Raw genomic sequence first — 144,179 nt, 5'->3', positions numbered from 1 at the left:
TGCTTTCTTTATCGGTCACAGACGTCAGATATATAACCAGAAAAACACTTTCAGCATGGTGACTTCTTTGTTCAGTGTACAAGTCAATTGGATTTTATGTAAAACAACTTTTATTCTTGCTTTTATTCACTGTACCAGTCTCTAGATTTCATCTAAAATGATTTATTTATTTCATTTGACTAGTGTTTTTTGCCGTACTCGGGAATTTTTTACTTATACGATGGCTGACAGCATTATGGCAGGAGAAAAAAGGGCAGGGGGGAAACCCACGATCATTCACAGGTTGCTGACAGATCTTCCCACATATGACCGGAGAGGAAGTTAACATGAGCTGGACTTGAATTCACAGTGAACACATTGGTGAGACGCTCCTGGGTCATTGCGCCATGCTTCCCTCATGCTTACCACTTTGGAGGCCCCTCATCTAAAATAAACTTCTGTGGATACACTTCCCATAGTTAAAGTGCTTTCATGATTTTCTATTTATTTATTTATTTATTTTGATTGGTGTTTTACTCAAGAATATTTAACTTATATGAAGATCGCCAGCACTATAGTTGGAGAAAACCAGGCACAGCCCGCGGAAAACCCAAGACCATCCACAGGTTGCTGGCAGACATCATGCTTTTCTAGTATGTCTAGCATACAATTCGGGGTTTGTTGTACAAAATAGCATAACGAAAGCTCTGCAAAAATACTCAGACTATCTGGAAAGCTGACAATTATACAAATTCAATGGATACAAGATTGCTGACGAACTCAAAAATAGGCATTTTCCCATGCAACAACTTTGAGAGGATCATTTTCTTTACCCACACCGAACAATGGAGATCATGTGGTCTCTAGCTTCAGATCCACCTTACAGAATTGCAGAACTTACATTTCAAATTAAGTCAAATTGTATTCGTTAATCCCCATTCGCCAGTTCTGCTTTATGTAAATTAAGTTGTGAAAATCGCATTATCTGTAAGTAAAGAAAAAGCTAACAAACTGGAGCACACTGGGTTTGATCTCTGCCTATGACCAGTGACACTTGTGAAGTTGTACACGTCAGCCGGCCGGGCGCTTGATTCAAAACCGAGAGCAAATGAGACCACATTTTTTGTGGTTAGCAAGAATCTTTACAAGAGTGGAGCTGGTTTGCACACCGCAGGACCAGTTTGCTCTGATCACTAAAAGCAAAAAGTGTGTAATACATCGATCGTATGAACTGTAAAAATGTCAAGTAACGTCCCAGGACTGGACATGTCAAACTGCTCGCAGCTACAGCTTTTAGGAGCCGCACGCAGTCTGCATTCATGAAGTTTTAAACATCTTATTTTTTATGATGCATAATCAATCTCACTGCTAGCATACCTTCGGCATCTTTGTCATCAACATCTTCATCTTCTGCCCGTGAAAATGAAGAAGAGAGGAAAAGAACGGCAAAGCCAAGAACGAGAAGTTTTACGTGAAGCATCTTCGCCATGTAGTTGGGTGAGCCAAACAACATCCATAAGCTCAGATCGGATATAATCCCGCGCGACAAATAGTTTCAAGTTTTCATTATGCCAGTACCTCACATTGCCTTTAATGACACTAAATTTTGACATTGCATGCATTAGTAGTGCTAACAGAATAAATCGATCAGAATTAAAAGTTATTGCATGAATATGTCCACGTTCCAAGAATTATAATATCACTACGCCGAACAACCAATCATTTTGTGCCAAGTTCGTCTGCTTGGCTAAGTTGGCAAAGCCTCAGTGGAGGGACAAAACAACGTATACAGCGATCAATGGGGGGGGGGGGCTAGTGATAACAGATCACACTTTCGTATTCGCCTTACTTAATTCTTAATAGTCACATGGCCACAATACAGTAAGAAGGTTCATTAAAGTGGGAACAGAAGGGGAGTAAATTTAAGTTTAAAGCTGTTTTTAATCTGCCTGAAATTCTCTATCGATCAACTGATGGTCAATCCGCCACCAGAAGAATCACACCCCTGTTCTTGCTGCTCAAATTTATAAAAGTTTTCTTTCCCCCTCTGGGTATAAAAAAAATATAGGCCCAGGCCTATATTTATTTCTTTTTCTTTTTATTTTATGTATTTATTAATTTATTTGTTTATTGGTGCTTTATACGGCTAACTTAAGACTGTTTCACTTATACTGCGGCGACTAGCATTGTGGCCTACGTGGCTCAGCGTAATGACCCAGGAGCCCCTTACCAAGCGGTCGCTGTGAGTTCAAGTCCAGCTCATGTTAGCTTCCTCTCCGGCCATGCGTGGGAAGGTCTTTCAGCAACCTGCGGATGGTCGTGGGTTTCCCCCGGGCTCTGCCAGGTTTCCTCCCACCATAAGGCTGGCTGCCATCGTGTAAGTGAAATATTCTTGAGAGTACGGCGTAAAACACCAATCAAATAAAAAAAAATAGACCAGCATTGTGGTGGGAGGAAAGACGACAGCGTCCGCGGGATACCACATTATGGTGGGAGGAGATCGAGGAATTTGGAGAAGGGTTAACAGAATTCGAAGATGCTATAGCATGTGTAAACGAAGGATTTATTTAATTTAATTGATTGTTTAACGCCACACCCAAAAAATTTTCACCTTTGTGATGGCAGTCAGTTTTATGTATTTATTTATTTGATTGGTGTTTTACACCGTGCTCAAGAATATTTCACTTTTACGGCGGCGGCCAGTTTTATATATGTATGGGGGTAAACCACTGACCGTTAATGCCTTACTGAAGAACTGGCGCACTGATATGAACAACATATTGGTAGAAGACGAACGATGAATGCGGAAAAGGGTCATTCGAGTGTTCTCAACCGCATATCAACACATCGAATAGTGATTGAAAGGTAATCACTTCACACTCGTCCAAGCTGCCCGTTTCTTTGTTCATAGTGGAGCCCAAGGTTGCTGATAGAGACCTGGAAATCTCTATGTGGTCTTTTGATTCTATGTCGTTCTACAACGACCAGACATAAAATGGTGTCAGAAGTGGGATTTCAAAGCTCGTCCCATAATTCTATTTGTTTCTGACAGGGATATGCTAGAATCCGTTTCTCAGGTAATTAACACCTTGGGCAGTTTCCTCTTGTATTGCATTTCCGGGCTCCTCCATTGTTTTGATGGTATTGTTCTGTAAATGAACATTGCACATCAGTAATACAAGACCATGCAGCGGCGTATTAAACTGACGAGACGCCAGATTTCACCGGTACGTGTGACCATTTGCCAACTGTCTCATCGTCGTTGCTCTGGTTTTACTCTGTATTGTGTTGTATTTTATATTCCATAAGAAGAATGGACACGTAGATGCTTCCTTTGAAGGCTTTGTTAAGTGGTTTGGTGTGAATGTACATTACTTTTCCCCTTGGCTCGATAACCAGGGGGGCCTCCGTGGCTCAGTCGGTTAGCGCGCTAGCGCAGCGTAATGACCCAGGAGCCTCGCGGTCGCTGTGAGTTCAAGTCCAGCTCATGCTGGATTCCTCTCCGGCCGTAAGTGGGAAGGTCTGGCAGCAACCTGTGGATGGTCGTGGGTTTCCCCCGGGCTCTGCCCGGTTTCCACCCACCATAATGATGGCCGCCGTCGTATAAGTGAAATATTCTTGAGTACGGCGTAAAACACCAATCAAAAAAAAAAAAAAAATCGATAACCAGGCTTGACACCAAACCCAGTTCAGTTCCTCCAAGTGGTCTAGTTCAATTTTCATTTTTTTAACTCAACGGACGTTTGCTTAACAAACGTAACTATCTTTCGATTTACACTTTCTGTTCGTATTTTAGGCGACCCGCGTGTTTCCGAAATGACATGATTGATGTATTTGGTTTCCTTACATGAAGCGTTAGAATGAAACACTAACGGAAGTAAACTAGCACGAGGCCGGATTTCACCAGTTACGTGTTACCAATTTCTTGGCGGTTCTGCTTTTACTACCTATATATTGGATTTTTGAAATGTTTTATGTCCTTAGCCTGTCCTTAATTTGGTGAGTTCGATTGAACTATCGAATTAAGGGTATTAATTCTCACTGCATTTAAAATGTTGTCACAAATTTTGAAACCCAGTGCGAACGATATACTTAGATGGTTGGTTTCTCTTGCTACTGAAAGTTTCCAACATTGTCAGGAGGTAATTTTTACTTTCTATTCTGTACGTCTTTAATAATAGTTTATACTTTTTCTTGCCTCGTGGCTGGACATTTTGTATATATATACCTGTAATACTAATATGGATCTTTCGATATGTTTTTTCGATAAACTTTTTTTTTCTCAAAATACCGTTCGTTTGAAATTCAGGAAAACCACATATCAACAGTGTAAGGGTATTCCGATGGGCACATTGGCTGACCTGTACCTGCTCTCATATGAATATACGACGATATGAAAAAACTATATTAAGGAGTAATCTTCACCAAGCCCAGTCTTTCTCGTTCACTGAAAGGTATTAAAGATGATCTGCTGAAGGGTCTGGTACGGTAAGGCGGAGAATCGGTCCCAGATAGGTAAGATAAGAAAGTGCAAATTTCAATATCCCATGCAGCACAATTCTGTAAATTTCAAATTTACAAGTATAAATCTTGGTCGAAGCACCCATAACAGTTATATGGCCATAAACGAGATGGTTGCTTGTAGTAATAACCCTCCAATAATACACTCTTGATCAAAAACGCCAATTTTTCTTTCAAGCGAGGCACTGTATTTTTAATTCACAGTGTGAAGAATAACGTTAATCATAAACATATCTGAAACTTTTGAGTGTGTATTTTTACGTGCTGTGAAAGTTTCATTTTAGTTAACTTTTGTCTTCATATGTAAACATAAACATTATAATGTGATCAGTTTTGTCATATTTTGGCAAAATTAAAATCCGTATTTCTGCCATAGTATATTATGCATCCTCTATGGTACAGCGGACTAACGGAGTCGCTGTTGAGAATATGTTGTACCTCGGGGAACACTTCGAATCTTTGTGCCTCTTTCCTTTTTTATTTATTTGGAAACATACTTTTGTGTGAGTAAATATATAGACCGTCTGGTATTAAATGAGTGCTGTCGTGAATTAGAATGGATAAGCTTTGGGTTTCTTTTTTTGCAACTATAGCGAGATCATACGTGAGTCATGGTTAAGAGCACATGGACCTATAGCTATTATTAACATGAACACGTTATGCGTAGACCGAAAGTTACATTTGTTCTATATTTATTTAATTGACTGCTGCATAGCGGCATGTTCAAAAATTTTTCAAAAGTCACATTTGCGGTGCAGTGATTTTCACAACTCTACAGTGTCTAACGCCAAAAAAAAAAAAAAAAAAAAAAACATATTTCAGTGTGACTGGAGCGGGCTACAGTTTTTCGATTTTATGACCTATACATCGTACAGTGTTTGTTTGGGGCTTTGTAAGGGCACGTGGTTGCTCATATGATAGAATAGCCCTCTGGATACTGTAGCGATACCCAAGCGGAAGGCACGAAAGCGGGGGCCCGACAAGTTTTTTTACTTAATAGTCCAAAGAGGCCCGCAGCAGCTGAAATATTCTGGAGAACGGCGTAAAACACCAATCAAATAAATCAACTGGCATTTGACTTTAGACTGCTGGGTAGACGAGTTGTCAGCTATGTTTGGCGCAGACTTTTGGGGTCAGTGCAGTCTTAATTGATCGGCAGATCAATTCATATGTGAATTTCAGTATTTTCTTAATTTTATTTATTAATGAAAAAACTGAAGGTTGTCCATCTGTAATTAAATTTTATAACCATAACACTATACACACGGTAAGCCTAGCGTTGTAAGAACGCGATTAATTTTTAATTTCCTTTCGACGGCGCTGAGCAGACTTTCAGCAAGAGAAGCTAACCGATAGGCAAATGCAAAAAGTTTATCTTCGTCAAAACAGGATCAATCAGATGTGGTGGAAGATGTTTCACTTTTCTCTGCCTCACACAATTCCTCGTCTAAGAACCGGCCTGTGTAATGTCAGAATTGCACGCAGATGCACGGACAAAAGCTACGTTTTCTCCTCTCGTAAACACGTAGAGAGGTCTGCCGGCAACGTACACATAGTCGTGAGATTCCTCTTACCATATTGCTGGCCAGCGAAACATTCTTGAGTAAGGTACGTGTAAAACGGCAATCTGTATCATAAAACAAATATCAGGATTATATAGATCTCAAGGACCAAACAGCTTACATGCCCATGCGCGTGAAGCAAAGGAAACATTCTTCAACTGGTATGGTATTAAACAACGATCGAATAAATAAAAATATACATAACAACAAATTAATTAATTAATAGGCCTCCAGATGCTACTCCCACAAAGCGTTTTAGTACGGTACGACACCGGCCCGACACATCGCTCTATAGGCTTACAGGCCTACCATACAGCTGAAGATTTACGGGGAATCACCACAAAAATCAGTTGAGTGAGTGAGTGAGTGCTTGGGGTTTAACGTCGTTCTCAACAATTTTTCAGTCATATGACGACGAAGGAATCATTAGGGTGCATGCACGTGTAATGTGCCTCCTTGTTGCAGGACGGATTTCCACCGCTCTTTTATTTAGTGCTGCATCACTGAGACGACTTACCGAAGGCAAGTAAGCCGCCCCGCCCGAGCCATTATACTGATACGGGTCAACCAGTCGTTGCACTATCCCCTTCATGCTGAACGCCAAGCGAGGAAGTTACAACTTCCTCTTTTTAAGTCTTAGGTGTGACTCGACCAAGGATTGATCCTGGATCTACCGGTCCCGAAGAAAATCAGTTGAAGTATTTGCAAGACAACCCATGTAACTGATACAGTATGCTGAAATTTAATGCGCTAATTGCATGTTTCCTCGAGCTCAGGTGAGTTCATTGCGGTTCAACTTCAACGCGGCACTTTCCGACATGCAACTAAACGTTCTATTAATGTAAGGGGATATAGACGTCACCCCACTTAACAGACAGACACTCACTCTTGGGGAATCCGACCATCGGAACTCCCCGTGGTCACGTGACATTGTTGTACATCCGCCATGTTGTTTGACCGAGGGAACTTCCCGTGTTAGTAAATGCAAAACCGTAGTGACGATTCGAGCCGAAACTCTTCCAAACTGTACGGATTGCTTGGCGCGAGCATGCCGCGGAGAGCGTGAATGCAGCCACATGTAACTAGATGAAGAACTGACTCCAGTTTGTCGGCTCCAAGTAAGTAAACCCGTTTGTAGATTTTGAACTCCGTACAACAACAACAGCGTGCATGCGAGGGAATACCTGCTGTTGCATTAAACTACATGCTTCTTTTACTGGTTTACATGACACAGATGACATTGTCGTCACCGATGTCAAACGTATATTCATTTGTTTACATTTCAGGCAACTAGGAATGATGTGGTCACGGTATATATATCAGGAAAGTGTTACGGAATGATTATTAGCATGAAGTTAAACTAACTTAAAGCAACACTGTGACTTACTTTTCAGCATTGCAAGGCTATAAAAGTTGAGTAAAATATTCTTTTCAGGCAGGGATTTTGCTTCACCATATAGATGAACTCAGTGTGTTCTTTTAAAATGTTCCTTACTTTGTTATTACTTGAAGGAGACAGGATAGGGGCTCTCGCAAACTAACGCAGATAAAAGGTGAGATTTTTTCACTACGTGCTAGACTGAATATACATCTTGTATAGCCGGGCCTGTTGCCCCAATGGCTCCATTAGTAGTTACTGTAAAATCATGTCTTTTAGCTGCGTTACCTAGCGCGAGTCCCACCATGACTCGTCCATATCTGCGTGAACTCGTGGGACACCTGAAATGCTGGCCCGGTTATGGTGAAGAGCATAACAGGATACAACAGTTCTTGCCAGAAGTGGCTCCATTTGTTTCAGTCAAGCTCACCACATTTGCCCATTTCTATCTACTTTTTTTTGATGAATCTTGAATGATATTTTCATAATTTACAACCTTCATCAGCTTACCAACTCATTGATGAAACTAATTTACCCACTGCCATGGTTACATTAACTGTGAGGAATTTGAGGGTACTGCACGGCGCTGGCAGCTATTTTGAAGTGAAGTTAGAATATCCCGCAAGCTATGATATTTTCATTGCCATTGTAGTCAAATGTTCAGTTTTAATTATCCATATGAGAAGGATATAAAAAAGACCTTGTTTTTTAAGTACCGGAAATATAGATTGCCACAAGCGCTCGGAACTGTGCAGCAATTTTCTTGAATGTAATTGAATTGCCTAGGTGTTACCTTGAATGGTAGAAATTGTCAATTGAACACTGTGTCCATTTAGATGGAAATACATGCCAGACTATACTTTGAGTTGTGCACTTGACTGCATAGCTTGAGTACATTGACGGATAGATTAAGAAATATTTGGTCATAATCATGACAGCTCAACCTCTGATCGGGGACCCCCAACATTCTTGAAAGTGTTTATGAACTGATTGCAGTGTAAATGAGCACTCTACAAACATCTAGGTGATCAAATGCACATTTTAACATTCCCCCTTCCAATCACACACATAGCATACTACTGTTGAGTTCTAAACCTTAAGCTCTATTCTCTGACAAATATGTATCTTTGATTCCGGGTATAATGTGGCTTGTCATACTGTTTTAAATATCATAGTTGGTGAACGTTTTGTACAGGATATCAAACATGTATACACAATAAAGTCATGTGGTACATGTACCATGTTACACAGCTGAGGTGAAGGAAACAATTCTATAATGACATATTTGTCTGAATGTTTTGTGTCAGTCAAGCTTCACTGTATCTTGCATAATATTCTTTGTTTTTTGGTAATGAATGTTTAGGTTGAGCAGGGCAATTTATATGCTGGATGGGAGTCTGGGAATTTGATTCTTGTGATGACTCCCATGCTTTGACTTGATTTTCCTTTAAAAAGAGTCACATTCATACATGTACATTTGTTTGTATTACAATAAATATACATTATTTCTGGTTGTTACAGTTAGGAAGAAGGCATCTTGACGCAGATTTTTACTTCTATGTGTATTAAAACCTTCACTTTGAAGAACTACTTTGCGTTACCAGATTTGAACTAGATTCAGGTGAATTTCTGCACAGCGAACTTAAAAGATGTACATGCCAAGTGCATTATGGATGAATGACGTCATGCTCAGTGGGGTATGTTCTGTGAGTCTTCAACCTTTTCACATGTTTGCAAGGTGTTTACTCAAGCCTATTCAGAGGGCATTATTCTGTGTACACTGATAAAATTATACTTTGTGTGATGCCATGAAATTGGTCAACCGAACCAATATAGTTTTGACTTCAAAATCAAATTTAAAATGTGCATAAATTGCACTGAAAGTTGCTCTTTCATGTGCTATAAGGCTGAGGAATTAGGTAGGGTAAGGTGTGCTAGGCTTCTGCAGAAACTATCCTGGATTACCTCCCCTTCATAGCTAAGCCCACTGGGCAGAATTTGCATCTTGTTAATTTATGCACATTTAACTATTCACAATGGAAATTATATTCAGGATTGCTTGTAATAGCAAAGGTTATGCATATCATTAACACAACAAAGCCGAATAATGCAATACAGTAATAAGAGAAGAAAAAGTGGGTTAAAGTCAGATGACTGTAATCAACACGGCTTTTAACTGTACAGCTTTACTTGATTTGCTTGACTGGTCACGTGTGACTTCTGTGACGGATAGTGTAATCCAAGTGATTGTGTGAGTAACTGGTAACAAGAAGTCATAGTTCTTGACCACCAATCTAGAAATCATGCACGTCCACTCTTCCTACGTTTTACAGGTAGTAAGATTTTTTTGATAACTCAGTATGCAAATGCATTATTATTTGCAGTGCTTTCAAGACCTTCAGGACCTGTCACTTGAATAATCTGTAAGTTCCTCTGGTATCCAGGTAGACTCAACCTTTTTACTTGTCTTCCATAGTGGTTGGATACATCATGGTATAAACATTTTCAACCGTAAATTTTTTCAGCCATTGAACCACTGTTTTCCATGGAATTTATGCATTTAATTATTTTTTTTTTATATGTCATTACAGATGTAAGCTTTATAAATCTGTGCAAATTATTTCTTTGCATCCCATAGTTTTCTTGAATGTTGGTTGTAGAGGCAGTTGAAGAAATGTTTGGTGAGGTAGAAAAGAATTTGGACTTCTATGAATCCACGCATTACTGAAAGTGGTCTTCTAGGACCTGGCCAGAAGCCTCTCACCAATACGGTCGCAGTGAGTTCAAGTCCAGCTCATGCTGGCTTCCTCTCCGGCCGTAAGTTGGAAGGTTTGCCAGCAACCTGCGGATGGTTGTGGGTTTCCCCTGGACTCTGCCTGGTTTCCTCCCACCATAATGCTGGCTGCCGTTGTATAAGTGAAATATTCTTGTGTACGGCGTAAAAGACCAATCAAATAAATAAATCTAGGACCTGGACAGCAGTTATACTTTTTTGTTCCTTGTTACTGTATTAACATGAAATTGGTCACGAAAACACTCTTGGCATTTGGCACCACTGGGCTGTTTTGGATTACTAGAGATGTCCTTCAAACTGTGCAAATTGTATTGTCTCTTTAATGGGCGTAAAATACATACATATCATGGAGGCACCCTTAAGAGCATTTACAGTTATACAGTTCACTATTAGTTATCACTATAAGTTGTAATAATTTTTGCCAAAAAATTAGGTGGTGCAAATCCATTTGAATTTTTGTGATTATTTTAGACTAGCCCAAATAGTTATATAATATCAGCTTTGTCTGTGCATGTGCTCCCTTTCAAAAGCAGTAATAAATCAAAGTTCTCCTCGAATGTGGGAAGGCCTGTCGGCAACCTGTGGAAGTTCATGAGTTTCCGTCAGGCACTGCCTGGTTTACTCCCAGCACAATGCTGGCCATCATTGTGTAAGTGAAATATTCTTAAGTACGGCGTAAAAGAACAATGGAATAAATTAATTATGAAAATGATGCCCAGAATGATTTGTTTGTTCACTAAAGATGCAGGCTTTTGTAAAACTACATGTTTGCCGATTATTTCTCTACACACCATAGCTCTGTCAGAATGGTTGAGTATATTGGTCAGAGTGGTGGTTGAATTTGATTGAAGAATTAGGGTATATTGTAATAAAGATATTGAAGAACCTATTACAATCTAATTGAGTATATTGGTCAGAGTATTGGTTGAAAAGGTTGAAGAATTAGGGTATGTTGTAATAAAGATATTGAAGAACCTATTACAATCTAATTGAGTATATTGGTCAGAGTATTGGTTGAAAAGGTTGAAGAATTAGGGTATATTGTAATAAAGATATTGAAGAACCTATTACAATCTAATTGAGTATATTGGTCAGTATATTGGTCAGAGTATTGGTCAGAGTATTGGTTGAAAAGGTTGAAGAATTAGGGTATGTTGTAATAAAGATATTGAAGAACCTATTACAATCTAATTGAGTATATTGGTCAGAGTATTGGTTGAAAAGGTTGAAGAATTAGGGTATATTGTAATAAAGATATTTAAGAACCTATTACAATCTAATGGAGTATATTGGTCAGAGTATTGGTTGAAAAGGTTGAAGAATTAGGGTATATTGTAATAAAGATATTTAAGAACCTATTACAATCTAATTGAGTATATTGGTTAGAGTGGTGGTTGAAAAGGTTGAAGAATTAGGGTATATTGTAATAAAGATATTTAAGAACCTATTACAATCTAATGGAGTATATTGGTCAGAGTATTGGTTGAAAAGGTTGAAGAATTAGGGTATATTGTAATAAAGATATTTAAGAACCTATTACAATCTAATTGAGTATATTGGTTAGAGTGGTGGTTGAAAAGGTTGAAGAATTAGGGTATATTGTAATAAGGATATTGAAGAACCTATTAAAATGTAATTGAGTATATTGGTCAGAGTGGTGGTTGAATTTGATTGAAGAATTAGGGTATATTGTAATAAAGATATTGAAGAACCTATTACAATCTAATTGAGTATATTGGTCAGAGTGGTGGTTGAAAAGGTTGAAGAATTAGGGTATAATGTAATAAAGATAGTGAAGAACCTAATACAATCTAATGTAATTTCCCTGATATTTCCCTGAGTAGGAGTCATCATGGTTGATATATATACATGTAATAGTAAAATGACAAATGGTATTCACCTACAAATTACAATGTGAAATACACACGCACGCAGCATGGACATGTGACCTTAGTCTGTACAGAAATAAACAGCTGACATGTAGTATGTTAGTCCAGATAATCATGAATTTTTGGCAGTATGTTTTTTCTTCTTCTAATATGTCTTGTTTAGTTGATGACAACATTCCCCTGTGTTTTACCACATACACGAATAATATATATGTGCTGGAATGTATTGACACAGAGAATTAGCCTGTTAGCCTATCATATTGTGACCTTGTATGTATGTACATGGATATGTGTTTCAAGTTAGAGAGAGGGAGAGATGTACAATACAGGCGTTGTTTACAAATGCTTGTTTTGTGTGTCGGAAGCTTGGTTTACTATGATAGTTGCACATGTACTATGCATGCAGTGGATTATACATGTAGATCTATGTTGCTGTTATGCTGTACTTGTCCGTGTGAGCCTTTAACTCTGGAGCCATCACATGGTGGTTTACTTGCATATTTGAGAGGAAGTTAGAGAGCAATGTGGTTTGCCTTAACTCTGGAACCATTACAAGGATTTTTATACATGTGAGAAGAAGTCAAAGCAATGTGGTTTGCCTTAACTCTGGAACCATTACAAGGATTTTTATACATGTGAGAAGAAGTCGAAGTAATGTGGTTTGCCTTAACTCTGGAACCATTACATGGAATTTTATAGATGTGAGAGTAGTTGGAGAGCAATGCGGTTTGCCTTAACTCTGGAACCATTACATGGATTTTTTATAGACACAAGAGGAAGTCGGAAAGCAATGTGGTTTGCCTTAACTCTGGAACCATTACATTGATTTTTTTAATGTATGTGTGGGAAGAAGTCAGAGAGCAATGCAGTTTGCTTTAACTCTGGAACCGTTACATGGAATTTTATATATGTGGGAAGAAGTCAAAGCAATGCGGTTTGCTTTAACTCTGGTATCATTACATGGAATTTTATATATGTGAGAAGAAGTCAGAGAGCAATGCAGTTTGCTTTAACTCTGGTATCATTACATGGAATTTTATATATGTGAGAAGAAGTCAAAGCAATGTGGTTGGCCTTAACTCTGGAACCATTACATGGACTTTTGTATATGTGGGAAGAAGTCAAAGCAATGTGGTTGGCCTTAACTCTGGTATCATTACATGGAATTTTATATATGTGGGAAGAAGTCAAAGCAATGTGGTTGGCCTTAACTCTGTAACCATTACATGGAATTTTATATATGTGGGAAGAAGTCAAAGCAATGCGATTTGCCTTAACTCTGGAACCAGTACATGGACTTTTATATATGTGGGAAGAAGTCGGAAAGCAATGCGATTTGCCTTAACTCTGGAACCATTACATGGAATTTTATATATGTGGGAAGAAGTCGGAGAGCAGTGGAGTTTGCCTTAACTCTGTAACCATTACATGGTATTTGTATGAGAAGCAGTCTTCTGACACAATTGTATGGTTTATCTGGGTTTTCAAAGTTTAGCCAGGATGTACATGTGTGATTGCTGTTTTGGTAAGTTTTCGTCTAATTTCAAACTGCTTCTGGAATTCTTTAATGATAATGTTAGATGGCTAAACTGATTTGTGAAGCTAATGCCTGCTACAGCTGTGTTAACGGCGAGTTATTGGAGCTAGTGGCCTTCTACTAGTGTGCTAGCGGTAAGGTAATGGAACTAGTAGCCTTCCACTAGTGTGCTAGTGGCAAGTTATTTGTATGCAAATGAAGACTTGATTGCTGCATCTGTGTCCATCCTTTGAGAAACTGTTTATTTTGCATTGCCTAACACTATGTGGAAAATCAACCTAATACTATGTGGAAAATCAACCTAACACAATGTGGAAAATCAGGGAGGGAATTTTTTTGTACTGTTTCAATAAAATTGTACATTTATAGGCAAACTGAACTGGAGGCTGTTCTATAAGATAACAGTAATGAGATAATCTTTTGGCTAAGAGAAATTTTTTTTTTTTTGACTAATCCTCTTACACAGTTATGATGGCAATTTCAGTCCAGTACTGTGGAGGAAGAACAATTCCAATGTATTAAATATTTAAAGAATCCATTTCTTGTAATGCTGAACTTAAGGAAAGGATGTTTTCTGAAGCCAATAATTTATTCATTTATCTCAATTTTATTTTATGAGTCTATTAGATGAGAAAAATGAATTCTTGACAAAACAGTTAGGAAACGTGGAGAATTTTTTTGGGGGGCTCTTCTGTATTTATGTATGTGGATATTCGGGCAAAGAAATCAATTCAAGTAGTAAGCCTAAGGTCAATGGTTTCCCCTTACACTCTAGATTCTGCCACACTTAAATCTGACAGCCATCTTGTGTATAACAAATTGTTGAGAATGACGTTATAAACAAGAGGCAGTCAATCAAAGCTGTTCTTTTTAATGTCATTACAGCAAAATTGAGTTATTTGAGGTCTTTATTCTGTCTGATAAAAAAGTCACACAAGATTATTTTTTCATCACATCAGACAAATTATACATACACGAAGATCTCTTTTTTGTGAGATATTTCCTTCAAGTGTACATTGTAAAACTTTTTGAGTCATGGTATTATTTTCTGTATGAGTGTAAGGCTTTCTGTCATGTAAGGCTCCTGTACATGGGAAGGCCTCCCAGCAACTCCCAACGGATAGTCATGGGTTTTCGCCGAGCTCTGCCAGGTTTCCTCCCACCATAATGTTGGCTGCTGTTGTACAAGTGAAATATTCTTAAGCACGGCGTAAAACACCGATAAACTAAATCAGATGAATCTGTCACTTTTCTTTTTAGCATGTACATTTATAGCAGGTTTTTAATGTTTTCATTTTTGATCTTTCCATTTTTGTGGTGAAAGCCATAACTTTTTCCATGTTGTAACGTGGTCTTGCCAGGCTATGGCGGGGGTATTGCCAGAGAGGTGTTAAAACATCAGCCATTCATTGATCCACATTTCTATGTTCCTGTAATTATCTATGCCCTGGGTGGTCAGCCAGCAGGTGTGTATCACACATAGGTTATAAATAAGGAACTTTTTTTTACTATATACATGTATATATATATATATATATATATATATATATATATGTCTCTCAATAGCATGTTTATTCATGAGCAAATGTGATATATGTCGTACTGGTAAATGCAGTAGATATATATAATTAGTTTTATCTCCTGAGATAGTCCTAAAATGTTACCACCACTGGCACATGTGATGCATGCATAAGGCACTGAAATGTTGTTCTGAAACTTCCAAATACTTTGAGTATTGTTCTGTCGATTTTCTTCTTGCATCAGTGTTGTCGTCATATGACTGAAAAATTGTTGAGTACGACGTTAAACCCCAAGCACTCACTCTTGCATCAGTGAATGGCATTTAAAATTTTTTTCAATAAAATAACAGTATTATCGGTTTTCGGGGTCGTACATCGATTTATTTTTTGTTCGATGTTCTTTGATGCCATACTCTGTTTCAATTTACTTGATAGCAGTCAGTTTTATGAGTGAAAAGAAACTTGAGAGCCTGTTCTGAACCAATGACCTTTGGCAACTTACTGACGTACATGTACCTTACCATGTGTGATGTACAGATAGGTGTACGCCCTGGAAGATAGGTACATGTATGTCTATTAGTATTCACCAATCATTGGAGTGTCGTTGACCGCTTATTGTCACTAAGGACAGAAATAATCATACTAAATGGGTATAACACAAATTGGGTTTGAACCAGGGAACCAAGAACTTCAGACTTAGACTAGAGGAGCTTGTCATGATCAGTGTATTCTCTGTCCAACTGATGGCCTTTGACTTTTGTTTTTTGGGATGACTTTGTTGCAACTGAAGTCATCCCTGACAAGCCTGTGCATTGACTGTATTACTGATAAGGTACAACACAAATTGACCACTTTGGGTTTTGAACCAGGTAACTAAGAACTAAGGCTATATAGGTTTGGGGTTGCGGGGTTTAGGTTTGACATGATCAGTGTATTTTCTGTATCAAAGTGCATGTTTGATACTCATATTTTGTGGCCTAGGTACAAAAGTAAAAGAAAGCTAAAACGCAAAGTAAGGTTCATCATTAAGACAACTGATTTATTTTTTCAGATTTTTTTGAGAGTGTTGAAGGGCATTAAAATATTTGAAAACTATGGCGGATTTTATGAGCCAAACTGACTGTAGTGAGGAACTCTGGTGTCACATCACCTTTTTTGTTCACCAGAAGGAAGGAAACGTTCTCTGAACATTATTTCAGTAATCTTTCACTCATAGGTAAAAAGGATTATTACAAAATCTGGAGTTGGGATTAAAATCTGGAAGTTAGATAAACTCCCCATGATGTCAGAGTTCCTAACCTCTGATAGTATGGTCCATAAAGCCCACCCTAGAAGTCAAATGTTTGAGCGCCTTTAACTGTCTTCACAAAAATCTAAAAAAAAATAAATGAAAGTGTATTTATGCATAGTTTTAAGTGGTGTACTTAGTGGTGCATACTGTGATTTTTAGAGGTCTTTTCCTTTATATCATCCTGTGTGACTTAAAGGGATTTATGCGATACAGGAGCGCCACCCTTTAAACACGATAATCATGTGCAACTTTGCACAGACACATTTTGTGTGATACAGGAGCACTACCCTTTAAACATGATACTCGTGTGCAACTTTGCTCAAACACATTTTATGTGATACAGGAGAGCCACCATTTAAACATGATACTTGTGTGCAACTTTGCTCAAAGGCATTTTATGTGATACAGGCGCGCCACCCTTTAAACATAATACTCATGTGCAACTTTGCACAAACGCATTTTATGTGATAAAGGAGCACCACCCTTTAAACGTGCTACTCGTGCAACTTTGCACAACACACTTTATGTGATACAGGTGCTCTTCCCTTTAACCATAATACTCGTGTGCCACTTTGCACACACACATTTTATGTGATACATGCACGTCAGCCTTTAAACATAATACTCATGTGCAACTTTGCACAAACACATATTATGTGATACAGGCATGCTATATAATGGCTAATATTCTCCGTAGCCCTAAACTATTGCAGCATGAGTCATTTTGTGTTCAAAAAATAAAATGATTCGTGCTAGGTTAATGGCTCACGATGATGGAAAAACAAATATTTCATCTGTAGTCTGATAGCATTCAGACTTTCAGCCCAGTCAAAATATTAGCAGGCTTTTTTGTGCTTTTTTGTTGTTCTCCAAAATGCATTTTATGGCAGCATGTTTGATCTGTATAAAATATGCGTGGGTGTAGACTTGTCTGTGATCAGTGGAGTTTTAACTACTCATTAATATTTGCTTACACAGTCCTTTAAAATTCTGATAACCTTGTTTGCTCAGTTTTGAATTACTGTTTTGTCGGCTAGTGTAATTTTATAATCAAATTGCGATGAATATGTTCATGTTCTGTTAATGGTTGATGGGGGAGTTTTAATGCTAATCCCTTGAAAGTCACCTGTAATCAGATTTCTGTATCCTTAAAAATATGTTTGTTGGTGGTAACTTGACAAACCCCCAAAAAGATAAGTTGACAAATCTTTAAAAAAAGGTGCCTGATCTAATATTTTCATTGAGCTTTCATGGTATTGCTTTTTTTCTTTTTTTTCTCTCACTGTCGTTTTCTTCAAAATCCCTATCGTTTTCATTGGCCAGAATGAAAAAGAAAAGTTTTTACTATATAACTACCATCTTTTTTCTCACAGTGTTGGTTACCCTCAACAAAGAATTGTTTAAGGATGGTCCTGTCTCTCAATACACAGGGTGATCAGACCTGTGCAAACTTTATCTGAAATCAATGGTACTTAGTTTTCTCAGCTTTCACCTGGACGAACTACTAATGGTATGACTGATATAACAATGTTATGTTACTGTTGTGTGGAATTGATCGCCGCAGGAATATCTTCATGACTGTATTTCGTTTTTTTAGGGCACGTATTTAGGGGTGCGTTTATAGAGCATTTGTCATCCAGTGACAAAAGTAAATTATTCTTTTATCGAGACCACGTGATAAAGTGCATCATCAAGGTCTGTAATGATACTGATTTTTCTAGTATAATTATTAAAGTAACAGAAAATGCTATGTGCTAATGTAGTTACAAATATTACGGTCATTATACACGTATGACTAAAAAAAATTGTTAAGTGCGTTGTAAAACCCCAAGCCTTGCATACATACGGATAAATATTAATGTCCTAAAAAGTTTTTCATACATGAAATAAGGATGATGCTGGCAATCCCTAACAAATGTGTACATGTATATATACATCGCATATGATATAAACATGATCAAATTCCTGGTGTTGGAGACTTAGGGGAGTAACTATTGCGTATTAAAGTGGGTTATCACAAGGTAAAGCAACTGGGCTGGGCCATGTACATGTGTTCAAAACAGGAAATACCAGCCACATGTATTGTGGGGAAGATTGAAAATCGGGGCAATATGATTAGCCAGAAAAAAAGCATCATGACAGTCTGCACACAGTGCATGACTGTTGTATGTATTGTAATGAGTATGGCTGCTTTTGGTCGGAAAAATTATGGTGACTTTTCGGAAAAATTATGATGACTTTATAAGTGAATGCCGAATTTGCGACAAGCAGAAAACAAAAATTAAAAGTGTAACTTCATATAATATGTACATGTGTAGGCAAATTGTTTTGGTTGTCTTTTTCTTTAACTTTTTAAGCTGTAAAAATTGCAGCCAAACTTTTTCTTCATGAAGTGATCATTTAATATCATAACATTTTTGGGGAACTGTATTGGGACAGCCAATTAATAATTATATAATTAGTTAATATACCCTAATTCTTCTAATTATTAATTATTACTATTAATTAATATTGTTGAAAGCAGAATATTATATTTCTCTCCCAGCTTTTTGGAAAGTGAAGATATAAGTATGTTGTTCATTAGAGGGTCTAACCATGTGAGAAAAAAAGAAACTAAATACCTAAATACTCCTGCTACAATTACATGTATACTGGCTGAATGGAGCAGATCAGGTGTCCCAATAATTAGAAGAAATAGGGTGTTGAAGTGTAACATTGATATGGGTTTATAATTTGACATGTACATGTAGCACTCTGCACTCATCTATTCCCAAAAAGAAAAGAAGAAAAAAAAGTTAAGTGTAAACAACCCAGTTTTGAATGAATGAATGATTACATGGCTTAATGCCAAATGAGCAATTTGTCAGCCATATCGTGGCGAACACGGTTTTGAAAATAAACATACTGTTGATCAAATTACCAGTTTTTCTAGCATCAGTGAAGGTACATACATGTATGTGCATGCAACCAAATAATGCAAGACTTCAGATGTACATAAGGTAATTTTACCGCCTTATCCAAGGGAAGAAGATCATCTTACAAGTGTAAACATGTCATTCCAGTGAGGCAGCACTCCTCCCCCCCATCTCTTCCCTCCCCCCCCCCCCCCGCCAGCCAAAGTCAGCTTTGGTACTGGCTTGCTACAAGGAGTGATTGTTGTTGACCAGAATAATGTTTAAAGCAGAACTGAACCACAATCCATCAGTCAAGTTATATCTGACAATATGAATAAGTACTAAACTTGATTAGCTTGAAGCATGTGTTCTCTGTGTGGAATGGCAACTATCGAGCGAACACTGTTCTAGGACAAGAAGGAGTGTGATGATGGTTGAATACAGGCCCATTGAAGTCATTGCGATCACGCAAATCCTTTTGTGATCATATCAGTGTGATTCACCAATGACCTCATCCAGGCCAGATCAGTTTACGGTTCCCTGATAGCAGCACCATAAGGTTTTTGCTTTTTCTCTACAGGGTATTTAAACTTATTTCTACAGCGTCCCCCCCCTCCCCTCCCCGCACTGGCTACAGTGAAAAAGACTCATACCAGTTTGTTTTATTATTAAGGTGAGAAGTATGTATCTGCCATTGATTGAAGGGTGATTTCAAGGGAGATAACTCTGATGGCCTTCTTCTTGAAAGTGACTCACGGGCATGTATTTTTGGGGGGTTTCGTCATTAATGTGTGTGTGCAAGGTGGGTGGGAGGGATTTGATGAAAGACCATCTTATATAAGGTACTGTTTGCATGAATTCATGTATGGTCCATGATAAAGATTTAATGGATGTATATTTCACCACTCAATTTTGATATGATACACTTTCAATTTCAAAAGCACATGAACGCTTTAAAACGATACTTTTGAATCAATACTTTTACAGTAATTTAATAACAGAGGAATTTGATAAAAAAAAAATTTCTCAAAAAATGTGGTCTTAGTTGTCTTGTACCGGACCTGTCTGTTAATTTAAATACGTGTACATTGTGTGGCTTGTAATCTCTGGATACTTCCTCTGTCCTTTGTGCTCTTTCAAGGTTGAGGAATTAGGGTATTATCGTAGTATAACTTTTATATTGCCTCCATTTGACCCTGTAACATATATTCCAGTTGTCCTTGTTGCTGATAAATCCTAATAGTGCTTAAAGCCACCAGAGCCAGTAGGTTCTGTCCTTGGTTGGATATAGTGCACACTGATCAGTTACTACCGGTACACAGATGTAGCTGGATATTAACTGTCACTTGAAACAAGGAGGAAGGGCAGTTTTACCAATTTAGATGTATCGTGTAAGTGAAGATATGAGGTTTATAAGGAAACTCTGTACAAGGCCATTTGTAGCCTAGAGATTCGTGCACAGGTAGAGGAGTTAGGGCAATTTACTTGTTGAGTGTCAACACAGAATTACGTGTGGACTGTAGCTGTGACAGGCATAAAATTAATAAGAACATTTTTTTTTTATACTAGGAGCAGAGTTTTAACTATTTTTATTTGTGTTTTTATTTTACGTTTTTGTCATTCAAAGTTTTGCTGAAACTTGGGATATTGTTCAAAGTATGTGGCATGTAAATATGTCTGAATTAATTTGAAAATTAATTTAATTAAGTAATGAATGAATTTATTTGAAAATGGTTTAAGGAATAAGTTAGGGCTTTAGAAGAGATGCTCCAAAAATCTCTGGGGTATGTTTTACATGCATTGCCCATGAAATTCATTCTTCAGAAAAAAAACAAAAAAAACAAATACACAAAAAATAAGCCAACCTACTCAAAATATATAGATTATTTTTTTTTTTATACCAAACAAAAACTTCCATCAAAATTCTACATAAAAATTACCGTCAGTCAGGTTATGCTTAACGAACATATTTTTGACAATGGTCTGAATACAGAAGAACATCAGTACACATGAGTAAAGATTGGACTATCGGATTGCAAGGTGTGCGTGCCCAAATCACCTGTCCATAAAACCCACTTCCCATTAACAGCTCCTGCCTCGTCATTTATTCATGCCTGTTGGAGATCTCCTCTGAGAAGCCCACATAAGACCATTTCTGTAGTTCTTCCTCTTGTGCGGAGTGTCGTCTCTACAAATTGCAGATCTGAGCAAGGGACATGATTAGCTTATTAATGTTGCCACAGAAATTCGTACAGGTGCATTCGTACTACACGGCCATCTTCATTCTCATATATCAGCATGTGTACCTCTGCAACCGCCGGCTGGAGTTATTGGTTCACCACATGGCCAAAATGGTTAGCATGCTAATGCGGCACAATGACCAAGAGCCTCTCACCAATGCGGTTGTTGTGAGTTCAAGTCCAGCTCATGCTGGCTTCCTCTCTGGCCAGCAACCTGTTTATGATCGTGATTTCCTTGTGCCTTGCCCATTTTTTCTGACACCATAATGCTGGCCTCCATCGTTAAAGTGTTATATTCTTGAATGCCTAATCAAATAAACACTGACGAAATAAAATAAATTAAGAGTTACTGGCACACATGGATCCACCTCATGTGGCCTAGTTGTAGGTTTTTTTTGTTCTACCTTTTCAAGATAATTTTAGCTTTTGTGGTTATCTGTCATGCCTGAAGTGATTTTATGTATTTCTACATCTGAATTATTCAAACAGCACAACATGGATCAAGTTTTGGCATCTGGACATGGTTCAAAGTATACCCTAAATGACCATGAATTTCATCTGGACTAACTTGCCCATTTTTGTTGATTCTGAGAGTTCTAACAATTTTGAAAAGGTGATTTGAGGTTAGCTTGGAACATGGAATGATATTCTAGTGGAAAATTGTAAGTTTCTGCACCAAAAATAATATTTTGTGACATGTATTTTCCTCCAAAAATGTACTTTTGCAGGTGAAATTTTAGGTCATTTAGGGTCAGTAATGCCAGGTAAATGCAAGCAGTAGTTAGAAATAGAAAAAAAAAATGCTGTCACATCGTTTTTGCAGATTAGGAAGCCAAAAGGGTATTACCTGTCTGAACCATGTCCAGTCTCCTCACCTTTAACATATATTTCCGTCTCACCTGTCTGAACCATGTCCTACAAGTATCTCTCCTCACCTCTGTCATGTCATGTATTTTTGTCTCTCACGTCTGAACCATGCCCTATCTCTTCTCACCTCAGACATTCATTTGTCTTACGTGTCTGAACCATGTGCTGTCCTGACCTCAGACATGTACTTTTAATCTCACCTGCCTGAACCATGTCCTATCTCTCCTCACCTCAGACATGTATTTTTGTCTCACCTGTCTGAACCATGTCCTGTCTCCCCTTTCCTCCCCTCTGAAAGAGGTTTTATTTCTCCTTACCTCAGACATGTATTTTTATCTCTCTGAACCTCATCTCTGAACCATGCCGTACATGTATTTTTTATTTGTGTCTTTCACCTGTCTGATTGATGTACATGTATTTTTAACTTTGTCACCGGACTGATTTTGCCCTGAGACACTATACTAAATGCAGTTTACAAAGAGTCATGTTGAGAGCCCCTGCAAGGAAGGCTGTAGAGCTGCACAGCTTGCCATCAGTAGACATGAAAGGACTATGTGGGAGCTTAGATAAACATGTCTGGTTTGTGTTCCCAGCATCATATGTGTCAATCCCCTCCCCCGCACGTAGCCGCCACCTACTTTTATTACAGCAGCCCTTGAAGTGCGCCTTTGTGCTTTGTCCTCTCTCACACTTCTAACATGTCCGTCACATGACAGTTGGCATCCTATTTCTTCTTGCCAATTTCACATTCATTTCTAATTTTTGACTTCAGTTGGTTTGTACGGAAGTCTGGAATAAAAGCTGTGTCCATGGAGCACAATGACCGCTCTTCATCAGTATCATTTTGTAAATGCAGTAATTCCCTACAGAGAATATCTGCTCTTTTCAAACCGTACTCTGTAGCCATCTGGCAGTATTAAGGTTTGTATTAATTCCAGTAAATTCACTGCCTTGCTGATGTTGAGAAATTGATACATGCATATTCTTTGTACATAGTCAGGGCCATATCTAAAGTTAATTCAGTTCTGAAAAACGTTTGGGCTCCCAAACTATTTGCCTTCTAAATTAAACAACCTGTATTAAAACTAACGAGTAAATTAAACAAAAATATAATGGGTAAAGTTAAGTTTGTACACAAATTTCTTTCATTCACAGATTTAAACGCCCCTAGAAAGCATCATTTTGAGTTCCATTTTTTAAATTTCATTTTGCACAGTCAGAAAAGTCACCATTAAATTTTGGGATCAGAACCTTTGATATTTCTCTATGTATGGCCCAGAAAAAAAGACAGTAAAAATTGAATTGACCAACCACCCCCCACCCACTTCCCCAGACCCCCACCATCCAAAAAAAAAAGATATATTCTTAAGAGGCACATATATGCCCTATAATATTACTTTCGGTGCTGAAACTTGTCATTTTATCTTTGAAACAAACCTGAAAATATCTAAGATCAGTAGAACTCTCAGAATCATTAGGTGATTTGCCATAGTAACTAGTTCTTTATGAGCCATGCCCTGCATTTCTCAACAACACTTTATTAAATCATTATATTTTCATTTAAATTTCAAATTTACTTTTAAAGTTACTTTTAATACCTAATTAGCTTTGGTGTTCAACAGCTTTGGGGGCGCAAATATTTTGCGGAACTCTAGATGTTGCCATGATAATAGCCAATAAAATATGGTCTCCAGCAAAGATGATATGGTAAGATGGAGTGGAGGCTGGGACTTGATGCTGCCTTTCCTCTCCTTCTTCAATGTTCTCCCCCCCCCCCCCCCCCTCCCGGCCCACAACCCACACACACATCTGCCACCAGACCTCCAGACCTCCATCCCCCCAGCAGCTGCTCACACAGGACATATTGACCTCCCCCCTAATCCATTTATTGGCCCAAAGAACAGAGCTAAAACGCAAATGTTTGTCCAGACTAGCATCTTATGGTTTGCCCTGAGGTAAACCCCTCTGTCTCGACCTGCAGGCCAACCCTAAAAATGTGTGTGTTACTGATAGATGAAACCAAAGCTCGTGTGCAAGTGTTACGTATTATGGTGGGATCTGTATGCATGAAAGATCATTTTCCAATTTTCAGAACATAAATACCATCACTAAGTAAGTGCAAGGACTTAAAGTAAGAAATTAAGGTAGGTTCTTGCAAAGAGAAGCATCATTGAAAACAATTTTGAAAAATGCAAGGAATGTTCTAGGCGAACAAATAAAATCATTTTCAAAATGGTGTGCCATGCTGGTTGATAGTTCATTAATCAAAAGGTATATCTTAGTGACGATTCCTTAAACATGTCTGACAGAAATTGACGTGAAGCAGTATTGTGAGTATTGACAAAAAAAAGGGGTATTTGAGACATTTTGGAGCAGGACAAGCATACATTTTGTACACGTACATGTGCATGTAATCTTGGCATACCTGTTGTCATGTATTCTGTACATGCAGTAACAGGGATATCTTTATTTCCTGAAGGCTATACAAGACATTATTGATCTTCCCTTTGGCATTCCACTTATTAACGCACACTTGTGTTGACATGAGATACACTGGTTAATAAAACGTCCCTAATTCTTCAACCTTTCCAAACCCCTAATGCATACAGTTGTTAATAAAAACGATGCTAAAAATGATTTGTTTGTGTCTGTAAAGATGCAAGCTTCATTAAACTGTGGAAATTATTTCTTATCACCCAATAGTTTTCTCAGAGTGTTTCAAAAGATAGGTTGCAGAAGCAGTTGAAAAGGTGTAAGAATAAAAATTGATGAAATCTACTCAAGTACAGTGTACTGTAAATCTCTAACCTTTCCAACCGCTAAAGCACTTTTTTTTTAGTAGAATTTAGAAATGCAAATTATTATGGAAATAGCATTGTTTTAAAAAATGATTTGTTTGTGTCACTAAAGATGCAAACTTCAAGAAACTGAGCAGATTATTTCTCTACACCCCATGGTTCTCTCAGAATGTTTCAAAATATTGGCTATAGAACTGGTTGAATAGGTTGATGAAGTAGGGTAGGCATGAAGGGATGGGTATGACATGTATAAAAATGCAGTGTTTGTAAGCTACATTGTAATTCTGGAGAAAGTACAAACCTGTTCCTGTACCCACAAGGCATTAATGCCAGTAGATCTGGGGTCAAACCCAGGTGGGGTACCAAAGATTTTTAATACGGTACTTGCTGCTGCCTTGCTTGGCTATCTGCACTGAGAGGTTTATAGAGCCATGGACTGGTTGGCTGATATCATTATAATGTGACTGGGTTTGTTGCCATGCCGCTACCATGGTGGCAGCACTTTGGTGGCATGGACGCCCTTCTACAAGAAGACACAATATTTGTACACGCACCTAATGACTGGTCATCATCATTTGACTGAAAGAGGGTTAAAGAACGATATAAATACTCAAGCATATCTTCAAGGCATTATAAAGCATGCAGTTGTCCTTTTGAATAATGATTGTCTTGATGCCACATGCAATGTTTCTGTCCTATGGTGGCAACGTCCATCATATGGAGGCAATGTATGTCATATAGTGGCAATGTCTGTAGTATGGTGGCAACATCTGTCGTATGGTGGCAGCGTCTGTCATATGGTGGCAGTGTCTGTCATGGTGGCAACATTTGCCGTATGGTGGCAACGTCTGTCATATGGCAGCAGCGTCTGTCATATGGGGGCAACATCTGTCATATGGTGGCAACATCTGTCATGGTGGCAACGTAATGAGGGTTAAGAGTGAGTCGGTAATGCATTTACTTTTTAATTGTTACGACGTACGACGTTGAGTTCAACCCCAGCACTGGACAGGAAATTAGCGGATTCCTCACTCTCACTGTTTGTGGGATCTGAGTGACAATATTAAGAGGTTGATGGCCCTATTGGACAGATACCTTTACTCTCTCCTCACGATGTTGGGCGAGCAGAAGGCGAGAAAATGAAACATCTAAAGATATATTGATATACAAATAGCCTATTTTATGGCGAGTGGTATATCAATTTGACTCACAACCTGAACCATCTACTGTGGGAAAGCTTGATTGACACTTGTTAAAGGATGACTCTTTACCAAAGGAATTTCCAAGCCCATAATCTTATAATTTTATCACACCGTATGAATATTACACTCATACAACAACAGCCATCATTATGAAGGAATTAAATATAATCATGTAAGTGTGAAAAATTTTTGTAAAGCATGTTTGCATAACAATGAAATAAAGAAACATATGTTATTTTCACTTTGGCCTGAGGCTTCCAGAAATCCCCAGATTTCTTTTTACAAGGCAAGTTTTGAGGCAGCTAACTGATGGATGTATTGTTTGATGTTACAGATAAACTCTTATTGGATGACTTGGGGACCTTTAGGGCTTTGCATATTGGAGTGTCATCTTATCTGAATACTGGGTTATATCACATTGTTTTATCTCTGACTTCAGACATCAGCAACATGTAAACATGCTGGTGTCATTAAAACATCGTGTAAGGAGGTAACAAATTTGCCTTTTGCCAATTGGACAATAAAATATCATTATTTCAAACGGCGTGATCTGAAAATTGGCTCTACATGTATTTTGCCTAAAATTTTGGAGACAAACATTACCCTAATTCCTCAACCGTTTCGCTTATGAAACAGCATCTTTCAGTGCGATTTTATGCAACTTTTTGATTTGATTTGGAAGACAAAACTATACTAGCTGGTTTGGCTAGTACAATTTCAGGACTTCACAAATTTTCTAGATCTGCATAGAATAATACTTTCAGAATGTGTTTGAATAAACACCTTGCAGACCTGCCAAAAGGTTGAGGAATTACAGTACACATCTTTTGGCTGATTCTCAGACTTTTACAGATGTCAATCTAAGAAAGGCATTGTAAGATGTTTGGAAAGTACATGTAAGATGATATCCCACTGATAGTTAGTGAGCTTCAGCAAGTAATGCTAATATTTTATGACATTCACTTGTATTTTTCTCTAAAAATGCATTTTGCCGTGTCATTCATGCGTTTCTGACAGGTGATCTACCAAATATAAGTTCCATGTTAAAATATTTACACGTAAAGAGTATGTTTTAGATTGGCTATTACATGTATATATTGTGTGGCCTTGCATTGAACATTGTATTGTGTATTGTGCATGTTTTGTTTTCCTTTAACATTATCTGTGGCCAACAAAACAGAAGGTACTGCCCTGGCCAAGGTTAAGTGGCTGTAAAGGTTTTCAGGGGGGCTTGTTTGTGAGTGTTTTTACCATGGGATACATTGTCATGTCTGAGACTCTTCCGGACAATACCCGTCCATTTAATCAGTGCCTATGAGACAACTGTAAACCTCAGGGTCTACATGTGTTGTATAGATCAGGTATTATGGGTTTAAGTTGCTAATTGACTACGCCCTGTTTTGTCCAGTGGTGTAGGCCCCCCGAGAGGTGTGTGGCGTGAGAGTGCATGAATGCCGTGGCTGCATTGTGCAAAATTGACAGCTTTGATTCAGTGTGGGCAAGAGGTCTATCAGAATCTCCGCAAGAAATGAGGCTGATCAGCTTCACTTTGCACACTGTAAGGTGGCGAGTCACTCGTGCATCGATATGAATCCCCAGCTCCTAGAGCTTATTGATGCAGGGAGGGGGTGGAAAGTGCCTTTTAAGCATTCAGTGGTCTGGTCGCAGGGTATATTATAGACAATAGCCTGTCTCTTCCATGTGAGGAAAACTGACAGTGTAGTGTGTGAGCTTGACAACCCGGCCTTTATAGGCATGGAGGGGGGGGGGGGGGGAGGAGGGGGGAGTAAATGTTTAAGGGATTTGCCCAGAATTCCTATACACAAGAACTGAGACATAATGTTATAAAGCATACAGTAGCATCTTTGCCCTTGACCTGACCTTTTGATGTGGGTAGCCCTGGCTGTCCCTGGCACAATGAGATGCTGCCATCCCTCGCCTCCTAAAAAGCCTCTAGTTTCAACATGGCATTCACAATAGAGGAACTATGATGTCATGATACCATATCCTAGTTTTCATCAGTCTGCATCAGATACACGTCATGGGTCAAGATTAACCAGCAAAATGTCTCTGGCCAATGGAGACCAGCAGCCACCTTTGACAAAACATATTCCTCTCCAGGATATATACTCTTAAATATAGCTATAAGTATCTGATCAATAAAATTTTTCATCTCTGACTCTTTACTGTTTTAGTTGGAGCGATATTCTTTTATGTAAAAACTATGAAAGCTTTGGACTCTATGCATGTACCGGCCCGGATAGCACAGTTGGTAGAGCGTCCGCTTCGGGACCGGTAGATCCAGGATCAATCCTTGATCGAGTCACACCTAAGACTTTAAAAAAAGAGAAAGTTGTAACTTCCTCGCTTGGCGTTCAGCATGAAGGGGATAGTGCAACGACTGGTTGACCCGTATCAGTATAATGGCTCGGGCGGGGCGGCTTACTTGCCTTCGGTAAGTCGTCTCAGTGAAGCAGCACTAAATAAAAGAGCGGTGGAAATCCGTCCTGCAACAAGGAGGCACATTACATGTACATGCACCCTAATGATTCCTTCGTCGTCATATGACTGAAAAATTGTTGAGTACGACGTTAAACCCCAAGCACTCACTCACTCACTCTATGCATGTACATGTACATATACTGTATTTCAGCGTGTGTTTAGCATTTTTCAAGGGACTTGTTTTGCTCGATTCTGATGTATTCATACACCTTATAAGGCCACTTTGGAGGGGGTTTTTTTGTGAAATTTGATTAACTTTTTATCAGAAAAGAATTTAGTGTTGGCATAAAATGTACCACTTTATGTGCTTCGGTTTTATGTACCAAACTTTAGGTGAATTATGGTAAGTTCTTCTTCCATAGATGTGCTGTTCACTATAACCACATGGTGTTTACCCTTGAGAGTGTAGGAGGAAGACGCCAGTCATCTCTCTGCTAATGGAGACAAGCTGGGAGAACAATAACTGCCTGGTGTTTAGGTTTGTCAGTGCTGGTTTTTTCTTTCTAGAGTTTCCGTTTCTTTTGCTCCAACCCTCCAATCTAGACAAGCGCTGGCATTTTTAGCATTGCCCTGTTTGTCCCATATTTGGTGTATTCTACATATACATGTAATTCAAAGACCTCTGCAACCAATATTTTGAAACATTCTGAGAGGACTATGGCAGGTAGAGAAATAATTTACACACTTTAATAAAGCCTGTACCTTAAGTAATGCAAACAACTCATTTTTAGTGTCATTTTCACAATCATTGTATGCACTGAATTCCATCGAAAAAAGGCTTTAGAGGTCGAAAATGTTGAAGATTTATAGTAAATTGTACATACATGAGCTAAACCTTTCACCCCAGGTCTACATGTACGTCATGGTCAGGTGTTGGCAAATATAAGCCTACTTGGTTCGGACACAGATTTACCTTTACCCTGTGGCTTACCAAAGACAAGTGTTTTTAAAGCCTGGGGCGTGCTAAGCATATTTCGCACATTTCTGTGAAGTCCATGTAAACGGTAGCATTGTTCACAGGTGATCTTGTCCACTCAGAAATTCGTTTCGATTCCAGTCTGCCTGAGAGATACATTATAAAATTATCTTGGTACATTTGAAAAAAATATTTAAAAAATAGGGGTTATATATATATATATATATATATATATATATATATATATATGTAGATATATAATATATATATATATATATTGTGTAAAGGACCTGTATGCATATCTGAAGTCTGTTCATCAATAACACTGAGATGTTCATGTTTTAGTGAGGTTTTCATCAGTCAGACATATATGAAAACGGACCAGCAAGTTTGATGCAAATTTTCGAAATGCATCTCAACCGTGCAGATTCATGTGCAAAGTTCCCTGACAAGTGCTGGTGTGTTTTGACACTAATCATGACATGTACAAGTGATCAACAGCCTGAAAAGCTTACATGTAACTGTGTTCCTTATTCATTCACATTTAAAGGAAGACCTCTAAAAATGGAAGTAGGCATCAATAAATAGGCCACTTAAAACTATACAAGAATGTACTTTTATTTCTTTTTTTAGATTTTTGTAAATAGAGTTAAAGGTGCTCAAAAATTTGAATTATAAGGTGGGCTTTATGGAACTTACTCTCAAGAGGTTTAGGAACTCTTGACGTCACAGGAAATTTTTTCAACTCTAATCACGACACTGAATGTTGGAATAACTCTTTTTATCCAAGAGTGAAGAGGTTACTGAGTAAAAAATTCCTTCCCTGTGATGTACATCAGGGTGAAAAGGTGATGTGATGTCAGAGTTCCTAGATACCGTTAGTATGGCTCATAGAGCCCACCATAATTTTCAAATATTTGAATGCCTCAGCACTCTCAAAAAAATCTGAAAAGAATAAATGAAAGTATACGCGTGAAATGAAAGTAGTTTTCAGTTGTCTGTATGATGAATCTTTCCTTATGTTTTAGCTTTCTTTTACTTTAAACAGTCATATTTTTGAGGAATATCAACAGAAACGGAAATCTTTGTTTATTCGTTTATCTTCCCTTTCTTCGTTCATACCAGTACGTTGTTTTGTGTAGTACATGATCGATGAGGTATGATAACATGCTCCTAACTTCCTATAGAAGAAGTAGCAGCTTGCAGCTAGGACTCGGCCCACGCATTAACTCACTTGTCGTAACACATCTCTTAACTTATTGATTGATGCGTACAATAAAGTTGAAGACGAGTCAAGGGAAAAAAAACCGGCTGAGCTTCCCCAGTGAAGCCACCAGCAAGTTTGTTAGGCCGTAGGTTGTATTCTTATACCATTCCCTTCGTATACACAGGCTGGAATCTGAAATTCAGGCTGGCTTCAAAGAGGACTTTTTTTTTTCCTGTTTAGAAGTCTGAAGACATGATTAAGTTTGCAGATTTAGGGATACACTGTAGGTCAAGGTGCCAAGGTCAACTATTGAAGGTTCTTCTGACCATAATGGCATGAAGATGTGCAAGTGCATGTATCTTATAAATGCTTTCACCTCTCCCAATGTACGAGGGAAGGTCTTGCAGCAACCTGCGGATGGTTGTGGGTTTGCCACAGGCTCTGCTCGGTTTCCTCCCACCAAAATGCTCACACCAAAATGTTCTTCAGTATGGCATAAAACACCAATCAAATAAATAAATATAAATGCCTCTTCCATAAAATTGACCAAGATCGTATGCTTGAGTTGTGGATTTATTATGAACAATGAAAACAGTGAAATGAAGAAAAATGATACCAGTAAAATAAATGATAAAAAATAACTGTAAAATGCATCACAGTCATATTCTCATGAAATGTATTTCTTCATTCCCATGCACACGTAAGTTTCGCTTGTATGTATTTGATTATTTGCATGATTCTGGTTGGTCATAGGTTTGTGTGCGATGACTGCTGCAGACAATGCGTGATTATGATAACAATAGTGTATGCATATTCATTTTATGACTCCTTAAGTTTGAAAAGCTGATTGCTGCACGTATTAGTTTTGCATATTTAGTTTGGGGTGTGTAAATTCTCCGACTGAGTTAGCTTGTTTTACTTTCATTGTTGGTAATTGTTTCATTGTTGTTTTCATTGTTTCAAGTTGGTAATCCTCCCACCATAATGCCAGCAACGTGCGATTTTCTTGAATTCGGCGTGAAACACCAATCAAATAAATAAATAAATGTTTATGATTGTGAACAGGCTTATACAGTACGTGCACATGGAAGAAATTGTGAATGATTATGACCTATAATGACCAGATTCTGTTGATAATATAAAAAGGTTTTTATTCATGTTTGTCAAGAAGGTAGGATTGTATCCCAGTGGTAAATTGTAAGCTTTATCGTCATATTTTATTGCAATTTTTTTGAGTAAAAAAGTGTAGCATTTGGAGCAAAATTTTTACATTATTGACCACATGCCAGTGTTGTGTATGGTTATAAGCACCCTAATTGTTCCAAGCTTTAGGACAGATATTAGTAATGCCGAAAGCAGAATATCACCTTTCTTTCCCACATTTTTTGGAAAAGTGAAGACATGAGTATGTTGTTCATGAGTGTGAGATGGTCTAACCGTGTGAGAAAAAAGAAACTAAATATTCCTGCCACAGTTACATGTATATTGGCTAAAAAGAGCAGTGCGGTCGCTGTGAGTTCAAGTCCAGCTCATGCTGGCTTCCTCTTCGGCCGTATGTGGGAAGGTCTGTCAGCAACCTGCGGATGGTCGTGGGTTTCCCCTGGGCTCTGCCCGGTTTCCGCCCACCATAATGCTGGCCGCCGTTGTATAAGTGAAATATTCTTGAGTACGGCGTAAAACACCAATCAAAAAAAAAAAAAAAAAAAAAAGAGCAGACCAGGCGTCCCAAAAAATGGAAAAAATGGAGTAGATAGTTTTTTATGTATGTATATGTGTACGGCATCTTTGGTGGCCAAGACTTTTCCCTTACAAGGTTGACGAGAATAGTTACAGTACTCACTACGGGTACGTAAGAAGACCAGTCAAGCTTACTCAGGTACTGAAAGGCTCATCACAGGTGGGGATTGTGGGATTGTAATAAACACACTTCATGAAAGCTTTTATGTCAGGCAACCTGTGGCCTGTTTAGAGGAAAGGCTACCTGATTTTATCTCTGTACAAAGGTTATTTCCCCTTTTGGTAATGTTGAAGTACTGCTTTGGTGTTCGACGATGTTCCATAATGTACCAGTATCTTCGTCACACGGATATTACAGTCATTCAGATTTACGAGGTGTTAGCTGACAATTTAGAACAGTGGAATGGTCTCAGAGGCAGAGTGATTAGTGTGCTAGCACAGCACAATGACTCGGGAGCCTCTCACGAAAGCGATGGCTGTGAGTTTGAGTACAGCCAAATAGGCTGGCTTCTTCTCCAGTCTTGCGCATATGTGGTAAGGTCTACCAGCCACGTGCAGATGATAGTGGGTTTCCCCCAGGCTCTGCCTGGTTTCCTCCCACCATACTGCTGACCACCGTAGTACCAGTGAAATCTTCGTGAGTACAGCGTCAAATAAATAAATAATCAATTAAGTCAAGGAACGAGGTCGCAATGTCGAATCCAAATATATGTGTGCCTGGCAATACATGTGCAGTATTTCACACACTATACTAAGATTTCACGTACTATACTACGATTTCATGCACTATACTACGATTTCACGCACTACACTACCCTTGGTACAAGTCAAGGAACGAGGTCGCAATGTCGAATCCAAATATATGTGTGCCTGGCAATACATGTGCAGTATTTCACACGCTGTACTACAATTTCACGCGCTATACTACAATTTCACGCACTACAATACCCTTGGTACATTTAGAGTGTGTTATTCTGCATAGGACGTCCTTCAAAAGGACTGTTTCAGATTTTAAAAAATGTCAGTTGGCAAAAATCAATATGATACAAATGATATTTTTTCCTTTTGGCATTAAATTTTGATCGTTTCGCATCTGGAAATGGTCTTTCTTTTGAACATGTCATTTATATTAAAATTTCATATTTTTTTTTGTTTTGGATTTCATGTACCTGGAATTAACACAATTTACATGTGCATTGATTTGAGATAGTTTAATACCTACATGTACATACATGTACCTGATTTTGAGATGGATTAATACCTACATGTACCTGGATTTAACATGATTTAATACCTACATGTAATTGGATTTAACATGATTTAATACCTACGTGTACGTGTACCGGGATTTAACATGATTTACATAAACATTGATTTGAGATAATTTAATACCGACATGGACATGTACCTGGATTTGAGAGGATGTAATGCCTACATGTACTACGATGGATGTTAGAGGATTTCATACCTTCACGTACCTGGATGTTAGATGATTCAATTCCTACATTATAATACCTTTGTTTAAAAAGATTTAATATCTACATTATAATACCTTTATTTAATTTGATTTAATACCTACATGTACCTGCAAGGTCAAAGGATTTGGACAGGTTCTCCGATGGCAAAAAATGCCTGTGTTTGTTGCACAATACAGGTACACCTGAAGCCTTGGGTCTTCAGGGTTATGCTGAGATGTGTTTTAAGATATCTGTAAACCTGTAAATGATCTTTTGACGATGCGATGCACGTGAGTGTATTCCTGTAGTCCCCATCATGTGCCAACATTTTCACCTGTGTGCCTGCATTTTACAGGTTAAATCAGCCATAGCTTGATCTCTAATACTTGCTGCTGAGGACATCTGTTTGTGCTATAACACATTAGCATGTAATGTACATCTGCAGTTGATGAAAATCACATGTACAAATGCTAAGGCGACATATATTTTGTGTTTTAGAGGCAAGCTGACATTTAAAAATCCAAAAGTGGAACAAAATAAAATTGAAAATCCATCTTCTTAGTGTGTCCAATCTTAATATTTTGTATGATTTGCCTGCTTTTCAAGGCTATTCTGTCACATAACTACGAATTCAACTGGAATGATTGCTGACACAGTCAACCTTTCCAACAATTTAGATGATTTTTCAGTTTTATTTTTATACCCTCCGACGATATTAAAAAAAAAGTCTTTCTGCCAGTAAAATGAAAAGTTAAATTGGGGTGGCCTAATGCATGGTGGCGATGTTCATGCGCTTGGTGACGATGTTCATGCACTTGGTGGCGATGTTCATGCACTTGGTGGCAATGTTCATGCACTTGGTGACGATGTTCATGTACTTTACATACATATCAACGCACACGTGTAGACAATATATAGATCTGTGAATTTTTTTGAGGTTATTACTGAAGATTGACAAGGTGGCTAAGTGGCGCTGCTTCAAGGGCTATGTTCTTTACACTATATCTCAGGTGGATGTTATCAAACTGGGATATGTGGTGTAGATGGATCAAGATGGATCGCACATGGCCTTCAAGCAAACCACTGATATATAAAGTAGCAGTTACTTTTACAGGCTAATTAAGCCTGCACATGGCGTTTTCAGTACTGGCATGATCCAGGCCATAAGGCAGGGAGCCTTAGTTTGGTGGGGGTGAAGGGTTAACAGCTGGTAGACACCTGAGGTCTGTCAGGGAGAATGGAACCCTGGCAGGCAGGCAGGCAGGCAGGAAATCACTAACAGCCCCTGCTAGTACACTGGGCCCTGACGCTGGACAGCCGCAGTTCAAGACAGTAGGCACCAGTGTACTGTACATGTTGTACATGTTAGTGTGTACAGCCAGAGCAGTGAGTGACAAGCCTACACTTTTAATCTGTGGGAAGCTTGCTGGAGGCTCAAGAATTGGGTGTTAGCCTGCTACAAGCTGTCTGCATAGGGGAAAAGCAAGAGGCAGGCTGGGCTGGCAGCAGCGACAGCCCAAACAGCCAGGCCTGTATACTTACTGTCAGCCCATGTGAAGTAGAGGGCTAAGAGAGACACACACTGGCTGTAGCATGGGACAGACAAACCCCTGAGAGGGGGAATAGCAATCTGGCACTGTCTGAACAAGCAGGCGCAAGGACAAGCAGCCTGGGGAACCAGGGGGACGGAGGGAGGCACCGTGTCTGCGTATCAAGGTCTATTACACTCGACATGCACATTTAACATTACTCTCTGCCCAGGGAATTCGGATGTGCCTGAGGAAGGAGTCGGTGTTATCAAATGAGGTATATACGAAGCCTGTGCTGCAGTACATAATACCATTCCAACCCTCTACTACAGCGATGACGATGATGGTGATGATGACAGTAGTATTTAACATGCATCAGTGAGGATTGAGAGGATTTTGTTCACAGGATTACAAATGGGCTTACGAAGATGCGTGTACATGTACATATAGCCTACATCATTGTGCTATCCAGCTGTCGACAACAACAACAACAGCAGTGATCCTGGTATCCTAGGGAGAATTCACAGCTGTATGTATATACAGGCATATACAGTAACCTGACACTGATGTGCAGCTTAAATTTGTGTTTTTTTTTTCTTTCAGCCAGATAATTTATTTTTTTCGTCATGCTGTAAAGCTGATGGGTGTAGGATGTCTACACGTGTGCCGATCTTGAGTGATGCATTTATTCCGGGGACTTACAGGAAGTAAAGCATTCATAGGCTGATGCAACCATCGCAGGTGAAGAAGACCCCAGTCTTACTTTTCTCCTCATGTGTCTAAGCTACACTGTCATTTGTTCGAGGCCTGTCTTGACCCATGTTACCTGTGACCCTTTTTGTGACTGTACATGTGAAATGAATGGAAGTGTACAATTTTACATGTACAAGATGCAACATGTAAACCTCAGTGTTTAAGGAGTACTATGCTCTAAACACTAACAAATCAACCAATCAGCCAGTCAAGTGTGTGAGGTAGTGAGACTGGAATACCTGACCACTGAGGACTTCCTGACTGAGTCAAATTTTAATATTGTGAATACAGAGTGGTGTGATTCCCCCCAAAAGTTTACCTGGTGCCGTGTAGGGTTTTAATCGTGTCACACCTGAATCTACCTTATTATACGAGGTAACTTTGATGTCCCATGTCAAGACATATCAAGAGTTGGCACCTTGTAAAGTGTCGCAACACTGTGATAGTCCATCAGATGGTGTGGTGTTTGTGTCATTTTACACAAAGTCCATTCTGAGACATTTAGGCAGAATGCAGACTTGTACACTGTGATTTGGTTTTCAAAAGAACATTGACTTCCTGATTATGTTTGATATTGGATTGGTCCTTTGATCTTACCACTACCTGTTTCTTGCCATCATAGATTACTTAGATCAGGGAATCAGCATAGATATGCATGCAGTTGGAGCGTAGAGCGTTTTCAGCTCTGTGATTGGTCACTCTATTACCATGACGATGGAGACTCCGTCAGAACACGCAGAGGAACCCATGGAGACCCTCGGAAGTCTGGCTGGAGACGCCCCTCTTGAACAAGGGGAACAACTCTCTGACATGTCCGACGAGGACAGTGGTAATTATTTGCAGTGTGTGTTGGAGGGGAAGGGGTTGGGTGTAGAGTTTTATCAAAGCAGTTGTAATGTTCTGCTTAACCTACACTTAGCCTGTAATAAATTACCATGGTAACGTGTAGTATACATGTACCTCAATTCATGATATTTACACAAAAGAGTACATGTTCCTTTAAGCTAAGCCAAAGATCCCTTTGAAGAAAAGCCACAAAGCATGTGACAACAATGTAAGATATCTTCAGTTAAACATGAAATTCTTTTTAAACAGCCTTTCATTATTCTGACGTAGTGTTAAGCTATATAATCATTTATTTAATGCAAGAATTAAGGTACCTTATTTAAAATCTTTTTTTTTTCTTGAAATTTTTCTCTACTTTTAGTCGGTCAAATTTAATCTTAAATGTGCGTGTTTGTAAAAGAAAATATGCCAGAAAATATAAATCAGTACAGCTGTGGTCACTAAGGTGTCAGTTGGTCTGTGTGTATGACTGTACGGGTTTGTCTCTCAGGTGGTCTCCTGAAGAACACTTGCATTATTATGCACCTTGTTTCGTATACTTGTATATTTGGGACGACGATGTATGCACTGCAATCATCTTCAGGGTTTATTAATAACTTCCACATGATTATTCATTACAGGTGTGGCAGCTTAATTAGTTTTGTTCGTTTGTGTGTTCGTCTGTTTTCTATCTCCCATATCTGTGATCACCTTGTGTCTTCATCAAAGTGTTGATTGCATCAGACTTCAGCCTGCAAGGCTAATTAACCACTTAATGTCATAATGATTTGCCAGTTACCTGAACCCTTCCAAGTTTGTCAAAGGCATACGTATACATGTAGTAAAAGGTGTATTTGGATATTGGTATTTTTATTTATTGTGCTGTAATTACTGTGTTAGTATTAATCCAAGCCTCCGATGCATTGCTCATATGTTCAGTTTATTAAATGTTATTGCAAACATGTACTCACCGTGTGACAGGTACAAGTATATGTTCATGGTGAGCAAGATGTGGCTCAGTGTAAGGCATGCGACTCCTAGTCATAAAGCAAACAAAGTGCAGGTTTAATTAAAAGAGCCTGGGAAGATCACCCGCCCGCATTATTCATAGAGCCTTGGTGACAGTAAGCTGTCAGTGGCATTTGTTGAGCTGTTTGTGCATAATTTACAGTTTGAAAACCACAATATTTCACCGATTTTGCATGATTATCTGTATGAAACATGTAAAAGCGGGTCAGTAGCATGTCAAAGGTTGATGGGATATGCCAGGCACTCCAGTTTCTTTCCACTCATGACTGCAATGGAATAAGTGAAAGGCTATTGAATATGGTATTAAGCAAACAAAGAAACAAATGAATACATTAACATATTTCTCTAGACGAAATACATGTTGCAGGCTAGCAAGCCAGGAAATAATTTTTAAGTTCAGTTGGTGCAGGACATAGTGGCAAATAAACTTTCAGCTATTCACATTATTATTAAAGCTAAGCTGGTATAACCATGACAGTTTGGTCCTGTATCAGAACATTTGGTCCATGTAAAATTGTATCGACCTTGCCGTGCTGCTTATTTGAACCAGGCGTCATTGCGTATTGGTCATTACATAACATTAGGTCTATGCTAAAGGGCTGAGTGGAATTGCAGATGTCTTTAGTAATTATCAACCACACCTGCACTTGTTCTGTTGTCTTGTTACCTCCGGCAATCACAGCCGGCTCTACTCATTTGTCTTCTGTCTTGACTAGTACCTTGCAGGTACCAACCCGACCTGTCCTCTGCCATTTGTGTGGCCAATCGCAAGCAGCAGCCAGCTGTTTGATTTTGATACTGATCAGGTGTCATTAGGCACTCTTCATCTATTGCTTGCTTTTATCCGATTAACATAATGTAAAGCCCATGGGCTGTAATGTGAAACACATGTACAGTACATTTTCTTGGCTGTTATTTTGTCCACCTATTTGAAGTGTAATTACATGTACATGTATGGACTTTTGAGCAGCCCTTTTTAACAGTGACAAGCAGCTCCAAGAGGCCTTCTGTCTGTCTGTCTGTCCGTCTGTCTGTGTGTGGATCAGTTGGTCGAATTTCGGACATTCTGTCTTTTGAGAAATGCCATGTACATGTATTTGAGGGACCTGAGGGCTAAATGTCATGCTTATTTGCAAAGTTGCTTCTGTTTGCAAAGATGCTCCTGTTTGCAAAGTTGCTCCTGTTTGCAAAGTTGCTCCTGTTTGCAAGGTTGATACTCCTTTTTGCCTTTTGACACCTGGCAAGAAGTTATATCTGTACCAGTATTGGGATTAAAGTATTGGCTACTGTAATTCTTCAACCTTTTTGAATTTTTTAATGGTATTTATTCAAGCATATTCTGAGGGCATTATTCTGTGTTGGCCAATCCAGCCTATGTAGTTTTGTTTCCAAAATCAAATTAAAAATGTGCATAAATAGAACTGAAAGTTGCACTTTCATATGCAAAATCCTTGAAGAATCGGGTTGATACTGTAAATCTTTAGTCATTTCAGCTTCTAAAGCAGCTTTTTCAGTGTAATTCAGGCATAAAATTGTGATGAAAGTGCCGCGTAACATAAATTGTTTGTGTCAGTAGTTCTCTCAGAATGTTATAAAATATTGCCTGCTGAGGCAATTGAAAAGGTTGAAGAATCGTGTAATTATAAAGTACCTTTACAGTACAGTCAAGAAAACAGTGGAAATATTGAGGTGTTTTTTGCCGCATGAATGTAAGGGGTGGAGGATTTTGGCACCCTAAATTTCGGTCTCTTTAATGGGAAAGGGTTCCCTCAGCTCCGAGTATACTGGATAGTGAGGCATTTTGCAGTGTCTTTAAGCCTTAACAAATTTGGCACCAGGATGATTGCAGCTGTGTCGATACCAGAAGTCACTTAGCGATGACATATACATACGTACAGTGTTAAAGTGGCTTACATGTACACTGTACGTGTATGTCATCAGCCGATCAATAAATCATCTGCCACGATCTGTGGACCATAACAACACGGACTAAAAGTAATCAACTATGTTTCATGATAACGATGTATAGGCAGCTATTTCGGTACATGAAGGTCAATATTTAAAATTTTTTTTTTTCCAGTTAACAGGTATTAGATATTCGTCTTTAAAGGAGCAATTAATCTTTTTTTTTTTTCAGAAAATGTTGAAAATTTTATTTCTTAACAGACATTAAATATTCCTCTTGTAGAAGTTATTACTCTTTTTTGTCTTGTTCAAAAATTTTTTAGAAAATGTTTTGGATGTAGGCTGGAAGTGTTCTCAGTATATGTAACAACATCTTTTTTATCCCATTTGTTTATTTATTTGAATGAATTCAGGTTTAATGTTGCGCTTCATACTCCATCTTTAATAAAGTTCCTAAAATATATAAAATAGGTCAAGTTATAGCATCTTCAAACTTTAGAATCATATTAACACTATAAATGGTACAGGTAAGAGTCTGATATTTCCTGAAAGGCAGTGATATGAGCTATTCTTAGTAAACAGAGAAAATTTGATTTGATTAGCAAATAGGGATGTTTTACAAAAAAAAGTCTGTGGTATAGCCTCTTTTAATTTCACTTAGACCTGGTGCATGGCTATCTGGGGCCAGTTTCCAAGGGCTCATGAAATGTGATTTAAACCTTATTTTTAGCCTATATGGTTTATAATTTGGAACACTTACATGTAACAAGTGTTATTTAAGTGAAGACAAATTTATCAGTAACTAAACCCTACAGGGTCATACACTGTGTGGTATCGTAAGGTTTGAAGTTTTGACTTAATGTTAACAAAAATTGCAAATTGAGGAATTGGCCCCTGATGCTAAAATGATTTGCATGTTCATGGATATACTATACATCTACATATACTATCTGCTAGGCTTTTTGGAAAAAACACATTTCACCTGTGATTAGCCATCTTCATTTAATCTAGTTATGTCCAACATCATCTACCTGTGATGTACTTAGATGTACTACCTGTGATGTTACTTAGATGCGATGCATTGTCCAGTACAGTGGTTTACCTTTGTATGTACTTCATACGTTACCTGGGTTATAACATGTCCATTAATCCCACCTGGCCAGCGCAGTGATTAGACTGTAACTAGATACACTGATCACCTGTGTCATCTGCTAGTGATGGGAAGCACGAGTGTTCGTGGCTTATCCCAGTTCTCTCAGCACACCTGTGCACTTTGATGACTTACATGTTACCTTTGATGAGTTTACATGTTAAGTAGGAAGTCATTGTTTCCTCAGGCATTCGCTCAGAGTTGCAGATACATTTACCGGCACATCTTAATGATTTAGCCTAATGCCAGCAGATATTGGCCGTTAATATTACCGCTAGAAACCTCAACAGATTTTACAGGAAGCAAAAACGTGCTGCAGATTTTAAGACATGAATATGATCCATTCATTTCATGGAGTTAGACGGAGTGCAAATGACAGCGACTTATTGCTGAATCTTGCAGCTTTTTGTTATTCTGGTCTTGTATATTTTTTTTTTTTTTTTTACTATGCTCACATCCTGCTATATTTTAACGTAAACGTTTTTTCCGCTCCTTTTGGAAAAGATTAATTGGAATGGAGTTCCATTGGCCTTCAAACTTTTGTAGCTGTAGACAAAATATAGAGAGGGGATTAAAATTCACAAGTATTCCGAGAATCGTGCTGTTCTAGGAGACTGTAGGATATAAACTTGCGCTTAGACTTTTTAAGTTCACAAAACTCGCTGTTAAAATAGATCCAAGCTCTGTTGTTATGCAAGGATTCCAATAGTGTTGCCTAGAAACACTTTTTATTGTTTCCTTTGAAGTCGTGATATTTGAATTTTTTGCAGCGTAGGCAAAGTATCCCTGTGCAGGGCTTGCTCCCTTCTGCTGTTTGTCTATGGATTAAGACAGCAAGTGTTAAGGTAGTCTCAAGCAAGGCGTGTGTTGTCTGGGTAACTGGGCAACAATGCAGTGTGTGTATTAGCCCAGCGACCAGACAGTGAGTTGAGGTAATGAATGATGGATATGAAGTCCTAGATCTATACGAGTGGGCGTCGGTTGATGCTTATTATATGTTTGTACCACCACACACAACGCGGTAAAAACAGTGCGAGATATTTGTAAAGGGTCTACCGCGTAGACCTACACAGTGAGAATGGAATCCTGGCAAAACCATTTTTAAACAAATCCCTCGGGTGACATTTATTCCAGAGTGTCAGTCGGACGGCCGTTTTGGCAAATTGGCCTGAGCCGTTTTGACTGTTGTGTCATTTGACCATTGTGTTTAGTATGAAGTGTAATGCGGGCCTTATAGGTTGATGAGATCGTTCTGACCTTTAACTGATTGGCTCTTCAGTCCGTAATAACGGCAGTTGACTTTTTGCACGTGTTGTTGAACGAGCCCAGCACAGCCCTGCCACTTGTTGGCTAAGCCTGACGTCTGAGCAATCACTTTCAACTCATTTAGACTGGTATACACATGAACGCTATATGTGAACTCAATTCCCATTGATGGTCTTCCTCTCTTTATAGATACCCGTAAAAAGTCTAGCTATACTCGCAGAAAATTGCTTGGGCAAATTCGTTTTGATGTTGTATGACCCGGTGGGTAATTTCCTGTCTTTATTTTCAGACAATTTGCAGTAAATAAACACACACGTAATTTCAGACCCATTGTTATGGCGAGGTAATTGTGTGTGCTGTGTATTGTGTTGACAGAGCTTGTGTAGAAAGCTTGTACTGTACACATGTATGTATGTATACGTATAAGAAAAAGTCTTCATAGTCTTATTTACTGCCTTTAATTATTGTTCCTTGCCATGTTAGGCATCAAAATGTGTGCTATTTCAAGCTCTTCAAAATGATGAATGTGGCAGAAATTGAGATCATCCAATATGATTTATAGCCTATAGGTTTGGAATGTATTAGATTCCAGTATGTAGGAAGGTCAGGCAGCATCTTGCGGATGGTCGTGGGTTTCCCCCGGGCTCTGTCCGGTTTCCTCCCACCACAATGCTGGCCGACGTCATAGAAGTGAAATATTCTTGAGTACGGCGTTAAACACCAATCAAATTGATAAATAAATATTAGATTTCATTTTATAGAGACATTTTCAAATAACATGGCAGTGAATAAAGAACAACAGACCATCATTTAAGGATCTTGATATTATAATTATTTACATGTTTCAGAATCATTTTTTGATGATCAATTTGAGGTTGTCACTTTTGTTTTTTAAGTTTGTTTAGAATGAACCAATGACCAAACATATTGACATTTTCATGTTGTTGGTGGAGCTTGAGGGATATATGCATACATTTTCAAACTATGTTTCCAGTCAACATACACATGTAACCTCCAGGTAGAATATTGTCAAGTCAGCAGATTTGATGCATATCAATTTTATATCTAAATGAGAAGTTTTCTGTAAATAAAAGGGGACTTTAAATCGATTTAGTGGAATAGTGGAAGGAATCGCAGATTTGATACATATTGATTACCTGCATGTGAGTGAGGTGCATGTAATCCAGTCAAATCACAAAGTTCATTTACTGCAATCTACTGGCCCAATTGCTCTCAGAGAAAAGAAATATGCAAAAAAGGAGACATTAATTCCTGACGTTGTTTGTGTCAGTATTAATTAACATAACAAGCAGTTCTGCTATTTAACGTCCGAAGTCATTAGGCTACTTATACATGTAGGTGAGTTCCTGTATGCTCCACTTCATTTAAGATTTAGAGGAGTTTTGTATCATTTGTATCATTTATAGACAGTACCTGGGAAGGTCTGTCAGCAACCTGGGAAGGTCTGTCAGCAACCTGCGGATGGTCGTGGGTTTCCCCCGGGCTCTGCTCGGTTTCCACCCACCATAATGCTGGCTGCCGTCGTATAAGTGAAATATTCTTGAGTACGGCGTAAAATACCAATCAAATAAATAAATAAATATCATTTATAGATGTATGTAGGTCTAAATTTTGATATACTTTATATACTTTTTTTTTATACTTTTTATATACACTGTAGTAATGCTTTGTTTTGAATAATTGAACACCGCTGTAATTACATTGAGAAGTGCAGATGCGTATGAAGGAAACGTGTTTGTTTTGCCATTGACACGGGTTAGTCCTAAATCCCTATTTATCCCATGGGTTAATCCTAAATCCCTATTTATCCCGTGGATTTTTGGTGTGCTTTCACATTTTTTTTTTCGTATGATTTCGCATTGAAGGCCAGGTCGAGTTAAATTATGTGATGAAGGAAACATTTTTGAATTACCACATGGAAAAAGGAAAAGAGTTGTTTTGTTTAGTTTGTTACCACAGAAAATATAGGCTTGCAAGGGAAAGGTTGTTAAATAAATCTAGATGAGAAAAGGAAAGGCTAAGAACTATATCTGAACACATCAGTTACAAACAGATATTCACTGTTGTTATAAACCAATATTCACTGTTATTACAAACAGATATTCACTGTTATTACAAACCGATATTCACTGAATAATTGATGATCATAATTTCTACTTCTACTCTACTCTACTGAATTGTTCATGCCTCACCCAAAGAAAAAACAATGCTGTCTACTGTATATTTGAAACAGAATGAAATAGTTTGATTTTTGTAAAAACTTGGAAAGGCGTTAAATTTATTTATTTATTTGATTGGTGTTTTGTGCCATACTCAAGAATATTTCACTTATACGACGGTGACCAGCATTATGGTGGGAGGAAACCGAGCAGCGCCCGGGGGAAACCCACGACCATCGGCAGGTTGCTGACAGACCGGAAAGGCATTAAAACAGGAAATGCTATACTGGAGATTTGGGTGCAAAAAAGCAAGCATTTTAAATCCAATCAATTTTTGCTATTAATTTAGAAAGGCCCAAATAATTACGTTTTCACAATATTTGAGCCTCGTAAGTGCACATGTAACTCTTCAATCTTAATAATTATATTTTATTAATAAATTTTATTCGAATTAATAAAGTTAATAACATTTATGAAGCAGGTCGCATTTTAACTGTTTCATTTTTTTGCCACAGATAATACAGGTTACATGTCAGATATTTTCTGAGCATGTTGAAAGCAATAATTTGAGCTATTCTTGGTAAGTAGAAAAAAATTTGATTTGATTAGTGAATATATATTTTTTGCCAAAAATCTCTGAGATAACCCCATTAAACATGAACTAAAATTGGCTTGGCCTGAAACACAATCAGGCCCTTGCAGGATGCGGCTACAATACCATTATCTTCCCGATAATTAAATAAGAGAGCCTGTCTCGTAAAAATCTGGCGTTACCACACATTCTTCAGTTCTCTGACGGACTCCTGCTTTTATGAGCAAGGCACAGGTTTTTAGTTTCCTGAGAGACACATATGAATCTGGAATGTTAACATGAAAAAAAAAGAAAGAAAAAAAAAAGGAATTTGAAAATGAATTGCTGTATAGCTAGCTAAGCAGACAAAATTACACTGGCAAAAAAGAATAATAATCCTAAGAAAAAAAGCTTTTAATTTCCTAAGATATCCATAACTAGCTGTGACTAATTTTTTTTTTCAGCATCAAGCCTTTCTAATTCTCTCAGTTTTTACAGCCTCTGTAGTGTCATGTTGTTTGGTGTATTAATCCAGCTAGGAAATTTTGTTTGAAAATGTATAGGCTTACTGAACCTAAAGCAACTTTCAACGGTCTTATTTTATAGAGCTTAACCAACTTAGAATAGCCACTTTTGGATATTAGGAACAGTTTGCACGTCTGCATTTCACATGTGTGAACGTTAGTCACTGATTTCTTAGAGGCCATTTCTGTATCCGCCACCAGTAAAATTGACTGCCGTCGTTGAAGTAAAAAATTTCTTGAGTATGAAATAAATGAAGAAACTCAATACGACCAGAGGGGCCTCTGTGGCTTAGTCGGTTAGCGCGCTAGCGTAGTGCAATGGCCTAGGAGCCTCTCTCAGATGCCATCGCTGTGAGTTCAAGTCCAGCTCATGCTGGCTTCCTCTCCGACCGTATGTGGGAAGGTCTGCGGATGGTAGTGAGTTTCCCCCCGGGCTCTTCCTGGTTTCCTCCCACCATAATGCTGGCCGCTGTCATATGAAATGTAGTGAAATATTCTTGAGTATGGCGTAAAACACCAGTCCAAAAAAAAAAAAAAAAGTCAATACGACCAGTTAACGAAAAAGGGACAAACTGTAGTAGGTTCCATACAAATCAGACCTGGTTTTGAGAAAAGCTGGTGTGCCGATATCGACTTTCCTTCTTTGCCATTTTAGCAGTAGCCAAGTAACTCAAAGATTTCAGTATACACTGTTTTGGCATGTTACCTAACAGTTCACTCGCCTAAATTCCAAATTTCGGCAACAGCAACACTGTCATCATGTAGCCTGGATATTAAGTTTTAACTATTATTGGACAACATTTCACACATTTTAATTTGAAAGCCCTGGAAGAGGTTCTGTGTATCATATGTGAAAAATTATTGAGTGTAGAGTTAAACAAAACTTACATAAATATACATGTATTAATAAATAAACGTCTATAAAAAAAAAAAAAATAAGAAGGAAAGACAGTTGTTGGAAATTCAAGGTACACTATACATGCATGCTCCTTGTCTGTTGGCCAGAAATTCCACCTGATAATTGCATAGTACTCGGAGGGATGTACAGTGACATTTGTCCGTTATTGATCCAATATGACTGGATGTTTGTCAGTGATTATATAACCCCTTTAATTGGGTGGTGACATTCAAGCCTCATTGGCTCCTCTGGTATGATGGCAGCCACTGGTCTTACTGGTATTATAATGATTCCCTGATATGCACAAGATGGGGGTAGGGAGAAGGGTAGTGACAGGTCATCTTGACCTAGCCATGACTAGCATCATTTATTAGAAGGCTTCCATTGTGATGTCTATGGCGCACTGGAATTTGCCAGTTTTGAAATCGTCGTGTTACAACACATCACCTGTCATTTTTCGTTGATCCCTACAGCCATGACAGCTTCTAAAGAACGGTCATATGTCAGGCATCTTCCCCCGGGCTCTGCCCAGTTTCCACCCATTTTAATGCTGGCCATCATCGTATAAGGGAAATATTCTTGAGCACGGCGTAAAACACATATTTCAGGCAACGTGTTCATTGTGTTGTTAATTGACATCGTAATGACATCGTAATGAAGTCTGTCATTACATTTGTCTAGTTTTTCTATTGCCATGGTAACCTAATGGCCAATTTCCATTGGCTCGCTGTACATGTATATCACTAGTTGCATTACATGTATAACTTTGTGTCAAAGATTTATAACTCTAGTTATTTTGCATGTTTAGCTATAATTTTACATGTACCTCAGAAACAGTGGTGAAGGTGTGTTGCGCCTTACTGCAACTGCAGTTGTAGCCAGATTGTCAATTTCCATTTGCCTACTATATGCCTTATATGCATAACTTTATATCTAAGCTTTTACAACTCTTTACATTTATTTTGCAAGTGCAGTTATGATGTTACTAAAAGTCTATAGAAACAGAGGTGAAGATGCATTGCACCTCACTGCAACTGCCGTGGTAGCCAGATTGCCAATTTCCATTGGTCTGCTATATCTCTGTATGCATTATATACTGTACTAATTCATTTGTTTTGCATGTTTAGTTAATAATTTTACTTCAGAAACAGAAGTGAAGATGTGTTACACAGTGTAGGAATGTGTTTGTTTGGGGCATATATATATATACTGTAGATATATTCCTTGTTTTGTTTCATGTGGTTTGTTAGTACTTCCTGATTACTAGTACAGCCTGATTACTAGTACTCCCTGATTACTAGTACAGTGTGTATGTAATTACATTACCTTTCCGGAAATGTTGTTGTGTTTGGTACAATGCCATGGACAGGTCAATCAGCCCATCTAATACACATACATTTACTGAGATGAATATATATATATATATATACACACACATGTACTCTTGTACAGTGTCACTCTTTTGGTACTTTACACTGGTAAGAGGGAGTGAGTGCATGGGGGTTTAACGTCGTACTCAACAATTTTTCAGTCGTATGACGATGAAGAAGTCATTAGGGTGTATGTAATGTACCTCATTGATGCAGGATGGATTTCCACCACTCTTCTGTCTAGTGCTGCTTCACTGAGACGACTTACCGAAGTGAGCTGCCACGCTCCAGCCATTATACTGATACGGGTCAACCAGCCATTGCGCTATCCCCTTTATGCTGAACACCAAGCGAGGAAGTTACGACTTCCTCTTTTAAAGTCTTAGATGTGAATCAACCCAGGATTGATCTTGGATCTACCGCTCCCGAAGCGGGCGCTCTACCAACTGTGCTATCCGGGCCGGTTGCGGGTAAGAGAACATGTCCATTCATGATCGATCTCGAGTGAAAGCCCTTGTGTTGACTGACCAGTCAGTGAGTCACACCATCACGATTATGGCTGAGACATCTGTAGTATGCCAGTTAGACTCATCTCATGTAGTGTGTTTTCCAATCAGTCAATTATTATACTGATTTACATGTAAGCGTCATGTCCGACATTCGTATACCATTCATAGTCCGTAAAGGGCGTTCCAAGTCGATGCCCTGTCCTCGCTTCTGGTTTTTGATTGATTTGTTTTTTTTTTTATGATTGTTGTTTTACGCCGTACTCAAGAATGTTTCACTTATACGACGGTGGCCAGCATTATGGTGGGTGGAAACCGAGCAGAACCCTGGGGGGAACCCACGACCATCCGCAGGTTGCTGGCAGACCTTCCCACGTACGGCCGGAGAGGAAGCCAGCATGAGCTTGTCTTGAACTCACAGCGACCACATTGGTGAGAGGCTTCTGGGTCACTACACTGCGCTAGCGCGCTAACCGACTGAGCCACAGAGGCCCCTTCTGGTTTTTGCTGAAATAGACAGCTTTATTAGATGATAATTATGATGTTGTTGTTGGTGCTGATGGTGTTTGTGATTCAGGGATGCAATACTGAAATGGACCCACATCGTATTGGGTTCCTTGTTTTTTTTTTTTGTTCTTTGATGTTAGTAGGTTGGTTGGACTTTATTTTCCAAACATCCAGGTTGTCTGTGAAATGGACTCCCCTCCATGACAACTGTACTTAACCATCATCTTCTATCCTATTGACGCAGGATCCTGTTGACGCAGGGTCCTGTTGATCAGAAGTGTATTAGCTAATACTGGTATTAAGTCATACTTTATATTTAAATTTTTAGCCAAGCTCAGCAGCCAATGCTGTTCTCCAAAGACAAAGTATAGTAGCATCAGTTTCTGTTCATATTAAATACGATGTTACACAATTTTGTTTAGGCTACATGTAAGTGGAAAACTGAATACTTGTTAAATCTGGTATTAAGTCTTAAACCAGTGTGGAACAACTGGACGTAGGACTGTTAATGTTGTTGTTCCTGCCTTCCTTTCAGAGGTGAATTTCTCATGATACCAGGCTTGGTTTTTTTCCTTGGAAAGTCATAATTTTGCAAGTACAATTTCAAGCATCACAGAAACATTCACGTTCTGATTTCTTTTTGGAATGGAAATCTGCTCAGCCTATTCACTTAGTCAATTAGGATTTTGTTAATTTTTGATTTTTTTTGTTTTCTTTTCAGTCAAGAACTGTTTACTTTTGAAGATACCAACACTTGTCTAAGTGGATCTCCATTTGTTTGTTGTTGTTGTTTTGTTTTTTTTTCTCACCAAAATGAGGTCCCCTCTCTTACACGTGATCTCCTCTGTTCACAGACACACAGACTATGTCCATGAGACTAGTCTCCAGTGGCAGTTACAATGTTCGGGCCTCGGAGATGGCCCATGACCGGCCAGGCCAACAGAAAACAGTCACATGCATCGTTCATTTTCTCGATGATACACAGGAAATATTTGAAATTGATGTAAGTATCTATTTTTGTATTCTTTGGTATCGTTGTTACTCTTAGTATGAGTTTCTGTACGTGTTATTGTGGTTCGCGGCTATATTGGGGACCTTCAGTGGTTTGGGGCTGTATTGGTAACCTTCAGTGGGGACCTTCAGTGGTTTGGGGCTGTATAGGGGACCTTCATTGGTTTGGGACTGTATTGGGGACCTTCAGTGGGGACCTTCAGTGGTTTGGGGCTGTATTGGGGACCTTCAGTGGTTTGGGGCCGTTTTGGGGACCTTCAGTGGTTTGGAGCTGTATTGGGGACCTTCAGTGGCTGAACTGTCTTCTCCCTCAATGGGCAGCTGAATAATTCTGACCAGTGAAGCACCCTAAGTCCTCAACCTTTTTGATACGAAAGAGCAACTTTTAGAGCCGTTTATGCACATTTTTAATTTAGTTTTGGAGACAAAAGTAAATTGGTTGGATTGGCCAGTTCCACGGCTTCATCAGCCGACACAGAAAAATGCACCCAGAATGTGCTGGAATAAACACCTTGCAAACAAGAAGAAATACAGTAATAGATTTGAATCAAGTTTGTGCAGGTTCGGCTACAGCTATTAGTCAGTGGGTTTGTGACCAAAGGGCTACCAGAGATTTGAAAATTTCGCGAGCCTTGCATTTTATTATAAAAATGATGCCAAGAATGATTTGTTTGTGTTGCTAAAGATGCAATCTTCCTAGAACCGTGAACTATTTCTGCTAATTCTCTCAGAGTGTTTCAAAATATTGGTTGCAGCAGTGGTGGTTGAAAAGGTTGAAGAATTAGGGTTGCTTTGTCCAAGTGCTTCAGTTTCACCAGCCATAGGCCTGACTCCAGTCATATAAATGAAACATTCCTGAGTATGGCGCACAACATCTATCAAATAAATAAATAAATGAGCGCTGTTGTGATGCAAGATTCAGTAGCTGGTTTATGTGTGTAAGAGCACGGGCCTGCAGCCATTGGTCAGGTCTAATCTGTGTAATATATAGATTAGCCAATGATGTGTACTCAGACTAGTAGTGAGAATTAAGACCTAATCACTGACAAACCCCGTCCTCCCCTCCACCATCAAAGAGTGCACTGCTAATAATAACCTGCCTACCAGAGAACCTATTTGTCCAGTCTAACCCTTTTTGTGGTCAGCCTTTAATCCAGATCATTCTTTTCCCTTGTGAAAAAAAAAGAAAAAGGGGCTAATCTACATACAAACAGCACGTCAGAACAGGGCTTGTCATGAGTTCAACCTGCTCTTGTTTCCAGCTGATTGGATGGAGGTCTGTTAGCAGGATTGACTTTATCTCTCCACCACCCGACTGTATTGATTGCTACTGGCACCAAGGATATTGCATTTCTTGGACTGCTCGCTACGCTGCACATTAATTGTTTCGGGTTAACCAGAATCTCCAGAATCTTTGCGAAATTCGCCCATCATCTTTTCATTGAAATATTTTTTTTTCTTGTATTGAGTTACCAAATGTGCCAAACTACCAAATCCAGGTCATATTCAACTTTTCGACTTTTAGCAACAAATTTTGGAAAGAAGTTCTCCACTGAAATGAAGTGACCTTGATAACATTGCTACGTTTTCTAATCGTGCTCAAAATACACAGTCTTTTTCCTGTTCTTTGCTGGGTCAACCTTACCAGAAAGAATAGGATAGGTCCGTTTGGAAATTTTTTATTAATCTGGCTTATGATAAAGATAGGGATTTTAAAGCAATAAACATTGATAGAGGAAAAAACCATCCCAACAAAAAGAAATTCGATAAGAAGCTCAATAAAAACCCGCAATATCATTGCAGTTTGTGTGATAATATTGCAATATGTGTGGTGCTGTTGCAATATGTGTGCTGCTGTTGCATTATGTGTGATAATATTGCATTATGTGTGATAATATTGCATTACGTGATAATATTGCATTTTTGTGTGATGATGATATATTCTCATCACCAAACCAGAAATGAATGAATGACAGAAATGCTTTTGATCAAGTTTCTGACTTATTGCTCTTCTATATATTAGTGATTGCATTATGGCTGGAGGCCAGTGTTGTTTCTTGGAATACTTTCTGAATTAATGCTCAATTTACGCTGCATATTTCATTATTAAGTTATAAAAACAGGCGTTGCCAGCTCGCAGCAGATTTCGGGACAGTGCGAAGTTGAAGCATCATTCAGGAATCTTCTGCTTCTTACCTCGATGCAAATGAATGGTGAAAGCCATTAATCCGAGAGTTCTTACCCAGTTGCCGTGGCAACCAGACGGAGTGGCAAATCCTCTGTGGAATTTTTTTTTTTGGAGAGGAGGTGGGGGGAGGGGGAGGGATTTGGGAGGGGGAAGTGTACATGTAAATATATGTGGATTGTGTCCCCCCCCCCACACACACACACTCCCTTTTTTTTTTCCCGGCGACCTGGTACTTCTAGGGTTTGTATAGATTTAGGAATACCTCCCATTGAAGAAGATTTTATAGCATGTTCTCCAGGACAAAGCTGGGAAAATTAACCTGTCCAGTTGTTGCTGGTTGATGACCAGGCCGTTAGCGGTAACAACTTAGCCATCACTTGAGGGTTATCCCCACCGCTGGGGACGGTATATGTCCTCCATCCTAACGACATCTTTAACCATTAATTTCCCGGTGCTGTGACCTTCTTATCCTTTCGTGAAGCTTTTGTGTTTCGGCTTTTGTAGGCGTAAGCTAGGGGATTTGTTCTTCCTCAAAACTTTAGGATCAGACGAGCCTTTCATGTCTTTCATTGTACGTGTGATTTTTTTCTTATTAGAACTCAAAGAACAAACATAAGCCTGTGTCATGAATCAAGACTTTACACAGTGCATGATTTCATCTACACCATGAATGCTTCGGACGCTTGCATTAACGTCGGGTACATATGCACTAACCAGTATGGACACGGTGGTACCCAGAGCTCTTTGCATGATTTCATTGTGTAGTGCAAAAATACTCATCCCCCCCAAAAAATCTCATGACCAAAGATCAAATGGAATAAAATGAAATGTTGTCTTTCAGGATCAAGTTTTCTATTGCCCTTTTTGATTTTTAGCATGATTAGTGTTTTTTTTTTTTTTTCAAATGGGGAAATCAAATGGGGACAAAAAAATTTTGTATATAAACTAAAAGGCACATTTCATCTGAATATATTAGAACATTGATGTCTTGTTCAGGACTGTTGCAGGTTCATCTAAGTCTTGTTAATTTGTCCAAATTTAGAAAACCAAAAATGACCCAGAAGCCTCTCTTCAATGCGGTCGCTGTGAGTTCAAGTCCAGCTCATGCTGGCTTCCTCCCCGGCCATAAGTGGGAAGGTCTGCCAGCAACCTGCGGATGGTCGTGGGTTTCCCCAAGGCTGTGCCCCACCTTCCACCATAATGCTGGCCGCCGTCGTATGAGTGAAATATTCTTGAGTGCGGCATAAAACACTAATCAGATAAACGAATAACAAATAAATATATTGCAGGTTGGCGGTGACTGAAACTCTCTTTAATATGGTTGGATGTTATCAAATCTGTTTTGTAAACACGCTCCAGAAAGCGAAAAGCAGACCTTAACTGTAAACTTCCAGCAGAATTTATAACCGTTTCATATCGGTTAGCTAGATTTTAATTATTTAATTTAATTATGCTCTCAGCTGAAACTTCTTCTCTTTATTTAAAAGATGAAGAAATGAAAAATGAAACATGCAGACAGCAGTGAAAAGACCAACAACATGTACCCATACGTAATTTTACCGGCCCCTATAGCACAGTTGGTAGAGCGTCCGCTTCGGGAATAGTAGATCCGGGATCAATCCTGGGTCGAGTCACACCTAAGACTTTAAAAGAGGAAGTTGTAACTTCCTCGCTTGACGTTCAGCATGAAGGGGATAATGCAACAACTGGTGGACCTGTATCAGTATAATGGCTCAGGCGGGTTGGCTTACTTGCTTTCAGTAAGGCGTCTCGGTGAAGCAGCACTAGATAAAAGAGCTGTGGAAATCCGTCCTGCGTCTAAGGATGTACATTACATACGCCATAAGGATGGCTTTGTCGTCATATGACTGAAAAATTGTTAAGCACGACGTTAAACCCCAAGCACTCACTCACTCACTCCGTACGTAATTTTTTTTTTTTTTTTTTTTTGGTGGACTAAATAAAAAAATGGATTGAAATGCATGAATTGCATGGAACACATGACCAGCATGTAAACTGGTAATTTGACTTGTTTCGGTTTCTTCCAGAAGAGGTACAAAGCTCAAGCTCTCCTGGATAAAGTGTTTGAACATCTAGAGCTGGTGGAGAAGGACTACTTTGGCCTCCAGTTCTCGGATGCTGATCTTCCCGCTCCGGATACAATGGTAAGTACTCGCTGCGGTCATCGTTACACCGGTCTTCACAGGGTGCTTGTCCTTTTTTCCCGCTTGGACACACAATTAGTGGGATCACAAGGGTACGGTTAGTACTCACCACAGTTACCGGTTCATCATTCTTCTCTTGAAATATTGAGAGAAAGCCATGGCACAGCATTTCAGTTGCTTTTATCACTAGGTTTGGAGGCAGTCTGGGCCTGGGACATGTAATTTGTGGATTGTGTTCTGGGAACCGTCCTTGGGATCTTGCTCACAATAAGCAACCAATGTTGCTGGTGTGGACACGTCTGTAGTGTAATATTCGTTTAAAACCCACACGTTTCCCACCTGTGTAGCATGCATCAGATGGTACAAAAGTTTGTAAAAGCCAAGAGTTTGGTGATTTACCTCTGGTTTTTTGTTTGAGAAATATTTGCTCGTTATTAGCTGCATATACATATGTAGTCATATTGAAGTGAATCTTACAGCCTGCAAATGGTCAAGCTCCCCCCCCCCCCACCCCCCACCATAGTCAAATATCCTTGGGGTATGGTGTTAAACGCCAATCAAATAAATAAATGAAATGAAGCTGATAGTTGGTGAAACGACACCAAGCTGACGAATTTTACTCTGTAAACAAGCTGAAGTTTGTCTGACAATTGCTGTTGTGTAGGTTATAGCTGAACTGAGCCTAGGTGCACATGGTGTATACATGTATATACACATGGTTGTACTGAAGTTATAAAGCTGAGAGTTTAATGGTCATTTAATGTTGCACTGAGCAGGCCAAAGGAAGAAAGTCCAAAAAAAAAAAAAAAACAAGAAAAAAAACACAACAAAATGAAGAATCTATAAAATTGAACAAAAATGAAAGGAGAAAAAGTTGAAGAAATGGTGACAGATACATGTGGCAGTTGTATCGAAAATCAGCTTTTGGGTTTTCCAGGGGTGTACTTGTCAGATAATTGTGTGTCTGAGATACGGTGTTAATATAGCCGAATATTCCAGGAATTCATGTTTTCTTGGCATTCGAGCTAGCCATTTTTATGGCTGATTCACCTGGTATACTTGTACAGCTTTTGGTTTCTCTAACGCGGACTGACCACCTTCTGTTTGTAGGATAAAACCTAATTATGGAAAGAAGGAAATTGGCCTTGCTCTTTCTTTTTTTTTTTTTTTTTTTTTGAAGCAGAACATTGATCAAACCCGGTAATGAGTTGTAAATGAGTGTTCGGTTACAAGACGCCGAGATATTGGACATTGGCTAGCTGGTGTCTTCAGCCTTGTCTATGATATGTCTCGACAGTCATCGATCAGCATCAGATAGAAACCTGACAGACACACGATAAGTGTGTGATTGGCTACCTTGTGTGTGAGCTGGTCTGATTGCAAGCTGGGAGTCCACATGATACTGTGTTTAGCAGGGCCATATTAACCCAACAACTGTTCAAAATGAGAAGGCCACAGCTAACCAATTCTCTGCCTAATTTTGAAGCCATTTCATCAGCCACTTGTTTTTTTTTTTTTTTTCATGAATGGGATAAGTTTGCATGCTGGAAGTCTAGACAAGTCATTTCAGCTAATATTGAAAGGCCTGTTTTATGAAGTAGTTGCAAATTACCCCTGGCGTGGCATCCATGTCAGCATATCGTGAATACTTACTTGTCATCCCTGTAAATGGATTTGGTTTAGTGTTTCGACAGCTTTTTAAAACTGACTCACACTCTTTCGGCACAGTCGGCAAATTTTCTCCTTCACTTGGAAGATATCTGATTTTGAAAATTTGAAAACTTGCCAATAAGATGTGTAGATCGTACTGGTGTCATCGCTGTAAATAAACTTGGTGTAGCTTCGTCAAACGGACTTGAATGACCCAGGAGTCTCTCACCAATGCGCTCGCTGTGAGCTCATGCTGGCTTCCTCTCCGGCCGTAAGTGGGAAGGTCTTCCAGCAACCTGCGGATGGTCGTGGGTTTCCCCTGGGTTCTGCCGGATTTCCACACACCATAATGCTGGGCGCCGTCGTATCAGTGAAATATTCTTGAGTATGGCGTAAAACACCAATCAAATAAATAAATAAATCAAACGGGCTCGAGGGCCTCCGTGGCTCAGTTGGTTAGCGCACTAGCGCAGCAAAATGACCCAGGAGTCTCTCACCAATGCGGTCGCTGTGAGTTCAAGTCCAGGTACAGTTTGTCTGTACAATATGTACAGTTTGTCTGTACAATATGTACAGTTTGTTTCTACAATATCTACAGTTTGTTTCTACAATATGTACAGTTTGTCTCTACAATATGTACAGTTTGTTTCTACAATATGTACAGTTTGTCTCTACAATAGGTACAGTATAGTGCCTATGGATTCAACTGTAATGGGTATCCATTGCTAGTGCTGGTTACTGCAGTATGCAGTATGTGGCACTGGAGAATACTGCAACAGGCTGTACCCTAATTACTCAATCTTTTCGTGTATGAAAGATCAACTTTTTATGCACATTTCAATTTGATTTTGAAGGTAAAACTACATGGATTGGTTGGAATGGCAAGTTTCAGGGCCATTAGATGGTCTAACCATGTGAGAAAAACTACCTCAATATTCCTGTTAGAATTACATATATATTGGCTAAAATGAGCAGACCAGGTGTCCCAAATTTTAGAAGAAATAGAGTATAATTTTAGTCTACACAGAATAGTGCTTTGAATAAATACCTCGCAAACATGCAAAGAAAGGATGGAGAATTACAGTATCAGTGGAAATTACTGTAGTAGGTAGTAATACTGTAGTTCACTACTGCGATATGTATAGTGATAGTAAAGTATATCTGTACCACAGTGTACAGTAAAAACAATACATACTGTGAACAAGTCAACGATATATACTGTAAATATTTTTGACCTCTAAAGTGCTGTTTTCAGTGGAATTTATGCACACAGTTATGAAAATGACACCAAAATTGGTTTGTTTATAACATTAAACTGTGCAGATTATTTCTCTACACCCCATAGTTCTCTTAGATTGTGTCGAAATACGGGTTAGAGTGGTGGTTGAAAAGCTTGAAGTAATGCCAGTTTAGTATTATGCTGTAGTGTATACAGCGTAGAGGCAGTGCAGTCCAAAGTGGAGAGACATCTACATGCACAGTTGGTGCATGATCCATGGCTTGAAATGTTCAGTCGGTTAGCGCGCTAGCACAGCGTAATAACCCAGGAGCCTCTCACAAATGCGGTCGCTGTGAGTTCAAGTCCAGAACATGCTGGCTTCCTCTCCGGCCATACGTGGGAAAGTTTGGCTGCAACCTGCGGATGGTCATGGGTTTCCCCCCGTGCTGTGCCCAGTTTCCTCCCACCATATTGCTGGCCGCCGTTGTATAAGTGAAATATTCTTGAGTACGGCGTAAAACACCAATGAAATAAATAAAATAAATTAAATGTTTTGTAAAGAAAAAAGAAGTTTTGGACTTAAGCCTAGAAAGATGTGGTGAGACATGACTCATGATGGTTAGCATGTCATAGTGCTGTGCGAACCGACTCAGTGTTGGAGAGAAGGTTAGCTATTTAATACTTTACTCAAACTGTTAAAGTCTTCTGACAACTTGAATTGACAATTTTATGATTTGTTTTTTCAGCGCTGGCTGGATCCTCTGAAGACGTTAAAAAAACAGATGAGGGGTAAGTTGCTTACTGAAATCTCAGCTATGGCTTTGTTGCCTCTGCTAAGCAAGGATGTAGTAATTGTAATTGCAGGATTTGCATGAAATTTTTACACACAGTTTTGTCCTTCCATAACTTTTTCTTATGATTGTTCACCCTTTCAAGACAAGACACAAATGCATTGTATTGCCCCATTGTCTGTAGTGAGGGAAATTGTACATGTACATTTAGCTGTGGTGGAGGTTGTGCACTTCTGTTTGATCGAAGAGTTTGCATGATTAGTTGATGTTTGTATTCAAATGTTAACAAACGTCCAAAGAAAAAGAATGGCAGTATTCTATATATTTACAACTAAACAGAAATATTTCATGTTTGTAGTTTGCAAATTGATAAGCTGCTCATTTGAAGTTGGTAGTTATGTAGTCATCGGACATGTAATTCAGGGATAAAATTCTGGCATGTTTAGAAATCGTAAATTTCCATATTGCTCAACAGCTTTGTTTCTATTCCATCAGGGAACGGATGAAAAAGTTGATATCTGCAGAAAATTGTGAAATTGTAGTAGAAAAAGACAAAATTGAATTATGTTTTTTTAATATCCTGACATTATTGATTACAAGGTCTTTTTCTGGTCAGAATTAAGTTTAGTCCTTGCAAAGGTTCACTGCCCTCGTAATCTGTGGCTTGCCTTTATCCTTTCTTTTGTACTTGTGCTTGAAGATTGAATCTTTTAAAAGTCGATATTAATTTTCTCTTTTACTTTCGTTCTAATGTTTCCAGGACCTCCTTTCGAGTTATATTTTCGTGTGAAATTTTATGTGTCGGATCCAAGTAAATTAACCGAAGAATACACAAGGTATGATTTAAAAAACATTTTTAAATGTTCTGACAAGTTATGGGAAAGTTTTACACCATGGTGTTAGACTAACTGATACATGGCCAGGTGGTGTGGTTTCCTGTGGTGTTGATTTGTTCCTTCGAAAGTCCTCCTGGTTCCTTCCAAACTACATCTGGTTTCCTTTTAAACTCTACCTGATTCCTTCCAGACTCCATCTGGTTTCCTTCCAAACACCACCTGGTTTCTTTCCAAACTGCTCCTTTTTCTTTTCAAATTTCACCGGTTTCCTTCAGATTATATCAGGTTTCTGTGTTCTGTCAGGTTTCCTTCGTATTCCACCTGGTTTCCCTTGGATTCTATCTGGTTTCTTTTAAGATCTGTCTGATATCCATGAACTGTCATTTTTCTGAACTCCTTCAGTCTCCAGTGTTTTCATGGTTTCCTTCACCTATAACCCAAGTTGCTGGGATAATCATCAGTTAAGCAATAAACACAAATCAGATGAAAAATTCCCTAGGACTGAAAAAACTTAATTGTATTTATTAATTACTCCTCCCAGTTAACAGATGACACTTTTGCTGTGTAGAACTTTGAAGCAATGAGTTCAGATCCAAGCTGCCCAAATCACAGATGTTTTTAATAATGGGAAACTAATAATCTTGAGTATGGCGTAAAACACCAACCAAATGAATGAATAACTGAAACTTTTGACTTACTTAATTGAAGGTCTTTGTTTTTTTGGGTCATGTGCAAAGGACTTCCCAGATTATTGGCCCTGTTCTCACTTTGTGATATGGCAGGTGTTGTGGGGCCCTGAAGTTGTACTTCTCAGGCGTAGTACTATAATGGCTTTTAACACAGATGTAAAGGCCCCAGCAAGTTTTTCAGGAATAACGCAACAAGTCCACTAGTTCATAGTTCCGCGTTTTGGAACGCAAATAAAGCCATGTGGTGCTGACCTTTCAGTAAGCTGGGTGTGATCCTGGTGGGCATTGGCTTAGATAATCCAAGCTATTTTCAACGTGCTGAGAGTTTGTTTACGTTCCAAAGGGTGAACTACTTGACCAAAGGGTGAACTACTAGAGCAAAGGGTGAACTACTTGAGTAAACGATGAACTATTTGACTAAAGGTTGAACTACTTGACTAAAGGATGAACTACTTGACCAAAGAGTGAACTACGTGAGCAGAGGTTGAACTACTTGAGCAAAGGGTGAACTACTTGACCAAAGGGTGAACTACTTGACCAAAGAGTGAACTGTTTGACCAAAGCGTGAACTACTAGACCAAAGGGTGAACTACTTGTCCAAAGGTTGAACTACTTGACCAAAGGGTGAACTAGTTGACCAAAGATATGTTGATGCATAACATTGTCAGAAGCAGCAGTATGTTGTTGTTGAATTTGGGTGTCACTGCTGGATTGTAGAATTTCATAATTTTTTTTTATCATATGATCATAATGAATTAGGCCCCTTCAAATGTACATATATTGAGGGCAAACATTGAAAATCAGTTAAACGTGTTTATATAAATACAGCATGTCACCCAGTACTGACATATTGTCACAAATAATGCTTTTACTCTTCAACACTTTGGATGTCATCATTCTATTGAAATTGTATTTGTTGACGTCAAACCATTACATCAAAAACCACGAAGTATATTTTGGTTTTGAGGACCTTTCTGATCAGCATTTTATGGGCAACATGGTGTACACATTGTAAACACTTGGTGATGGTCCCTTACAAAGGTAACACGAGGTATTGTGATCATCAGTGTTGGTATTTGAGTTGGTCAATTATTTCGTTGCTGCATGGATCAAGTGCACCATTCATGGTAAGGTCTGTGAGCAACCTGCGGGTGGTTGTGGATTTGAGTTGGTCAATTACTTCGTTGCTGCATGGATCAAGTGCACCATTCATGGTAAGGTCTGTCAGCAAACTGTGGGTGGTTGTGGATTTGTCCCGGGCTCTGCCCAGTTTCGTCCCACCATAATGATGGCCGTCGTCATATGGAGTAAAAGAAGTGCAGCAATTCTTGACGAGCTGGCAAGCTGCCAGGTTTCTCCAGTACATGTACCTTGTACTATTGGTGCTACTTCTGTTCCATGTTGAAAGCTTCCATCATATTATCTTAATAACTATAATAATAATACTAACTCAGGCCAGTTTCTCTGAACTGTGACGGCCTTGGAGTCCCAGTTTGCTCTTGGCATTTGAAATCTGAGCTTCAAGGACTTTTATAGATGTACATGCAATAATGCCAAGTGGATATGTTTGTGTTAAGGTGTGATGAGAGTAGAGAAGAGACAGACTTAGTTTTAACCACATCTTAACAGGGTCTGGTAACGCTGGACCTTGTGTTGGAGAAGCTGCTGTCAAGGCCATGAGAATGAGCCCCATCTGTGCCCCGAGGACCTACTCGTCCTCAGCTCTGCAATGTGCTTTGAAGCTTGTGCCGCAGAAATTGAAACGATTACAGAAGCGGCTGCTTGGCTGCTTCTTGAATGTGTTTTGGGGCGTTGGGAGAAAATTGAAAAGGTTTTAAATCAAGGCAGGTATATTAGCCTGTCAGATGCGTCAGCGCCAGGCCCTGCGCCCAGGGAAGGTTGCTGCTAGGCTAGTACTGACTCGTTCTCAGAAACAAAAGACTATCTGATGAACAACCTCTGCATCTGTCTAATTATTTGGCCTTAGAAAGGAAACTTTGGTTGTCCTGTACATGTACGTTAGCATACGAGTATAATGGAGACAAAAACTTTACTAGATAACTAGGGATTCCTGTACCTCCACCATATTGGAGGCCTTGGAGGCAATAAAATATTCGACAGTGCTTGTAAAGTAATGTGCATTTACCCTAGTTCTTCAAAATTTTCATCCGCAACCAACATTTTCAAACATTTTGCTCAACCTCACAAAGCTTTGCACCCTTGTTGAAACAATCATTTTAGCATCATTTTCATAATAATTGTATGCCTAAATTTCACTAAAACTACATGCTTTAGAGGTTGAAAAGGTTGAAGGTTTACAGGAGATGGTTTTTACAAGTTCTTGCAGATGATTTACCTACATGTTATTGTATCGCCATGTTGCCTATATAACAAGGGATTTCCTTGCCTCTCTGATTCTGGTGGCATTAATTGTTCGACAGGCCATTTACATATAGAATGTCTTACATGACGTGTTTGCTGATAATTTACCTATGTGTACCACCAATATGGCATAAACATTCCGCTTTCAGATAATTTACCTATGTGTACCACCAATATGGTGTACACATATCTCTTGCAGATAATTTGTGTGTGTACCACCAGTATGGTGTACACATTCCGCTTATTTTCTGGGGAAAACAGATCAGTGTTTTCCAGACAAAGGAATTAAAGTTGATAAGTTCCGTGAACTTTCCCGCAAAGTCTGGCATCCTACATCCACAAAACTTGCAGCTATCGTGTTACTGTAATTGTTCAGTCTTTTCGCATGTTTGCAAGATGTAGCCCTGTGAAGCCCTGAAATTGACCAATTCAGCCAATGTAGTTTGTCTCCAAAAGTAGCTGTTTCATGTGCAAAAAGGTTGATAAATTTGGGTGGAGCACTTTCATTAACCGCAATCAAACAAAATACAATGTACTACATACTCTAAATGACCTAGAAATTCGCCAACAAAAGTGCATTTTTACAAACAAAGAAATGTCAATACATTATTTTTGGTGCTGAAACTTACAGTTTTCCAGTAGAATATCATCCCATGTTCCAAGCAAACCTCAAGACACCTTTCTAAAATCCATAGAACTCTCAGAATCAGGAAAAATGGGCAAGTTAGTCAAGGCCGAAATTTATGGTCATGTATTTGGGATATATGATAACAGGAAATTTGAAACAAGCCTCAAGTAGTGGTGCTCGTGTTGCCCATGGTGATGAGTGTGGGACTGATTGATCGCAATGGGCAACCTTTTCTGCCTAAAATAATCCAGGCATATGCTATGTAGTGTTTTTGTTCATTCTTGTCTTGTTGGTGACATTTTGTGTGCAAACTGGCGATGAAGTACTCATGTGTTACAAGAGAACAGTTGTGAGTTGGGACAAGCATGACCCTTGGAAAATCACCACGTTGTACTAACATCCTCAAACTTGAAGTTTGTGGCACCTTAGTTGATGGGACGTGTATATCCCATAATATGCAGGACCTTGAAGCCATACTAGGCCCCCAATGTGGCGTGCTTTCTACAGCGTCTCATTTGCCACATTTTGTCTGCATTAGGTTCAGCTTGTGTGATTTTATGGGAAGATAAGAGGTCGGAGGTTTATCCTAAATGTTAAATTCCACCCATGTTCCAAACAAAATTTTCTTTGACCATCAATACTGACCGCCATCTTATAGGTGAAAAATTCATGAGTCTGGTATTTAACAACAATCTGTAAAATAAATTCATATCAAGGTTGGTCTTGCTGTCGTTTCAGGTACCACTTTTTCCTGCAGGTGAAGAAGGACATCCTGGAGGGTAGGCTGGTTTGTCCGCCCGGCACGGCTGCGCTTCTCGCCAGCTACTCTGTGCAGTGTGAGTCTTCCCTTCCACACAATCGAGAATATTTCAGTATTTCTAACCTTTTTTGTGCCCCTTTGTGAGTGTAATATGGGCCGTCTTGATTTGCTCATAGATGCCTCTGTGTTTTAATATAGGTGTGCAGGTAAATTTGTGTGTGGAGTACAATCTTGTGAGCAAGATATCTCAAAAAATAATTAAGTGAGACTGTTCCGATTTGTCAATCACTATTGCCATGATCTCATTGCGTAATCATTGATTGATTCATTGAAGATCACTTGTCTCAAGTGTAGCGTAAAACAACAATCAAATGTATGAATAAATTAATGTCTTGTCTTGCAGCGGAGTTGGGGGACTTTAATGTTGAAGAGCACACAGATGGTTACTTATCAGAGTTTCGGTTCATCACCTGTCAGACTGAAGACTTTGAGAGACAGGTGTCTGATTACCACCGGCAGCACAGGTATGATAGGTCATCGATGGATGATTGATTGATTGATTGATTGATTTTTTCTCCATTATGGTGAATGTAATGGCAGATATACTGGCCCCGATAGCACAGTTGGTCAAGCGTCCACTTCGGAAGCGATAGATCTAGGGACAGTCCTGGTTCGAATCACACCTAAGACTTTAAAGGACGAAGTTGTAACCGCCTCGCTTGGCTTTCAGCATGAATGGGATAGTGCAACGACTTGTTGACCTGTATCAGTATAATGGCTTCGGCGGGGTGGCTTATTTGCCTTCAGTAAGGTGTCTCAGTGAAGCAGCACTAGATAAAAGAGCGTTGGAAATCCGTCCTGCAACAAGGAGGCACTTTACATGCACTGTAGGGATTCCTTTGTCGCGATATGACTGAAAAAGTGTGAAGTATGACGTTAAATCCCCAAGCACTCACTCACTGTAATGGCAGACTAGTTGGTCTGCAACTTGCCAAAGATCAGTGGCATTCTGACTTCCTTCACCTGTAAAACTTACCATTATTGGAATGAAAAAATTGCTGATAATCTTTCACAAAATGTTTGCCGAGTTGGCAAAATTGTTACAGCTCATAATCACTGTTAAAAGTTCCTAAAATTTCTGAAGTGGGCAGCTTTATAACTTTTTCAATTTTTAGAATCAGTTTAACACTATATATATATATATATATATATCACAGGTATGAATCTGATATTTTAAAACTGAAACACAATAATTTTGAGATGTTCTTAAATAAAATACAGAAGAATGGATTTCATTGGCAAATATGGAGTTTTGCCAAAACTCTGCGGTATGGCCTCTGTAAAGGATGCAGGAAAGGCTTGGCCATTATTTCTATGATGTGGCTTAACATATTAAGGTACAAAAAAACCTTTCCAGCATGGGGGAGTCATAGTGGCTTTAACCTGGAGTTTTCCTGCGGCCCCAGCAGTCAGTGTGGAAATTTAGTAGCTATGATAGTTACAATGATAGCTCTCAAAGCAACTTTGTTTTGGGGAGAGCCCAAATTGAGGGGAGCTAAGCTGGCCCTGTGCGCCCAGTGAGCACATCAGTGATATCAAATATTTCTGACCGCTGGCAGAAAATTTACATATACATAAAACAAAAGGCTTTTAAAACATATAAAATATGCCTCAAAAATTAATTAAAAATATACATAAAACAAAGGGCTTTTTATAAAATATAAAATATGCCTCAAAAATTAATTAAAAATATACATGAAACAAAGGTCTTTTTAAAAAATATAAAATATGCCTCAAAAATTAATTAAAAATATACATGAAACAAAGGGCTTTTTAAAAAATATAAAATATGCCTCAAAAATTAATTAAAAATATACATGAAACAAAGGGCTTTTTAAAAAATATAAAATGTGCCTCAAAAATTAATCAAAAGTATACATAAAACAAAGGGCTTTTTATAAAATATAAAATATGCCTCAAAAATTAATTAAAAATATGCATGTAACAAAGGTCCCAAATTTTAGAAGAATTAGGGTATACTAAAAAAAACTGCAATTGCTGTGTTGAGATTTGAAGACGGCCATCTCAGTCGTTGGCCATCTACATCAATAGTAATCGTAAACTTCATCCCAACTTGTTGTTTTTCTGAAAGACGAGAGCTGCTGTTGTTTCATCCGGGATGTCATGTGGTGATAAATTTGTGTGGAGAAACGGCCTGTTGTTTTCAATCACTGTATATATGTCTCCAGATGGTGTAATAAGTATTGATTTGGCTGGCTTATGTTTCTGTATTCTGGTAAACAGCAAGGAAGGGCAAAAACACACAAACAACATAAATGCAGACAAGACACATTCAAAAAGAAGAATCTATTAAAGGAGTGTATCAGTTTTGAAATTCGTTTCGTACATGAATTTGTTATTGAATGCATATATGTATTATATTGGCTTTAATGGCTACAACATGGGATAGCTCTCTTTGACTTGGATCAAATAAGATTCCATCGCAATTTCTACATGCGTGACTGGGTTACCCTCATCTGTCAAGACTAATAAATCAATTCCTGGAGAAGAAATGAGGTTTGGGCACAATTGATACATTTATGTTACATGTATATCGATGTTGAGGAAAAAAAAAACAGCCATCTCAGTTGTATAACTGAATATAGAAGAAGGATTTATCAAGTTAACAGATAGAAGGGTTTACAGAAGTGGTTATATATGATGAGGTGAAATTAAAATAGTTGCTTACATTTGATCATGTTTATGATTGTATTTAGTCCACACCAATTTAAGTTTTGGTTTAGGGGCAGCATGAATCATTTTTCAGTTTTGTAGGAGGTTATGAAGATAAAAATAATACTGAAGAGATCACCTTATTTATTGGAAACATGGACTGTCCCAGCAATTTTTATCGCGTTTAGAATGGAATCCCTTAACTGAACACCATCCTCCTCCAACCCCCCCCCCAGAAAAATAATGGAAATATCAAGTTCAGACAAAATGAAAAGGTAGACTAACAATCTTGTTTGTTTTCTTTTTATGTGTTTAGATTTTTTTAGTGTCGGCTCGCCAGTAAAACACAAATAAAATTGGTATTGCCTTTTTCCTTTTAATTTTATTTTTAAATTATAGTAACTTTTTTTTCTATTGTCTTCACTGGCAGAACAATTTAGATTTCATCAGCTTAGACCCTGTCATTCAGCCATTGAAGTTGTGTGTTCCAATTGTAAAGCCAATGATGGTTTGGCTGATGCTTTACATGTATATGAGGTAGCTTGGCCAATCCAGGGTCAATCCCGGGTCGGGTCACACCTAAGACCTTAAAAGAGGAAGTTGTAACTTCCTCGCTTGATGTTCAGGATGAAGGGGATAGTGCAATGATTGGTTGACGCGTATCAGTATAATGGCTTGGGCGGGGTGCCTTACTTGTCTTTGGCAAGTCATCTTTGTGAAGCAGCACTTGATAAAAGATCAGTGGAAATCTGTCCTGCGACAAGGAAGTACATTACATAGACTCTAAGGACTCCTCAGTCGTCAAATGATGAAAAATTGTTAAGTACGACATTTATCCCAGAGTACTCACAGGAGGAGATTTATTGGATAACTAGGGAAGTGAAGTCACTGAGGTGATTTCCCCCAAACTATGCCTAGTTTTACCCAGCAAACATGAAACATTCTTTAGTACAGCGTAAAGAAAAGTTAGACTGATAAAGGAATTATTTTTTGGGGTTGCGCATAGCAGAAGATTTGTTAGTCATTTTATCTGTTAGTTGTTTTGTCGTCTTATATTTTAACATGGATCATTCACTCAACGAAGCGCATTATGATATCAGCTTTTTTTGGGGGACATTCCAGTTTTTGTGAATTAATGCTTGTTTCCGAAGGCTTGTTTTCTCTCGTTTTACCCAATGTAATGGTGACTCTGTCAGACATTGCTTATATATTTCTTGCATGTGTTTGACTTTTGTTACGTTTTTTTGGCTAGGGGTCAAACACCTGCAGATGCGGAGTACAACTTTCTGGAGAAAGCTAAGCGGTTAGAAATGTACGGAGTAGATTTACACAATGCCAGGGTGAGTACAGTTATCTCTCCTTTTTGTAACTTTCCGGTGTGGTTCAGTTGATGTTAGAATTAACACACCCAGCACAAGTGCTGAAATATCAATCTTTAATTTAACCTTTTAAATTTAATAATTGCAGATACTAAAGTTGATATTGTCATGATAACCAATCATAACAGAGAGTAAAAACCTTGCTGTTTTGCCATCTGTCCTTCTATTTTGTCTTTGTCTCCATTCTGAATGTATCCAGCAGAAGTTAGTTGAAAAAGATATCATAACTTCAGTGATAAGTCACTACACTAATGCCTAACCCTTTCCGCAAATGAAAGAACAACTTTCAGTGAGAGTTGTGCAGCTTTTTAATTTGATTTTGGATGCAAAAGCTACGTTGGTTGGGTTGGCCAATTGCAAGAGTAAAATTTTATCCGTTTCAACAGAGCCTGAATGTGCTTGCATTAACATCATGCAAACATGCGAGAAAAAATTGAAAAAATTTGGTCAAAGGTTAGAATAAAAAACCATGAAAGCATGTGCAATATTGAAAACAGAATAAACAAACCAGGACTGTAAACTGTGTCCTAAAACATTTTTCGGTATTTGTTTTATTTATATTATTATCTCTTCTGCCCTTATGTGAAACTTTTTGAGTTGTGCATGTTGTTGTTGTTGTTGTTCCTGAAGGGGCTCATTACCTGTGTTTCAGATGTTGATTTCGGAAAATGGTATATTTCCCATTGAAGGGTTCAGTGGTCAAGCTCACGTTAGTGTTTGAAGCTTAATACTCTCCTTTGTTCTGTTATGTGTTATCATTGTGGGTGATGGTCTTTTCCTAGGAGGTGGGAATGTTTTCTCTGTAGTCTTTGTTCAGGCCTTGAAATTTGCGCAGAGCAAAACAGCCATAATGCCAGTTTTACTTTCAAAAATCTGTGTTGAGACAAAAACAATTGCTTTGCTGCCACTTTGAGTCACAATTTTGTTGACGTCCTTTAGATTCTCTGGTTCTGTGTATGTACTATTATGTAGTATTGATGAAAAAAGCAACAAAAAAAAAAAAACACATACACTGGTACTATACATTTGTTTTGCAAACTTTCTAAATATGTTAAATGTAGGTGTGTTTAAATTCCAAACAAATGTTCAGCCCCTAAATTTTCTCACTTGTTCATCTACTTTTTTTTTTTTTTTAGTGATAAAGAGAGTTGAACTCAAAATTCGCCTGTTTTGTTAACTTGATTAAGCTTAAGAACATGTTAGGCATAGGTCTAAATTCCACTATAAATTTGGAAACCCTTCTGATGGCTTGCTAAATTCTGTGAAGGTTTAATAGCGATGCTGCTGGGTAGTGGAGCAAAGATGCGCTGGATTACGTTTTAACAGAATTCTTCTGCTTTGCTTTATAGATGTTAAGTGTTTAGACTTTGTGTTATCAAGTGTCTACTGTACTAAAAAAATCTAAGATGGAGGATTCTGTAAGGAGGGCATCTATGGTAATTTTATAAACTTTTTGTGTACTCTTTGCAAGGTTTAGCCGAAAGGATGGGAATAAAGCAGTCTTCTAAATATTTCTCAATAGACCTGACATAAAGAGCAGAAATATGTGAGGTTTCAGGGCACTTTTAGCCTGTGTTAGTTTTTTAATTCAAGTAGTTTTATCATATATTCTTTCTGTTATTTTACCCAGTGTTAATTACCTAATTAAACATTATATTTGTATGTGTCATGTATATACTACAACATCTTTCAATTGTAAACACTCTTGCTAAACACTAGTTGTATTTCCCCTAAACCTGTTGACTAGCCTCGGCTCTGCCCCATTTCTACCACCATAATGCTGGCCATCGTCTTGTAACTGAAATATTCTTGAGCACGGGCGTAGAACACTGACCAAGTAACTGTGTAGACGGACGGGGGGAGAGAGTGCGAGATAGTTGGTGGTGTCTGGTATCCATTTTGTTAATATAATTCTGTTCCCTTTCTACATCATGTTTCATGCTCAATACTCACATGTGACATTCAAATCCCTGAATAAAGTCATAATTGTGACATTCAGATCCCTGAATAAAGCCATAATTGTGACATTCAGATCCCAGAATGAAGCCATAATTGTGACATTCAGATCCCTGAATAAAGCCATAATTGTGACATTCAAATCCCTGAATAAAGCCATAATTGTGACATTCAGATCCCTGAATAAAGCCATAATTGTGACATTCAAATCCCTGAATAAAGCCATAATTGTGACATTCAGATCCCTGAATAAAGCCATAATTGTGACATTCAAATCCCTGAATAAAGCCATAATTGTGACATTCAGATCCATGAATAAAGCCATAATTGTGACATTCAAATCCCTGAATAAAGCCATAATTGTGACATTCAGATCCCTGAATAAAGCCATAATTGTGACATTCATATCCCTGAATAAAGCCATAAATGTGACATTCAAATCCCTGAATAAAGCCATAATTGTGACATTCAAATCCCTGAATAAAGCCATAATTACTCATTTGAATGTTGGTAGGAAGGGAGAGGTTCATTTTGGTACCAAAAAACCTTTCTTCTAGTTTGATTTATCAGTTACATCACCGGATAGCATAACTGTATTATAAACAGGGATTTTGGCTTGACGCATGTTTCTCTATTTATCTTTCGCACTAAGATGAATTTCACTTCACACGCATGAAGACTAACCTGCTGTAGAAAACAAACTTTTGTTATAAATCTTAAACTGGTGACAAGTTTATACATATCCACTCAAAAACATACTTCTAAATATGGGTTTACTGTAGGTAAAATGTCAGTTAATTCAGCTTGTCAGTTTGCATTTGAGAGTTATCTCCCCTGTTTCTACAGTACTAATGTAGGCTGTAGTTCATAGCTATAGTTCATAATTCATACAAAATTCAACAAGATTCAAGATAATTAGTGGTTCTTGGCAAGATTCTTTTAACAAGTTTTATATTTGTGTTAAGAGAGAGGCGTGGGTGGAGGCATTTTGTAAAATCTTGTGACCCATTGGTTTGTCTAAACTTGATTGTGGTGCATTGTCTAATATGTAACAGTATATAGCTTTCTGTTGTAACGTAGTACTCTTTTTTTAATATGTCATCGTTATGATGAACCAGAGAAGAAACATTAAATTGTAGAACTGACTCATTTTGTCTCAATTAGTGATATTATCTACACATTTTATTCCCTTCTAGGGCACAGTGGTGGATGTTGTTCTTATGTGTGGACTGTATGTGTTGTCGTAGGATTGTTTAGTTTTCTGTATGCGTAAGCTAGTATTGTTTAGTTCAAGATTGTTCTGGCATCATAGCCTTGTTTAATTTTGTACTAGTGAGTGTTTAATCTGTAACCATAGTAACATCGCTATGACAACAACATTGTACCTTGTTTTATAGCCTGTTGACACATTCTTGGTTTTGTCTTTTCAGGACCATAGTAATTTAGAGATTCAGTTGGGGGTGACGTCAGCTGGATTGGTAGTTTTCCAGAATAACGTTAAAATTAACACATTTTCCTGGTAAGTGGGGTATAAATCATTTCAGTATTTATAGTGCTTAGACCATGGCCATAAATTGAGGGCCCTTTGCTGACACATAGTGGTTAGACCATAGCCATAAATTCAGGGCCCTTTGCTGACACATAGTGCTTAGACCATAGCCATAAAGGGCCCTTGCTGACACATATTGCTTAGACCATAGCCATAAAGGGCCATTGCTGACACATATTGCTTAGACCATGGCCATAAATTCAGGGCCCCTGCTGACACATAGTGCTTAGACCATAGCCATAAAGGGCTCTTGCTGACACATTGCTTAGACCATAGCCATAAATTCAGGGTCCTTGCTGACACATAGTGCTTAGATCATGGCCATAAATTGAGGGTCCTTGCTGACACATAGTGGTTAGACCATAGCCATAAATTCAGGACCCTTGCTGACACATAGTGCTTAGACCATAGCCATAAATTCAGGGCCCTTGCCGACACATAGTGGTTAGACCATAGCCATAAATTCAGGGCCCTTGCTGACACATAGTGCTTAGAAAATAGCCATAAAAGCACAGCCCTTGCTGACACACAGCGCTTAGACCATAGCCGTAAATAAATTCAGGGCCCTTGCTGACACATACATGTACAACAAAAACTCCAGGCTCACTGTAGCAAATTAACCCCTCAGCAATAAAGCTGCAGACTTCAATCTAGATTTTGTTATTTCGACTGTATCTTTAAAGTAAAAGAAAGATAATATATCATGTAAGGTTCATCAGACAGACAACTGAAAATTATACGCACAAATACTTTCATTTATTTTTTGAGATTTTTTGAAGAGTGTTGAAATTTTAAGGTAGACTTTACAAGCCATACTGATGGTATAGATCTAGGAACTCTGACGTCACATCACCTTTGTTTTTTCTGACGTTCACCAGAAGGAAGTGTTACTTCAGTAATCTTTCACTCATGGATAAAAAGAGTTATTCCAACACTTCCTGTGTTGTCAGAGGTCCTAACCATCTGATAGTATGACCTCTGATAGAATTTGAACGTTTAAATGCCTATAACTCCCTTCAAAAAAACCTCAAAAAAGTAAATGAAAGTATATTTGTGAATAGTATTAAGTGGCCTATTAAATGATGCCTACATCGATTGTTAGAGGTCTTTTCTTTTATGTCATGCAGTTTTGTCAGGTTGGAGGCAAAAGGCAGTACTGTCCTTTGGGCACCCTGGTTTCTTCCACCCATAAACCGAACGAAAATTCTTAATTTGACATCTAACACAAAGCAAATAAATAAATAAGTCATACATTTGCATGTTTCTTGTTTTCAAAATTCCATTTTTGTTTCACTGCTCTTTTCAAAGGGAGATAATCTTGGTTATGGTAGTGACGTATACTTAATCTCAGACCTGGTCTTTGACAAGAAATTTATAGTTTTTCCAATCATGCGATTAAATAACTACATATGTCAGTATGATGATTTGCGAAAATGATGGCTGCTGTTATTTTTTTTATTTTCCTTCTCATATTGATGTCATTTATAATTATTTCATCTTTATTGTTTTACCAGGGCAAAAATTGTGAAGATTTCTTTTAAAAGAAAACAGTTTTTTATTCAACTTAGAAGAGAAGTGGTAAGTCGATAAACATACAGCTCCTGTGCCAGTCTTTGTGTGTGGTTTCCACTCATTCCGTGTATTACAACATATTAGAACACGAGTATAGAAAAGAAAGGAATCCCTGCCTAGATACATGTCAAGCTGTACATCTATAAAAACTTGTATCACAGTTTGCCTCAACCTTTGGCAGATGAAAGAGCAACTCTCAGTGAAATTTATACACATTTTTAATTTGAATTTGGAGACAAAACTAAATTGGATGGATTGGCCAGTTTCAAGGCTTCTCCAAAAGTATAATGTTATCAGTCAACACAGTAATGCCTTAAGAATATGCTTGAATAAATGCCTTGCAAACATGTGAAAAGGTTGAAGAATTACACTAGTCCATATACCTGTGGAAGGAAAGATCATTTTCTTCCACCCAAAAAAAAGCCAAAAAGCGCTCCATGTTTTCAGATTATACCCAGGTTCAGTTAAATTCACAGTTTTTCTCTTTATTTTTTTATTTCCAGAACGACACTGTGGAAAACTTGATAGGCTTTAACATGGTGAGCTACAGGTCATGTAAAAACCTGTGGAAGTCTTGTGTAGAACATCATACCTTTTTCCGTCTTCATGCACCAAATCCTCCTTCCAAAAAGATATTCTCCATCGGCTCAAAGTTTCGCTACAGGTAAGAAAAGCCTTCCCTTTTTGTTTACTTATTTTTTAAATTTCTTGTTGCTTTTTTTTAATTATTTGTTTGTTTTCTGCGACGGTTCTAACAAAAGCACATGAGATATAATGTATTTATTTATTTTCTTACTATATTTTTTAATTATTTCTTTATTTTTGAGATGGTTCTATCAAAAGCACAGGAGTTAGCACACATTTTATTTATTCATTTTCTTATATTTTTAAAAAATTTCTTTATTCATGATAGAGTGGCATATGAGGATACATAAATTATTCATTACTATTCATGAAATCAAAATTTTTCATCAATCAAACAATCAAACGTGATTTACAACCTGATTCATGACAGGAACTTCGTAAATCGTGAAGTAACAGAAATATGCACTTTTGGGAAAGCTCATCCAAAATGATTAAACTTTCCCAAACAACTGAACTAAGAAGCATATCCTATGAAGTTCATTCTCTGAACTGTGTTTATAAACACTCAAATGTAAGCATAATGTGAACAAAGTCTGTGGTATATCATCTGTTCTCTCAGTTCTCGATGGCTCTTTGTCATGGCTTATGTTGGCATTCTATTCCAGTGGGAGAACGGAATTCCAAACATTAGAAGAAAGTAAAAAAAGAGCAAGGATAGAAAGATCATTTTCTCGGTAAGTAGAAAGAACATTCATCTTCCCAGTTTTTCAAGTTTTCTGTTTCTTGCGTATTTCGTTTACACATATATGCGGAATGTTTATTTCTGTACATGTAGTTTCTAGTGTAATTCGTTTACACATATTTGCGGAATGTTTATTTCTGTACGTGTAGTTTCTAGTGTAATTCGTTTACACATATTTGCGGAATGTTTATTTTTGTACATGTAGTTTCTAGTGTAATTCGTTTACACATATTTGCGGAATGTTTATTTCTGTACATTTAGCTTACGAACTTGAACCCCTTTCTCTCAGTTCAGTGTAGGGAGTGAGTGATGTTTTTGGCCCCTATTGGGATGGGGGAGGGGAGTTTTGGGAGTGGGTGGCTTATCCTGATTTGTCAGATTTCGATGGCTCTGGTCTTTTCAGCTTCTTACACACTAGTCGTCTGATTAAGGCCAAGCCAGTTTTATGTTGTGATTTATGTGTAGAAACAATCTGAGTGTTGAAGGTTCGGATACAGCTTTGGTGCTGGATGTACATGCCTGTGCAAAGAGATTCATAAATAAGAGATGAAATGTATAATTTTTTGGAATCAAGTACTTACTCTTTACTCTTCAGTTATCCCTGTCTATAACTCTAGAGTAAATCACACAAAACAACACCGTATTTGATGTGGCCTTAATAAGGATTTGGTTTGGCATTAGAGGATTAGTCTGGATTATGAGCACTGGTCCGAAACCTTGGCACTGCTGGTTAGCCCTGGGTGAGGCCGGGTCAGACACGATACAGGCCTGACCATAGCTGCGCTGAGTGACCAGCGGTAAGGTTTTCCCCACGCTGCTGGGAGACCCTGGTCGGACACGATACCAGCCTCACCTGAGTGACCAGTGGTGAGGTTTTCCCCACGCTGCTGGGAGACCCTGGTCAGGCACGATACGAGCCTCACCTGAGTGACCAGCGGTAAGGTTTTCCCCACGCTGCTGGGAGACCGTGGTCGGACACGATACCAGCCTCACCTGAGTGACCAGCGGTAAGGTTTTCCCCACACTGCTGGGAGACCCTGGTCAGGCACGATACAAGCCTCACCTGAGTGACCAGCAGTAAGGTATTCCCCACGCTGCTGGGAGACCCTGGTCAGGCACGATACAAGCCTCACCTGAGTGACCAGCGGTGAGGTTTTCCCCATGCTGCTGGGAGACCCAGGTCAGGCACGATACGAGCCTCACCTGAGTGACCAGCGGTGAAGTTTTCCCCATGCTGCTGGAAGACCCTGGTCAGGCACGATACAAGCCTCACCTGAGTGACCAGCGGTGAGGTTTTCCCCACGCTGCTGGGAGACCCTGGTCAGGCATGATACAAGCCTCACCTGAGTGACCAGCGGTGAGGTTTTCCCCACGCTGCTGGGACAACCTGGGTCACACTCAGGTACATATGTACTTACAGTTTACCTGGGCCTGATTCCACAAAGCCATTTCTGACTTCCTGAAAAATTTAAATTTGAATTAAGAGCTTGTTTTGAGTTCTAAAAATTAAAATTCAGATCAGCGTATAAATATTATCATTAGATTAATGTATCTAAATTTCAGTTTCCAGCTTAAAAAAAGATTCAAGTGAAAAATGGCTTTTTGCAATCAGCCCTATAATGCTAACAAGTATTTGTAAGAAAGGTATAAAATGTCAGTTAATCCAGATGTTTTGGGTAAAATATCATGACAAAACTCTTCCAAATTACAAAAATGTCATCTAGTGAGCTGGACATTTCGTGAAATCTTTAACTTAAGGTACGTAGTGGTACTCCCCTAATACACTGCCCTAATGTGAATTGCTTTCCTCATTAAATTTTAATTATTAAACCACAAGCATTGATTCATTCATTAAACTTTACAGCAATAAATCAGTATTTTGGCTAAGTTGGTATTCTATAGTTGTTTCCTGTTAGCTGCTGTAATGGAAAAAAAAAAATGATAGAACTTTATTTGAGTGTTTGTTTGTTTCATTTGTTTAGATTGAACCAGAAGCAAATGATTTTATGAGGACGGTCCCTAAGTTGTCGAGTTAAATTGTAGTCATGGAGTCTGAATCCCGTATTTCACTGATGTAATGGACAGCATTACATAACCCTGAAATCATATGTTGGGATATTGTACACGGAAATACACATAATCTTCCCCATACATGTATTTGATAACGTGGCTGCATTTGGCATAGCTTGATAACAACGGGATAGGAATTGATGTATTTACTTATGTATTTGAGTGATGGTTTTTACAGTGTACTCCAGAATATTGCGCTTATGCGATTGCGACCAGCATTATGGTGGAAGGAAACAAGGTAAAACTCGGCGGAAACTCGCAACCATCTGTAGGTTGCTGGCAGACTGATAGAAATTGAGAACTATGACAAAACATATACAGGTATACATGTACCAGTACTTGCTTGAAATCTTTAAAATCTGTAGGTGGTCTTCAGATTCAACCTTTGCAGATGGCTCTGTTTATAGGCATTCATTGTTTGCATATTTTCAGGCGTGATAATTTAACTCATTCCAAGAAACAGGTGAATGAGTGAACATTGCATAATGATGTAAAAAGCTCAAATGGTAAAAAGAAAAAGAAAAAGAAAACTCAGATTTTTCCAAACCAGTTTCTAATGTAAATTCAGACTCAAAATTTAAAGGTGCTTTGTCGTTCAGTACTCAGATTTTGAATGATTGTGGGAAACATTTTCCTTGTAAGGCACAGAAGTGTAAAACTGAACAAAAAAAAATATATATATTTGGTGCACATATCACATCTGTATTTGCATCATACAGTAAGTGAGGTCAGAATTTTGCACAATGTTATCATAATGCCCTTTGACATGAAAATACCTACCCTCTGATACAACTGTATACTCAAACATTGGCTTTGAAGTGTACATTCTGACCTTGGGCAAGGACTTGTGAAACCTTGGAGGCAGTGAGCGGTTATCACATTGTTTAGGTTCACTTTATTAAGAGTGTGATGATAGCTTCGTATTTGTGTTCATTCTACATAATTTACATAACTCTGCTTAAGCAACGGTGAGTGTAATTTGCTTCTATTAAAGCATGTACATAAACAATGTGATGACAACATAACATTTTGAGTAATTCGAGACCAGTGACGCCTAACAAATTGCAATTACCACTGCATTTATTTACGTAATTCTGCTTAAGCCATGGCGCTAGGAGGGCGTGTAACTTGCTGCTATTTATGTATTTACATGAACAGTTAGAATAAAACTCTAAGGTAAATTGATCTCACCAATTACATGTGACCATTTGCCCACTATCACGCTGTTATCGCTGCTCTGGTTTTTTTGCCATCTGTGTTGTAAGTCTTATATGTTTGTACCCGTACTACAACTGTAAGGTAGTAACACATTCTCAGTGTTCAGGGAATCAAATATTGATCATGATTTACCAGATGGTAGCACATTCTCAGTGTTCAGGGGATCTAATATTGATCATGATTTACCAGATGGTAGCACATTCTCAGTGTTCAGGGGATCAAATATTGATCATGATTTACCAGATGGTAGCACATTCTCAGTGTTCAGGGGATCAAATATTGATCATGATTTACCAGATGGTAGCACATTCTCAGTGTTCAGGGGATCAAATATTGATCATGATTTACCAGATGGTAGCACATTCTCAGTGTTCAGGGGATCAAATATTGATCATGATTTACCAGATGGTAGCACATTCTCAGTGTTCAGGGGATCAAATATTGATCATGATTTACCAGATGATTTTGTATTATTTTAGGAAAGCTATTAGTGAACTATCTGGTAGTGACAGGTTCATAGAAATGCCAGTTAAAAAAGTGTCAGAAAAAAAAAGGCTGAGTTGAAAGCTGATTACAGAATATTGAGTGTAGAAGCGAGGTATTTTTTATGTTTTAAAACCGTCATAAATAAGATTAAATTTTTCATGAATAAGAGACTTTTAGTTACATTGGTTTTGATTTATATTTATTTTTTTCTTTTCTTTATTTAATGCTAAAAGAGAGAAAATATATGCAGAAAAAATTATGAAAAAAAAAGAAACTGTTTAAATGCAGAATCTGTAGTAAGGTATGCATATTTCATCACCTGTGTTACCTACACATTGTTCATACCTGCATGTCTTAATACAAACCAATGATCCAACCAGTTGTATTACTTGTGCATTTAAAGGTGTTCAATCATGCACATCAAAAGGCTGCTCATGCAGACGGCACTGGTAGTTAGCTCTGGCCAGGTGTAAAACTCTACTTGTGTCGTTAAGACATTTACAGGTGTAGGATATATAGCAAGGTGAAGTGTGACAAATGCAGGTATATACACCGCGTGGCTGTCATCAGTGAATCTACTGTAGTACTGTTCATACCTGTACGTGGGTCATGACAAACAAGGTAGGTGAAGTGCTAGGTCATGGAAAGGTATTTATTGAGTACCTGTGTATGTGTTAAAATAACAGCTGCTGTGCACCTTTGGCAGAAGTATCTTATTGAGCTAGTTTGTGTTGTCACATTTTATGCAGTAGAAGCTGTTCTTGTTCCTTCCATGATTTGAAGTCTTGTAATACCAGTAATCAAAGTTTTAGTTCATCAAAGGATTAAGAAAGAAGGACTTTCAGTTTAAAATGCAGTTTGGGGAAATTATTTATTAAAAGTGCCAGTATGTTAGAAATTGGATTATTTCATTTACCCAAATGTAAAAATCTGCATAGGTTGTGAGTATAATTTGAGTCCTACTGTAATTCTTCAACCTTTTTTCATTTTTGCAAGGTGTTTATTCAAGCATATTCTGAAAGCATTATTCTGTGTAGACTGATAAAATTATACTTTTTGTGAAGCCCTGAAATTTGCCAATCCATCCAATGTAGTTTTGTCTCCAAATACTGATGTAAAAGGTGCATAAATTGCACTGAAAGTTGCTCTTTCATATGCAAAAAGGTTAAGGAATTATGTAACTTAATTCAGTTTTGGCCCAGTGCTGGATTACGGAAGAACACATAAATTTCAGATTGTTCACTTTATCAGGAAATAAAATCTGTAAGAAAAACCACGTCTTTCTATCCTTCATATTACAGTATAAATACAGAGACATATTTTATTCATTGATTGGTTAATATAACTTTGGATGTAACTATTTGTTTTTTATTGTGGTAGCTAGGAAAAGCATCAGACGAGCGAGTACATGTAGATGTGAGTGGTTTGTCTGGATTGTTAAAAGTATGAAATAAAAGGGGTTGTGTTGGAATGTGATTATATGACTTGTATAAATGGTGCTGTTTTGAGCAGTGATGTTAGTGTGTAGTGTTGAACATGACGGTGAAAACATGTTGCGTACCATGATCTGTCTGGTCAGCGGTTCAAATCCAGCACGGGGTATCGGCCGAGGCCTTTTTAGGCGGTGGTATGTCATGTACCTGCTGAGAGGCAGTGTTTTTTTCCAGCCTATTAGTCTTCCTGAACCCTGAACCATACCATGCAGAATGAATTAATTGGCAAATAATAAGGTTTTAGAGAGCATAAAATCAGATATTTTATTCATTTGAAATGATACAGGACTGTTATGAATTGTAAACTCCAAGAATAAAAACTTGTTGAACAGCTTGTGCCCTGATATGGGTGAAGTTATTAGGTCTTCTCTGGCCTGAGGATAGCGCGGGACAGTGTGTGCACTCAGGTGTGTCCAGAACATATAAACATTCTGACACGTGCGGGATATATAGTAAAAATATTTCAGCTGCATGTAGGTTGAGATACGACAGTGGGACATCGTATCATGTTACATGCTGAAAGCTAATTGAACAAGTCAAGGATGACCTATTATCCCTATATGAACTTTATGTGGGTCAGGTGACATGTGCAGTGGGTGAATCGTTCTCAATTGGACATCCCAAATTGAAATAATCAAGGAGCTTGGAGCATGAAATATTTGGTGGAACTAAAGTTACGTAAGTGTAATTAGGGATATATTTTCGGTTATTTATTTATTTATTTATTTGATTGGTTTTTTTACACTGTGCTCAAGAATATTTCGTAATAATATAGAATCAGGGGTAAACCATCATTCCCAGGTTGCTGTCGGACCTTCCCACATACGGCCGGAGAGGAAGCGAGCAAGAGCTGGACTTGAACTCCCAGTGATCACATTGGTAAGAATCTCCTAGGTGTATTGAGTACATTATGAGAATCAGTGGAAGATTTATAGTATGGATGATCATGATATCTGCTCTTTTGCAGTAGGAAATCATCAGCAGCTGTGAAGTTTGTTATAATTATTGGAAGCCAGATTTATGTTGGGATGAAAGTTTGATAAAAGATTCAGTAGGATCTGGTATGAAAGTACTGGTCATGGATATATTGAACCCTGAAGTACTGGTCATGGATATGTTGAACCCTGAAAGTACTGGTCATGGATATATTGAACCCTGAAAGTACTGTGGATGGATATGTTGAACCCTGAAAGTACTGTGGATGGATATGTTGAACCCTGAAAGTACTGGGTCATGGATATATTGAACCCTGAAAGTACTGGTCATGATATGTTGAACCCTGGAAGTACTGTGGATGGATATGTTGAACCCTGGAAGTACTGGTCATGGATATGTTGAACCCTGAAAGTACTGGTCATGGATATATTGAACCCTGAAAGTACTGGTCATGGATATATTGAACCCTGAAAGTACTGGTCATGGATATGTTGAACCCTGGAAGTACTGTGGATGGATATGTTGAACCCTGGAAGTACTGGTCATGGATATATTGAACCCTGAAAGTACTGGTCATAGGATATGTTGAACCCTGAAAGTTACTGGTCATGGATTATATTGAACCCTGAAAGTACTGGTCATGGATATGTTGAACCCTGAAAGTACTGGTCATGGATATGTTGAACCCTGAAAGTACTGTGGATGGATATGTTGAACCCTGAAAGTACTGTGGATGGATATGTTGAACCCTGAAAGTACTGTGGGTGGATATGTTGAACCCTGAAAGTACTGGTCATGGATATATTGAACCCTGAAAGTACTGGTCATAGGATATGTTGAACCCTGAAAGTACCTGGTCATGGATATATTGAACCCTGAAAGTACTGTGGATGGATATGTTGAACCCTGAAAAGTACTGTGGATGGATATGTTGAACCCTGAAAGTACTGGTCATGGATATATTGAAACCCTGAAAGTACTGTGGATGGATATGTTGAACCTTGTAAGTACTGTGAATGGATATGCTGAACCCTGGAAGTTCTGTGGATGGAATATAGTGATCTCTGGAAGTACTGTGAATGGATATGTTGAACCTTGTAAGTACTGTGAATGGATATGCTGAAACCCTGGAAGTACTGTGGATGGATATAGTGATCTCTGGAAGTACTGTGGATGGATATTTGAACCCTGGAAGTACCGTGGATGGATATACTTGAACCCTGGAACTACTGTGCATGGATATTCTGAACCCTGGAAGTACCATGGAGGGAAGTATGCTGGATGGATATATTGAACCGCAGATGAAGTGTAAATGGAAACTCTGGAAGTACTGTGGGTAGATATGTGCTGAACCCTAAAAGTACAAGTGATGTATATATTGAACCCTATATTGAAGTACTATGGATGGATACACTGAACCCTGCAAGTACTGCGGAGGGAATATACTGAGCCCTGGAAATACTGTGGATGGATATATACTGAAGCGTGGAGGTTCTGGTGATGGATATATTGATCTCTGGAAGTACTGTGGATGAATATGCTCGACCATGGAATTTCTGTGATAAAGAAAAATGCTAACAGAAATGCTTATTCTTCGAGCCACTAATGGAAATACTGGAAAAAAGTACTGAACATTGGGATGTACTGTGAAATGCCCTGAGTGGAGAGTATCATAACAAGTACTGAAAACTGTGTGGATAAACATTGAAAGTACTGAACATTGGCATACTGGGATGTACTATGAAATGCCCTGAGTGGAGAGTATCATACAAGTACTGAAAACTGTGTGGATAAACATTGAAAGTACTGAAGATTGGCATACTGGGATGTACTATGAAATGCCCTGAGTGGATATTATCATACAAGTACTGAAAACTGTGTGATAAACATTGAAAGTACTGAAAATTGGCATACTGGGGTGTACTGTGAAATGCCCCTGAGTGGATATTATCATACAAGTACTGAAAACTGTATGGACAAACATTGAAAGTACTGAAGATTGGCATACTGGGATGTACTGTGAAATGCCCTGAGTGGAGAGCATCATACAAGTACTGAAACTATATGGATAAACATTGAAAGTACTGAACATTGGCATACTGGGATGTACTGTGGAAATTTCCTGAGTGGAGATTATCATACAAATACTGAAAACTGTGTGGATAAACATTGAAGTACTGAAGATTGGCATACTGGGATGTACTGCGAAATGCCCTGAGTGGAGAGCATCATACAAGTACTGAAAACTGTATGGACAAACATTGAAAGTACTGAAGATTGGCATACTGGGATGTACTGTGAAATGCCCTGAGTGGATATTATCATACAAGTACTGAAAACTGATGGACAAACATTGAAAGTACTGAAAATTGGCATACTGGGGTGTACTATGAAATGGCCCTGAGTGGAGATTATCATACAAATACTGAAACTGTATGGACAGACATTGAAAGTACTGAAGATTGGCATACTGGGATGTACTGTGAAATGCCCTGAGTGGATATTATCATACAAGTACTGAAAACTGTATGGATAAACATTGAAAGTACTGAAGATTGGCATACTGGGATGTACTGTGAAATGCCCTGAGTGGAGAGTATCATACAAGTACTGAAAACTGTGTGGATAAACATTGAAAGTACTGAAAATTGGCATACTGGATGTACTGTGAAATGCCCTGAGTGGAGATTATCATATAAGTACTGAAAACTATATGGATAAACATTGAAAGTACTGAAGATTGGCATACTGGGATGTACTGTGAAATGCCCTGAGTGGATATTATCATACAAGTACTGAAAACTGTATGGATAAACATTGAAAGTACTGAAGATTGGCATACTGGGATGTACTGTGAAATGCCCTGAGTGGATATTATCATACAAGTACTGAAAACTGTATGGATAAACATTGAAAGTACTGAAGATTGGCATACTGGGATGTACTGTGAAGTGCCCTGAGTGGAGATTATCATACAAATACTGAAAACTGTATGGATAAACATTGAAAGTACTGAAAATTGGCATACTGGTATGTACTGTGAAATGCCCTGAGTGGAGATTATCATACAAGTACTGAAAACTGTATTACTGAAAACTGTATGGATAAACATTGAAAGTACTGAAGATTGGCATACTGGGATGTACTGTGAAATGCCCTGAGTGGATATTATCATACAAATACTGAAAACTGTATGGATAAACATTGAAAGTACTGAAGATTGGCATACTGGGATGTACTGTGAAATGCCCTGAGTGGAGATTATCATACAAGTACTGAAAACTGTATGGATAAACATTGAAAGTACTGAAGATTGGCATACTGGGATGTACTGTGAAATGCCCTGAGTGGAGAGTATCATACAAATACTGAAAACTGTATGGACAAACATTGAAAGTACTGAAGATTGGCATACTGGGATATACTGTGAAATGCCCTGAGTGGAGAGTATCATACAAATACTGAAAACTGTATGGACAAACATTGAAAGTACTGAAGATTGGCGTACTGGGATGTACTGTGAAATGCCCTGAGTGGAGATTATCATACAAGTACTGAAAACTGTATGGACAAACATTGAAAGTACTGAAGATTGGGCATACTGGGATGTACTGTGAAATGCCCTGAGTGGAGATTATCATACAAGTACTGAAAACTGTATGGATAAACATTGAAAGTACTGAAGATTGGCATACTGGGATGTACTGTGAAATGCCCTGAGTGGAGATTATCATACAAATACTGAAAACTGTGTGGATAAACATTGAAAGTACTGAAGATTGGCATACTGGGATATACTGTGAAATGCCCTGAGTGGATATTATCATACAAATACTGAAAACTGTATGGACAAACATTGAAAGTACTGAAGATTGGCGTACTGGGATGTACTGTGAAATGCCCTGAGTGGAGATTATCATACAAGTACTGAAAATTGTATGGATAAACATTGAAAGTACTGAAGATTGGCATACTGGGATGTACTGTGAAATGCCCTGAGTGGAGATTATCATACAAATACTGAAAACTGTGTGGATAAACATTGAAAGTACTGAAGATTGGCATACTGGGATGTACTGTAGTGTGATAATCATGTAAATATGGCCGTCTGTATGGAAAAACATTGGAACATTTTGTCTTATTCAGATAATAAGTGCAGCCATGGAATGAGAAGCTGGAAGTGATAGAGAGATAGTCCCTGTTCAGCATGGCAGTTAGTTTTGTTTTTTGGGGGGTTTTTTTGTCATTTTTTATGGTTATGGTATAATTTTTCTATACTTCTGTATACCGAATAGGTGAGTGTACCACAGCATTGTTAATCTGTTCAACGAGGAATTTTTATCTCAACTGTACAAAGTAAAGGGATGTTAAAGTAAATGATAGGGTAGTTCTTAAAAAATGTGTTGAGGTGAGATTTTACCTGCGTGTAAAGCAGAGTAACACTTGGGGGATCATCGTTGATGTGCACTGTGCATATTAATTATCATACATTATAAAATTTTTGCAAATTAGTGTACTGTGTATTATAATCAGTGTTAAAGGATTATTGTCCAGATTGTCTACTGGTCCTAATTATAAAGGTTATAACCGGCTAACCGTTAGGGTGTCTGAGAAATGTGGTAATGACTTTAAATCCATATAAAACAGTAGATTTACTGACCCATTTGATCTCTAGTCCGCCACTCGGTATGGCTGAGTGGGTAACGTCGTAGATGGTCAATTCAAGTCTAGCTGGCGTAAGTAACCCGGGAATTCATTTCAAAACGATGTCATTTTCGAGATGGCTTCTAGTTACACAGAAGCAAATATACCGCCATGTTTATTTACTATTCTTTCCGTCTGTCCGCTTCACAGTAACTATCATTTTATTCCCCAAGGGATTCTAAATTCTTACTATATGCCATGACAACTACAGGTACGTGTTATTGTCAGCATTCTGAATAGCCCATGCCTATAGGGACCTATAGTTGTGCACAATATGAACACACGTAGGACGTGCACCTCGGCATTAGTGTCCAGAGATTTATTATATATCTATCACTTTTCATTTCAGTTAACAGTATTTTATAGCCACTGTGTGCAGGTTTTTTCGTGGAAATTCACTTGTATTCCTCTCGTAGCTTTCAGCTGCAAACTGACCAGATTATATGCGAACATGGCAGTTTTTGGCGGGTACAAAATCTTTCTGTCTTTTGCTGTAAATCCACGCCTTCCAGAGGGCCAAAAAGGTGTGGAAACTTATAAAAAGTAACTCCATGGCTCTTCAACGACATGTTTTTACAACCTTATGCAGAATTGCAAATCATTTCGTGGAGAAATTAAATATGCTCTAATTCATGTAGCTTTTTTTTACACTGAACTAAATGGCAAAGCTCTTGACAGCTCGTAAGCATTGGACTTGTAGGACTTAATGTAGTGGAGACTGGCAAGTGTTGGCGAAAAAAATGCATACAATCTGCCTCATTATCCAGTGATTTTAAGTGCCATAGTACTCAGAATGTGATTAATTAATGTACTCTTTTTCAGTATTCGGTAACACTCAGTTTAGCAGTATATAGAGGGGTAACTCATCATGAATAAATAATAAATCTGGACACTTAATCCTTTAAGGTAAATTTTACGGTGTTGTCTGAAAAAGTACTACATGTTTTGAGCTAATGTACATATATCACAGAGATATAAAGCCCAATGACAAGAGGAGGGAATGTTTATATTAATTGCTGGAAATTTATTAATTGCTGGAAATTTTCGGCAAATTTTCAACATGCAGTCATGTGTCACCTACAGGCAAGCTCTTTAGTTGGCTGGAATAATTTATTTTTAATGTTTTTTTATTATATTTTTATCTTCCTTATGCAGCCTGAATTACGGAAGTGTAAAGAGGTGGCCTGGACTAAAAACCTTTATCAGTTTCCTTCCTGTTCATGGTCTAAGGAATTTGGAATATAGAAAACACAGATGCACCTTATAGTATTATTGATCAGTGTTATTGTAACTTCCTGAAATATATACTCAAAAAACACATAGAAAATACATAATTGAAAAACAGCCAGAGAAACGAGAAGGTGTTTGTTACAAAAGGAGAACAGGTTTATAAATCGGCAAACGACAGAAGAGTATTGCCCTGAATAGATTACATCCTTACTATTGAGTTGAGACAGATGGTATTGGGTGAAGGAAGTATTGAGATTTAAGTGTATGGTTTCAAGAATTTCACCGGTACTGAAAAAACAGGTGTTTTATCAAGGCATAAGGACTCAAGAATTTCACTGGTACAGAAAAAAGAGGTATTGGTGTCAAGGCAGAAGGGTTGAAGAATTTCAGTGGTACAGAAAAAAGAGGTATTTTATCAAGACAGAAGGGCTGAAGAATTTCACTGGTACAGAAAAAAGAGGTATTTTATCAAGACAGAAGGGCTGAAGAATTTCAGTGGTACAGAAAAAAGAGGTATTGGTATCAAGGCAGAAGGGTTGAAGAATTTCAGTGGTACTGAAAAAAAGAGGTATTGGTGTCAAGGCAGAAGGGTTGAAGAATTTCAGTGGTACTGGAAAAAGAGGTATTGGTATCAAGGCAGAAGGGTTGAAGAATTTCAGTGGTACTGGAAAAAGAGGTATTGGTATCAAGGCAGAAGGGTTGAAGAATTTCACTGGTACTGAAAAAAGAGGTATTGGTATCAAGGCAGAAGGGTTGAAGAATTTCAGTGGTACTGGAAAAAGTGGTATTGGTATCAAGGCAGAAGGGTTGAAGAATTTCAGTGGTACTGGAAAAAGAGGTATTGGTGTCAAGGCAGAAGGGTTGAAGAATTTCAGTGGTACAGAAAAAGAGGTATTGGTATCAAGGCAAAAAGTTCTGAAGAATTTCACCAGTACAGAAAAAAGAGGTATTTTATCAAGACAGAAGGGTTTCAGTGGTACTAAAAAGAGATATTATTATCAAGGCAGAAGGGCTGAAGAGTTTCAGTGTTTGAAAAATTTCATTGGTAGAGATAAAGGAGGATAATGATATCTAGGTGAAAGGATTGAAGACTTTCAGGGATTTGGCAGTGGCATCTCCTAAGGGTGGTTTTAGGCTGCAGTATCGGTAAATACGCGTGGACAGGGGATAAGTTCATGTAGATAAATGCCCTGAGTCTCGTCCTGAGGTCAGTCTGACTATGGGTGGGTGGGGAGCCCCTTTTACTTCAACAGATAACACCTGACACAGTAGCGACTGCACTTCTACCTTCTTGTTCAGTTCAGAAGCTACAGCAGTGGGCTTTGTAAGAGCTCTCAGACTCACTGTGTCATCCCCCTGCTTCGCATTGAATCTGTCAACTCCCACGCTGTTTCCTCAAGGTCGTTGATGGAACTGCGACTGCCTAAGGCTGAGTAGCTGGCTGGCTAGGGGTAATACGTGTTCAGCAGGCTTTGGCTGAAGGATGGTTGGGATTTGGTTGCTAGTGCCAACATGGATATCTTTGACAGGTTATCAGGCACAGATTTCCTGTAGTCCACTGTTCTGGGATTACGGTGTGTCTATCCTCAGATGGTAATTGATATTGTTTAGGGTATGTATACCTGTATGTGAAAACTCTTGGTGTTATTCTGCCTTCACCTGTGTATTATAAGATGTATATACAAGTACTGTTCAATGTCACTGGTGAAAATTATCTTCAAATACCGAAGATTTTATAGATGAACAATGAAAGTGATGAACATCTGTGATATACTGTGAAATGTCTTTGCTGGAAGATACCGTGTAAAAATTTGAAGGCTTTATTTATCAGCATTCAAAGTAGCGTACTGAACATGTGACAGATGGTACTTTTTTGTTGAGGGTAATAGGTATGTGTGAAGACTGTTGGGGATTTGTTGGAATATTTGAGGTAAAAAATCTTAGCTTTGAATAGTTAAGTTTCATCTGTTTGATTTACACTTTGAATGTGTTGCTTTTGATAGACTTCAAAAAGTACATTATTTTACGTACAGTATTTATATATTTACACCTGTATACGTGCAGAACACCTATCCAATTTCTTCAACCTCTTCAGACGCTACTGGAACCAATATTTTGAAACGTTCTGAGAGAACCATGGTGTGAAGGGAAATAATTTGTGCAGTTTTATTAAGCTTGTGTCTTTAATGACACACAAAAAAATCATTTTCGTCACAATTGTATGTATAAATTCCACTGAAAAATGTGCTTGAGAGGTTGAGAAGATTTACAGTATCCATAGCTTTCTTTCAGGACGTGGTCTCTGTTGTTTTAATGTAGTGAGAAACTATTGACTGGCAGTTTGATTTTACTGTCTAGATTTGAGTTAGATGGGAGCATACAGTGCCTACTGGAAATTGTTCAATAAGGACTCTTTTCTTAAAGTGATTGTATTCTGATGACAATCAGTTATTGAAGCATGGAAGCCGTGTCTTAACATACATTCAGATATATTCTGTGCAATGTTTATTTGTCACATATGCACAGTGAAAACGAAAGTGAAAGGTTATGGAAACACTGGTGTATCTGATTAAATGTGTTCATAAGTGTAAATGTAATTTTTTTTTTACTTAGAAAGCTGTAACCAAAATTATTTTCCTTTATTACTTCGAATTTTTAATGCGCCATAAAAAGTATTTTAAGTAGGTTAAAATATGATGGCCTTCTCAGACCGCAGCGAGATGATGTGACGTCACCTCACTTTGAATTCTTCGTAAGAATTTCTGTTATTTGCCTACAGAACATTTTGAAAAGTTATTTTCTTTAAAATCATCTCCAATGAGGTATGTTTTAGTAAAATCAGTGTATTAAGTTTTTATGGATTCTCAGGCACTCAAAACAATGTGAAAAGCCTTTGGAAAATCACCTGACAGATCACCTGATTCTTTTTTGTAGAGTTTCTTGGTAAAGAAAAATGTAAAATAAATAAGGTTGAGTATTTCTGTTACCCCATTCGAGACACAAATTATTTTTGACTTTCTTTACACTTTAAGCCGGGATTTGGTTGTGCAATATACAGATATTTTGATGCGATTAATGTCAAAGGCGTATGTTGAGGGCTGGGTTACATGGTTTTGTTCAGCAGTTCCAAACTGGCTCATCAGACAACCAGTATTGTATTAATCATGAGGCTGTAATATTCTGACAATTCTAATTGGTGAAATTCTCATGAATTAAAACTTGTTTTATCTGCCACCCTTCTGAGATGTGAAAATTCCTTGGAAGAAGCCAGGGACCCTGTGGCGCAGGGGGTAGCACACCAGCGTGGCGCAATAACCCAGGAGCCTCACACCAACGCAGTTGATCTGAGTTTAAGACCAGCTTATGATGTCTTCCTCTCCGGTCTTGCATTGGAAGTTCTCACACCAATCTGCCCGGTTTCCTCCCACTAAAATGCTGGCCACCATCTTGTAAGTGAAATATTCGAGTATGGCGTAGAACACCTATCAAATAAATAACGTATGGTTTTAAACAACAGTGAAGTAAATAAATACCACTGTTATGTTATTTGTTTCTCTACAGGTCACCCAGTAAAAGGTATGCACGGCGGACAGTGGGCGGCATCACCCGCGAGGTCATCATGGAAGAGAAGAATATCATCGATGGCTACCGAAACGTTCCCTCGGCTAACAATTACATCCCGAAATCGCAGAGCCAGAACACGATCCTGGCAGTGAACAGCCTGAATCGTTACGACAACAATATCAACAGTCACATCCGATCCACCTTGCCCACGGACTACAAAGCCCAATCTGAGCACTGGTCAGCTGGATCCAACAAGAACGACAAGTCAGATGAGTATGTTGCTCAGTCTTTTCTTTTTTCTGCCTCAACCAAAATTGGCCACCTGTATTATTTTCGCAGCTGTGAAATTGTCCATTGCCTTACAAACACCCAATGTCTCTTTAAAGCTTGTAACCAGTTTTACCAAATGTATACAACGTGTAAATTGTGTACTTTAGAATTTGGAAGAGACCTTATACCTTTATGTGATCTGAGTGTCAATCTTTTCAAGGTCATTGGGGTCATTAAAGATTTATAAGGTGACAGGCTTACAAACTGGATAATATCTATTTGAAATGCGCACTTTTCATCAGTTTTGTCAATTAGGATTTATTTATTTATTTGATTGGTGTTTTACACTGTACTCAAGAATATTTCACTTATACGACGGCGGCCAGCATTTTGGTGAGTGGAAACCGAGCAGAGCCCGGGGGAAACCCACAACCATCCGCAGGTTGCTGCAGACTTTCCCACGTACAGCCGGAGAGGAAGCCAGCATGAGTTGCCCGAACTCACAGCGACCGCATTGGTGAGAGACTCCTGGGTCATTACGCTTTGCTAGCGCGCTAACCAACTGAGCCACGGAGGCCCTGCAGTCATCTAGGAGAAAATCTGTGGTTTTCATTGACCTTGAAATGAAGTACTGGCCAGCTCCTTGTCAGTATAATGTGGTTGGGTGGGGTGTGGACATTTCTTGTCATTTGAAGTCTGTTTAATTGACGGTACCTAAAAAAAAAATCTATGTCCGGCTGCTTACATTGATAGCTTTTGATAAGTCTTTGTTGTTTTTTTTTTTCATTACTTTGTTGGCTTGCTTAATATGAATGTACTACATGAGCAAGGCAAAGTGTGTCCTGTTTAACAGTGGTCTATAACCACAAATCAGATAACATGTTATACATGGTAAAGCATACTGTATCTTTGATGATGATTGGATATGCGAGTCACAGAATTGTGACTTCTTTATTTTAAATATTCTATATATAAAAATTCATATTTGAGGAAGTAAGGTTTTGTACAAATTTACTTCGTCTAAGACCTGAACATGTCATGAAAGAAGAAAAGTGATTTTGTGGAAGCCCGATAAAGATTTGATATTCAGGATAAATGTTTCCAAAGGGGAAAATTCCTTATTTTACTCCCCCGCTGTGGTTAAGCTGGAAATTTATGACTTTCAAGAAATACGTGAGTGCTTGGTGAGCTTGTGTCAAACATTTATTACTATGAATATGGGGGTAGACACAAATTGGTAGTGTATTGGCTAGACAGTGTTTTTTTGGGGTTTTTTTTTTTCTTTATTTGAACAGCCCATGGTTTCCCCCAGGTCTTGGACAATCACTGTAATTATCCAGCCTAATGCTTCAATCTGTTCTCAGGGGAGCCTGGATATAACAAGTGGATTTATGGTGGGAGGGTTTTAAAGAGGGCGAATGTGTGTGGGTGGATAGGAGGGAGGGGGCGGTTTATTTACTGTGGGGGAGGAGGAGTAGCAGCTAGCCTCGTGGGCGCAGAGTTCCTGGAATATTACACACTATTTATCACCTCTATTCCTCGACCCTTTCAAAGAGGTTTCTGCTCTTTACTCAGATTTGATGTATTCAGAGAAAATTATTTTATCAAGCTATTTTTATAATTCTGTTAAGTGTAAATTTTTTTTAAATATGTATAAAGCCTCAATCATCCAAGTCCAAACATAATTCATCAAATAAAATTGCACCAATTTTTTTTTGTGTGTGTGTGTAATACATCATACTAAAATTATAACAATTTAGAATATTTTAGAGTGGACTTGATGGGTCTTGCTTGCATTTTTAAACGCATCAACTTGTGGACACGTTCAGACCTGTAGGTCAATAAAGATGACCTAATGAACCAGACATTGACAGAACTGTCACAGATATATTAGCCTCATGGTTGTATCTCACATATTTCTTACATCCGACATGGGTGCTCCGTTTTTTCTTCTCACATGGAAATGAAAACCCAATAATCCACTATGTGTTGAGGAAAGTTAATACAGCTCCGTTGGTTTCCAGTACGTAATATGGAGGGTGATTTTGTAAATTTTTCTGAAGGTGATGAGAATGATGGTTTTTGGGTAGACACCCATGAGAGTAAAAATACACCTGTATCTGGTACTTTATTTGATAAACATGTAAGTGAAATAATTAGTGGACAGTTGTCATAGGACTGTAGCCAAAAAAAGAAAAAGTTACTATAAACTTGAAGGACCATGATCTATGTGCTTTTAATAGACAAAATAGTGCAGCTCTTGTTTTGTGTGTTTTTTCCACCAAAATCATGAAATCAGATGATATAAATTCCCCCAAAGATAATTGTGCAGTTTTATAATGATTTACATGCCGGTGTGCTTCTTTGTCAACATTCACTGGACATTTAGCATAGAGTTGTCTTTTAAAAATAAAACTAAAGGGTGGCACTATACTTGTTGCCTTGCTAAATCAATAGCCTACATAAAAAAATGTATTGAATTGAAAAATGCAGGATATTTCAAATAAAATCACAAGTATGTTCAGCAGGGAACTTTGTTGATTTTTGAGAGAGTATATTTTGTTTTAAGTGTAATGTTACAAGTTTCATCCTCTGTGTGTGAAAAAGCAGAATTTTTATCATGATCTTCGTGTAAGTTGTATTTTAATACAAGAATCTAGGCCCAGTTTCACAAAGATGTCGTACATGTACGATAATCGCACACATGGGAAAATAGTACAGTAATAGTGATATGCAAAATATCGCACGACAGCTTTGTGAAACTGATGACAGAAGATAACATAGGAACTGACTCGCTGCTTTGCGGGAACATTTTCAGCATTTGCTGTCTCCCTGGTTTTCAAGTTGCCTTGATATCCATGGTCAAGGATTGCTGAAAGCAACGCGCCCAATGTCCAATCAATCAATTACTGCTGGCTGCAAAGGCTGACTGCTTGACCGATGTCCTGCGGCTTTGATCCTCTTGCAACCCCAGATGATCCCAGTCTTCGTTTTAATCTTTTATTCTCATGTTTTCCATTAGGGATTTTATAATCAACTGACCGTTGGGGTCTGGAAAGCTTTTCTCTTCACTCCTGTGTGTCCGTCTGTCAATTCTGGTTCTTCCCTCCCTTGACATTGATCTTCTGTGTCCAGGGCTCTGTCTTGCTTCATCCCCTCCGGCCATCCATTGACTGCTTATCACTGACCTTTGGACAGCTTCCTGAAATAACCAAGGCTTGCCCATTTGTCTGTAGACATTCTTTTATCAGCAGGCATTTTAGTGAGCACTGACCATTCTTTGAAGTGTTTTGAAGCACCAAAATGCTGAATTCTGTTTTTATTATAATTGCAACTCATTTTTGTAACCTTTGGCCAAAAGGGATCTAGGGTTTTATGAAGTTTCAGTAAATTACCATTAAATCAGAATTACATCAGTCTTGATCGATAGAATTCTACATGAATGTGTTCGTACCCCAATTTCCCATTTGGCCGTGTAGATACAGGTTGGCGGTACCAAGATTAACAAAATTATACTTTTAATGAAACTGTTATTTTTTTTTATGCAAGAAGTAGTGTATTATTAGTAGATTATAATTAACGGCACATGTATCCTCCATCTGTCTGTGTGTGTTTTTTTTTTTTTTTTTTTTTTTTTTTTGGGGAAATCATTGCATAATATAGGAATTACTATAGATTGTCCCCCCTTGAAGTCAGGAGACCTGGGTTCAAACCCGGGGCAGGTCATACCAAAGACTTTAAAATTGGCTCTTGTTGCTGCCTCGTTTGGCACTCAGCACTAAGAGGTTAAAGTAGGGAAACTGGATTGGTTGGCCTGGTGTCAGGATATTGTGACCGGATGAGGTGTCCTGTCTGGTGTCTTTGGCATGATACTTCAGTGACGGCAGCACTTCGGTGGCATGAACTCGCCCTGCCACAAGAAGACACAATCTATAACTGACTCCTCTTTGTCATATGACTGAAAAATTGTTAAGCACGATGTAAAACCTCAGGCATATATGTGGTGCATTGGTTGTTTCAGTGACGGGGGATTTTTGTCACGCCCAACCTCCAAAGATTTTGGCGCTCCAACTGCTGCTCCTAAAATGACTTACCTGGACGATCGTACTTGTGGCACTAACGGACCTGATCCTATCTACGAGTTACCTGCCTACAATGAGAGCTACCTGGTGAGTACTACAAGGCTTGTCTAAATACTTCTCTGTTTGCAGGTGGAATTGTTTGTTTGATTGTTATTAAACATAATGTGGGAAAACGCCCTCGGATTATTATCCCTCTGGCCAAAATTTGCTCTGGGGGTAGTGTCCTCATGATTGGCTAAAATGGTATCTCCTGACATTATCAAAGTCAAAGTGATATCACTTGACATTATCAAAGTCAAAATGATATCACTTGACATTATCAAATTCAAAATATCACTTGACATTATCAGGTCAAAATGATATCTCTTGACATTACCAAGTCAAAATGATATCTCTTGACATTGTCAAAGTCAAAATCACTTGACATTATCAGTCAATATGATATCTCTTGACGCTACCGAGTCAAAATGATATCTCGTGACATTATCAAAGTCAAAATGATATCACTTGAATTATTCCAGCAGTTTTGATCAACCTTGTACCACATGTGCACCTAGTCGTGTAGAAGAACCTCATTGTTTTCTCATTTGACCTTCACCCTGTTTTGAAAGGTTGTTCCTCCATTAGCCTGTAAGGACTATTTCTTGTATTTGGGTTCGGGTATTTCATACATTGCGTAGTATTTTTTGGTTTTATTTTAAAGGCCTTCGCTTTCTAATTTAAGGAATATGATGGCGCAGTTCTGCGTCAGTATATACTTGCTACAGTGCTGTATGTTGTTACTTTTTGGGGTTAAAGTATGTTGATGTTAAGAATAGTTTGTCTCATATACTGCTCTATTTATTTATTAGTTATTTATTTGATTGGTGTTTTTACGCTGTACTCTAGAATATTTCACTTATACGATGGCAGCCAGCTTTATGGTGGTAGGAAACCGGACACAGCCCGGAGGAAACCCACGTCCTTCCGCAGGCTGCTGACAGACCTTCCCACGTACCACATACAGCACTAAGAGAGTTCTGTGAAACATAGATCGCCAGCAATATGTCACAAGCTATGGTGGCCGTTGTAGTCCATGTGGCTGAATTAGACTGAGGCTAGTCTCAGGATTAAGATTTGGATTTGGCTTATCCTTTAATCCACTATCAAGCAGCTAGTCCATAATCTCTTTAGGAACCGTGATAAGATAGGCTAGTCTATGTGGCTGAATTAGACTGAGGCTAGTCTTAGGATTTAGATTTGGATTTGGATTTGGCTTATCCTTTAATCCACTTTCAAGAAGGTAGTCCATAATCTTTTGAGGAACCATGATGAGATAGGCTAGACAGAATTATTTCCCTTTACCTGATAACCTATTGACAGATTTGTTGCTGTAGTAGATTTGTGTCTTATGTACCTTTTATGCCTTAAACTTATAACAAGGTGTCTTTTGTCGTGAACGGAATGTACTTCTTGGCCTTTGGATGATGCATAATCCATCTCAAGACGCCTATACTTGTGGTCATTATTGATGGTGAAAGGTACATGTACATTGTGCATGGATGTGAAATATATATATATATATATATATATATATATATATATATGTACATGCCATACACAAGTACACAACCCTAACACCTCCTGTAATTCTTCAAACTTTTCGCATGTTTGCAAAGTGTTTATTTAAGCATATACTAAAGGCATTATTCTGTGTTCACTTAAAAAATTATACGTTTTGTGAAGCCCTGAAACTGGACAATCCAACCAATGTAATTTTGCCTCCTGATACGCTAACCAACAAAAGTATTTTCTGAAATAACTTTATTGTTGTTTATTTGTGTTACTCTTTTGTCTCAGAAAAAAAGTTTTTATTCCTTTGTCATAGATGTTGATAATGTTTTTCAGAGTAGTGTTTTCTGTTTTCATTTTATTTTATTATTTTTTTTTTGGCCATTAAAAACAGCATGTTATATTTTGGAATTTTTAGAATTTTTAACTTTATCACATGAATTAGAAGGAATCCTGGTAATGTTCGGTGTCATACACTGAATTTGAGTGTAGGTGTATATGTAAAGGTCTGGCAGCAACCTGCAGGTGGTCGGGGGTTTCCCCTGGGCTCTGGCCAGTTTCCTCTCACCATAATGCTGACTGCCATTGTACAAGTGAAGTAGTCTTGGGTATGAAGTAAATAAAAGTGTGATGGTTTTCCTCCTGCTGTGTTTAACCAAGGAATTCCTGGCAGCAGCCGTGTCCTGTATTAAAGGGAACATATCCTGAGTATGATACGTAAATGAAAAAAAAATCTGCCTGTCCACATGAATCTTAAACTAATCTGTCAGCTCGGAAATGCCTGCATTGGTGAGGACAACGGCGGAATGTGGGGAATTGCTGCGAAAGCTTGTAAACTTAGGTCACGTTAGTTACAAGTAGCTGTTTAAGAGGCAGTTAGCTGGTAGATGTATGTGTGAGGGGGCTCTAAGTGCATTGAATACTGCCACGTCGGCAGTATTTTAGCGGTATTGTGATGAGAACATGTCAGATCCAGGAAACAGGTGTGACTGTTAACATGATTGAAACTTTCACAGTGACATGATCGAGAACAGAAAAGAAACGCTTTTAAAACCAGCTAAAAAGCAAAAGGCAGTTTAATTTTCAGAAATGTCATGAAATGTAGTTTGTATACAGTGTCCTTCTTTAACAATATCTTTAAATAGTTAGCTACAGCATGGTGAGCAATGCTGTCAAAACATGTGAGACTCATTTAACAAGAACAAAATTTTATCGTAGCTCTTCAATATTTTTTTATGTTTACAAGGTCTTTATTCAAGCCTATTCTAAGAACATTATTCTGCATAGACTAATAAAATTATACTTTTTATGAAGGCCTGAAATTGGTCAACTCAACCAGTGAAGTTTTATCTCTGAAAGCAAATTAAAAAGGTGCATAAATCTAAGTGAAAGGCTCTCTTTCGCAAAGTCGCAAAGGTGGAAGTATTAAGGTACTTAAAAGAATCAACAAAAATGAGCATGGATGAAAATTTTAGGTCATTTGACAGTACCAGCATGTCATGAAATGAGCATTTGTCCCATAGTAATTGACGTATGAAACATGTTTACCTTTGTGTTTCACCAGTGTAATTTATCTGGACAACATGATCCCTCTGGAGAAAACTTTGACTTTGTGGTTTGGAAAAAAACAAAATCTAGCCATGCTATTAAGATGGGCTTGACAAAAGCAAAAGTCTAGGGAGAATGAATGCAGATAAGATGTGCAAGTCACACTACTGGTTTTTGGCAAGTGGTGTGATAAGCACACATATGCTCGCCAAACTTCATCAGCCCATGCTTCAAAGTTATTCATCAGCCCCAAGAGGCATGGAAGGAATCTCCACCCCCCCCCCCCCCCCCCCCCCCGAATTTATAAATGGATATAAAGGATACACTTTGGAATAAAGGTAGCACCACGGTTCAAAAAGTTTTTCTACTATGAATAACTTTATTTAATCCTTATAAGTGGAGAGTCCTGAAAAATAAAATTAAATAAAAAAAATAAAAATAAATAAAGGAATTAGGAAGATGAGACGCGGAGTAAGACAGTTATGCTGGAATGACGTCATGCACATCTGAAAGTGTGACGTCGTTTGTGGCTATATGTAAGTGATGTGGTTTAGCATTACGTCACACCAGGCAAAATTGGAAATGGCAGAAAACTTTTGTTTCCTCCAAAATTAACAACAAACAATGCACATTTTTTTCACAATTTAGGAAAGCAGTTATGACTATTTTGATTTATCCTTACTTTTAGGGCATACAGGTGTTGACACTACATTATCCCATCAGACCCAGCTGTTGTTTCATTTCTAAAAAACAGCTCATTGCCTTGTGAAAACTTATGATGACCCATCAGTATAATTTATTCACTCTAGCTTTTGACCCATCATAAAATGCTTGAGGAATTTTTAAGGTATTGTAAGGGGACAGCTCAAATGGTCACCCACCTGATTCAGTGACCAGCTGTGGCCAGAGCCGGTTTGTTTGACCACTGGTCAAGCTGTCTCCTCAGCGCCACACCTGTCGGTCAGTAGCCTCCAGACTCACCTGTCTGCGGTCACAGACTGGCCGTAATTGATGACTTAGTCCGGCTGTGGTCAAACACGAGTCTTTGCACACAGTGGATGCGGCGCGTGTCTGTGTCTTGTTTGACAGCATGGCTCTACAGGTCAGAAGCCAGAGGCCAAAGTTCATTGTCACTTAAGTGCAGACATGGTTAGGGAATTTGGGGCATGTGGAGTTGTGAACAGAAATTGTGAAGAAAAAGTGTTGTAGTTGACCTAAACCTAAAGATTTGTACATGACTAAGTTTATACTCATTTTGATTCTGAATGAGTGTGTTAATCTTTAAACAATTGTTTTTAGAAAGCATATGTCCTAATCATTTGTTCCACAAAGTATGTAAACGTTCTGATGTTTGTTTAGAAGATCGGATGTTGTCCTACTGGAAAAATGTCTCTGCACCAAAAGGAATATTTATGACCTCTAAAAACTGCACTTTTTCAGGCCTAAATTTTAGGACAGGTGTAGTGTATGTGAAATGACATTTACTCGTTAATTCTGTCTGAATACATAGTTAAACATGGTTAGTTGCGTTGGACTTCCTCTCCGGCCATACGTGGGAAGGTCTGCCAGCAACCTGCGGATGGCCTTGGGTTTCCCCTCGGCTGCGCCCGGTTTCCACCCGCCATAATGCTGGCCGCCGTCGTATAAGTGAAATATTCTTGCGTACGGCGTAAAACACCAATCAAATAAATAAATAAATTAGTTGCGTTGGATTTGATCAAACCTGGTACACAGTGTCAGGAGGACTAAAAACAAAATGTAATCAGGAAGGAAGTCTGTACTACATTGCTACATACATGTACTTCAGCCAAAATAGCTTACTTGCCTTCGGTAAGTCGTCTCAGTGAAGCAGCACTAGATAAAAGAGCGATGGAAATCCGTCCTGCAACAAGGAGGTACATTACATACACCCTAAGGATTTCTTCGTCGTCATATGACTGAAAAATTGTTGAGCACGATGTTAAACCCCAAGCACTCTCTCACTCACTAGAGCACTTCATGTATGGTAGGTTCAGGTACCGGACATCGCTGAGCTTATGTGTACATACACCATACCATTCCACAAAAGACATTCTATAAATGTTAAAACAATCACATCCAGGTTGACATATTTGTGCCTGATAAATCAGATGTTTATAAACACATTGTTATGTTGTGAAGTAAAAGGTGCTATGTTACACCACCAAGTACCATCCCATTTTATACCGTAGATGCTCTGGTAATTTGTCACTTTTACTGAATCCATTATTAATTTATTTATTATTATTATTATAAAATTGAAATAACCAAATATTTATTATTTTTATTTGTATTATTATTATTATCTTTTATTTTTTTTGGGCCGTCAGTCTTTTCATTTGCATTTGCAACCAATATTTTGAAACATTCTGAGAGAACTTTGGGGTGTAGAGAAATATTTTGAACATATTTTATGAAGTTTGTATCTCTAAAGACACAAACTAAATTTTTTTATCATCATTTTCATAATGACTCTGAGAGAACTATGGGGTGTTGAGAAGTGATTTGCAGTTGTATCTTTAGTGACACAAAAAGAGTCATATTTAGCATCAGTCTGATTATAATTTTTTGCATAAATTCTACTGAAAAAAAGTTCTTTTGAGATCGAAAAGGTTGAAGATTTACAGTACATTAATAGCTTCTTCAGTTTATGTGTGTTTCCACTAAGGAATACGGGACTGGTAGATCCAGGATCAATCCTTGATCGAGTCACACCTAAGACTTTAAAAGAGGAAGTTGTAACTCCCTCGCTTGGCATTCAGCATGAAGGGGATAGTGCAACGACTGGTTGACCCGTATCACTATTATGGCTCAGGCGGGACGGCTTACTTGCCTTCGGTAAGTCGTCTCAGTGAAGCAGCACTAAATAAAAAGAGGGGTGGAAATCCGTCCTGCAACAAGGAGGCACATTACACGTACATGCACCCTAAGCATTCCTTCGTCGTCATATGACTGAAAAATTGTTGAGTACGACGTTAAACCCCAAGCACTCACTCACTCACTAAGGAATAAGCTTGTTTGTCAATAGGTTTAGATTTCACTTATAAATTATATTGGAATTGGCCTGTTCATTGCTATAGTTTGGCTGTATGCGTCTGTGCATCACATCATGTTGTGCAGGATTTTTAGCTGGTAAAATATATGATGAAGGGATAACCTGAGATAGTGGGACAACAAAGAGAGAGTGACCCTCAGGGCTTAATCAATGAGAAGTACATGACTGATGACGGACTATGGGTGGGTACAATATGTACTTTTGTCTGTGTAGGGCGAGGCTTGGAAATGTTCGGGGTGTTTATCAATAAAAGACAAGCAGTGTATTGTAAAGCTGGGGCAGCCTGGGGGAGGTGGTGTTGCTGAGGGAGGGGAAGGGGTAATTGGCTGGCAATATGTACATATATGTAGTTCAGGTTGCAAAATAGGGTAGCGAGGCATAGTTCTTCATTGGGGGATCACAAGTAGTGTTTAGTGAAGGTATATAAAGCATTGACGACCACTTATTTTCACCAAAGCACAATTTATTAACCCCTGTGGTCGCATAATGGTAAGAGCGTCCGCCTTGAATTCGAGAGACCCTTGGATCAAACCCGGGATTGTGTCATACCAAGGACTTTAAGAATGGTGCATGTTGTTGCCTTGCTTGGTGCTCAGAACTGAGAGGGTTAGAGCAAGGAAACAGGATTTGCTGGCCTGGTGTCCGTATAATGTGACTTATGTGCGGTGTCATCGGCATGATACTTCGGTGGCAGCAGCGCTTTGGCAGCATGCACTCTCCCTGCCACAAGAAGACACAGTATATGTACACACACACTTAATGACTCCTCATGGTCATGTGACTGAAAAATTGTCAAGTACAAAGTTGAACTCCAAGCATATATGTACACACATACAATCTTCGATTGTGAAGATATTTAAAAATTCTCTGCCTGAGGCCAGGATTGAACCCATACCTTGTGTCCTAGTGGTTGAAAGGCAAACATCTTAACCACTCAGCCACAATCCCCTAGCTGTTTAAATTCCTACATGTAGCTGAATGTGTTCTAGCATGAAAGCATGTTTATCCAAACAAATGAAGACATTTATTCTGGGCAATTAAGCAAGGTGGAAGGCTAAGTACAGCTATTGTCAAACTCAAACTCATGAAAAAAAGAAAAAAAAAAGATATAGCCAAATAACAATTGTAGACAATAGCCCTAGAGGTAAAGACACCATTTAGCCTTAAACTCCAAAGGCTTATTAGCATTTTAATGGCTAATTTTTCATCTGGGTTGTAAAGATGTTTTGTTGTTACTGAGGGTCTGTCTCAAAGCGTTGATATGATGTTCTCTTTCCTGAATGTAATGATGAGGCACTTCATATATTATGCAAGCTATGCAAGTCAAAGACTGCTTTGATATTGAGGGTAGTGGGAAGGTTGGGGTATGGTTTGAGGCTAGGGGCTGGGATAAGAGATTGTCTGGGAAAAACTCAGCTATGGAATAAAAATGTGAAGAACGTGAAGAAAAGTGACCCTGAAGGCTCTACATTCCTGAAACTTACAGCATGTTACAAGCATCTTGAATAGTATCGGTTTTATATGGACAACTTCATATATGTTAAACATAGAACATTCTTTATCTTTCTGGCATGTGAATTTCAGACCCAGGAACCTCTCACCAATGCAGTCGCTGTGAGTTCAAGTCTAGCTCATGCTGACTTCCTCTCCTGTGCTGCTTGAGAAGGTCTGTCAGCAACTTGTGGTGGGTTTCCAGTGGGCTGACTGCCTGGTTTCCTCCCACTATAATGCTGGTTGCCATCGTAGATTAAGTGAAATATTCTTGAGTACGGCGCAAAAGACCAATCAAATAAATAAATACATGAAGTCATTTCTGGCTTTTTTTTGTCTGAAGTTATGGAACTGAAAATTCTCAGTGGACTCATAAAGCCCAGACTATTGTCATACCCTTGTTTTAATAATTAAAATGAAAATATTTGTTATGTTTTTGAAAGAAAAGACTACACCAGAAGTTCTTAATTTTGTGTTGTGTAAACAAGACTTCTTTGAGTACGAGTTATTTAAATGAAAAAAAACTCACATATTTCCGCCATCTTATGAACAGTGTTTTGCTTTTTTTTCATAGTGAACTGAGATTATACGATTTGCTGTCTTTTTTTTTTTGTACATGTGCAAAACTTGAAAATTCCAGGAATACTTATCCAGGTGTTTTTGTACTAATAGCAGGATTTGTAATTCTAGTGAAGAAGTGTAGTGAATAAGCCCTCAAGGAACAAAACCCTCTCTTTAGTAGTACAAAAGCCTGGCCATTGCTAGTCTCAGGGCAGATTTAGATGTTACGCCTACTTAGCTTCGAATAAAAGTACGATGGGTATCAGTGGAACATCTATACTAACCCGGATTTGTGCGATCCTTTTTATAGACATGGCGTGTCTGTTAGATACTGATGGGTTGTAACATGTTTTGTGCAAAGTATTTTGTGAGCTATTCACAAGGGTTGTTTTTTGTGCAATTCCTTACTATGCCACTTTCGTACATATAAGTGTTTTTTTTTTTTTTTTAGGATAGGGTGGGGGTGGCTGGAAACATAATTTGTTGCACACGTCACAGTATGAACTCAATAACATCTTCCCAACACATGAGCAATTTATGTCTCTTCCTGTATAAAAAAAAATCCTGAAAAAAGTTTAGAAAGTCAGTTAAATAAGAATCATGCGGTTTAGCACTACATTATAATTAGGTGCCAGTGGCGGGGATCACAAAGTGATCTTAGACTTTAGTTAAATTTCAAATCACTTTAAAATTGTTATTTCTGATGTAATAGGGTTATAATGTTGCTTGGCAACTTAAATTATTGGTAAGTTATCGTACAACATATTTCAGCTTAAGTAACGCACAGAAAGGATGATACCAAATTTTAATAATTAAAATTTTGGCTCAAGTCTAAGATCGTTTCATGATCCTGGTGCCAGATAAACATGGTGAGGCTGCCAATCTGGAAGTAAAATATTCTTTAGTAAGCTGTGGTGTTATACACTACCTTAATGCAAGGGACGTTCAGCGCAATTTATGCTCATTTTGTTTGATTTTAGAAACAAAACTATATAGGTTGGGTTGGTCAGTTTCATGGCTTCATGAAAAGTATAATTTTATCAGTCAACACAGAACAATGACTTCAGAATATGCTAAAAGAAACACCGTGCAAATGTGTTCAAAACACAACCTGATTAGTGGAAATATTCCGGCAAACGCATGCAACTTTTTTAACGAAAATGATGCCAAAATGTTTTGTTTGTGTCACTGAAAGCACAAACTTCAAAAAACTGTGCCATTTATTTCTTTACATCTCTTAGTTTTTTTCTGAATGTTTCAAAATATCGATCGGAGTGGTGGTTGAAAAGGCTAAAGAATTTGGGTAGGTGATAAATTATTGGTGCATTTTCAGTCTTGTGTCACTGCATTTCACGTAAAGGTTAGCATTTTTCGACTGTATTTCACTTAAAGGTTAGCATTTTTTCGACTGTATTTCGACTGTATTTCACTTAAAGGTTAGCATTTTTCGACTGTATTTCACTTAAAGGTTAGCATTTTTCAAGTGACACATTTTGCTTTCTTCTGAGTGATTGATCAATAGGATCATTTTGAGGCCTATACGTGCTTCTGAAAGTAGATTTTTCCACACCAAACTTCATGTGAGATGCATTTTTTTTCTTTGTTATTTACAGTCATATTCATCCCCAAGGAGTTTTAATAAGAATGCTTTGTAGTCGTATCTTCAAAAGAATTTCCTGTTCTTTTCCCCTCCTTGTCCAGTTACTAATTGGTTTACATGTCCGTTTAAAGATTTATATTTCTGGAGTTTAATAATTTGATATAAAGGTTCCGTTACGTCATAAAAAAACATTTGTTCACTATTCTGTTTTCACACCACACATTCCTCATATAGGAGTTCATTGTTTATACAAGTTACATCGACATACTTTTCTATAAAGCATCTTTGTTCTAAAGCCACTGCTTTTGTCGGCTTACTATTCCTGTTCTAGACTGAGGGTGAAAGCGTCTGCGCGTTCCAGTTTTAATCCCTATATTGTGTATAGTACCGCCACATTGTTTAGTTTGGCTGTCCTAATTTCATTTCATCCACATTCCAGCCGCCTCAAAAGCCGAGGGGGGTATATACTCAGTGCACACTTTTGTAAGCAAGGTTATAAGTTGGTTGATCAATGCAGTACCTTTTTTCTATTGGAAAATGTTAATTTTCTTTTCATAAGCCCTTAATTTAGGCATGAAATTTGCTACTATTTAAGCATTTAAGTGGACAGATAGAATTAAAACCCTAACTGAGGTAATTTGACAAGATCCGAGGGTCTTTTTCACCAAATATGCGTGACCATTTGCCAAGTATGACATTGCCATCACAGCTCAGGTTTCACTCTGCTGTAAGACTTTTATTATACTGCAAAAGCAAATGTAGAAGGCTGTAACGGCTAATTTAAGTCACTTTTGGCCTATTTTTTGTGCCTAAAAGGATATATACTTTGGGGTCAAAATTAGGAAGGAATTTAGGCGTCAGACTCTGAATTGACCCAGATTATTCCCGGTATATGCATGAATTACCTCCTAAATTGGGAAATTTATTTCTGGGCTGATGTTTAAAAAGGAGCAGATTCGTGTGGTTAAGTATAGTTTCTATGTTGTCTTGCTCATCTGTACTTCAGCAGATGAGCCGGCCTGAGCTGACATTCCCGAGTCCTGCTGCCCTCGGGCACATCACCAGTCACTGTGTATATACCAGTATAGCTAGATCAGAGGACAGTGCCTGTGTGTGTATGTGCGCCCGTGTGTGTGCGCCCGTGTGTGTGCGCCCGTGGGTATGTGCCCATGTGTGTGTGTGTACCCGTGGGTGTGTGCCTGTGGGTGTGTGCCCGTGTGTGTGTGCCCGTGTGTGTGTGTGTACCCGTGGGTGTGTGCTCGTGGGTGTGTGCCCGTGGGTGTGTGCCCATTTGTGTGTGCCCGTGGGTGGGTGTGCCCGTGGGTGTGTGCCCGATGAACATACTGGTTACTGTAATATGCAACCTGTATACAGTGAAAGTGTCACTGTGGTATCCAGAAAATATAAGGTTCTGTATGTAAGGATGGGAGGCGTATTCCACAAAACCTTTTTTCTCTTTTTTGGATTTTTTTGAATGAACTTAGAATTGATATAATGTCAGTGTAATAGCTTTTTTAATATTGCCCCCCTCCCCCCCTTTCCAAAAGATGCAGCTGTAACAGACTTTGTCTTAACGTAACATGGGTTATATTTTCTAAAATTTAACAACATTAAACTGATTAATCATTGAAATTCTACATTAAATTTAGACTTTCTCAATAGTAAGTGACATTTATTACACAGAGCTAAACTAGCTTAGTGGTTCCTGTTTTTTTTTTTTCCCAAAAAATTGATACAACTTAAAAAGTAAATAAATAATTATTAAGGTAACAAATTAGTCCAAGTGTTTGAAAAGAACTTTTTTCTTATCTCTCAAGTTTATTGGCCAGAATGGAAACAGACTCACAAATAATACCAAGAGTTCGTGTCCCGCTAGTCTTCAAGAACACCTCTGTTTACACCAAATAAGTTTCTCACCGCGATATGGCCGAAATATTGCTGATGTGGCGTTAAGGCATAATCATTCATTCATTCATTCAAATAAATTGCATTTATTTTGAGCTAATGTATATTATTGACTGAAAAGAGTATTAAGAAAAGATTTCTCTGAAAGAACCCACCTGTTCTTATGTTAAACAAAATGAAAATGTTAATTCTTTTTCAACAAAAGCAGGATATGTCTTCAGAAATGTTTGAAAGGCAGCATATTTTTTGATTTGAATGCCTTTTATTCCTCAACAGACTGGTCTTCCTGTCTTTTGTTGTGGCACAAGACATTCAGATGAAAGATTGATTTCCTGTTCGGAGCCTGGGCTTACTCACAGTTCAGCATTTTTGCAGAAAGTATATCCATCTATGCAGTGTCCCTATTCCAATTCCGACCATTTTAGTATCTCACATCCAAAGTTTTTTTTTAATACAAAGTTTGTTTCCCAAATCAAACCTGTATTACCCTTTTCAACGACCTCTGCTACCAATACTTTAAAACATTTTGAGAGAACTTTTAGATGTAGAGAAATAATTTGAACAGTTTTAGGAAGCTTGCTTACACCTGTAGTGACACAAAGAAATCATGTTAGCATCAGTTTTATAATAATTGTAAACATAAATTCCATTGAAGTAAACTGCTTTCGAGGTTGAAAAGGTTGAAGATTTACAGTATTATGGGTGTGTCGTGTTGTTGGAACACTGCTGTTGACATGGACTATTTCAAAGTTCATGCATGGATAATTTCTGTCCAAATCTACTCATTATTCATATTCTAGATCAACCCATAACGGTGAAGAATGTCATCAGAGCATATATGTTTTTGTTTTTCTTTTGTTTTTTTTATATTTTTATTGAAGTGTTATTTAGATGTTAAAGTATAGTTTATTTACCCAGTTCTCACTCGACAGCAGCTGGTCACTCAATTGCGAAGATAAGCTAAATTCTCTGAGAACGTTTAAAGTCCTCAGGCTGGAAAAAAGGTTATCATGCAGAACTGGGTTTATATTAAATGTTAAGCTGAATAATACAAAATATCAATTGATAGTAGCTCAGGTGTGAATGTCTAGAATAGTTAAACTTCATGAAAAACATGTCTTATTTATACCTGCCTCTGTCGACGTATGGTTTTACCTGGACTGGAGTTTTACCTGAAACCTGATTCCGATCAGAGAACTCCCTATCCCCCTGTGCTCAAGTAATGGGGCTGATCCATCCAGGTAAATTGAATCCTCCATGTCCTCCTGTGAGGGGGTTGCATTGTAGCCGGTTGATTTATTATGGGAGACAAGGCTGAAACGTGGTTGAGTGAGCATTCACTATGCTGGCTGTCTTACCTGCGTGGTTAGTGAGGACATTCTCATGCTTGGCTAGGCCCACAGAGCCCCACAGAGCCCCACAGAGCATCTGCCAGGGCTTTTAATAAGACAGAGGCTCTCAGACTACCTGAACCATTAACGACTTGCTGAGGTGCCATAATGAATTAGCCCAGGTAGAAACGCCGGCCCGTGTCCCGTGAGGCTTTAAGCTGTCTTGTACTGAATGTGACAAAGTTGTCTTGCAGATTGTATACCTGTATGCCAGCAAGGTGGGGCAGAAACGTCACCCCATCTTTATACACAGCTTGTTTGTACTGACTGTCTTAATACCTGAGATGATAGAAGTGATGTAAGCTACCTGTGTGACTCTTTATAGAAATGCCACAGTCCAGCGAGGCTTAACCAGCTCTTTGTGTACATACTTTGTCACCTGACATGTAGAAGTGATGTTCGGGCAGCCTGTAAGACGTGGTTATCTGAATTCAGATTTAGTACTCACCTGCGGAGACTGTTTGTAAAAATGCCACAGTCCGAGACCTAACCAGTTTCATATGTACATACTATGTTACCTGAGACTTTTACTGTGAAAGGTACAATCTCCCTTATACGGACTGTGTAAGTGTACGCTTATACACACTCTACCTGTGTGATTGTTGTCATCATCATCATCCGACTGGCTCAGGCGCATGTAAATGGCCATTTATAACACTAACGAAGAAGCACTAACGAGTCCAGCAAAGCCTTGAGAGTCTGAGTGAGGTCAAGAAGAAAGGAATTCAGACATCTAACATAGTCTGGAGCAGATATGCCAGATTCCTGAGTAGCTGTAACTGTAAAACTGTGGCAGTAGGCTTGAGTTGGGCCTGTAGAGTGTATCTAGCTGTGAGGTGATGTGATGTAACGGCTCTCTGTACCTGTGTCTGGTTACATAACAAGCTCCCACAGCCAGGTATCACCCAAGACGTAGACAGATCGCCAGCAGCAGCGCCATGAACAGGATATGCTGTGTTTTGTGTTCTCAGTAAACCTGGGTTGTACATTTAGAACCTTGGACGGTAAGGAATGCTGTAGGTGTATTATGTATGCCAGGACAAGAGCTAGCTACTGTGCACACAGCTATACCCCTGATCTCCCTTACCCCCCACTCGCGTGCTCAATGCTGCTCTGTGGCCCCTAAGACTGGGAAGGCTGTTCAGTGTGTTCCCCTCCCCCCAGTACTGACAGTGCTGGGTTGTGACCACCAGTCGTTAAGCCTCATGGTGATATTGTTCAGGGATCTGCTGGAATAAGAGAGTCCAGCCCTGACGGCTCACCTGTCAAGGTGTGTCTTTATTTGTGGGGTCTATTAGAGCTCTTCTCTTGTGTACCTGTATGCAGGTGAGCAGCGCCACTAGGGAGTACAGGCCCACAACATACAAGGCTTCTGTCAGCCAAGAGACAAGGAAGTGTCGATCAGCCAGCCTAGTGGCATCTGGCTTCCATCCCACGTAATCGCATACAGCCGAGCGTACCTTTAACGCTGGCACTACTACGGACTTGTTAGCTTACCTGGGCAAGCCCTGCCTCGCCTGAAGGCTGTGTGTTACTCTCCTGACAGGTGGCGGTGGATTAAGAGGACAGGTGTGAGGTGCTCAAGTCTGCCTCCTTAAGGAGCTGGCCAGGGAACCTGAGTTGCTCTAGGAATTTTTACCCAGTATCCCAGGTCAGCATGCTTTAATACTGGCTGTATACTTGATACATGTGACAAATTTTACCTAGACCCTGAAGACAGAATTATGTGAGCTGATGGCATGGAATTTCCCGACCCAGTCCCTCCAGTCTCCAGCTTAAATATCTATTTGCCAGCCCTTATCAGCTGTAGGTTAAACTGATAGACCTGGCCTTATACATTCAACAAACAACAGTTCTTAGCCTATGTGGATGTAAGCTGCAAGGATTATTACACTCAACAAACAAATGGTTCTTTCCATATACTGATATCCGTTTATACCAGCATTAACAACCTTAACGAACAAAAGGATCTTGGTGTTTACTGATGTTGTGTACTGATATTGGATAATACCAGGATTCATAATATACACAGCAAACAAAAGGATCTTGGTGTGTACTGATATTGGATAATATGAGGATTTGAACACTCAACAAAGGGATCATTACCTGATGTATTCAGGTAGGAAGTGAAATAGTGTGACAAAAAATTTACATTGCACATAGGAATCCAGGATGTGGGAATTTACTGGTACGGATAAAGAAGGATCTTACCACAGTTACTATAAAGAATTCTGAACCTTGAAGTATGTTACTATATAGGTAACAGGATTTCATACCCATTTTTAGCAGAATTTAAAACTCGATAAGCAGTTTACTACAGCTATGCAAACAATCCAATGCATACTGGTGGTGCATTAAATCCCGATCAAATAAATAAACATAAGTACACTCAGTGGAGCTGCAATGTTTATCATTCCTGACATAACATGATAGAAGGATTGGATTTACATTCCTGGATAATGATGTACGCACAGAAGAGCTCGGTGCTTTTGTATGAAATCAGTCGGGCGTGTGGCTGCCTGTGTCAGTGTACATGTTGAAATAGTGTCTGCATTAATGCTGGACTCTAACTGTGCTGGATCCAGCTAATAGATACCTGCCGAAAAAATGTTTTTTATCTGATGTGTGATTTAATTTTCTTCAACCAGTGGAAAGTGTGTCAACCCAATGGTGTGTGGAGAAATTAATAGCCTGAAGATTTACAGGAAGCTGTGTTCATTGATATGGAATGGTTTATAAAACTGCGTTGTCGTTGCCATTGTCATCTTGTGATGTATGAGTAACAACCCACAGTGTGAGGAGTGCTTCGGGTTAAAGTGGCCGTTGTATTAATATTGTGCTACTGAAGGTAACGGATTCACTGTATTATCCAGGTTTTAGTAGGAAACCAGGTTTGTTTTGTGCAGTGATTTGAAAGGTGATATCCTTCTGACATGGGTAAACCCGCCGTCAAGTCTGAATGGACATTATTGATTTCTGCGTCCTGTTTTGAGGCTACAGCGGGAAGACAGACGACGCAAAGCCGCACGTTTGGTAGAAGACGGTGAGGAATGTTTATGTGTATGGCCGGGAATTTCTCCGAGGGTCATTCAGCAATGGTTTCGGCTCGTCTTCACGGTGTCTCTGATTTCGAGAAACGACGACAACAGCGTCAGCGTCTGGAAATGGGCAGCCAGTTCAAAATGGAAATGCCCAAAAAAGGTATCCTCAAGGTTCGCAGTAGTAAAAGTGTGATGGGGAATGGGCATGTGCCAGGTGTAAACGAGGCCACCAGATATCAAAGTGCTAGGGCATCAGCAACGATTAGGCCAATGAAATCCATATTCAAGAAACCGAGTGTGGGGATAAATGGTAGGATAGGTTCAGAAAGCCAGGTGCAGATTAAGAGGAGCCTCTCGTCAGGTGTGAGGCCCGACTCCCACGGTGAAGCACAGCCTCAATCTGGTTCATGTGCGGACGGTGATGCTGCATTAACTGGTGGTGCCAGAATAGACACACAAGCCAAACGCTCCCTTGAGAAAAGTGGTATCACCAGTAGTGATATACATATACCAGATTATAATGAGAGTGGTGATTTCAGGTCAGGTACCAGTGTCAGAACCGACACCAGCATACCTGGGAGGACATTAATTAAGCCAGGAGAGAAAGGTCAGCCCAATGGGGTCACTCATAATAGGCTCAATCACAGGGGTCAGGACAGTAGTGTGGATGTTGGTCCTAGCTCTTTGAGGCCGAGACGCAGAACTAGCTCCTTGGGAGCTGTGTTAGGACAAATCAGTGCCCTTAGTGCCTTGCCCAGGAGGACACCTCCTATCCAGCTCCTTGGGAAGAGTTCCTCTGCTAAACAGGAGGCTGGTGTTAAAGATGTCTGCGAAAGTGGTAAACACTTCTGTGCTGTAGGCAATCGGAATACGCAATCGAATAAGAAAAGTACTGCCTCCCCACAGAAATCTGTTGACAGTTCAAGTGCTGAAGGTACTCCCGTCAAAGGTGGTGCATGTCAAGTCAGATCTAGTGCCGGCCTATTAAGGACCAGTTCCAGTGTGGGGAACATTAGTGCTGCTTTAAACAAAAGTAATGCTGCCCCAGAATTTAGCCTAAACTTAAAAGCAAATAATTCCACATCGGAGAAAGCCTCTCGTTTTCAGCATAAAATTTCTCCCACATCAGGACAGAAAGACGATCCTGTTTTGAAAGTAGGTAAAAAATTTAGTGCCGATTCTTCCCATCAGGAACAGAAACTTTCTACGGCCAGGCGGAAGTATACTCGCTTGATCAATGGGAAACTGAACAGTGCTATTTGTGGTAAGTTATCTTCTAATGGGTTGTCCAAGAGTGTCTTTACTGACAGACCATCACAGGGCGGTAATGGATTGGTCAGATGTGACCCCACAAGAATTCCCGTCCATCACTCTGCTAATTGGAACAATAAACAAAATGTAAAAAGTCGGTCAGTGGCTCAGAGCAGTTCTGACAATCCTTTGAAGATAGATGCGACCACTAGTGAGGCAAATTACATGCACAAATCAAACCACAAAATCGTGCTTCAAAAGTCTCCATCATTTCCAGTAAATGGGATAATTCGCTTACGGAAATCGATGGCAAGATTTCCAGATAGTGTAGTAAATGGCGACAAGGAACAGAAGGTTCCTGAAGCATGTGCTGCCAAAGACGATCAGGACAAAGTATACAAAGGGGACATAGATCGGCAGAAGGTTAGCACGGCGAGTCCAGCTGGACTTGGGGACAGGTGGAAGTCCCAGGTAGACTTAAAGAGCTCCCCAGCTCTCAGGGTAGGCCAGTTCCCAGTGCGGAGGGCAAAAAGTTCTGTGATCAGTATGGCAGTAATCCGAGGAAAGCCTGATGGTCAACCTTCTGCTGATAGCGTGGAGGGAGAAAAGCTCAACCAAAAACTCTTGCATAGTGAAGCAAGTGTGACGTCTAACGAGTCCAAGCTTCGCATACCTGGCTGGCTTAGTAACTCCAAGCTCAACGATACTCTCATGAGCAGGGATAAAGATGCTCAAAAATTGAGCCATAGCTTGAGCCACCTTTTGAGACCTTTTGAAACCAACAAGGGCTGTAAATTGTCTTTCGTGAAAGACTCCCAGGAACCCAACCCTAGTGAAGAGGGCTCCACGGGTTCTGTTTCGATAAATAGCTCTGAAAAACCATTGATTGTCAGACAGTGTCGAGTCGGGACATCACTGGTGTTCGGGCTTGTCAGTGTTGATCAGGTAGGTTTAAGTACTAATGAGTGACGATTAATTTTTGCTGAACTCACCTTTATTTAGTTGGATTATTTAGTTTATACTACTGCACTTCTCAGCATCCTGACCCATATTAATTTGCTATCACCTTCATGATTTATTTTGGGTGTTGGATAATCAGTTTAGCCAGAGAGGCTGTGTGATTTTTGTGTTGCCACAGTGTTTGCTCCCAGCTTCTTTGAAGAAGAATGTAGGTCTTCAGGCTACTGATATTCATTATTGATTACTTACTATTGATCGTCAATACATCACTGAGCTGTGCAATATGAAAATGTCCTGTATTTTAAGTGATGAATTATTCATCGGCAGATATACACAAAGAGAGGCCGTTCCATTGCACATCCAAGTCAATCCCTTGTAGTAATATTCTGTATGATGCTTGCTTGTATCGTGCGGTAATTTATTTACAAATGACATAATGAAAAAAAAAAAGCAGAACATGGCATCATGGCAGAAGTGATGGTTTCAGTCAAGTGTAAATTTGTGATGTAATATTAAAGCTCTTCGGTTAACTGCATGTGATATGCCCATCAGTTTCACTTGACTATATTACAAGAAAAAAAAAACTGAAGGACGTTGAAGTCAAATTACAAAATGTAGAACAGCGAGTGTTCAACAATAATCAAATAAATAAATGCCACGTAGAATTAAAAATGAAGTAGAGACAAGAAACTGCATATGAACTCTGGCAAGGAGTCTGGCTGAGGTCGCGACCTTGAGATAAATGTATATCATGTGTACTTGCCATCTTCTCATCAGCAGAATGTTCTGAATTTTTTTCCTGTACAACTGAGTCACTTACAAACCTCTCAAGCATTCGATGCTGCTTTAATTACCACACGACCGATGTCTCCTCATTCTAAACAGAGGTGTCATTTTTCCAAACTTCATAAATTAACAGTCTGCTTATTAATAAAACAAAGCCAACCTACTTTTACCTACATATCAATAATATTAATATTCCTTGACCAACTGAACCTGTTGGTATATGTATATAAGACAGAATTAGTATCGAAGTCAAATCAGACAGATATGGATAGCAGTTTCATTGTGTGCTGGTCCAGGTTTAAAATGGGGCTGAATAAAGATCCACTGGTTCTTTATTACAGTAGCAAAATGGTTGAAGAATTACCGTAGTTATTGTCTAGAGTTTGAAGCTATGTTTAGAACTGACGAAGTTTCGAGATTGTGTTTAGAACTGATGAAGTCTCGAGATAGTGTTTAGAACTGATGAAGTCTCGAGATTGTGTTTAGAACTGACAATGTCTCGAGATTGTGTTTAGAACTGAAGATGTCTCGAGATTGTGTTTAGAACTGACGAAGTCTCGAGATTGTATTTAGAACTGATGAAGTCTTGAGATTGTGTTTAAAACTGACGAAGTCTCGAGATTGTGTTTAGAGCTGACGAAGTCTTGAGATTGTATTTAGAACAGAAGAAGTCTTGAGATAGTGTTTACAACTGATGAAGTCTCGAGATTGTGTTTAGAGCTGACGAAGTCTTGAGATTGTATTTAGAACAGAAGAAGTCTTGAGATAGTGTTTACAACTGATGAAGTCTCGAGATTGTATTTTGAACTGAAGTTGTCTCGAGATTGTGTTTAGAACTGAAGATGTCTCAAGATCATGTTTGGAACTGAAGATCGTACTCAAGATTTGCCTGATATTCAAGGCAGGAGAGTATTACAGCAGAGAGCTGGGAGTTGTCAGTGTTGAACCCATTGTTCTTAGCAAGGCATGGCTCAAGCGGTTAAAAATAACTTAAGTTATACCTGGCTATGCCACCTGTCAAAGCCCTTGTGATCCAGAGTTGTTGACACAGGAATTCACTCTGAGACAATCAGTTAGCAGACTATTGTTTTTGCTTGTGGGATGAAGGCAGATAAGTTATCCAGGGATACGGAGGATTTATGGCTCTTGTATTTTCTTTAATGTATCTCTGTCTGTGTCTGGGATTCAATTTTGTAATACTGCGTGATCCCATGGTCTCCGAACTCTTATTTTTTTGTTGTTTTTTTTTTTTTCGCTTTTATTTTTTTTTTAACTGACATTTCCAGAGACCAGAATATCATCAGCTTTATGATGATGTCTTATTCGAAAAATATTATTGCATTTGAAAAATATTATTGCATTTGATATGGACAGATTTGCTTCAAGATACTGTCCTAACATCTTAATTTGTGAAATATGTTTTCTAGTGAGATTCATTACATTTTTATGAGATATGATATATCTGTTGAATTTGAGCAAATCTAATTAACAAAAGTTGCACATCTCACTTTTTTTTTAGTCTTGTATGCGTGCAAATTCATGGTACAAATCATAATTATGAGACTTGTCTCTCAACTCCATTGTTCCCAGCATTTTATGTGAATAAATTAGGACAAAGAGCATTAATGAAAGTTGTTCTTCAACTCATCAGTTTTTGATAGCAACTTTTTTTGACCTGGTCACAAATTATTGTTTCCATATTATGACAAGAAACGTAAAGAAGAATTGAAGACTTTCCTCTGACAACATTTTTTGTTTCATCGTTAAGTTGAAATCCACTGTTATCGTTTGATTAAAAGCTTCAAGCTGTATTTGAGTTCCAAATGCTTTAATTTTCGTGATTTTATGAGAAAACTTTCTCAAAACAATGGTAATTAATTTTTCTGCATGGTTGAGAGGCACAAATAACTTAATATTGCTCTAATGTGCTTTTTTTAAAATTCAGAAAAAAAACCCCTCATTTTAATTAGGTGAAACATACAATCATTTGCCAGATTGTGTCATGTGACTTTGTGTTACTTAGAGCTCGGTTTTTATTTTGAAAGTTTTTTTTTTTTCATTGTTGTTGTTTGTGTTTAAATTTAGAATTTTTTGTTTAATCCTCTAGGTATAAGCCGGTTTGCATACACTTGAACTTTTTTAGAGCCTTTCACTGTTTCTGAACACCATTACGCTTTCTTGTAAAGGCATTTTCTGTCATTGGAGACTTATTAAACCGATACTGTCAACTGCAATGCGTGTCACACATGTGGATTGGAATGTAATGTACCCGCACTATCTCCGAGGCACTGAAAGATAAACAGAAATCTACATCTGGTAATCAACTTGCTGTTTATCGTCTAGATTAGAATGAAAACTCTTGTTGTTAAATGGCTTTAAGAATTTCATTTGCGGAGAAGAAGACAGTAAGCCTTGTTACAGAGTTCAGATTACTGCCTTAAGCAAATGCACTGACTTAAACCTCAAGAGGATTTAATTGTGAGGTCATGAGTTGCGGATATGATCTCATTTATTTATAGCTTCATTCGACTCTTACAACTTGAATGATCAAGTTGCTGTGAGAATTCTGTCCGTGTTTTGTTGTTGTCGTTGTTTCATCATCGGTGGTTAGATTTGTGTGTGGTCGGAATGTTAATGGCGACATAGATTCATTTGAGTTTTTCTCTTTTTTTTTATTGTCAGGCATTTTAAGGCCAATTAATAGAGGTACATGTATGTATATGTAAAACTAGCTGCCTAATTGAAAAGGCTGTTATAATTAACTAACTTGTAAGTGTTCCATGAGTTGTATAAATGAGGACGTCTTCATGATGTGTGCTGATTTTGGCCAGCTTTTGACATGTGAAGTCTTGATTCACTCCATAATGACTTCATTCTACGTTCACTTGCACATGTGAAGTGATTCACTCCATAGTGACCCCATTCTATGTTCACTTGCACATGTGAAATGAATCCCTCCATAATGACCCCATTCTATGTTCACTTGCACATGTGAAATGAATCCCTCCATAATGACCCCATTCAATGTTCACTTGCACATGTGTAGTGATTCACTCCATAATGACCCCATTCTATGTTCACTTGTACACGTAAAATGATTCACTCCATAATGACCCCATTCTGTGTTCACTTGCACATGTGAAATGATTCACTCCATAATGACCCCATTCTATGTTCACTTGCACATGTGAAGTCTTGATTCACTCCATAATGACCCCATTCTATGTTCACTTGCACATGTGAAATGATTCACTCCATAATGAACCCATTCTATGTTCACTTACACATGTGAAGTTCCAGCCTAAACAGTCCTGATCCAAGCTGTATAAAAATACATTATCCTCTACTGTTGTTGTTGCAGTGCTTAAGAACCATGTCTTTCCTTTACAAGCACGACTGTATGTAAAAACTGACATGTACAGTCCATTCATTTGTGGTGATGTCTGCCAGCAACCTGGAGATGGTCATGGGTTTCCTCCCACCACAATGCTGGACACCGTTGTTACATTATAAGTGAAATGTTTCCGAGTAAAACACCAAACAAATAAATATATAAGTATAAATATAAGAGTTCCCTGCTTTGATTGACTTGTGTAGGCAGTTTAATTATGTTCTCTGTTATAAAGCAAAATATTTAAATTGGTAGTTCTACTAATTCACTTGATATGAAAAAAGTTTAGCTCCAAATTTGTGGCTATGCGTAGGCCACTGCTTTGTCATGCACAAGCTTTTATAGGTCACAAGCTTAAGGGGGGGTCCTCCTTGGCTTAGTTGGTTAGCGTGCTAGCGCAGCGTTATGTCCCACGAGTCTCTCACCAATGCCGTCGCTGTGAGTTCAAGTCCAGCTCATGCTGGCTTCCTCTTCAGCCGTAAGTGGGAAGGTCTGCCAGCAACATGCGGATGGTCGTGGGTTTCCCCCGGGCTCTGCTCGGTTTCCACCCACCATAATGCTCACCGCCATCGTATAAGTGAAATATTCTTGAGTACTGCGTAAAACACCAATCAAATAATAATAAATAAATAAACACAAGCTTAAGACATAGTGAATCTCTCCAACTTTGGTATTTCTCTGCTCAAAATAAACCCATTTTGGTGTGGAACTTTTGCTAGATGTGTGGGGTGTCACGGATTTAGTTAGGGAATTAGAGCCTTGTGAAATACTCTGTTACATATTGAATCCCAGAAACGAGCCGTCAAATTTCATGTACTAACATGTGTGTTGCATTCTTGCACACTTCAGTAGCTAGTACATTCACCTGTAGTGACATGGACTTTGTAAATGATCCCTATTCTGCACCTTAAGAGTCCACTTCAGTGAGTGGATGCTTTGAAATGTGGACTGCATTTGTGTCATTTTCATTGGGTTATTTACTGACATTGTCAAGGGGTCATCTCACATTTCCATATTCTTTTTATTTTGTCTCCTCATGTTTGGAAAGCATGGACTTTAGGGCATGGGAGGAATGCCATAGCAACTATCTCAGGTATTAAATTGAAATGTTTTATGACAATTGCCTTTTATGGTCCTTAAAAAATATTTATTTACCTGGAAAATATTTAGGTGAATTAAGGTATCACCTCTTCATGGGTGCACATACGAAAATTCCAAAGCCAAAGCGGTTATTTAGGCTGTGAATAGAGATGTATAGACCCTGGCATCGTCTTGAAGTGATGAGACAGGGTCACACTGTTTCTACATAATACCCAGTCTGCCAGGTTTTATGAAACTTGATCGGCTTCTTCACCTGACGTATTGTGAGATGTACCGAAGTATTCAGAAATAATTGACTTCATACATGACCTTCACCCACCCCCAATCACTCAAACCCCCCAAACCTCCCAAACCCCCCAAAATTGCAGGCGTATTTAAAGTGTCGTATTTTGAATTTCCTGCTATGTGGAAACTTTACACTCAGAACTCGTTGCGTTGTAGCCTCTATATGAGGTCTTCAGAACCAGTAACACAAAACTGAACAATTGGTTTGCTTTAATATGAACACATGCACATTTTTAATACACCACCGTCTGATTTTCGACCTATTAGATTTACCTCTAATCAAGGTTGAACATTGTTTAGAGAGCTACAACGTAACTTAAATCTTCAACCGTTTCAAAGTACTGCCTCTGGGACTTATATTTTGAAGCATTCTGCAAGATTTGTTGGGTGTAGAGGGAAGTGATTCACAGTTTTGTGACACTTGCATCTTACGTGAGACAAACAGTTCATTTTTAACATTATTTTCGTAATAATTGTATGCGTAAATTCCACTGACCAAAGGGCAGAACAGATTATTCTGATCAGTTTACAGGATTGAAGTTAGAGCTCTGGATATCCTTACGATATAAGTAACTGGTACTCCATGCTGGAGCTGTGCATGTATTGCTGTGGGTGTGTACACAGTAGCTTTTCTATAATATCACTTCCAGGAGGTGCTAAGATGCGCACGTTCAGCCCTTCAGGCCAGATCTGGTCACAAAGGACAAAATATTTCAATGTACAACTGGTTAAAGTTGCACAATGCTGCAATTCGTGATAAAATGTGGGGAAAGTACCTGGAGATATTTGAAAAAATTAGGAATCGAGACAATATGTGTGATGTTTAATGGCTAAAAAGGACTGAATACATAATAAGAGGATTGTTCTAGGACGTGAATGGATGGGTTTTTACATCGGCGGTATGGACGTGAGATTATGAATATTGACAGGTGAAATGGATTGACATGTCCTTTGTCACTGATGTGTTTGAACAATTTTCATGTGGATCGTGAGGAAAATCAGACCTAGTTTTCTATTGATTTTGACAAGTTTGTCGGGTTTTTTTTTTTCTTCGTCCTCTTGCCTGGGAGATTGATAAAGTTAATATGTCTGTGGCTACCTTTCGTAGTCAAATAAAATGATATGCCTGACATGCTCTTTGATCTTCATAGCTTTGTAGTAGATAATGAAAACAAAGACGAGGGAGCAATGAATAGAGAGAAGGTGAGGGGGGAGGGGGGGGGGGGGGCTCATGGAACAGGAGACATCTTTTAAACGTGACATATTTTCTGATGTGACACAAATGGGTAATTGTCCGTAAGATTTAATTACAATGTTACTGCTTGGCTGTGGTTGGTGTGTCACCTGTCTTCCCACAAGCACCGTGTGACTGGCTGACTGGACACATGGTAAAGGACCTCAGATTTCGCCCATGACTTCCATTGCATGTTTTACATGATTCTGAGAGGTCTGTAATATTAATCGTAGACATGTGTTTTGAGATTTGTTCGGAAGGTAGCATGTTTTTCTACTGAAAAAATGTAAGTTTCAGAGCCCAGTTTCTTAAAGACGCATACATCATTTTTTTGTCGTACATTCGTCTTACAAAATTTTGGTACATGGGACAGTCTGCCGGCAAACTGCGGATGGTCATGGGTTTCCCAGGGGCTGTGCTGGGTTTTCTCCCACCATAATGCTGGCCGTCGTCGTATAAGTGAAATATTCTGGAGTACTGCGTAAAACACTGATCAAATAAAATAACTACAATATTTTGTATGTCACAAATACCATTGTCGTATGTGCGATTATGGCACTTGTATGACATCTTTGTGAAACTGGGTCCAGCACCACAAGGAATATTTTATGATATTTATATGCCTTTGAGACTGCATCTTTCTGAACTAAATTTTAAGTCATTTACCTTAGCGCAATGCGGAACAACATACCTGTACTTATGAATGGGAGCTTGATCAAACAGTCAGGTAGGAAAACGGATCAGGGTTTGGTTTGGACTTACCTGTACATGTATGAAAGTGGTCTGCCAGGTGTCACAGGTATGCTTGAGAAGATAGATACACACTACTTCTCTACATTTCTCAGGTGGATTTCAAGTTTTGTGTAATTAGTGTGTCTTGAGAAACAAATTAACAGGGAGAGTTTATTAATATGTTTAGAAAATGAAATTGAAAATGAAAAGAATTTTACAAAATTCTTGATGAAAGTGATATTGGCCTATCCAACCAATGTAGTTTTGTCTTATTATAAATATTATTAAATCTGATTATCAGTATGCTTTAATTGCACTGAAAGTTTCTCTTTCATATGTGAAAAGGTTGAGGAATTAGGGTCCTTGTAACTATAGGTTGTCTTGAGATATTTCCGTAGTATTTTTGCAACCGTCAGCAGTATTTTTTTTTACACTAAGTGCAAAACCACAATACATGAACCAACAAAGAGAGAAACCCAGCAATCAATAATCATAAAACATACTGTATGCTGTGAGGAGGTGGTTGGATTTTAGTGTTTTTTTTCTTACATGTACCTACCCTATTTTCTTTAACTTTTTCACACATGTTCACCATGTCTGGTTTTAAGTGTATTTAGAGGGCATTTGTCTGCCTAGATTGCAAAAAAAAGTCCTTCTGTTCTGTGAAGCCACAGCGTTTATTCCTAATTATCACGAGAGTAAAATACTTTCATTAAAATTCATTTGAATCTGTGAGGAAATTTCTTATGACAAAAATGTCAGTTCATGACGAAAAATAAAATAAACCCTGAATAATCTGTGTCATTGAGAATTCCATGTGAATGTCATGATTCACATAAAATACAAACATGCAGATATTAAATTTGTGAACCTCAGGCAAACCTTTGTTTGTCCTTGCAAAAAAAAAAAATCCTAACCACAAACATTTCTGGCACAAAACACTACAGAAACTGGTTTCTGGTGCTCAAGGAGCCTACAGATGGGGAATTCCCTTGTTTATAGGGTAAGACAAGACAAATTATAGCATGCATAATGCTCTTTGATGTGGTTCGTCCTAAAAGGCCATTCACAGACCAAGATTGTAAAGTTTTACCCTTATCTATCAACTTGTTGATATACTTCATTGCATACGTTTGTATTTGTGAATTTTGCATGGAATCCAGAGAGTCTAGGTTCATTCCTGAAAACAGTCCTACCTGAGGATTCACTGTTAGCCAGTCTTGTTACTGTAATGCCTGGCTAGAGCTTCAAAACGGGCCTTCCACAGGGAATTTGTAGATATTTCTGCTCTCACTGCTTGTGGCGATTGATTGTTCTCATTTAGGCGCCTGCATATTTATGACGTTCATCAAAAATTACTTGGATGTTTGGTACGTGAACAAGAATCTTTCTAAATCACACAGCCATGGTTCCTTCCTCATTGAGTACTACGTTAAACTCCAAGAACTCATTCCTTCCTCATTGAGTACGACGTTAAACCTGAAGCACTCGCTCCTTCCTCATTGAGTACAACGTTAAACCCCAAGCACTCACTCCTTCCTCATTGAGTACAATGTTAAACCCCAATCCTTCCTCACTGTTCAAACATTATAAATTATTTCTACAAAATTAGCTGGTCTAAATGCTGAAGACTTTGACTACGTGTAATTATTTATTCAGCAAATGTATGTATAATTTGTACTCTGAAAAGAAACTGATAATGCCCTATAATGACTCAGATGATCATTGTAGCAGGATACCGGCATGATGACTGTACCTGTAGGCTGTCACGGGACTCTTAATTACAGGTGTGTCTTGGATTATTTGTTACCGTCCCCACTCCCAAGCATTGGCATATACAAATTCTGGAGGTCTATTGGTATCTGCAGCTGTGTTGCTTCCTTGTCTTGAACTTTTGTCTTGTGAGTTTGTCCACATAACGTGAAGGTGGATGTTTTACTTATTGGGCGGTTTCGTGGTTTTGTTCTTCTTTTTTCCATCAGTAAGCCTGATAGCCATCATATGTGTTAAAATTTCTTGAGCTTGGCTTTATATAAAACTCCCATCTAACAAATGAATAAGTAGTAAATAGAACAATAAATCTAAGTGTAGATGTAGATGATGAGTGTGTTAAAAACGGCTGTGATCTGTAGTTACATGGACCCTAATCTCTCAACCTTTTTTGCATATTAAAGAGCAACTTTCAGCGCAATTTATGCACATTATTAATTTAATTTTGGACACAAGACTACATTGGTTGGATTGGTCAGTTTCAGGACTTCGAAAAAAAGTCTAATTTTATCAGTCCACTAAGAATATCGTCATTAGAATATGCTTAAATAATCACACATGCGGAAACGTTGCGGAATTACAGTAAGTAGTATTAGAAATATTCTTGGCATTTCTCTTTATATGTATCATTTACATAACTTGCTTCGTATTATATGCAAATGATTTGTATTATTCACAAAGTTAATTGGTTTGAGGAGGAACTTTGAAGATTTCAGGATTCTCTGATAAAAAGCTAGATGAGATCTTTGTCAGCGTGATGAGAAAATTTCCGCTGTTTTTTCTCTTCATCGTTTTGTGTGAGAGGCAAAAAATTTGAACAGGTTTAGGGCCATTTGTACAGATTGTGTTTTCATTGAAGAAGATGAGGGGTCAGTGAAAAAAGAAAACAAGAAAAACCTCAGCAAATCTGGAACGTGCCATTGAGTTTTTATGCTAAAAGGAAGTCCAGAGGGATGTTTGAAAACATTAGATAAGGAGAGTTGAGACAGGTGTAGGCTGTGATGTTGGGTAGAGGGGACGTGAGGGCTTGGGGACATAGCTGACATACCTATGGGAGAGGGGGAGGGGTGACTGAGCAAAACTGTGGCTGGTGAGGTCACGTTTCTCACCCCTAACCTGTGACCCCTGACCTACATCTCTACAACATGGACATGATTCACATGTGCCCTGCTTATAGGCTAAATGCACTGTTATTGACAACACAAGAATTAAGGTTTGTGATATATGGAGAGTAGGATTGTTGCCTTTTTTGAGGCTGAGCATTTTTGAAACTTTATAAGATTATGGAGTAGCCTGTTCTTTGTGTCCTCGGATGACAACTTGCAATGCTCCAACTGGCTTTTTTAATATCCAACAAAATAAGTTTGCATGTCACCTGGAGTTTAGTTTTTAGTGGATTAAAGCAAAAGAAACTGTTTGTAAATGCTGTGAAAATTTTGGAATGTGTGGTGCTCTTTTTTGAACTGTATGAATAATGTACATCAGCAATGACGTTCTCTACACCTTTTAATATGTCGAAAGGTTTCAGGAAGCCATGTTGGCAGATTGTTGGAAAAACAAGATGCCAAGTGTCCTCTACCATAAACGTGTCTATTCATAAACTTGACTCCTGTTGTGTATTTATTTATTTATTCATTTGATTGATGTTTTATGCTGTACTCAAGAATATTTCATTTTTACTACGGTGGCCAATATTACGAGCAATATTCTTTAGTTAGATGTTTTTGTCGTTTCTGCCAGTGAAAGTAAGGATCAGTTACTGATACTCAACAATTAATGATACTCAAGTTTTGTGTTTGTTTTTTTCCCAGCCAAACGGTAATGGATACTCTGACAGCCAAGGTTTGGTCACAATCCGCATGAAGCCAGATTTTCAAGGTCGTTTTGGATTCAATGTCAAGGTCTGTGAAAATAGCATTCAGTCTCTTCCTTCAGTTGGAAACAGCTATGTTGATCAAATAAATTACCCTGTTTTAGTGTGTAAAACCAACATCTAGTTTCTTAGCTCAATACACTATCATTTTCCTGTACCCATAAATCTGTAGAAAGTTCTTGAGCTTAGCGTTATAAACATCAGTTAATCTTTAAGTCATTACTACTCATCATTATCATAACTTATCGTCATTACAGTTTTTGGTGAATAAGAAAAAAATCAACCAATAAGTAATTCAGAAAGTAAATGTTCTGGGAGTGGGGAAGGTAAAAAGCAGTAATCCAGTGGTCAGTCAGTATGCCTGACTTGACTATAAATGACAGTGTTGTTTTGGTTTGTGTGGCAGGGAGGGGCAGACCAAGGGATGCCAATCATTGTGTCTCGAGTCGCCCCAAACACCCCGGCAGATCTCTGTATACCAAGGCTGAATGAGGGAGACCAGGTGCTCTTTATCAATGGTCGGGACGTCTCTCAGCACACACATGAGCAGGTGAGCACAATACAGTTTCCACACATGAATAGATTGTTTTAAAAAATTTATAAAAATTGATTAAGGTAGTTTTTGGGTATTGTTTTCAATGGTCTTTCCACTATGGTTTGTTCATAGACTACATAAAAACTACAAAGGGCAATCTGTATGAAAACAAAAATGCACACAAGGTTATGCAAAGGTTTTAGATTTTTCTGGAGTCTTAGGCCGTTACACTAATGAAAATATGTTTTACTCATGAGAAAGTGATGAATGTACATAAATTTGTTCAGTATTTTAAGGCATGTTTTAGTTCTCCGAACCTTAACAGATAGAGTGTTGTACCTAAAAACATGCGAACTAATAGTGAAAAAGGAAGTACCTGTTTTCAACATGTTTTTTTTCTCAGGTGGTCATGTTTATTCGAGCCTCCCGAGAAACGCACTCTGGCGAACTGGTGTTGGTGGTCAGACCAAATGGTAAGTACATACATGTGTATTTCATGTATTCTTCATGCAAGTTGACACAAATCTCCAACTGAGAAATCTGTATATTCGTGTGCCCGTTTCAGAGTTATAAGTAATTGTGATACTTTTCTGACTTGATGGTCGTCTATTCATGAAGACAACTTATTTTTTTTTTTGATGTCCTCTCTGGCGTCTTTGGCAGGGCATCTCAATGAGGCAACATTATAAATACATACGTGAATCTCTACACCCATGAACCATGTATGTGAGTTCAGTGCTTTTGGCCAACAAAGCAAAACACCAGTCACTGTTCATACTTACGTCTACCCATAGTTCTTTTGCCTCATGAAAGAGATTTCAGCCACAGAATGACATCTTTACTGTCTGAGGTCCTTGATATATGGTAATAAATGATCTAACATTTTGCCCAAGACTACGATTCAAATTTTCTATAATTCTAAGAGTTCTTGTGATTTTGACGAGGTGGTGTGAGGTTTAATCGGAAGGTGAGATGACATCCTACTGAAAAAATTAATTATTTGGCATTAATTTGCTACTAAATATGCACTTTTCGGGGGTCAAATTTTTGGGCCATTTACCATAGCTCAGAGGTACTAGTAAACAACACCATTGTGAAGGGTTGAGATATTTTCGATGCAATTTTGATGCAAGGGTAAATACCATCCCTGCGACAGTCTTACAGTTGTTGCGTTCATTGTTTCAGTGTACCTAGGAGAGGACACAGTTGAGGAACCTGAGTTCATGTACATCCCGGAGACGCATCAAATCACAAGCTCAGCGGGTGGAAACGTGCTCGAGGCGTCACTCATACTGCTGCAGGAGGGCCTGGAGAGCGGTGCAGCGCTGGCACAGTTTGAGGTACCACGTAAATGTGCAGATGTGACGCAGCTTTCCAAAAACTTCAGAGTTATGAAACTATGTAGAATACCGAAATGACTCTTTTTTTCGCAAAAATTCACGTAGTGGGTGAGGCAGTTTCGTCATGGCCCTGTCTGGTTTCATCCACCCACAAACAAATAGTTACAGGCTGAGTGCAGTGGTTCTGTGTGGTTTCCTGTACCCATGAAAGTACAGCTGCAGACTGGGTGAGGCAGTTTCCTCATCGCCCTGTCTGGTTTCCTCCACCCACAATTCTACAGCTACAAACTGGGTAGGCTGTTTCCTTGCAGCCCTGTGTTTTTTCCTCCACCCATAAATATACAGTGAGAGACTGAGCGCAGTATTTTCCTTGCACCCCTCTGTAGTTTCCTCCACCCATAATTCTACAGCTGCAAAATGGGTGTAGTGGTTTTCTTCTGGCCCCATGTGGTTTCCTTCTGGCCCTATGGGGTTTCCTACGCCCACAGACCTGACCACCATCATATGTAGCGGAAACATTTTTTAGTGAGCAGCCTAAATAACCAAGCAAATGAATGAATCAGTGAGAAAAAAAAAAAGAGAACTTCCACAGATCTGCAGAAATCATGTGTGTGTTTAAAATTTGATGGAGTATTTCTGTTGTTAATGTGTTGTCATGTTTTGTTCTGTCCACAGCAATTGTACAGGAAGAAGATGGGCATGACAATGAACGCAGCACGGCTTGGAGAGAACGTCCCCAAGAACAGATACCGCGATATTTCCCCATGTACGGCACTTTTCTCACTCTTCTTGTATATCTCATCTGTCTGATAATTAAAGGAAAAGACCTCTAAAAATATAAACAGGCATCACGTAATAGACCACTTAAAATTATGCATAAATATACTTTCATTTATTTTTTTTCCCTCAAAGGTTTGAAGCCTAAGGTGGATTTATTGACCATACAATCAGAGTTCAGGAACACAGGAAGTTTTCCCAACCATAATCACATCAGTGAAAGTTGGAATAACTCTTTCTACTCATGAGCAAAAGATTACTGAAATAATGTTCTCAAAAATTCATTCCTTATGGTGAACATCAGGTATAAAAAGTGATGTGACGTCAGAGTTCCTAGATCAGTCAGTATGGTTCGTAAAGCCCACCATAGAATTCGAATACTTGAAGGCCTTTCAACACTCTTCAAAAAAATAAGTGAAAGTATTTTTACACATAGTCTTCAGTTGCCTGTCCATTGAACCTTTCTTCATTAGTTTAACCTTCTTTAACTTTATAAATTTACAAATTTGTGTGAAATAATTTGTTGAATTTCTTTTAAGTGAATAGGTTTTTGAGTTAATTAGTTGTTGACTCCGTTTTATTTGTGAATTTTGTGATTTAATCGGTTGTCCATCCTTTTAAATCAACACCTTTGTTAATCTTTAAGAATGAAACACTTCATGAAACCTTTTTTTCTTTAAATCAAACGAGTTATGAAATTGTGCCGTTCATGAAGATTATAAATTTTCCAGTGATATATTTCACAGTTTCTTGTCCTGACTTTCACGTGTTGTTATTTTACAGATGACCAGTCCAGGGTGGTATTAAAGGATGGCCCATTAGGAGATTACATTAATGCCAACTTTGTCAACGTAAGTCTTCAGCCAGTAAAAATTGTCATGTTAAATTTTCAGTATAAAATAATTTCTGCAGATATTTGGAAATTAATTTATTTCTTAGATTGGTGTTTTTATACAGCAGTCAACAATATTGTATGTGGTGGCTATGGGTTTTCCTCAGGCTCTGCCTGGTTTCCTCCCACCATAATGCGGGCTGTCGTCGAATAAGTGAAATATTCTCAAATATGAATCGAATAAATAACTAAATATTACCCCTGCTTTTTTCAGATGGAGATCCCGGGTTCAGGTATTATCAATAGGTACATCGCAGCTCAAGGCCCACTTCCCAACACCTGCATGGACTTCTGGCAGGTGAGTTACCTCCCCATGTACTTTCATTGTATGTCATTGTACTTTTTTAACAATTTTCCAGTCATATGACAATGAGGAGTCGTTAGGTGTATGTATGTATGTACATATATTGTTTCTTCTTGTGGAATGGCGAGTTTTTGCCGCCAAAGTGCCACTGCATCATGCCCAAGACACCAGACACAGCCCACCCAGTCACATTATTCTGACACCAAGCCAACCAGTCCTGCTTCCTGGCCCTAACCTGTCAGTGCTGAGTCCCTTATAAGGCAGAAATAAGTACCAGTTTTAAAGGCTTTGGTAGGGCGGGATCTGGGTTTGATACCAGGTCTCCCGACTTTGATACCAGGTCTCCTGACTTTGAGGCGAACACTCTAACCGTATAGCATTATTTGATGGTACCCCATGTGGCCAATGAAACAGTTCATAACCTTGACATTGTGGTTATGTCTCCACAGTTCATAACCTTGACATTGTGGTTATGTCTCCACAGTTCATAACCTTGACATTGTGGTTATGTCTCCACAGTTCATAACCTTGACATTGTGGTTATGTCTCCATATTAATTAGCCATGTTCCCAGCCTAACTTCCACATTAACCACTCTGAACCATTACATTCACTACACTGGAACTCCGTCTTGTCATGTGTGCTGTCTCCAAAGTGCCAATGCTATACGCCACAAAAAGAGGTGTCCTTCTTAAAGCAATCCTGAATTTGTATCGCCTCGTTATTTGGGAATAATAAAGGCCATAGCAGCACAAATAACTCAAATGTAACTGAGGCATCCACTTGGACAGTATCAGAACTTCACAAGCCTCGGGTGGGCTCGGCTGCTCTTCCCAAAAATTAAGACCATCTTTTTTCACACTTTTGTGTGAAAAGATACATTTGTGTTAATTGTGACTTTATGGTCTTTATTATTCATAATTAACTAGGTGATATGAAGTAAGAATTACTGAAGGATTACAGGAATCATGTTTTTTTAGTGTACAGCATTGACATGTATAGGACAGCGCATGCGGGATGGCCGAGTTCCAGGCTAGTGAATGGAAATGTATAGATCTATATTTTTGAAAGCTAAGTTGGGAAGAATGAAACAGATCTCAGATCTAACTTGTATCCTACTTCTACAAGCTTCAGTGTTTATATGTTCATGTTTTATATGGCTGAAATTTCAAGTTACAATGTTTTGTTATGATAATGGAGCTATTATCCTGCTTAGAACACTGTGGTGTTTTTGTTATAAGCTTGGATCTATGTATCCTGGTAGCCAACACTATGGTGTTTTTGTTATAATATTGAAGCTATGTATCCTGGTAGCCAACACTATGGTGTTTTGAAATGAGTCACTTTGGTTAGAATAATACCAGTATGTATTGATTGGTTGTATTTATTTATTTGATTGGTGTTTTACACCAACATGTATGGAACACCAAAACAGAAACGGGGCCTCCGTGGCTCAGTCAGTTAAAGCGCTAGCGCAGCGTAATGACCCAGGAGTCTCTCACCAATGCGGTCGCTGTGAGTTCAAGTCCAGCTCATGCTGGCTTCCTCTCCGGCCGTATGTGAGAAGGTCTGTCAGCAACCTACGGATGGTCGTGGATTTCCCCCGGGCTCTGCCTGGTTTCCACCCACCATAATGCTGGCCGCCGTCGTATAAGTGAAATATTCTTGAGTACGGCGTAAAACACCAATCAAAAAAAAAAAAAAAAAAAAAACCAAAACAGAAACACAGTTGATACTGATTTTGGGAACTTGCAGGAAGTAACAAGAATGTGAAATTGACATTTGAGCTCTTCCTTTAATACAAGGAGATGTATTATGGAGCAAATAAATCAAATTATATTTGTTTGTTTGTTCTGTTTTTGGTTTGCTGTGTTTATCACATTTGAAAAACAACAAAGTTTGAGAATTACCACTGCTATCCCAGTTGGGATTTTTTTTTTTTTTTTTTTGTTGATTATCCAAATCCAGTTGTCAAATAAAGTTGGTGTATTTCACCTGATGTTTGGTATGTAAAATGCGCTTTGACAAGCACATAAGAGCCTTAAATTCACACCTGTGATGTCAACACTTCAATTTTTCTGATAAGAAATTGATCAAGTTTCACAAGAAAGCACGCAAAGTGGCACTATAATGTGGATGAATCAATAAAAAAAATGAGCCATATGAAATGTGGTAGACTTTCGGTGAAATACAGTAAAAAACTGGCTCAGCTCAGCTTTTTTCACTGAAGAAAAGTGACAGGTAGCAAATAAATGAAATCAAATGCAGTCAAACAGATAGTTTTTTTAAAATATGAAGATATGTATAATTATGTATGCGTGAGAAATGACTTCAGTAAATGGTAAATGTTCCATTTCTCCCTTGCACAGATGGTGTGGGAACAGCAAGCGTCTCTGGTAGTCATGCTAACAGCCAAAGTGGAGAGGGGACGGGTAAGTAGATAGTCTGTAAGAACTAGCCAAAAGTTTTCAACAGGCAGGCTAATAGCTGGCTGGTGGTTGGCCAGTAACCTGTTCATTGTTGGTCACTGGCTCCAGTGTTTTGGGCCACTAACCTGTATAGTGAGACACTATCCCCTCTAATACCAGGCTCTCCATATTGGTCCACAAGCCATCTGTGGGTGAGCTTTTAACCTGTTAGTAGCAACTGTTTTGTCATTCTTCTTTTCATGGAATGAATACTTACTTTGTTGAAAATAAGTTAAATATATATATATGTTTCTGTTGATAAAGCTGGAAAAGGTAAAAGTTGTGAAAATGTCATCACTCTTCTCTGGTAAGGTGTTTTCAGCTAATTTGCGACCAATATCTGTCAGATCTTAGTGTTTTATTTGGTTTTTGAGCTAATGTGTCACCAGTATTGGCCAGATGTATTTGTGTTTTATATGGTTTGTCAGCCAAAGTGTCACCAGTATTGGCCAGACCTTAATGTGTTGTTTTATATGGTTTTCAGCCAAAGTGTCACCAGTATTGGCCAGACCTTTACGAAACGGCAGATTTTGGGACTCTGCAGATCACCTGTGTGAAGGAAGAAGAAACACCATCATTTGCTTTCAGGGATTTCAACCTGACTCATGTTGAAGTAAGTATCATAGTCCATTGTGAAAGTGGCATCAAAAGCAAAAAACATAAATGAAAAACAGAAAAGTAGTCAAGCTTACTTCTTACCTCACAGCTTGTGGCCTTACTTAAAGAAGAAGAAAATTTAAATACCAATCAAATATCATTGAAAAGAGTATGCATTTCCTCGCAGGTGCATGCCATAAAAAAAATTCTAATATGTATCTAAAGCTGATAAATTATAAAGTCAGCGCCAAAATCCGCTGTGGGCGAAACCATTTTGCCTTGCAACTAGTCCTGAAGTCTTCTGGGTTAGGGGAATTGCACCACCAGTTAGAAAAAAAATGTGCTCTGGTAAGCCTCTAGTGTCTTGTTTTTAAGTTTTCTTCTCCTTTAAGAGTCCCATCACTAATGCTCTCTGGTTGTCCACAACCTTTCCATTTGTATGTTGTCATTAGCATAATTTAGTTGTGAAGGTGTGACTGTAGGCGTACGCTTCATGATTTGGCTCGTCACAAAACTGTTTCCCTGACTTTTTTTCGTAATGATTTAGTGGTATTGTATTTAAACTTCGTCTTGACTTCCTCATGATGACCTATAAATGAAGTTTGTGTTTTGGGTCATTGGTTTATTTGGGTGTGCAAGACCCAAAAACTGAGTAAGGTACCATCATGAAAACTTTTTGCATTTAACAACAGTCAGATAACTTAATTAGACAAAAAAAGATGCTAAATGGTTCAGAAAACAACATTAGGCACTACCCATTAAGAAAAATGACTTATTTGACTCCCGTCCAATTTTGTCTGCAGACAAATGAAGAGCGTCACATCATTCATATGCAGTACATCGCTTGGCCCGACCACGGAGTCCCCGATGATTCCAGTGACTTCCTCGACTTTGTTTTAAAAGTTCGTCAGAATCGCGTGGGTATGGTTGACCCCACGGTTGTACATTGTAGGTGAGTACACAGCAATATGATTAGCTAATCAAATTATTTTCATAAATGTCCCTGCTGTTACCTTTTCAGCGGTGTGAATTAATGTAAGGAAAATTTATTAAGAAATCTCTCCGTGATTTACACACGTTCCTGCCTCCTGCCACCACAAACTTGACTGCTGTCGTACATTGTCGAATTGTTTAATTCTGTTCAACACCCAGAAAGACCACTTCAGTGGACTAGTGATTAGACTGCCCACCTTGAAGTCAGAAGACCCCGGGTCAAACCCAAGTCAGGTCATACCAAAGACTTTAGAAATGATACTTGTTCCTGCCTCGCTCGGCGCTCAGCTTTGACGTCAGGGCAAGGAAGAAGGACTTACTGGCCTCTCACTGTCAGTCCAATGTGACTTGGTGGGCTATCCTGTCTGGTGTCTTCATCTTGACGCTTCAGTGGCAGCATGGACCAATGACATCAATATAAATGCAAGAAAAATAATTTTCATTCTTGCCTATGTAAAGAAAGTGAACTAATCATCAAGAACTCCTTGTTTTTTGTGTGTAGAGTTTAAAGAACTCATTTGTTTTTGTGTGTAGAGTTTAAAGAACTCATTGTTTTTTGTGTGTAAAGTTTAAAGAATAAGCTGGTGTCAGCAGCAGGATCTGAACTTCCACTTATTAGTATTTGTTTCTGATTGTATTGCAGTGCTGGGATTGGTCGAACAGGAGTGCTGATCACCATGGAGACAGCCATGTGTCTGATAGAAGCCAATCAGCCGGTCTATCCTCTGTCCATTGTTCGTCAGATGAGGGACCAGAGAGCCATGTTAATACAGACATCTGTAAGTGGGGAAAATGTGACATTTGTATCTCCTTAGCTGTGAAAATACAGACACCTGTGAGTGGGGAAAATGTGACATTTGTATCTCCTTAGCTGTGTAAATACAGACAGCTGTAAGTGGGGGGAACGTGACATTTGTATCTCCTTAGCTGTGTAAATACAGACATCTCTAAGTGGGGAAAATGTGACATTTGTATCTCCTTAGCTGTGTAAATACAGAGATCTGTAAGTGGGGCAAATGTGACATTTGTATCTCCTTAGCTGTGTGAATACAGACATCTGTAAGTGGGGGAAATATGAAATTTGTATCTCCTTAGCTGTGTAAACACAGACATCTGTAAGTGGGGGAAATGTGACATTTGTATCTCCTTAGCAGTGTGAATACAGACGTCTGTAAGTGGGGGAAATGTGACATTTGTATCTCCTTAGCTGTGTAAATACAGACATCTGTAAGTGGGGCAAATGTGACATTTGTATCTCCTTAGCTGTGTGAATACAGACATCTGTAAGTGGGGGAAATGTGAAATTTGTATCTCCTTAGCTGTGTAAATACAGACATCTGTAAGTGGGGCAAATGTGACATTTGTATCTCCTTAGCTGTGTGAATACAGACATCTGTAAGTGGGGAAAATGTGAAATTTGTATCTCCTTAGCTGTGTAAATACAGACATCTGTAAGTGGGGCAAATGTGACATTTGTATCTCCTTAGCTGTGTAAATACAGACATCTGTAAGTGAGGAAAATGTGACATTTGTATCTCCTTAGCTGTGTAAATACAGACATCTGTAAGTGGGGCAAATGTGACATTTGTATCTCCTTAGCTGTGTGAATACAGACATCTGTAAGTGGGGGAAATGTGACATTTGTATCTCCTTAGCAGTGTGAATACAGACGTCTGTAAGTGGGGGAAATGTGACATTTGTATCTCCTTAGCTGTGTAAATACAGACATCTGTAAGTGGGGCAAATGTGACATTTGTATCTCCTTAGCTGTGTGAATACAGACATCTGTAAGTGGGGGAAATGTGAAATTTGTATCTCCTTAGCTGTGTAAATACAGACATCTGTAAGTGGGGCAAATGTGACATTTGTATCTCCTTAGCTGTGTGAATACAGACATCTGTAAGTGGGGAAAATGTGAAATTTGTATCTCCTTAGCTGTGTAAATACAGACATCTGTAAGTGGGGCAAATGTGACATTTGTATCTCCTTAGCTGTGTAAATACAGACATCTGTAAGTGAGGAAAATGTGACATTTGTATCTCCTTAGCTGTGTAAATACAGACATCTGTAAGTGGGGAAAATGTGACATTTGTATCTCCTTAGCTGTGTAAATACAGACATCTGTAAGTGGGGAAAATGTGACGTTTGTCTCATCCCCGTTTGTGTTAATACAGACATCTGTACGTGGAAAAGATGACATTTTTCTCACCTTGGGTGATACATTATAGGAAAATCATAGTGTAACAAAAATATCACAGCATGGTACTGTATATTATTTACCTTATGGTTAGATCAGAAAAGAAAAAATCTTAGTAAACATATTTTTAGATATGGTCTTTAGTGATTTTTCTGGTGATGTCTGTCTTCCATTTTTTCATATACAGGAAGCCTTGAATGTGGGTGTGTTATTCCTTATGCTAAGCCATTGTGCCATGGTTATACTTGATTGTCATATGCCATGTTGTGTACTAACCAAAAGTCTTGTTTTCCTTTTTGCACAGAGTCAGTACAAGTTTGTTTGTGAAGCAATTTTAAGAGTATTTAATGGTAAGTTGACTTAGATTTTTTGTTATTCCCTTTCAACTAGCATAAATGCAAACTATATGGACACAGAGGGTGAAGCTGCCGTTTTTGTAGTTGAATTCAACTTTGTGTTTTTTTTTAAATTTCCTTTCAAACAGTAGGCTGTGTGTGATGATATGGTCACAGAGGGTAAAACTGCTGTTTGCGAAGACATAATTCAACATTATTTCAGGATGAGAAATACTTGACTGAACTCTTGAAAAGTAGAATAGGAGTGATATTCTTGTTGACATTGATAGGGAATTTACAAGATTCCTGAACATTGTTCTTAAGAGCTTGGTGGATATAGGTGGTCAACAATGTTTATTGGTGTGGTATTACATGAAGTTTACTTACAACCTCTTGTCTTCCACCAATTTAGCATATGTCACTTGTAGGAGAGTATGCCAGTCACCTGCCAAAGGTTGGTGGTTTACTTCAGGCACTTCAGTTGCCTCCACCCTTAATACTGGCTACTATCCTTGGGTTAAAATGAAAAATTCTTGAACATTGTTAAACGGCAATGAAATAAGTAAAACAAATTATTTCATGCAGACATTTGTTTTTCCTAACACTTTTGCGTTACTGTTGTTTATTTCTGCAGAAGGCTTAGTGAAGCCGTTAGAAGATTACAAAAGGTGAAGATTTACAACAAGGCCACGTGGAGCCTTGTTGTCGTGAAAATGCTTATAGCAATACATCAGAGGATGATGGTCCCATGTCCCAGGGGGAAGTGTGGATCAAAGGGTGGATAACTCATGACGACTTACCACCGCCATGTTGCTTTCCATCCACAGAGTCTGTTAAACTGTGTGTGCTTGTGATAGGATAGTGTTCAAGTGAAGCGAAGGACTTCTGTACTGTAACACTGGAGTGGTATGGAGAAAGGAAGCAAACTTTGTGCGCCATCGTCACCTTTTGGACTTTTTCATCTTCCAGGCCTGCCGCATCAGTCGTCTTTTTGTTTTCTTTTTTGTGCTTGGAAGCATTGAAGTGTGTTGCCATTGTCATGGTAACTGTGCATCTTCTTTTCAAACCTCTCAACATTGTTCCCATTGAAAAGTGAAATCTGATTTCAAAAATGTAAATTTGCAGAGATGAAGGTGTGAGAAGTGTTTCTGCAATAAGTCAGAGGATGTCCACGTATTGTTCCAGAACGAGTGGCTGCTATCAAACATGTGCATCTGTTGTGATGACCAGTTACCTCCCTTGGGTCTCCCCTCCTCAAGCGGTATTCTGGTGTTGGATATGGTACACTGGATCTTGTGGACTTACCGCTGTGATGTTTTAAAATAGATTTGCTGAAGCAAAAATTAAAGCCTTGGTTCAGGGAACTGGGCCTTTTAATTTTAGATAGACTCCAATGAAAATGCAGGAGTAGGATAAAAATTGTTGTGCAACGAATTTTGACAAATAGTGTTCATTAAGGCAGATAGTGTATTTGATGGCAAGATGGACAGAATTAGAAGTAACGACCTTGAAACTTCATGGCATCCCATGATAGAGGTCATCAAACATGGATACAAATTGCGGAGGGAGGTATCTCTGTGTTTATCAGATCTTAGAGAAGGCCTAAGTATTGGTAAAGCCAGGCAATGCATATTCATGATCTCATACGGGTGTGGCATGTTAACCTATGGCAACAGAGGCCACGCCCACGTATGATGAAGTAGGGTGGTTGTAACAGCACAAGACGTACCAATTCAGGATGAAATGTGGGTGAAGTGGCACAGACCTCATTCGATCACGGCATACACCCCAGTGGGGCCATAGTTACCCATGGTCATGCTGCTCGGACACTGCCTGCAAGAGGGGTCAACACATTCATGTTGAGATTTCGCAGGGATTTGCAGTACTGTCTCCATGTGGAAGTCCTTGTTAAGAAGAAAAAACAACAGCAACAAAAGTGCTGTGTGAACTGGAGCTACTACATTGGCAACTCTAACACAGTGAGCTTCAGACATCAAGATAAGAATAAAAGGTTGAGTTTTCATATTCTGAAGTTTTAGAGCAGATGAGCAACAACGCATATAGTGCCGTCAATCCCTGGAAAGCTCAAATAATTCTTTGGGGGTCATGATTTTATCTGTTGTCCCTAACAACGACAAGCCCCACCCACTTCATGAATATGGAGTTACTGATGTGGCAACCTGCTGGATTATGTGTCTAGATGTGAGAGGGTATATACAGTGATTTAGAGTTGTAGTGATATTTGATGAAGGTCTATCAGAGGTTTGATGTCATTACATTGTTTTTGATTTTCTTTTAATATACCCTTGAGAGAGACCATGTTATGGACTAACCGTTGCAAGAAAATTTGTACGGCTTTTAAATTGCAGTTTGAAACATTTTTAGATGTTTCAATCTGTGTCCGTGTTTGGGTTTTTAAAAATCTGTTCATTTCAATCTTGTGTAATTCAAAACTTGTAATATTTCTTTTTTGTTGATCAGTGTTGCATACTTTTTACTTTAAGAAAGAGATAAATATTGAGTTTTTCAACACTAAACTTTTAAAAGCCCATCTCTCCCTGGTTTGAAAGAGTCACACCGTAAATTTGATTTGAGAACAATCTGACATCTTCCAACATCTATCAAACAATTTTAAATGTTTTCTTTCTGCTAAAGCTGATTGTTTATTCTGAAGTCGAGCACACACAACAATATTTGTTTTCAAAAAAACGAGATTTCGTTATCTTGAAATTTTTGTTGGTGTGTGGATAACCACAGCAAAAGTTTCTAATCGACCATGTTTCGGTGCCAGGGTCTTCAAAGTGAACAACAAGCAACTATCCTATCAGCTGAGTCCAGGATCCTGCTTTCGACACCAAATAATGTTCGTATGCAGTGGGCTTTAGGAACTTGTAAAAATTCTCAAGGGTCTACTCAATAATTTAAAAGGAAATAAGACTTGTGGCTTGTTGCCCCAGGAAGCTTTACCCACAAATACTTCTGACACACAGTGTTCTTAATCTCATTCAAGTCAGATCTAGAAGCCGCTCCCCTTGCTGACTTGTCATAGATTCACACGTACAGTCCACTCTTGGTTTGGTGGAATTCTTGCTCCCATCATACAGGACGTTCAAGCTTGAAAAATAGAAGACAAACATTTTTCAACACCCCTACGGATGAAATGGAAAGATCCGTAATCTCTATGCTCATGAAAATTTGACCACTTGGTTATTTGACTCAAGTATCCTTTGTTAAATTTATATTATCTAACAGTACAACAAACATGTAGGTCTTACCATTTTCTCCAAAAGGGGTGTTTTCAAAGCTGTCAAATGCCCATTTTCAGGCTCTACAGTGAAGTTAGTTGTTCATTTCTCCCTGTATTACAACAGGGAGTCTGCCTGATGCTATGGTTTGACTTCTTTGATGTCATACTTAAAAAAATCACTAATGTGCATATTCTAACCCTTTTAGACAAAATACTGTAGTATTTTAGGGAATTTAGGAATTTTTTTTTTTTTTTTTTTTGTAAATGAAAAAGATGGGAATTTTAAAGAAATTAAAATTGAGAGAAAAGATTTCAATGAAAACTTGTGAGTAGGACACCTTGTTTTGGAGGGTCAGTCTTGTGCCCAACAAATATTTCTTTCATTGATGACCTAACCATAGAATTGGACCGACTGTTAGTACGGTGTTAGCAAGAAATCAGTTTAGGGGGCGGCTAATGGCTTGGGGCAGCTTCACACAACTTCATGGATCATATTTTCATAACTTTTTTCATAAAAATTCGTCGCCTTATGGCACTATGACCTGTAGACAATGTCATTTTACGAAGAATTGGACTAGGAAATGTAAATTTTGTTACAAAAAAGTTTTGTGAAATAAGCCTCAAGCTCGTTTTGAGATTTTGACATAACCTCATTAGCGTAAATCATCTTGGATAGTCCGGAGCTGGTCATTTCCCAACCATGTGGTTGAGGTAGTGGTTGTAACAAGAAGGCTGAATTGAGCTAAAAGATTAGTTTAAAAACTAACAGTTGATGGCGTTTCCTAGAAAGGTACGGAATATGTGAATGTATCTGGACATACGTGTACATTTCCTAAAATGATGCCACTATTAATATTAACAATATTTTTAATACCAGGCAATTTGGTCAAAAATTTGCAATCAAAAATCATGTATTGGTATTCATATTTTCTTCAAACTGACCAATGAAAAGTTCAATTTTAACCATCCTTTATGGCTAGGATATCCACTATACTGGCACTAAGAAAAAATGGCATGCATTTTCATACACTGCATGTACTGAAAATGATTCTTTTGCTTCCGTATGATATTATTTCAATGAATTTATCATTGTTAATCTTGCATGTAATTGTTACTTTGTATGATTTCAAATCCATTTCTCTGCATTTATGTTGTTTAGGTATGAAACACACCTAATTTGTACTGTTCCAGTTTTTCATTCCTCATTTATTTATTATTTAACATATTTGGTTTCGTTTGAGTCGTTGGGCGTTATATTCACGTCACGAATAGCACAGGTTGGTTTTTGAAATGAGTTCACTCACTACACATGCCATGGGATACGTATTAGGCCACCAGGGGACAAGGGCGGGTAACTCTCGTTGACAAATCAAAAGGGTATTATTAAGGGGAGGTAACTCCATGATGTGTAATTTCTTGGTAGAGATGTAAGGGGAGCTGATTGTGTGGATGACACTGCTATATACATATGGTTTTATTGGCTGTGTTTATTTTTGCCACAGAAAATGATACATGTACATGTATAGTTATTATAGTTTAATAATAAGTTATGAAAATTATTAATTAATGAATATGTTGAATTATTGTGACAGATAATGACAAATTTTATCTGTTGTTGCAACTTTGACACTGGTATATAGGCTAGCGGGGGAAGAAAAGTGTACTCATGGTTTTTCCCCATGACGTGTACAACATAGATGTATGTATATGCCCATGATACATACAGGGATGTATGAGCTTGCCTGCTCCAGTACAGAATCATGAGTTTTATGTATTTACTTTTGATCAGGGGCACATCAGTATACATCGTAGTTGTAATTTTATTTAGTGAAGATGCCACTAGTCCTGTATGTAGTTTTAAAGAGACATTTCTGTGCATATCACAAGAATAAGTCCATGCTGAACCATTCCGTGTTTAATTTTTCACTCCAAGTATTGTCGACTTTTAGGCTGGAGAGCTCCAACAGGGGAGATCAGTCTGTCAGATTTACGTAATAAAGGAACAGTGTGAGTGAGTGCAATGGTGAATGTATTGAAGGCTATACCACGTGGCGAGTAAGTAAGTAGGTTTTGAGACTTCTTGTTCAAAGATGCAGTCTCTAACTGTAACATTGAATGCTACATTAAAGGAGTTTCAGAGTTACATACTAGTTAAGGAACACATGACATAGGGGAATTTGGAGTTCGAACTCTTTTTATCTCAGAAAGTAAAAGCCCATTTGTATGATATGACCTGAACAAAAAATTTTAGGAACTTATTGAACATATTTATTATAACATGAGCATTTAAAATTCACAAAAAAGTTGTTTAATAGTATTTGAGGATCTGAACTTTTTGTGAACCTTGGAAGTTTCTAATACGAAAAGGTGTAATTTTTGCCCCTGGAACACAGTGAGACAGGTAAACCAATCGCAACAAAGGTTGCCTAAAATTTTTCATAAGTCACATGATAGAGTAAGACTGCTTTTACCGTTCAGGAAAAAATTTTGAACTTGAAACACCCCAACTGACATGCATTGTGTGAAAACAGCTATTTTCAGTATCCATTTATAAAGTTTCAAAAGTTCCTTTCCTATGAAAGAAAAAGCGAAAATTTCTTATGAGCAACTTTGTCTTGAAGATAACATTATCGGTGTGTCTATGCAGTCACAAAATAAAAATACTATGCTATGATCTAAATAGCTGTTCACCATAAATAAAACATGAAATATATAGTATGTTTATAAGGTAATGGAGGCAAGACAACAACTTTATACGAAAAATGAGTGAAGGTCAGTGAAAAACAATAGGATTCTTCTACAGGACTTCAGTATGAGTTTAAGAGTATCCAGTCCACAAGACTTAGGAAATATGATTTACTTGACTCTATTGATCTTAAACAAAAAAAAAACAAAAAAAATGACCAAGGTCAAGGAAAATGAATAGGGTTTTTTCCCATTGCCAAAGAGTAGATGTGGTAGAAATTAGAGTATTCAACAAAAGGAGGGACGGACACCAACCCGATAAACAATACTTCAGGCTGATTTTGGCCGAAGGGTAAACAACATTCAGACCTGTTGTTGTTGTTGTTCTCCAGTCTGATAAGTTGACTTATTTTTGTAGCCATTGGTTTTTGTCCAGAGACATTTTTGTACGGAATCCTTGCTACATGGCCGGTAGTTTTGTTGTATCTTTTGGATAGTATTTTGTATCTATAGAATTGTTAGGACGTCTAATTCTTTGACTGTGGCCATGTATCATACTTTTATCGCCGTATGGATTCCCAACCCGACCTTTTGTGTAGCCAGCTTTTATTTTCTAAGGACTTTTAAGATTATATTATTATTATTATTATTCTGTATATTAAGGGAGAGAACTGTTTTGTGTTGGCTTTGTTTTAAACATATGCTTGGACAGTTGACACAGACAGTATACGTGTACATGTATTAGAGGCGTGGCTGCTTTGGATTGTTGTATTTATATGTACAGATGTCAACATGCCAATCATACACTTTGCTTTGTCTTTGGCCCCGCCCCTTTCCATTGAGGCCCACTCGTGTGGACCCTTATCAATCAAACCCCACCCTTTGGTGACATCATCAAGCATAGTGTATAAATTGTGACAAAATAAATGACTCTAATATAAACTGTATCCTTTTTTTATTTTTTTTACCATTCCAACTCCTGCATCTAGCAGACATTTTTTTCCGGAGTCCTCTATTAAATAAGCACAAATTCGCAAAAGAACGTTGCAATATATAACAAAAACTCGATGTCATCTTTGCAGATATCAAATATTTGAAAAAGGAAAGTGACTAAGATGTGGATTCATGCTATATTGGGTAAAGTAAAGACGTATATTTCAAAGTCATATTTTAACGTCGATTTCAATATTACTTCGGTCATATCACGACTGTGTCATGCTGGCGTATTTATAGTGCTGCCTCACTGGAATGCCATGTCAAGAACACCAGACACGATGCCCGTTGTTTTCATCTTCCGGACCCTGTAAACCTTTACATGCCTGACCGCCAAAGTGAAATATTCAGGAGTGTTTGGTTGCATGAACAGTGAACAAAATTTGTTTCTGTACGATATTCCAAGCCTTGCGTGAAAGATACTGATATATATCGGGGCTATATTGTAAGAAAACAATGAGATGACTTCTCAGAGGCAATGGAGGCGCGGGTCCAAGCTGTATTGACCACCGTTCTCTTGCGTTAGATGAATACTGCATTACCAGTTGCCCCATAAGCAAGTGCCGCAAAGACGGAAACGAACAACACAGTTCCGGAATGGCTTTAAGCGTAAAAGGTTCCCATCTCGGTTTATACCGCTCCTTGTTACTGACTTCTTTTGAAGCCCACAGAGTATTGTATTGGAGTAGCACTTTCAACAAGATATTGGACTTTCGGACAAATGCCATTTTTTCAGTGCATATTCTGGTTCACTAAAGCGATTCATGTCTGAGCTGGATGAACGATATTATTCTCCTCTGGGGCCCATTCAACAAAGCCATTTCTTATTTTAATAAGTCCCAATTTAAAATCTTTCCAAAATCTTTACTTTTGGTGGTGAAAGTTGAAATTTGGATGCCTGTGGCATGGGATAACACTGATGAGGTGGGCAATATTTTACTTTATAAAACCGAAAATAAGCTTTAAGACTGTGTCAAGTTTAGAGTAAAGCCAGAAATGTCTTGGTGGAATCGAACCCTGAACATGACCAGTTCTGAGGCAAAAGTAATACCAACGGCAGGAGTGAACAATACAGACCAGCTTTGGCTCGAATAATTGGATAGGAAAGATTCCGTTTTTACAAAAATGTGTCTGTCCTTGTCATAAAATTTAGTATTTATTTATTTGATTGTTGTTTCACGCCTTACTCAAAAACAATTCACGTACCCGACGACAGCCAGCATTATGGTGAGAGGAAATCCGGCAGAGCCCGAGGGAATCCAATGACTGTCCGCCGGTTTTGCTGACAGACATCCCACATACGACCGGAGAAGAAGCCGGCATGAGCTGGACTTCAAATCACGGCGATCGCATTGGTCGTCATAAAATGTGACCGATTTCTTTGTAATAGGTCATTACGGTGGCCTATACACGTCGAATGGAGCCGGACCATTTTTAAATTCATGAGCATTTTCTCGGAAAAGCGAACAAAATGAGAAAGTCACAGAAAACACCAAAAGCAGCCATTTTATGAGTGGTTTATCGTTGATGTGCGCAAATACGATATTATAGAGAAACAAACCATGAAAATAAAGCTAGCATCAGGAGAAGCGCCATTAAAAACTATCGGTAACTGAAAACGCCGTATTTTGTTATCTTTTTTTCTGCCAATTACAAACGGAAATATTTGGATAGTAAAGCGGGATCTATTAACCATATTTACAATATGTCACCAAAGACGTCGCACCATCTTTTCTCTCTGATTGGTGTTGAATGTCAGATTCGCTTTTTCGTACACAGACGCACATTACATGTGGAAAGGTCACAAGAATTGTATTCAAGCCTGAATATAAAGGTGTAGAAAAGTTGTGGGACATAGTGACATACATTACCGATATGGTCATTAAAGCTCACCTTAAAATGTAAATAATAAAGGGCATTTAATTCGGTGACAGAAGTATCGAAAAAAATAAGCAAAGATTTTCCATGTGGGCTTACAGTTTCTTATGGTTTTCGACAGATGCTGACTATTCTTCTTTTTTTTCTTTTTTGTTTTTGCCGTTTCTTTCCCGTTAAATGTTCAGTTAAAATGAAATAAGTTTCGATATAGCCGTGGATTGCAATCAGTTTCCAAATACTCTCTTTATAAAGCTGTAGAGCACTACACTGATGAAATCGCGATATGGTATGATGGTTTATTGCTTTATATTAGCCTTTGAAATACAGCGCTCATGGGTCTGCAGGGTCAGCTTAAACGCAACCCCTTTTAAAGACGTCCCGATTGTTCTAAAATTCGGGGACATCCGGTAGCGGAAGTAGTATCACAGCTCATCTTTCGAGGGTCCGGGAGCCGCCTAGGAGACGCAATTTAGGCAATTTCTGATAAAAAAAATATTGTCATAAATTCGAGATAAACTGCCCTTTATTTATTAAGTATTTTTATTCAAACCGCTCAGCCGATATCATTTGGTCTGTGGAACAAAACATTATTTCGGAGAGGGGGAGGGGGGCTTAGCTACCTGACTTTAATTTCAAGGGAACTTTAAGCCCCAGCATCTCCTACTGTCGCAAAAATTTCGTATTGCATCGTGTGTCTGCTTTCGGAACCGTCAAATTGACAATTTTCATTTCGATGTGTGGATAGATGCTCCTCACTAAATACCCCACTTCAATCTACGCATCTGCAAACAAATCGGAGGGAAGCGGGTTTGAACTTGGGACCTGGATTGGTGCACAAGTCCAACCTATCTCTTTTCTCAAACACGTGCAAAGTTAGACTGTTCTAATCTGAGCTGCATATATTTATTTGTTTATTTGATTGGTGTTTTACGCCGTACGCAAGAATATTTCACTTATGCGATAGCGGCCAGCAGAACTCGGGGGAAACCCACGACCATCCGCAGGATGCTTCCAGAGAGCAATCCAGTATGGCCTGAACTTGAACTCACAGCGATCGCACTGGTGAGAGGCCCCTGCATGAGTCATTGCGCCGCTCTGTCACCCTAACAACTGGGCCACGGAGGCCCCGACCCGCATACAAGCGAGAGATGTTTGTACTTATAGTGATGAAAACACATATTTATTTTAAGCTAAACCATGGAG

General features: G+C 38.5%; 2 protein-coding genes across 2 annotated transcripts in view; one reads left to right on the top strand and one right to left on the bottom strand.

Annotated features, from left to right (window-relative positions):
• The window catches only part of LOC135477549 (protein disulfide-isomerase A4-like), a 20,952-nt gene extending 19,483 nt beyond the window's left edge, over nucleotides 1–1,469 (bottom strand). The window contains 1 exon segment of the mRNA XM_064757694.1: nucleotides 1,357–1,469. Within this exon segment, the coding sequence (XP_064613764.1) occupies nucleotides 1,357–1,468 (112 nt within the window). The 5' untranslated portion in view covers nucleotide 1,469.
• Nucleotides 1,470–36,593: 35,124 nt separating this feature from the next.
• Nucleotides 36,594–137,614, top strand: LOC135477863 (tyrosine-protein phosphatase non-receptor type 4-like). The gene is made up of 27 exons (XM_064758069.1): nucleotides 36,594–37,402; nucleotides 50,159–50,307; nucleotides 54,552–54,668; nucleotides 58,284–58,326; nucleotides 59,089–59,164; nucleotides 63,602–63,699; nucleotides 64,027–64,147; nucleotides 67,609–67,696; nucleotides 71,122–71,210; nucleotides 72,755–72,818; nucleotides 73,316–73,476; nucleotides 74,063–74,131; nucleotides 89,838–90,113; nucleotides 94,132–94,279; nucleotides 123,675–123,764; nucleotides 124,143–124,286; nucleotides 124,675–124,744; nucleotides 125,457–125,611; nucleotides 126,287–126,377; nucleotides 127,172–127,239; nucleotides 127,495–127,578; nucleotides 129,953–130,015; nucleotides 130,536–130,664; nucleotides 131,452–131,600; nucleotides 132,285–132,420; nucleotides 134,143–134,188; nucleotides 134,808–137,614. The coding sequence occupies exons 1-27, from the start codon at nucleotides 37,282–37,284 to the stop codon at nucleotides 134,843–134,845; spliced, it is 2,883 nt and encodes a 960-aa protein (XP_064614139.1). The 5' UTR covers nucleotides 36,594–37,281; the 3' UTR covers nucleotides 134,846–137,614.
• The last annotated feature ends 6,565 nt before the right edge of the window (nucleotides 137,615–144,179 follow it).

The sequence above is a fragment of the Liolophura sinensis genome, chromosome 11 (genome assembly GCF_032854445.1).
Source record: "Liolophura sinensis isolate JHLJ2023 chromosome 11, CUHK_Ljap_v2, whole genome shotgun sequence".
In the NCBI taxonomy this organism is placed as follows: domain Eukaryota; kingdom Metazoa; phylum Mollusca; class Polyplacophora; order Chitonida; family Chitonidae; genus Liolophura; species Liolophura sinensis.
The sequence above is the reverse complement of the archived record's forward strand: the minus strand, read 5'-3'. Positions and strand labels throughout refer to the sequence as shown.

Bases quoted from the DNA above. Each gene is read 5' to 3' on its own strand.
- LOC135477863 (XM_064758069.1), top strand. From the start codon at position 37,282: ATGACGATGGAGACTCCGTCAGAACACGCAGAGGAACCCATGGAGACC. The intron at 50,308-54,551 runs GTAAGTATCTAT...GGTTTCTTCCAG, and splicing joins AGGAAATATTTGAAATTGAT to AAGAGGTACAAAGCTCAAGC. The intron at 59,165-63,601 runs GTATGATTTAAA...CTGTCGTTTCAG, and splicing joins TTAACCGAAGAATACACAAG to GTACCACTTTTTCCTGCAGG.